This window comes from Nicotiana tomentosiformis, chromosome 2 (assembly GCF_000390325.3).
Source record: "Nicotiana tomentosiformis chromosome 2, ASM39032v3, whole genome shotgun sequence".
Taxonomy (NCBI): domain Eukaryota; kingdom Viridiplantae; phylum Streptophyta; class Magnoliopsida; order Solanales; family Solanaceae; genus Nicotiana; species Nicotiana tomentosiformis.
Genome location: NC_090813.1, coordinates 123,559,203 through 123,703,381, shown reverse-complemented (window position 1 = coordinate 123,703,381; position 144,179 = coordinate 123,559,203). Strand labels below are relative to the sequence as shown.

The 144,179-nt window shown below is 38.8% G+C and overlaps 4 protein-coding genes, 2 long non-coding RNA genes, 4 other non-coding genes and 1 pseudogene across 11 annotated transcripts; 5 read left to right on the top strand and 6 right to left on the bottom strand.

The window, feature by feature from the left end:
• The first annotated feature begins 49,311 nt into the window (after positions 1-49,311).
• Positions 49,312-52,191, top strand: LOC138905538 (uncharacterized). The gene is made up of 4 exons (XM_070194060.1): positions 49,312-50,110; positions 50,447-50,545; positions 50,638-50,711; positions 51,373-52,191. The coding sequence occupies exons 1-4, from the start codon at positions 49,312-49,314 to the stop codon at positions 52,189-52,191; spliced, it is 1,791 nt and encodes a 596-aa protein (XP_070050161.1).
• A 213-nt stretch (positions 52,192-52,404) lies between these two features.
• Positions 52,405-52,731, top strand: LOC104092180 (uncharacterized). The gene has a single exon (XM_009597712.1). It carries the CDS (start codon positions 52,405-52,407, stop codon positions 52,729-52,731), a length of 327 nt encoding a protein of 108 aa, XP_009596007.1.
• Positions 52,732-61,451: 8,720 nt separating this feature from the next.
• LOC104092179 (uncharacterized) lies at positions 61,452-62,911 on the top strand. Its single transcript, XR_685352.4, has 2 exons — positions 61,452-61,675; positions 62,251-62,911. It is a non-coding gene; the product is annotated as an uncharacterized lncRNA (long non-coding RNA).
• Positions 62,912-65,256: 2,345 nt separating this feature from the next.
• On the top strand, positions 65,257-74,117 carry LOC138906674 (uncharacterized). The gene is made up of 3 exons (XR_011414204.1): positions 65,257-72,581; positions 72,904-72,974; positions 73,849-74,117. It is a non-coding gene; the product is annotated as an uncharacterized lncRNA (long non-coding RNA).
• A 1,009-nt stretch (positions 74,118-75,126) lies between these two features.
• Positions 75,127-78,966, bottom strand: LOC104094326 (uncharacterized). Of its 2 annotated transcripts, XM_009600244.4 has the most exons (4): positions 78,815-78,966; positions 78,176-78,730; positions 77,262-77,529; positions 76,342-76,655 (listed from the first exon to the last, which is right to left on the bottom strand). In XM_009600244.4, exons 2-4 carry the CDS (start codon positions 78,719-78,721, stop codon positions 76,591-76,593), a joined length of 879 nt encoding a protein of 292 aa, XP_009598539.1. In that variant the 5' UTR covers positions 78,722-78,730; positions 78,815-78,966; the 3' UTR covers positions 76,342-76,590. The 2 variants fall into 2 exon arrangements, with proteins under 2 accessions (XP_009598540.1, XP_009598539.1); XM_009600245.4 differs by lacking the exon at positions 76,342-76,655 and adding an exon at positions 75,127-75,726 and having other exon boundaries at positions 78,176-78,945.
• A 1,901-nt stretch (positions 78,967-80,867) lies between these two features.
• On the top strand, positions 80,868-81,912 carry LOC104094325 (uncharacterized). The gene is made up of 2 exons (XM_009600243.4): positions 80,868-81,354; positions 81,469-81,912. The coding sequence occupies exons 1-2, from the start codon at positions 81,133-81,135 to the stop codon at positions 81,778-81,780; spliced, it is 534 nt and encodes a 177-aa protein (XP_009598538.1). The 5' UTR covers positions 80,868-81,132; the 3' UTR covers positions 81,781-81,912.
• Positions 81,913-95,428: 13,516 nt separating this feature from the next.
• Positions 95,429-95,516, bottom strand: LOC117276295 (small nucleolar RNA R64/Z200 family). Its single transcript, XR_004506546.1, has one exon. It is a non-coding gene; the product is annotated as a small nucleolar RNA R64/Z200 family (small nucleolar RNA).
• A 44-nt stretch (positions 95,517-95,560) lies between these two features.
• LOC117276294 (small nucleolar RNA U54) lies at positions 95,561-95,645 on the bottom strand. Its single transcript, XR_004506545.1, has one exon. It is a non-coding gene; the product is annotated as a small nucleolar RNA U54 (small nucleolar RNA).
• A 78-nt stretch (positions 95,646-95,723) lies between these two features.
• On the bottom strand, positions 95,724-95,802 carry LOC117276292 (small nucleolar RNA SNORD18). The gene has a single exon (XR_004506543.1). It is a non-coding gene; the product is annotated as a small nucleolar RNA SNORD18 (small nucleolar RNA).
• Positions 95,803-95,884: 82 nt separating this feature from the next.
• LOC117276293 (small nucleolar RNA Z199) lies at positions 95,885-95,962 on the bottom strand. The gene has a single exon (XR_004506544.1). It is a non-coding gene; the product is annotated as a small nucleolar RNA Z199 (small nucleolar RNA).
• A 21,743-nt stretch (positions 95,963-117,705) lies between these two features.
• On the bottom strand, positions 117,706-121,968 carry LOC138905537 (uncharacterized; annotated as a pseudogene).
• Positions 121,969-144,179: the final 22,211 nt, after the last annotated feature.

Below are 144,179 nucleotides of genomic sequence, written 5' to 3'. Positions count from 1 at the left end.
GACCATAGCTTTTCCTTTTAAATTTGTCCCCAAAAGCTTCAAATTTATTTACAAACAATTCGATATACTCAATACGAATCATAGGAATTATTTCCATATGAATTTACTAATATTTCGGATAAAAATTCTAAATTCATTTAAATATTCGACAGTGGGACCCCACATCTCAAATCCTGAAAAAACTCGCGAAATCCGAACACTCGTTCCGCTACTAGTTCAACCATACAAAAATTATCCAATTCCGATATCAAATGGACCTTCAAATCTTAAATTCTCGTTTTTGGAAGATTTTATAAAACTCTGATTTTTGTTCCCTAAATTCACGGATTCATGATGTAAATGAGTATGGAATCATGAAATATAATCAATATAGGATAAGGAACACTTACGCCAAGAATCATACAATTAATCACCCATCATTACCCAAACTCGAAATTGAAGATTAGGGATTAAAACCTTACCTCTTTGATGAAGAACTTGAGGAATTTCTTGTTGGTTTTTAAGGCTTGGACAAGAATTTGATGAACAAGACACTTAATCTACTTCCTCTCTCTAGAACACTCTCACTTCTCTCTAAAATCATCAGATAAATGCCCCAAAATAAACCCCAAAGCCTATTTATTAAAATGGGGCCGGGTTATGAAAATAGAAAAATTACCCCTCCGAAAATAGGTATGCGGTCGCATAATGGACCGCACAATTGGTGTGTGGGTCGCAAAATGATCGCATAAATCGATGCCCAGAACTGGGCTGTTCTGGACTATTTTGCGACCAGTTTGCGGTCGCATAACCATTTTGCAATCGCATAATGGTCGCAGAATCGCATTATGTCACCCTTTGGTAATTTGGTCATAACTTCTTATAGGAATGTCCAAATGACGAACGGTTTGAAGCGTTAGAAACTAAACTCAAAGTTATTTCATTTGATAGGTAATACATCAAAGACAACTTCGTATCATTTGAAGTTAGCTCTTTTGCGAACTCACTTGAAACTTTAATCTTATGAAATTTTCAACTTCTACATTCGATGCCGAAACCTATCGAATCAAGTCCGATTGACCTCAAATTTTGCACACAAGTCATAAATGACATAATGGAGCTATGAAAACTTTTGGAACTGGATTCTGACTCCAACATCAAAAAGCCAACCCGATGGTCAAACTTGGAAATCTTTAGCCTTTAAATTACTAGTTTTCGTTAAATGGTCATAACTTGAGCTAGGGACCTCCAAATTAAATTTCGGGCATATGCCCAAGTCTCAAATCATGATACGGACCTACCGGAACTATCAAAATACTGATCCGGATTCGTTTACTCAAAATATTGACCAAAGTCAACTCAATTGAGTTTTAAGGCTTTATTTCATATTTTAATCCATTTTTCACATAAAAACTTTCCGAAAAATTTTACGGACTGCTCACGCAAGTCGAGGAATGATAAATAGTACTTTTCGAGGTCTTAGAACACATAATTACTTATTAAATTTAAAGATGATATTTTGGATCATCACATTCTCTACCTCTAAAACAAATGTTCGTCCTCGAACGGAGTTAGAAAAAGTAACTGAGCTGGAGAAAAGGTATGGATATTTACTCAGCATGTCCGACTCGGACTCCCAGGTAGATGCCTATACCGGCTGACCTCTCCATTGCACTCGAACTGAAGGATAACTCTTAGACCTCAACTGTCGGACTTGCCGGGCTAGAATAGCCACCGGCTCCTCTTCGTAAGTCAAATCTTTGTCCAATTGGACTGAGCTGAAATCTAACACATGGGATGGATCACCATGATATTTTCGGAGTATAGACACATGAAACACTGGATGAACTGCTGATAAACTAGGTGGTAATGCAAGCATGTAGGCTACTTCACCCATCCTTGCAAGAATTTCAAAGGATCCGATATACCTGGGGCTCAACTTGCCCTTCTTTCCGAACCTCATTACACCTTTCATAGGTGAAACCCGGAGTAATATTCTTTCTCCAACCATGAATGTAATATCACGAACTTTATGGTCGGCATAACTCTTTTGCCTAGACTGAGCTGTGCGAAGTCGATCCTGAATAATCTTGACCTTATCCAAGGCATCCTGTACGAAATCGGTACCCAACAACCAAGCCTCTCCCGGTTCAAACCAACCAACTGGCGATCGGCATCGCCTTTCGTATAATGCCTCATATGGATCCATCTGAATGCTCGACTGGTAGCTATTATTATAAGCAAACTCCGCAAGTGGCAAGAAATGATCCCAAGAACCTCCAAAGTCTATAACACAAGCGCGGAGCATATCTTCCAATATCTGAATAGTGCGCTCTGACCGTCCGCCTGTCTGTGGATGAAATGATGTACTCAACTCCACCCTCGTGCCTAACTCACACTGTACAGCCCTCCATAAATGTGAGGTAAACTGCGTACCTCGATCTGAAATATTAGACACGGGCACACCGTGAAGGCGGACAATCTCACGAATGTAAATTTCAGCTAACCTCTCTAAAGAATAGGTAACTGCCACTGGAATGAAATGTGCTGATTTGGTCAACCTGTCCATAATGACCCAATCTGTGTCAAATTTTCTCTGAGTCCACAGGAGCCCAACAACAAAATTCATAGTGATACGCTCCCACTTCCACTCAGGAATTTCTAACTTCTGAAGCAAACCACCAGGTCTCTAATGCTCGTATTTAACTTGATGACAATTTAGACACCGAGCTACATATGCAACTATATCCCTTTTCATTCTCCTCCACCAATAATGTTGCCGAAAATCTTGATACATTTTGGCGGTACCTGGATGAATAGAATATCTGGAACTGTGTGCTTCTTCAAGAATTAATTCACGAAGCCCATCCACATTAGGCACACAAATACGACCCTGCATTTGCAGAACTCCATCTTCCCCCACAGCAACCTATTTGGTATCACCGTGCCGCATCATGTCCTTAAGGACAAGTAAATGAGGATCATCATACTGCCTCTCTCTGATGCGCTCATATAAAGAAGACTGAGTGACTGTGCAAGCTAGAACCCGACTGGGTTCTAAAACATCTAACCTCATGAACTGATTAGCCAAAGTCTGAACATCTGCAGCTAATGGCCTCTCACCAATCGAAATATACGCAAGACTTCCCATACTCATAGCCTTTCTACTCAAAGCATCGGCCACCACATTGGCCTTTCCGGGGTGATACAAAATGGTGATATCATAGTCTTTTAACAAGTCCAACCATCTTCTCTGCCTCAAATTAAGATCCTTTTGTTTGAAAAGATACTAAAGGCTACGATGATAAGTAAATACCTCACACGAAACACCGTAGAGGTAATGCCTCCAAATCTTCAGTGCATGAACAATGGCTGCCAATTCTAAGTCATGAACAGGATAATTTTTCTCGTGAACTTTCAACTGCCGCGACGCATATACAATTACCTTGCCATCTTGCATTAATACTGCACCAAGCCCAATGTGAGATGCATCACAATATACTGTATACGATCCTGAACCTGTGGGTAATACCAACACTGGCGCCGTAGTCAAAGCAGTCTTGAGCTTCTAAAAGCTCAACTCACACTCATCTAACCATCAGAATGAGACACTCTTCTGGGTTAGTCTGGTCAATGGGCTTGCTATAGATGAAAACCCTTCCACGACCCGATGATAGTAACCTGCTAAAATCAGGAAACTCCAGATCTCTGTAATTGAAGTAGGCCTAGGCCAATTCTGAACAGTCTCTATCTTCTTAGGATCCACCTTTATGCCTTCTGCCGATACAACCTGCCCCAAAAAGGCAACTGAACCTAACCAAAACTCACATTTCGAAAATTTGGCATATAACTAGTTATTCTTCAAAGTCTGAAGCACACTCCGAAGATGTTGTTCATGCTCCTCTCGACTGCTGGAGTAAATCAAGATATCATCAATGAATACAACCACAAAAGAATCCAAATAGGGCTTGAACACCCGATTCATCAAATCCATAAATGTTGTAGGGGAATTTGTCAACCCAAATGACATAACTAGGAATTCGTAATGCCCATATCAAGTCCGAAAAGCTGTCTTAGGGACATCAGATGCCCTAATCTTCAGCTGATTGTAACCAGACCTCAAATCGATCTTCGAAAATACCTTGGCACCCTGAAGCTGATCAAATAAGTCATCAATTCTTGGTAGTGGATATTTATTTTTGATAGTGGCCTTATTCAACTACTGATAATCTATACACATCCGTATAGAGCTATCTTTCTTCTTTACAAATAGTACTGGAGCACCCCAGGGAGAGACACTGGGTCTAATGAATCCCTGATCAAGCAAGTCTTGTAACTGCTCTTTTAATCCTTTCAACTCCGGCGGGTCCATACGGTATGGTGGGATAGAAATGGGCTTAGTGCCTGGAGCCAAATCAATACAGAAGTCAATATCTCTGTCGGGTGCCATTCCTGGCAAATCTGTAGGAAATACTTCTGGGAATTCACGAACAACTGGTACTGAGTCCATAGAAGGAACATCTGTACTGGGATCGCGAATATAAGCCAAATAGGCTAGACACCCTTTCTCGACCATACGCAGAGCTTTCATATAAGAAATAACCCTGCTATTAGAATGACCAGGAGTTCCTTTCCACTCTAACCGAGGTAACCTCACCATGGCTAGGGTCACTGTCTTGGCATGACAATCTAATATAGCATGATAAGGTGACAGTCAATCCATACCCAAGATGACATCAAAATCTACCATATCAAGAAGTATAATATCCACACTAGTCTTAAGATTACAAATAGTAACCACACACGAACGATAGACATGATCTACTATAACAGAGTCTCCCACCGGTGTAGATACACACACAGAAGCACTCAGAGAATCACAAGGCATAACCAAATATGAAGCAAAATAGGAGGACATATAGGAATAAGTAGATCCTGGATCAAATAGAACTGAAACATCTCTATGGAAAACTGGAATAATACATGTGATCATAGCATCAGATGACTCGGCCTCAGGCCTAGTTGGAAAAGCATAAAATCGGGGTTGGGCCGCACCACTCTGAACCGCATTCTTGGGACGGCCTCTAACTGGCTGGCCTCCACCTCTAACAGCCTGACCTCTACCTCTAATGGCCTGACCTCCACCTCTCATGACCTGGCCTCCACCTCTAGCTGCCTGACCCCTACCTTTATCTGGCTGAGCAGGTGATGAAGCAACCGATGCTGATATGATGGCACGTGAATCTTACCGAGATCTATTACTCGCCAACCTAGGGCAATACCTCCTGATGTGACCAATGTTCCCACACTCATAACACCCATCCGGATGTCGTGGCTGCTGAAGCTGAAGCTGACCCAAATGGGCTGGATAACCGTTGTAGTAACTCTGGAGTGGCAGTGCACTGATAGGAGCTGAATGTGCACTGAATGTTGGCTGCCCAAAGTAAGGCATAATAGGACCATGACTCCCAGAAGCACCGGGCGATGCATGAAGTGCTGAATGATCCGGTTTGGGAGGATGACCCCTACCAAAATTACCCTTGCCTCCAGAAGAGGCACCACCGAAACCACCGAACTGACGAGGCCTCTTATCAGACCTCTGCCCTCTCTCTTGTGCAAGAACCTTCTCGATCCTCCTCGCGACATTAGAACCGTCTGAAAAGAAATTTCACTTCCGGTCTCTTTGAAGCCTGATAGGGTGAGTGAGTCCCTCAATAAACCTCCTCACCCTCTCTCCCTCAGTAGGTAGTAAAAGGAGAGCATGATGGGCCGAATCCACAAAACGGGACTCATACTGAGTAACAGTCATACTTCCCTGTTGTAGATGCTCAAATTGCTTGCGAAATTCCTCTCTTAGTGTGATAGGGAGGAATTTTTCCAGAAATAGCTGAGAGAACTGCTCCCAGGTAAGTGCAGGGGATCAAACTAGTCGGGTCAATGTATAATCTCTCCACCACCTCTTGGCGGAACCCGTCATCTAAAATACAGCAAAATCAACCCTATTGGTCTCAACTATACCCATGTTCCGCAGCATCTCTTGGCAGCGTTCAAGATAATCCTGTGGGTCCTCAGAAGGTGTACCACTGAAGTGAACTGGAAAGAGCTTAGTAAACTTATCCAGTCTCAATAAGGCCTCAAAAGACATGGCGGGCCTATCACCGAACTGTGCCGCAACAACTGGCTGAATTACCCCTACTGGCGGGGCTGCTGGAGCTTGATTCAGGGGAGCCATCTGCTCCGGAGCGGGAGTAGTGGGAGTTTGTTCTCCTCCCCCAGCCCGTGAGAAGGCTGGTGCCACTGGATATGTACCATTCTGGGCCACGCCCTCCATAAGACTTACCAAACGGACTAGAGCATCCTGAAGTACCGGAGTAGCTATGAATCCTTCCGGGACCTGAACTGGTCCAATTGGTACATTCTGAACTGGAACCTCCTCCTGAAGGTCCACTTGAGGTTCTTCAACGGGTGCAGCTGCTCGAGCTCTGGACTGAGCTCTACCTCGGCTTCGGCCTCTAGCACGATCTCGGCCTCGACCTCTACCCCTGGCCATAGTTGCCACCGGGGGTTCTGGTCCCTGACCATCAATAGAGGTATTACGTGTTCTCACCATCTGCAAGAGAATAAGAGTAGAATGGTTCAATCATCGATGATAGAATAAAATCGCACGACAGAATAAGAAAGAAGTAATATTGTTCCTAAACTTCATAGCCTTTGAGAGATAAGTACAGACGTCTCCGTACAGATCCTTCAGACTCTACTAAGCTTGCTCGTGACTCGTGAGACCTATGTAACCTAGTGCTCTGATACCGACTGTCACGACTCGAAATTCCCACCTTCGGACCATGATGGTGCCTAACATTTCACTTGATCCCCCAATATTGACTTTTAATAATTCTGTTATGGCGTGAAACCCGATTCTCCAATATAGACTTTTTAATAAGTCTGTTGCGGCGTGCAATCCGATCCCCAAATATTGACTTTTAATAAGTCTGTTGCGGCGTACAACCTGATCCTCCAATATGAACTTTTTAATAAGTCTGTTGCGGCGTGCAACCCGATCCTCCAATATGGACTTTTTAATAAGTCTGTTGCGGCGTGCAACCCGATCCTACAATATATCCATTTCAATCAATTTTATTGCGGCGTGCAACCCGATCCTCCAATATATCCGTTTACCAATTCTTATAGAAGAAATTTTTCCAATAAATACAATAATTAATATAAAATAATAAGACAACAAGCATACAATAATTATGATTTAATTATAAAATAAACAATGACAAATAGCAAATTATTATGGAAATCAGGAAGAAAATAGGCAGTTTAATATTTAATACGCTAAATGTCAAATAATAATTAAAACACATAATTCAAATAGCATGTAATAATTAATGCAGGAATTCAATAATTAATATTTGACAAAGAATAGGAGAGAAATAATTATTATAATAATTAATTTATGATTTAAAATAATTTATGATTTTTCAAGTATGCAGGCAAACAATTAATTTGACGACGTATAGACACTCGTCACCTCGCCTATACGTCGTTCACATGCATTTCACATAATAAATAATTTAAGGGTTCTATTCCATCAAGTCAAGGTCAACCACGACACTTACCTCATTTTGCAAATTCCAATCAATTATTCGACCAAAACTTTTCCTTTTATTTTTTTCTCCAAAAGCTTCAAATCTATTCACAAACAATTCGATATACTCAATACGAATCATAGGAATTAATTCCATATGAATTTACTAATTTTCCGGATAAAAATCCTAAATTCATTTAAATATTTGACAGTGGGACCCATATCTTAAATCCCAAAAAAAACTCACGAAATCCGAACACCCGTTCCGCTACGAGTTCAACCATACAAAAATTATCCAATTCCGATATCAAATGGACCTTCAAATCTTAAATTCTCGTTTTTGGAAGATTTTATAAAAATCTGATTTTTGTTCCCTAAATTCACAGATTCATGATGTAAATGAGTATGGAATCATAAAATAATCAATATAGGATAAGGAACACTTACCCCAAGAATCATGCTCTTAATCACCCATCGTTACCCAAACTCGAAATTGAAGATTAGGGGTTAAAACCTTACCTCTTTGATGAAGAACTTGAGGAATTACTTGTTGGTTTTTAAGGCTTGGACAAGAATTTGATGAACAAGACACTTTATCTACTTCCTCTCTCTAGAACACTCTCACTTCTCTCTAAAATCATCAGATAAATGCCCCAAAATAAATCCCAAATCCTATTTATCAAAATGGGGTCGGGTTATGAAAATTGGAAAATTACCCCTCCGAAAATAGGTATGCGATCGCATAATGGACCGCACAATTGGTGTGCGGGTCACAAAATGATCGCATAAATAGGTGCCCAGAACTAGGCTGTGCTGGACCATTTTGCGACCAGTTTGCGGTCGCATAACCATTTTGCGATCACATAATGGTCGCAGAATCGCATTCTGTCAGCCTTTGGTAATTCGGTCATAACTTCTTGTAGTAATGTCCAAATGATGAACGGTTTGAAGCATTAGAAACTAGACTCAAAGATATTTCATTTGATAGGTAATACACCATACACAATGTCGTATCATGAGATTTATGCTTATTTGAATTTAGCTCTTATGCGAACTCACTTGAAACTTTAATCTTATGAAATTTTCAACTTCTACATTCGATGCCGAAACCTATCGAACCAAGTCCGATTGACCTCAAACTTTGTAAACAAGTCATAAATGACATAACGGAGCTATGAAAAGTTTTGAAACTGGATTCCGACTCCGACATCAAAAAGTCAACCCCGTGGTCAAACTTGGAAATCTTTAGCCTTTAAATTACTAGTTTTCGCTAAATGGTCATAACTTGAGCTCCTCCAAATTAAATTCCGGGCATACGCCCAAGTCCCAAATCACGATACGGACCTACCGAAACTATCAAAATACTGATCCGGGTTTGTTTGCTTAAAATATTGACCAAAAGTAACTCAGTTGAGTTTTAAGGCTCTATTTCACATTTTAATCCATTTTTCACATAAAAACTTTCCGGAAACTTTTACTGACTGCGCACGCAAGTCGAGGAATAATAAATAGTGCTTTTCAAGGTCTTAGAACATCTAATTACTTATTAAATTTAAAGATGATATTTTGGGTCATCACAATAATAAATCGTCAATTGCGTACCTTGTTCTTCCCGAGCTAGGACCCCACTTAATGTTAACTCTGATACTGCCAAATACAAGTATAGCGGTTCGTCCGCCTTCGGTGTGTGAAGAAGTGGCATGCTCGATAGGTATCGCTTGAGTTCTTCCAAGGCCCGTTGGCATTTCGGGGTCCATGTGAAGTTGTCTATTTTCTTCAACAACGAGAAACATCGATGACTCTTATCGGATGACCTCGAGATGAACCGTCCCAGGGCAGCTATGCGCCCGGTTAGCCTTTGTATGACCTTTACATTTTCCACTACCGTGATTTCCTCGATGGCTTTGATCTTGTCGGGATTGATCTCGATTCCCCGATTGGATACCATGAACCCAAGAAATTTACCCGATCCGACTCTGAACGCGCATTTTTCCGGATTCAGCTTCATGTTGTATTTCTTCAGTATACTGAAGGTTTCCTGCAAATGCTTTATATGGTCCTCTGCTCGCAGGGACTTAACTACCATATCATCAATGTAAACTTCCATAGATTTCCCTATTTATTCTTCGAACATTCGGTTTACTAGGCGTTGGTAAGTGGCACCAGCATTTTTTAACCCAAATGGCATTATATTATAACAGCATGTGTCGTACTTAGTGATAAAAGAGGTCTTTTCTTAATCATCCGGGTTCATTCATATTTGGTTATACACGGAATAGGCATCGAGAAAGTTGAGGATCTCGTGGCTGGCCGTGGCGTCGATCATGAGATCGATGTTAGGCAACGGGAAAGAGTCTTTGAGGCATGCCTTATTTAAATCCTTGTAATCCACACACATTCTCAGTTTATTCCCTTTTTTAGGGACTACCACTACGTTTTTTAGCCATTCCAGGTATTTGACCTCCCGGATGGACCCTATTTTAAGGAGTTTAGTTACCTCGTCTTTGATGAAAGCATGTTTGATCTCGAATTGCGGTCTCCTTTTCTGCTTGATCGGATGGAGTTTCGGGTCCAGGCTTAGTTTGTGAGTAGTGGTCTCCGGTGGAATCCCTGTCATATCGAGATGGGACCAAGCAAAACAATCCATATTAGCAATAAGAAATTGAATGAGTCTTTTCCTGAGCTCGGGAGTTAATCCCGTGCCTAGGTATACCTTTCGATCGGGCAGATGTTCGATCAGGATGACTTGCTCCATCTCTTTGACCGTCGATTTAGTAGTATCGGAATCATCGGGAGCTATAAAGGATCGAGAAACCCCGTAATCGTCGTCTTCGTCAATCCCTTGCTTGTCCGATTGGGTCGAGGCTGGCATCAATGATTGCTATTTGGCTTTCTATTTTGCTTTCGAACCTAAGTCCTTTGTCGATGAGAGTGTTGATATCGGAATTACTTCATCGATGGCAAACATCTCCTTTGCGGTGAGTTTCTCTTCGTAAACCGTCTTTATCCCTTCTTGTGTCAGAAATTTTAATACCTGGTGAAGGGTCGAGGGCACAACCCTCATGTTATGGATCCATGGCCTCCCGAACAGGGCATCATGTCCCCTTCGATCACATAAAACTTGGTCTCCTGGGCGGTACCGGCTACGTTTACCAGCAACATTATTTCTCCCTTAGTAGTTTCGCAAGCCATGTTGAATCCGTTTAGCACTCGGGCCGCAGGCACGATTTGGTTTGTAGGCCGAGTTGTTCTACGACCCTTAATCGAATGATGTTAACTACCTGGATCAATTAATACACATTTAACTCGAGTTTTATTCATGAGTACAGAAATTACCAGTGCATCATTATGGAGCTGCATGATTCCTTCGGCGTCCTCGTCGTTGAAAGATAAAGTTCCTTCGGGTATGTAATCTCGAGTCCATTTTTCCCTTGTGATTGATACTTTGGTGCATTTTATCACCAAACCTTGAGGAACATCGACCCCTCCGATGATCATATGAATGACGTGTTGGGGATCGTCTTGTTCATTCTTTTTATTGGAATCCCTGTTTATGAAATGATTCTTATCTTGGTCGCTGAGAAATTCTCAAAGATGCCCGTTGTTGAATAACCAGGCTACTTCTTCTCTCAATTATCGACAATCCTCTATTTTGTGGCTATGTGTGCTATGATATTTGCATATTTGATTGGGATCCCTTTGTGTTGGATCAATTTGTAGAGGTCGAGGCCATCTAGTATCTTTGATACGTCCGATAGGTGATACGATGACGACTGCGTCAACACTAAAGTTGTACTCTAATAACCGAGGTGCCTCTTTTGGTCTGATGGGCTTGTCGAAGCCGTTCTTACTCATGAGCCCTCGAGAGCTCTGACCTCGATCACTTCTCCTTTTATTTTGTATAGGATTCCGCCCAGGTCCGCCGCTCCTGTGATCTCCATTATATGGATGATATAGTTCTATGTTCGACCTTAGTTCTCATTCGATATCCCTCTTAATTATGTCGATGGGTATGATAGGATAAACGGATCCGGAAGGAGACCCGAGTTAATCATCTTCGACCCTGATCTTCGATTGATACCGATTATGTATATAGGCCCAAGTGACCACCGGGTATTCTATCAAATTCTACTTCAACTGTTGTGAAGCCACCGAGCTTCGAACATTGAGTCCTTGGGTGAAAGCTTGAACTGCCCAATCATCGGCGACTAATGGCAGGTCCATCCGTTCCATTTGGAATCGAGACACAAATTCTCTAAGCATTTCGTTGTCCTTCTGCCTTACCTTGAAAAGGTTCGATTTCCTAGTTTCGACCTTGATGGCTCCGGCATGTGCCTTTACGAATGAATCTGCAAGCATAGCAAACGATTCAATAGAATTAGGTGGCAAATTGTGGTACCATATCATATCCCCCTTTGACAGGGTCTCTTCGAATTTCTTTAGCAAGACTGATTCGATCTCGTCATCCTCTAGATCATTCCATTTGATAGCGCATGTGTAAGAGGTGACATCCTTGTTCGGATCGATCGTTCAGTTATATTTAGAAATTTTGGGCATTCGAAATTTCTTGGGAATCGGCTTGGGAGCCGCGCTCGGGGGAAAAGGCTTTTGCATGAACTTTTTGGATTCCAGGCCCTTCAATATCAGTGGTGCCCCCGAGATTTGATCGACCCTGGAATTGTAAGTTTCCACCTTCTTATCATTTGCCTCGATCTTTTTTTTCCCCGACTCGATTCGTTTTGTCAACTCTTCGAGCATCTTCACGATTGCAGGGTCGGTTCCCGATTCTTTCTCATTCAATTTCCTTGAAGCTGATTCGACCTTGTGGACAACTTCCTGGGATGGCTCAGTCTCGATCCTGTCCGATGGGCGATTCGGGTTTTTGAGTTGGGCTATCGCTGCCTGTTGAGCCTGCAATATTTCGAAGATTACTCGCAGGCTGATCCTACCCTCTTCGCCCTCATGGATGCTTTGAGCGGCCGATCGAACATCCCTACGGACACTGCCCTCGGGATCGACGGCCAAATTTGTGTTTATGGCTACATGCGAACTGATGTCAACCGGATCTACAGCCGGAACTCCATCGAGATCGACCGGAGGTACGTCGTTCCCTGGTGCTATGTTGTCATTCTCACCGTGGTGGCCGGAATCATTATCAACGTGAAGGGGTGCTGATTGTGAGTTTGACATGTTGGTCCTGGAATCAAAAACACTCCAAAGAACAAGTGTAAAATAGTGTGTGTTATGAAAGTTTGCACCAAATAATCACTATTATCCTTAGCCCCACAGTGGGCGCCAAACTGTTTACCCTAAAAAACGGATAACAATTAAATTTATACGTGGTTTAAGGATATGTGATATAACTTGGCACAAATTAAGAAGACGGATTAATATTGAAATTGACAATAGAAGAATAAATGCAAATCATGCATATCGAATTGCCTTGGCCCTCGAGTTTGACCACATTCGAACCAAAGATGTTTCAACTGAAGTATGAACAAGCTAATAGAGTAATAAGATAATAAAAGCTAGAAAGTAAAAGTGTCAGTATATTGCGTTATGTTGCGTTGATATGATGTCTATTACAAATGATCAGACCCCCTTCATATAGTAAGGGTGTCCTACTCTTGGTATAATTCTATACAGGGTAAAAAATCTTATGATTTGCTAATTACTCGGCCTCTCCTTGATATGTGCCGAGATTTTCGCCGTTATCCTCGACCGATCGCGGATATTTTGGTTGTCGGTTATTTGGCTTGGTAAGTTTTCCTCGATCTTGTTCGGTTTCGATCTTGCTCGGTCTCGATCTTGATCGGTCTTTGGGTCACGAGCTTGACGATCTAATTTTGCATCATAGTTCGATATAATACGAGGCCGAACCTTAACCTATCATATTCTAGTCTCGATTAATCACACAAGGAGCGAGCTCGATTTTGACCGTATACAATAGGTATATTTGGTGATTCTATAAGGGAAATCAGTATTTGTTTGTGATGATATGAAATTGGAAAATATTGCAATGTTACATGATCAGTGCTTGAGAAAATACAAGGTATGGAAAAGACAGTGGGTATATGTAAATTGGAATAGCATTGGCTTTATCACCAAAATGGACAAAAAGGTTGAATAATTTGCATCGTTATGCAACTTTTTGTTATTTTTATTAAAGATTTAGTTTATAAATAAATTGTAATATGTCTAATATTTTGGCTAATGGAGTCTATCTCACATAAGCATAAGCATATTTGCAAAGTGTAGACTTTGTTGGCAATATTTTTTGGGACCCAAAAATATTGTATTGTGTGGTGTATATCATTTGTACAAGTTGTATTTTTTTCTTTTACCACTAAGACGCCAAAACTTTTTTACCAATAAAAGGAAAGGACATTAGTTCATTTTAAACACACCAACAAGACTTGAGTCTTCATTTCTTGTTTCTTTCTTTCCTCCTTTATTAACAGTGTTTTGTATGAGAGTTAGTGTTGAGAAGCACTTGTGTGAACCCTTTCTTTCAAGTGATCTTGTGAGGTTATTCTCTTAGGGTATTTGGGATTAATTAGAGTGTTTACTCTAATTTTGTACTCTTGTTGGTATAGTAAAATTGCTCCTCTCCGCTTGTGGACGTAGGTTACTTTGACCGAACCACGTTAAATTTGTGCCTTCTTTATATGCTTTAATTGCCGTTGTTATCAACTTTCATTGTCTTTGTTATTGTCATTATACCGTTGTTTGGCTAAATTTTGCACCACCCAGTTTTCCGATCCTAACAAATTGGTATCAGAGCCAGATCTAACCGGGTTAGTTTAAATAACCAAAATGAGTCTAACAAAGTCTTATGTTGAGAAATTTGACCTAAGTGCAAACTTCGGGATATGGCAATTAAAAATGAAAGTTATCCTAATTCAAGATGGCTTAGATTTGGCACTCCAAGGAAAGGAGAAGAAGCCGGATAAAATGACGGATGAGGAGTTTGCCGTCATAGACAAAAAGGAAAAAGCAGGTATCATTTTAAATCTCTCAAATGAGGTTTTACGTGAAGTTTCTGTAGAAACCACAGCCAAAGGCACGTGAAAAAAATTAAAACCTTATATATGAAGAGGACGATGGAAAATAAACTTTACCTGAAGCAGAAATTTATACAATTCGTATGGGTGAAGGTACCTCTATTCTCTCTTATCTTGACACCTTTGATTCCATTTTTATGGATTTGGGTAGATGAGGGTCAAGGTGTGTTACTGCTTTGTTCTCTACCCCCATCTTTTAAGCATAAAAGAGATACTATGCTTTATGCAAAGGATAATATCTCTTATAAGGATATTAAATCTATCTTAAAAACAAAAGAACAGATAGATAGTGATATTACTAGGGAAGCTAGTGGATCAAGCGGAAGTTGGCTTGTTTGTTAGGGGCAAATCCGACTCCATATCCAGATACAATAATTTAGAGTGTCGCTATTGTCATAAGAAAGGTCACATTATCTCTGTATGCTATAAGCTGGAAAAAAAACATAAGAAAATAAAAAATGAGCACAAAAATACTGACACTGCCGAAGCAAGTGTAGCTGCTAATAAGACTGAGGGAACTATTTTTTAGCAACTAATAATAGTTTCAAATCTAACAATGAGTGGATTTTAGAATCGGGTTGTTCTTATCATATGTGTCCCAATCGGGATTTGTTTACCACATATGAATCTATTGGAGGTGGAGTTATCTTGATAGGCAACAATGTTGCCTGCAAAGTTTTTGGAAAAGGTACAGTCCGAATCAAAATGCACGATGGTGTGGTGAGAATTCTCACCGATGTTAGACATATTCCTGACTTAAAGAAAAATCTCATCTCTTTGGGTAATCTAGAATCTCTTGGGTGCAAGTACGCAGGTGAAGGTGGAGTTCTGAAAGTTTCTCATGTTGCTCTTGTGATCATGAAAACACACAGATCTGGTTCGTTGTATACTTTATTGGGATCCACTGTTATAGGCCCTACTACAGTTTCGGTATCAGACAACTTGTCTGATTTTGATGGCATTAAATTTTGACATATGTCCATTGGGGCTTTTGCAGAGAAGATGGAGCAAATTTACTATATCAGCTAAAATTAGGCCAAGGTGGAGATTTGTAATATGGCCAATATTTTGGTTAATGGAGTCCATCTCACATGAGCATAAGTATATTTGCAAAGTGTAGACTTTGTTGGTAATATTCTTTGGGACCCAAAAATATTGCATGTGTGGTGGATATCAATTGCACAAGTTGTATTTTTTCTTTTACAACTAAGAGGCTAAGATTTTTTTGCCTATAAACGGAAAGGACATTAGTTCATTTTAAACACACCAACAAGACTTGAGTCTTCATTTCTTGTTTCTTCCTTTCCTCCTTTATTAAGAGTGTTTTGTATGAGAGTTAGTGTTGGGAAGTATTTGTGTGAACCCTTTTTTTGAGTGATCTTGTGAGGTTATTTTCTTAGGGTATTTGGGATTAATTAGAGTGTTTACTCTAATTTTGTACTCTTTTTTGTACTCTTGTTGATATAGTGAAATTGCTCCTCTTCGCTTGTGGACGTAGGTCACTTTTACCGAACCACGTTAAATTTGTGTCTTATTTATATGCTTTAATTGCCGTTGTTATCAGCTTCCATTGTCTTTATTATTGTCATTATACCGTTGTTTGGCTAAATTTCGCACTACCCAATTTTTCGATCCTAACATAAACAAAAGTAGCTCAAAAATATACGAGAGTACTAATATAAAATGAACCAAAACCTCTAAATTTTCATTATACATGTGGCTTTGTTCTAGTAATAAATTGAAAATATTTAACATGAAATTATTGGAGGCGATTCCATCCTTTTATCAGCAACATAGCGTCACTATCACTAGTAGAGCTTCGTTTATTTCTCTAGTGTAGTGTGTTAACCACTCTGTTTAAAATAAGTGCAAATTAAGTTGAGGGTTTTATCCATCTTGAGACGGCTACGTTAGCTCTATTGCGCCCCGTAAAATTCCCTTAATTATTAATGCATCTTAATGTTTGAGTAGCTTCATTTGATTATTGTAAGTTGAAAGGAATAGTTCTTAATTTATTTCATAAGTGTATTTTCAGGCCATATATTTTTTGACTTCCTCTTTCCTTCTTCCTTGCTCTGCTGGCTATGCGTGTGTGGTTGTTGTTTGAGAATTTCTTGACATAGTAAGGTAACGTTACTAATGAAGCTATTCATTGAAATTTGAAAAGGCAGGCCCGGTTGGCCACCCTTATTTTGAAAATTAGTTCAAGACCTTATGTTTCCAATTCAAACTTGTACCAATTAGGACCAGTTTAAGTATTGAAAAGGCAGGCGAGTTGGCGAGAGTCGAGAGGGAGAGGTGAGACGGCGAGAGGAGAGGCGAGAGGGTTGGCTGCTGGGATTAGATGCTAGGATTTCTAAAATGTAAATGTTAATAGTTTAATACTGATTATTGGTCTCCAGTGGGGAAGAGACTGAATGGCCAATTAGATACTTCCAAGCAATCAGTACAATTCACTTTGCACTTCGTACAATTATCCAGAGCAGTAATATGGATAAAATATATATATATATATATATATATATATATATATATATATATATATATATTCTTAGCGGGTTAACAGATTATCCGTTAAAAAAATTGAATAACCCGCCCCCCAAACCGATAAGTCGTTAATAAAAAAAATTTAATCTGTTCTCCGTCCGTTAAACCGTTAACCCGATACCAATAAGTCATTAAGCTTCGATTTCGATTCGGTTTTCGGTTTCGGTTCGGTTTTGAACACCCTAAGTGATAGACATGTGTGTAAATGGGATAGAGATGAGACTAGGAGATAATTAATAAGAAACCCGACTTATATGAAGGATTAAAGCGAGTGAATAAAATAGTTGTCATGTAACCACCACCAATTACATGCACAACCAGCCTCCGTGGTAAAACTACCACATCTAATCACCTCCACCACTAGTCACCACCGCACACCCATCACTTCTGTCCACCATCATTAGCCTCCTCCAATAACCACGACCACTCACATCCATTGTTTCAAGTTTCTATTTATGGGCAAAAAGAAAAAAGAAAATTCAGCTAAACATCTAAACTTCAGATGAAAACGTCTTAAATACATGTAAAATACTAACTACACTTTAGACACATACGTCTTAAATGCAGTTTTTGTCAATTTTTTGCATGCATACTCTTAATTGCACTTAAGATGCACTTAAGACGTATGCGTATGAAGTGCAATCAATTTTTTGTATGCACTTAAGATACTTTTTCTATGAAGTCATCAACTTTAGCCAAAACTTGTAACTTCAGACGTAGATTGTGCTACTTCAGTCACGTACATATAAATTTCTTTCCGAAATGGGTAAAATTGTATATATATATATATATATATATATATATATATATATATATATATATATATATACACGTATATATATATATACGTATATATTTAACTTAAAGTACAATGCTAACGTGATCCGAAATAGGGTATTTACGCTCTTCCCCAGTCAAATGCCTCTCTCTACCTAGAGATAGAGAGTTTAACGCATGAGCAACTGCACAAATCGTCGATCTTTCTCGATTTTCACAAGCCAGTCAAGAAATTTTAGGTCATGGAGTTTTTCGAATAAATCCATTTTAGTAAAAATCAATTTGAGTTAGTTGATTTCCTTAATTTAAGATATGGGAATTTGTTTACCCTTAAAATTGGATAACAATTAAATTTATAATGCGGTTCTAAAGACAGGTGATTTCACTTAATACCAATTGATAAATATGAAGATTAATAATAAAAATAAACTATAAAGTAAAGCAAATCAGTGTTAGAAAGGAACTCAGCCCTCAAGTTTGGATGCCCTCGAACTGGTTGATATAAGAACAATCAAAATATAACAAACTGATGAACAATAGTATAAACGAGAAAGAGAATTATATAACTTTGATATATGTGAACAATGTGTCTTTACAAATGGTTAATACTCCCCTTTATATAGTAGAGGAATTCTACTTATGGTATAACTCTAATTACAGAAGGAAATCTCATGATTAGCTAATTAACCGTTCCTAATTGGATCCGTTCCGAGATTTTCGCCATGATCTTCGACCAGTCACGGATATTTTGCCTTTTCGTTATTATGTTATCTTCGATCTTGCTCGATGCCTGTCTTATTCAATCTCGATCGCTGTTGGCCTCGATCTCAACATGTACCTCGAATCCCGAACTTGGTACTTTGTCCTCGTACCTTGGTCTGATCCACTACAAGGCCGACCTTCGATGCAGCTCCCTGGTCCCGGACAGATAGAAAAATTGGGTGGGCTCGGTTTTAACCGTATACAGATAGTCCCCTCATTTTTTAGTGTGTAATGACTAGAAACGAATTGAGTCTTCAATGTTTACCTCGACCTGCCATGACGTCATCGTCGTGACGTAAGCGATATGAGTGACAAAAACGTCCCGTCGGTACAGTTTTTCAAGTCATTAATGAGTTTAGTTGGTGGTCGGCCACTAGTGCCTTTGAACTGTCGCCGTGAATCCAATAAATAGACCCCTTCCTCATTGATTCAAACTTTACTTTCCCTTCCTTCTAATCTCCAAAGCCTTTACATTCCTTAAGTTCTTCCCTTTTACAAATCTTCAGGTTTTTCTGTTAACCCTTTCTTAAACGCCAAGTCCTATTATATTCCTCTCCTTTAAACTTACACAAAAATGGCAAAAACATCGAAAACAGTACAACAAAAAGAAGCTGCTTCATCTTCTCAACCGGCCAGCGAAAAAACGCCGGTGGAACCCCGTCTTGAGGAATGCATTCCTGGGTGGTGCGCCCTAAACTCCGATTTCAAGATCGATAAAGCCTCGTCGATTCCTGGTCGATGCAAGCCAGTGTCGAGGTATATATGCTCGATAACTAAGGGATACCAAGGGCAAAGAGGTGGTGATCCCGACCCCCGAAGAAGACATCACCACCCATGTGGAAGGGTTTCTAAGTGTTTACACTTACTCTTTCACACTGGGCCCCCTCGACCCCGTCATCGTTAATTTTTGTCGTCAATATCGAATAACCCTATGCCAAATCCATCCTTCCTTTTTGGTGAATTGTTATTTTGTTCCGATTTTTCGTGAGCAAAATCGAGGGGCTCTCTTTCACCCTCGATCACCTTATCAGATTGTATAGCCCCCACCTCTATCGAGGCGTGTTAATAAAACTTCAACGTCGGGCTACCAAAGTTATGTTCTCGATCATAGACGAGGACAAGGATCGAGGCTGGATGGACCGGTTCGTTCGACTGAGGACTTCCAATCTAATCCCAGCCGAGAAGATGCCATTTCCTGAGAAATGGAACATGAATCGTAAGTACTGTCTCACTGTTAGCTTCCATGTATTATTTGTTCCTTTGTCTTTTCTCATTGATGTCTTTTTCCATGATGTAGCGGTCGTTTCGATGCCCCATGCAATTCCTGACCTCGAGAGCTGGGTTCGGAACCTAGCCTCGACCTCTACATACGTCGCGCACTCATGGCGTGATTTATCAAAGGGCCGATGGGAGGCCAAGACTCATGGTAAGCCCATTTTTTGTGTATTTGATGATTCGATTAAGATGCCCTTCTTCTACTTATTTGATTTTCTCGTGTACAAGCCTGGTCAAGGATGCGGTCATGAGGCCCCTATCTGGTGAGGAGGAGACTTCGATCCTGGCACCGAAACCCGCAAAGGACAAAAAGAAGAAAAAGACGTCAACCTCCAAGGATCCAGAACCTAATAAGAAGGCGGATCGTAAGCCGAAGAAGAAAATCATCCTTCTGACCGAAGACTCTATTCGGCGTCTAAGAGATGAAGACGAAGAAGAGGAAGAAGATGACTCTGGGCTGGTGGCCCGAGTGGGAATGAGCACCGAGGCCCCAAAGGCCACTGAATCGGTGAAGGCAGCAGAGACTCTATCTCGAGATGAGGGGGTCTGGGAAGAGACTTGGGCGAAGTCCCCAAGTCATCGAGGCTCCACACAACAGGCCTACTGAGGTCGCTGTAACACCTGCTACAGATTCAGCTCCAGTTGTTGATGATAGGACAATGACAGCTCTCCCTATGCGTGAGGATGATGTTGAAAGGCCGGAGGGGGTCATGATGAATGCTATGGATGCAGATGCTCTTCCACAGACTGCGGATGAGCCCTCCACCTTGACTTGAGGGAGTTCTTCTCACCCTACTTTACCTTGTTTGTGTGCATTGGGGAAAACGCACAGTCCTAAGTGTGGGGTGGGGGGCTATTCATATTTTGTTGTATGGATGAATGTACTAAAATATTCACTGGATTAATGGCATATAATAGCAGTAAATTCATCTATATGGAGTAACTCTCAGTTTATTCTTGAAGTTAAAAAAAAAATATATATATATATATAACTCTCAGTTTATTCTCGAAAAAAAAAATCATCTATATATATAGTATCTTTGTAGGTAGTAATAATCCCCTGTGGTTTTTCTTTGTGCATCGGTTCTTTTCCATGGGATGTATTTTGAACCGGGTAGAAACTTTTTCTTTTAGAATAGATTAGAGTTAGAAAATAAATGGAGGAAGAAATATGAGATTCCGAGGGGGCTACTGACTTATTTGATAGTAGCATAGTCAGGCTTTGGCATATGTAGGGCCTCTCCTATGTTTTGAAATTGATCATGAAGCCTTCATGTATTGGATAGCATGTTTGTGATACCTATGTCTCGTTTACATGACTTATGTTCACTTTGCGCTTAATGTTTAATATCTCGTGGCTTCGTGAATACTTGCATTGTTTGAGAGTCGGAATGTGACTGTCCTTAATGAGTCATGTGCCATGTGTGGTGAGATTTTTTGTGTAGTCCATGTATTGTACTTGTGTCTAGAACTTGCCCGGTATGTGAGTTGAAGCGAAATTTTAGGTGATGCTCGGTTTGAAAAATGATTTTAGGCTTTCTTTGATCTTTTTGAGCTTAGTACTTATCATAAATAAAATTTATCCCTAGTTAACCAATTTGAGCCTATTGACTTTTATTTGGTACTCACATTACAAACCTATACCCTTTTTATTTGGAATTGACATTGTTTTGATCCTTTTACCTCTTAAAGCACTTTAATTGTTAGATGAGCGCTAAAAGAAGTAAGAAGGAACTAAGTGTGGGGTGGCCTTTGAGTGAAACCAATGAAAGGAAGAAATGTGCACTTATTTTGTAAAATAATACACCACTAGCGGAAAAAAAAAAAAAAGAAGAAGAAAATAAATAATAATAATAATTTGGAATAAATATAGATGAATAAATTGTTGTTTTGTTCTTGCTAGTGGGTATGAATTAAAGTAATGCTTAAAGAAAGAGAAAATATTGTTGAGGGTGATATTATTTGTGAAATTGAAGTGGGGTTGAAGAATTTGCGCTTAAGTTATTTGGTGATGTGTTAAAGTGCTTAGGAGGTTGAGTCACTATTCCTAAAATATATCCTACCCGTCCCTTAGCCCACATTACAACCATGAAAAAGTCCTAATTGATTTTAGATCGAGCGAGCTTACATTAGTAGAGATTTACATTAAGGGCAAGCTTATAGTACCAATTACATGCATGTGATTTCTTTTGTGAGAGTGAGCGATTTTCGTTGATATATGAGCATGAGATTCGAATGTGTGGATTGATTTGACTTTCTTTGTTTTTGTGAGGGCACATGGTTTCAAGAGGGATAGGTAACATTATTAGACTTCTCTAGGATGTTGGGTGTTCAAGCCACGAGTACATTGTGACAATGAGTCGGTTTTTGAGGCTAGGATTGTTATGAGCATGCTGACTTGTTTGAATATTTTTGAAGAAGGGCATAAGTAAAGGGAAGGGTATGTGATGCATAGCCTAGAGCCTAATTGTTGCAAATAACCATGGTCATAGGTGCAGTGTGCTTTGAATGATAAGAGCTTAATTTTGTTTCGTCTACTATAGGATGGTTTGTTCGAGGACGAACAAAGGTTTAAGTGTGGGGTAGTGATGTTTGGCATATTTCGATATGTGTTGATGTTACTTTACCCATGTTTTAACCACTTCTTGATGTTATTTGATCTTTAAAATTCCCAACATGGTTTAATTATTGGTTTTATGACTAATTAAGTTATGTGTGACGATTTAAGGTGTTTGGAGTGCAAAATATGAAGAAAAGGTGGTCTAGCCAGAGGAAGAAGGGTTGGATGCATCGCATCCAACCTAGAAAAACATCATCTTTCGTGCACCCTTAGCAGTGAAGTCGGCCCATAGCGTCCGCCATAGCATCCGAGACTGGGAAGTAGAAGAGAAGGGTGGATGCGTCGCATCCACCCTCGCATGCAAAACTGGGAAGTAGAAGAGAAGGTGGATGCGTCGCGTCCACCCTCACATGCAAAGTTAAGAAATGGAGGACGAGGTGGATGCGTCGCATCCACCTTAGCATCAACCCCTGAAGCCGATTTGGACTAGGGTTAGGAGAACTCTAGCCCACGACTTTTGGACGCAATATATAAGCTTAAAAACGCTTTTTTAGGGGGGATAGATCGGAGAAGGGGGAGAAGCTATAACCAAGTTCTAAAACCACGGAATTCATCTTGAGTTCTTATTCTCTCTTTCTTTTATTGATTCTTATGCACTCTTATGAAATTTTGGATGATTGCCTGAATATGAGTGGCTAAGAACCCTATTGTTCTAGGGTCATGGGTATACATGAATGTTGATGTTTGAAGTTTAATTTGACGACGTTGGGTTTATCATATTGGGTTGTTTATTTAATTCTGTTTTTAATTATTTTGCTGAGTAGCTAACAGTGAAATACTATCTACGAATCTAGAGTTGAACTCGAAAGTGGGAACCCTAGATTGCATATAGAAGTAAATAGAGTAAGTTCTCAAACCCGGGCATCGGGGAACGGATTCGCGATTAGGATAGACAAATACCTAATTGCCTTACTCGATTGCAATACAGGAATTGTAAATGCGCTCTTGTTAAACTTAATTCCATAGACATATAGGTATTAAGTTAAGTTGAATAGGCGAGTAAGAACTCGACAGATTCTTACGAGTGAAATTAACCCTGTGAATCAACAATTCAGATAAATTATTTAGTTATTTTAAACTAAGAATGCAACATGAATGTTAGATGACCCGTGACCCTGGAATATTATATTCTATTGATTTTTATTCAAAACTATTTAAGTGTTGTGTTTAATTCTTAGCAATTCATTATTTGATAGTCTTTAGGTAGTAATTTAGAAAATTATATATTTTGTTAGAAATATCTTGAATCAATAAGCTATTCGAGTTTGAATTAGTCAAAAGTTAATCATAAGTCTTCGTGGGAATGATACTTTATTCACTACTTTATTACTTGACGACCATGTATACTTGCGTGAGTGTGTTTGGACCCGACAAGTGTTTGGCACCGTTGCCGGGGACTTAGAAATTAGCTACGTGACTAAGTTAAGCTTTTATTAGATATTTTTTCAAGTTTTAATTTTCAGTTTGCCTTGTTTGTGTCAACGCAGGATCTTCTCTCGAATGCAGAGGAGTAGAAGTGCAAACAACCTCATTCCTCTTGATCCAGAAATCGAACGAACACTACATAGAGTGAGAAGGGAACTCGAAGCTAGAACGACAATAGAAAGAGAGTTGGACATCGTAGTTCAACCACAACCAATAGAGATGGCAGGCAATGAAGAGCGTCCGGTGATTGAAGCCGCAAGGCCCAATCTTGCGAATATGACTCAGGCTATTGTGAAGCCTGATATCACCAGGCATTTTGAACTCAAACAGTACATGGTACAGCTGATTCAGTCCACAGGACAATATGTGGGTCTATCTCATAAGGACCCGCAGAGGCATATTCAGAACTTCTTGGAAATTACGGACACTTACAATTATCCGAACGTTTCCAAGGACTATGTCAGGCTGACACTATTTCCTTTTTCACTGTTGGGGGAAGCTAAGGACTGGTTGCAAAAGGAGCCCGCGAACTCCTGGTGATTTTTGTCTTAGGAGCGTGTCCGAATGTTGATTTAGAGGTCCGTAGGTCATTTCGGCGTCAATTGACAAAAGTTGGAAAGTTGGATGATTTTTGGAAAGTTTGATCGAAGTGGACTTTTAGATATAGGGGTCGGATTCCGATTCTGGAAGTAGGAGTAGGTCCGTAATGTCAATTATGACTTGTGTGCAAAATTTTAGGTCAATCGGACTTGATTTGATAGGTTTCGGCATCGGATGTAGAAGTTAGAAGTTCCAAAGTTTGTTAGGCTTGAATCGATGCGCAATTCATGGTTTTACCGTTGTTTGATGTGATTTGAAGGCTCGACAAAGTTTGTATGATCTTTTAGGACTTATTGGTATATTCGGACGGGGTCTCGAGGGCCCCTGGTGTGGTTCGGATCGAATTTGGACCAATTTTGCACTTAGCTTCATTGTTGAAGTCACAGGCTTGCTAGTGTCATCGCACCTGCGGAGGGTTTGACCGCAGTTGCAGAATTGCGGGTGCGGAGGTTTAAGCGCAGAAGTGAAAGGATACCCTAGGGGCTGGGCTCGCAGGTGTGGACACCTAGGCGCAGGTGCGCCTCCGCAGGCACGGCCTTTTCCTCCGCAGAAGCGGAAGTGGGGAGAGGCTTTTGGCATATTCGCAGGAGCGATCTCTTTCTGCACAGAAGCATGCTCGCAGGTGCGAGCCATGGTCTGCATAAGTGTAACACCTAGACCTAAGTGGAATCAACACCTGCGATGGTTTTTCCGCAGGTGCGGCATCGCAAAAGCGGCCCAAAGGCTGCAGAAACGGAAGTCACTGGCCAGAAAAGGGGAAGATCGAGGGTTTGATTTCATAATTCATTTTGGGACTTTGAGAGCTCGGTTTGAGGTGAAATTGCGAGGGATTTTTAGAGGAATTGTTTGGGGTAAGAGTTGTTGACTCAATTTTTGGTTAAATTACACTAATCTACCATTGTTTTTATTATGTAATTAAGGATTGGAGTTGGAAAAATTGGGAAAAAGTGGTAGAACTTCTTAGAGTAAGTTTTTGGGTTTTGAAAGGCGAAATGAGTTTGGATTTGAATAATTCTTATATGGTTGGACTCGATATCGAATGGGTGTTCAGTTTTTATAATTTTTATCGGGTTTCGAGACGTGGGCACGGGTCGACTTTTTGGAGCGATTTTTCAATTCTTTGCTAAAGTCGTAATTTCGTTATTTAAATTAGTTTCCTAGAGTTATATTTATAGTATGAAATTGTTTTGGCTAGATTCAAGCCGATCGGAGTTGGAAAATTGAGGGAAAGGCCTTCTTATTGATTGATTGAGTGAGGTCTGTGGTAAGTGACTTGTCTAACCTTGTGTGGGGGAAATTTCCCTTAGGATTTGGTACTGTTATGGTAAATTGCAATACGTGAGGGGCGTGTACGTGAGGTGACAAGTGTATACATGGGCTAAATGTTGAAATTTTAGTTTTTTAAAGTAGTTTCTTTTCTATACCTTAATTGAGATACTCTAGCATGTGTAGTCATTATATTTAGCCTAATTTCACATGTATATGTGTCTTACCTCTTATTTGCAATTTGCACAACATGTGTAGTTGAATTACCTGTTTCCTTGATTCAGTATTCATTCTTTAACTGTAGGATTCTTTGCTTGTATTATCATTGTTTCAATTGTTATGTGTTGGTTTTCATGATGATTGTTGGTTGTGGCACGAGGTTTCTGCCGTGCGGATTGTTATTGTGGAACGAGGTTTTTTTCGTGCGGGTTGTTATTGTAGTACGAGATTTCTACTGTGCGGTTGTTATTGTTTGCACGAGGTTTCTGCCGTGCCGTTGTGAGATATTTACTTTTGGGACTCCGAGGCGGTACCTTGGGAGTGCCCTTGTTGTTTTCCTCTGTTTGCTGTATTGTTGTTGTTGTTCCTTAACTTGTAAGATTTGTGTTTCCTTACGTGTTGTAATTGCCTTCTTTGATTCCGTGTTGTTATCTTTTATGAATTTCTATTGTTACACTTCTCTGTCATTTCATTACATCATTATATCTTCTGCCTTGTTTTTCCTATTATTCCTAGTAGGGCCCTGACCTGACCTCGTCACTACTCTACCGAGGTTAGGCTTGGCACTTACTAGGTACCGTTGTGGTGTACTCATACTATGTTTCTGCACATGTTTTTGTGCAGATCCAGGTGCATCTAATAAGCCTCGATATTTGTGCATTGTGTTGCTACTTTGGAGACTTTAAGGTACACCTTCCCGCATTCGCATGCCTTGGAGTCCCCCTCTATCCCGTTCTTTTCTTACTTCTTTACATTTTGATTGACAGTGATGTATAGGATTGTTCGGTACCGTATTTAGAGCTTGTGACTTATGTCTCACCAGGTTTTTGGATTTTACGTATTAAGTTTTGGTAGATTCTTTTTGTGAAATTGTTGGGATGTTCAAGTTTTAATATCTTATTTAATGTTTCCGGATATTTAGTAGGCTTATCTAGTCTTAGAGTGCCATCACGATATCCTACGGAGGGAATTTGGGGTCATGACAGTTCCCCATGCATTGACTCCTCCATAGGCTCGAATGGATCAATTCTCATGTCACCAACGAAGCACACTATTGAAAAGTGTTTAGAATGAGGTCCAATACGCTCAAATGCTAAAAACGCTTTACTTTTAACATCCTCACTTTTGCACACTTCCTTAACCTTGGCATCATTAATAATATTTTGGTTAAATAGTTGGAATTCCTCTTTCCGCTCCACAAGCTGGTCAGTATCCACAAAAATTGGTTGTAGGGCATCAGACGCCTCAACCTTTTTATTCAATTGAGCTTGTTCTTCTAGCTAAGATTTGCTCACGATATCTGCTTCTTTAAAGTTATCTTCTTGTGGGAACTCGCTCTCTTCGTCGAGTTGAGGTTCTTCTTGAAAATTGGCCATTAATTCTTCCATTCTAACCTACAGTCCTTTTATTGCTAAGGCTGTCTTTTTGTGAATTTCATCTTGTTGCTCGGCTACTTGCCTCACCATGTCCATAATACGGGCAGCACATTCCACATCCTCCACTTCATTGCTCTTATCAAACTCATAAACATTATTAGAAACATCGTATTAAGGGCTCAGGGAAAGGTAAAAAGAATTAGAACAACCATACCAATGGCCACCTTGACAACCACACCCATTACAAAAATTCAACCCATAAGATTAAAATTTACAATTTTGCCGCAAGTGTGGTACTCCACAATATGGACAGGGATCACCAAAATAAGAATAACCAATATTTGACCAATTCTCATTCCAAGATACCATGTCAACAAAGATAATAGAATATTAAACTAAGATTAAAAAAAAGTGAATAGACCAAAAGTAAAAATCTAATCTAGTAAAACAGTTAATTTCTAAGTCCCCGGCAACGGCGCCAAAAAGTCGTTGCTCCAAAACACAAACGCAAGTATACGTGATCGACAAGTAATATAGGATTATAAGTCCAAATATCGTACCCACACGGACTTGTGATTAACTATTTACTAAATTAAACTAAGACAATTAATCTATTCAAGCACTTTTCTAAAGATTGTTAACTACAACTAATCTAGAGTCGAAAACTAAGAAATTAAAGAAAACAAGTCTGCAATCTTAGAGATAAATTCAATGAGAGAAAATATTCCAGAGCTATGGCTTAGCTAACAATCCCGTTGAGTTTTTCACTTATTTCGTTTAATTAATCTATCTGGTTTATTAATTGACAGGGTTAATATTGCTCGTAGCCTTCTCCCGAAGTACTACTCGCCTATTTAAGCTAACCTAACGCCTATATTCCTATGGAATTAGGATTAACAAGAATGCATTAACAATTTCCGTATAATAACCAAGCAAGGTGATTAGGTATATTCCTATCCTAACCGCAAATCCGTTCCCGATGCTCGAGTTCAAGATATTGCTTTACTCAATCTCATATGAAATCTAGAATTCCTTCTCCCGAGTTCAATCCTAGATTCGTAGATAGTATTTAATTGGTGATCAAGCAATCAAATAATTAAGTGCAAAACTGAATAAATAAACCAATATAATAAAATAATTAGAATAATTCAAGCTTCAAACTATAACGTTCATGAAGCACCCAAAACTCTAGAACTAATAAATTATGAGATTAAAGGAAGGGAAGAGAAGAAAAAGTAGTTGGAAGCCTCCTCCAAGCGTGGTTTGTGTTTCCTCGCGTGAATTCCCCTTCTATGTCTGTTATATATCGTCCAAATTAGGTTTAGGACCCCTTTTATATGAGTTGGGGCCGTGTAGGACCCAAATAACCTTGTCTCGGGCGAAATAAGAAAAATGACGCACCACAGCGTCCAGACCAACGCAAGGCGCTGGCCTAGCACTGAATCCAATAGCGTTTCACATATGCTTGGGCGTTCTTTCAATTGCTGCCTAACTTTTGCTTTGTTTCTCATTCTTTTCCTTAACTTCTCAATTCTTTGCAATTGTTTCTTTTGTCTTCTTTTGTAATATTAAACTTTAATCATTATCCAATAATTAAATAATCATGAATTCATTCTTGTAGTGTATAAAATACACATAAAATCTCTACTTTGCTTCAATTTCATCTCTAAAGTACCTACACATAAAATAAACTCAATTAAGCACAAACATAGTACAATTTAACATTAAAATCTAAGGTAAGTAACATTAAGCACAAACATAGTACAATACCAAAATCTAAGGTAAGTAATATACTAAAAATATATAATTATAGCCAAACATCACTACCCCACACTTATACGTTGCTCGTCTTCGAGTCAACCAACAATTTACACATAATTATAGAAGCACTCTATACCAATGACTATGGTTGATAGCAACAATTAAATCTTTACATATGCAATCATATACACTTCCCTTTTTCTTATGGCATTCTTCAAAAGAAATATTCACAACGAAGAAAACATGCTCATAATAATGCTAGCATAAAAAACCGACTCAATGTCACACATTCAAATCACACGCTCAATATATTTTAAGGACTCATATACATCAAAGAAAGTCGCTCACTCTCACAAAAAAGTCACATGCATGAAATTAGTACCATAGGCTTTCCCACAATGTAAATCTCCACTAATGTAGGCTTGCTCGATCTAAAATCAATTAAGACTTTTCATGGTTGTAATGTTAGATACTTACTGGGTACGTGTTATTTTACGTACTCATGCTGCACTTCTGCACTAAATGTGCAGGAACCGACATGTTCATCTGGTGGTCATCTTGGCGCATAGGCGCGGCTGTTGAGGAGACTTTATGGTGAGCTGTATTCCAGGCTACACATCACATCCCACAGAGTCTTCATCGTACTATTTACTTTATCCTGTCTTATTTACATTCCAGACAAATGTTGTATTATTATTGTATTCCTTAGTAAATGCTCATGCACTTGTGACACCGGATTTTGGGATATATTAGTTGTTGCTTACGAATTTATATATCATTATCGCCTTTCATTTCTTTTATAAACTACTACTTATGTACGTTCCCATGTATTTAAAATTTTAAATTTCCTTCCTTAATAAAATTTATGATTTCGAAAGTAATAAAATGAACAATTAATGTGATAGTTCACTGTTGGCTTGCCCAACGGCGACGTTGGGCGCCATCACGACCTATAGTGGGTTTTGGGTTGTGACAACTTGGTATCAGAGCTCTAGGTTCACTTGGGTCTCATGAGTCATGACTAAGTCTAGTAGAGTCTTGCGGATCGATAACAATGCATGAACATCATAATAATTTGTGAATAGCCTCCAAACCAAAGGAAATACAGATACTAAGCTGAAACAACAGAAAATCTACCCAAATACGCAGGGAAAAACATCTTGCACCACGTCTGCAGTACCACTACAACTCCTCGATGCCCAATTGATAACAAGCGCCCCACGTCGCCTAAGATTGAGTAGGAAGGAAATAAAGACATAAGCCTCAAAGGAATCAAATCACACGATGAGGAATCAAGAAGGGAAATGCTCCTAACAGCCCTGTAGCCTCTCAAAGATAAGTACAGATAGATAAATTAATTAGACGATTTAAGTGGAAAACTAAAACGACCCGACCGGTCGTTTTGAGTATTATAATCCCGTTCCCCCATTTACTACTAAATTTATGCTTTATAGTTGTTTTATGACTTACCGGGTTAGTTGGTTCAGGTCAGGAAGGAATTCGGAATGAAATGAGATACTTTGTCTCATAATTGAAAATTTAAGTTAGAAAAGTTGACGGGATATGGACCTATGTGTAAACGACCTCGGATTTGAATTTTGATGATTCCATTAGCTCCGTATGGTAATTTTGGACTTAGGAGAGTGTCCGGAAAATTATTTGGAGGTCCGTAGTGGAATTAGGCTTGAAATGCCGAAAGTTGAATTTTTGGAAAGTATGACCGGGGGGTTGACTTTTTAATATCGGGGTCGGAATCTGATTCTAAAAATTTGAATAGCTACGTTATGTCATTTATGACTTGTGTACAAAATTTGAGGTCAATCGGAGGTGATTTGACAGGTTCCGGAGTCATTTGTAGAAATTAGAAATTGCAAAGTTCAATAGGCTTGAATTGGGGTGTAATTCATGGGTTTAGCATTGTTTGAGGTGATTTGAGGGTTCGACTAAGTTTGTATGATGTTTTAGGACTTGTTAATATATTTGATTGAGGTCTCAAGGGACTCGGGTGAGTTTCGGATGGTTAACGGATCAAAAAATGAACTACAACAACTGTTGCAACTTCCTTCTGCTGGAAATTTCTTCTGCCAGAATTGAGCCCAGAAATCGAGCCCAGATTCGAGCCCAGAATCGAGCCCAAAACAAATCGATCCTAGAATCAAGCCACGATCAAGCCCAGAGTCGAGGGCCACGATCAAAGGCAGGGTCGAGGATCAGGATCGAAGCCACGATCGACCCCAGGGTCGAGGGCCACGATCGAAGGCAGGGTTGAAGACAGGGTCGAAGACAGGGTCGAGGGCCATGATAGAAGTCCAGGATCGAGGCCTAGGATCGAGGCCCAGGATTGAGGACCTCGATCGAAGACCAAGATCGAGGCAGAACCGAGGTTGTCTGGGCAGAATTATAAAACAGGGACTTCGTCCCATTCGCCATTTTTGACAAATTGGAGCTTGAAGAGAGGAGATTTTTGATAGATTTTCAAGGAAAACTGGAGGTAAGTCCTTTGGGATCATTTCTACTCCATAATATTGAATTATCATCGAATAATCCGACTAGATTACATGATTTTGAGGTGTAAATCGGAGATTTGAACTTAAAAATTTAGAAATAAGATTTGTAGATTTGAGGGTCGAGTTGAGGTCGGATTTTGGTAAAATTGGTATGGGTAGACTCGTGGTTGAATGGGCTTTCGGATTTTGTAACTTTTGTCGGGTTCCGAGATATGGGCCCCACAGGCGATTTTTGAGCTAAAAATTCGGATTTTTATGGAAAATTGTATTTTTCGTATGGAATTAATTACAATAAATTTTATTGACTGAAATGAATTATTTGTGACTAGATTCGAGGCATTCGGATGCCATTTTGCGAGGCAAAGGCATAGCAGAGTAAAGAATTTCACACTTTGAGGTAAGTAACAGTTTTAAATCTGGTCCTGAGGGTATGAAACCCCAGAATTTTGTGTCATGTGATTATTTTGGAGGTGACGCACATACTAGGTGACGGGCGTGTGGACGTGCACCGAGGGGATTGTGACTTGGTCCGTCCCGTGGAAATTTGACTATAAGTCATGCTAGAAACCATGCTTAGGCTATGTGGTTGTATTGTTGGGACCTACAGAGGCCGTGTACATGTTGAATTATCTGTTTTAAATTGTTGTTTAATACTCAGTCACAACTTACTTGATTATTTTATCTCAGTCTTTATTGTTCATTATGGATATATCATATCATTGTCGTTTGGGCTGATTTTTATGATTTTTGAGAGCCCGAGAGACTGGAGAGCTTTATGACTGAGTGAGGCCGAGGGCCTGATTGTGAGATATTATACTATAGCACGTGAGTTGGCCGTGCGGATCCTTATATTATGCTATTGCACGTGAGTTGTCTGTGCAGCATGTGAGTTGTCTGTGCGGATCCTTATATTATATACTATAGCACGTGAGTTGGCCGTGCAGCATGTCAGTTGGCCGTGCGGATCCAGATATTTATATTATGGCACGTGATTTATCCGTGCAGCACGTGATTTATCCATACAGATTATAGCGCTTGGGTTGTAGGAGCCCTTCCGGAGTCTGTACACCCCCAGTGAGCGTGGGTGCCCATTGTGTGTGAGTGCTGAGGGCTGAGAGCCGAGTGATGAGTTGTTGTGACGAGTGGAGTTATTGTTAGCCTGAGAGGCTGGACTTGCTTTTCATTTGTTGTTGCACTTAGTTGTTATCTGTCACTGTTGTGAAATTCTCTGAAAGATTTTTATATTCGGATTACATGAACTTGAATTGTATAAAATTGATTTTGACTTAAACTGTCGGATTTGAAAGCATGTCTATTCTTTGCTGGAATTACTGAAAATGAATTATAAATGTATAACTCGTCACTATTTTCAGTTCCTTATTTATTATTGCTACTTGCTGAGTTGGTTGTACTCATACTACACCCTGCACTTCGTGTGCAGATCCAGATGTTCTCGGACATAGCGGGTGTTGATTCTTTCGCACAATTGATTTTTCGGAGATTGAGATGTAGTTGTCGTATTTCGCAGACCTTGTCTCTCCTTCCCTATCTTTTTGTTTATTTTATTTGAGTCTCGGACTATTATAGACCGCACTTTTCCAAACTTGTATTCATATTAGATGCTCATGTACTCAGTGACACCAGGTTCTGGGAGTGGTTGTATCGGTATTTGTATGATTTGTGGATTTTATTTAAATATTATATTTTCAAACTTAAAAGAAATTATAGTTTATGAAGTTTTCGGCTTGCCAAGTTTTGAGATAGGTGCCATCATGACAGGTTAGAATTTGGGTCGTGACAAGTTGGTATCAGAGCCTAGGTTACATGGGTCTCACGAGTCATGAGCAGGTTTAGTAAAGTCTTGCAGGTCGGTACAGAAATGTCTGTACTTATCTTCGAGAGGCTACAGCACCCTTAGGAAAATTTCACTTTCTTGTATTCTGTCATGCGAAATTGTTGATTCCGGAAACTAAAATTTTGTTAATATATTCTCTCACAGATGGTGAGAATGCGTACTACCGAATCGGACGGTCAGCCACCAGTTAAGGCCGCGAGAGGCCGGGGCCGAGGTAGAGGTCGAGCTGTAGCTCGTACCATAGTTGGACCAGCACCTGTAATACCACCAGTTGCTCCAGCTCAGGAGCAGATTCCAGATATAGCTGAGCCGACAGGACCAGCTTAGGCACCAGCTGTGCCTATTGAGATTCCAGGCCTTCTGGAAACTTTGGCCCAGATATTGACAGTTTGCACTAGTCTTGCTCAGGTGGTTTCGGCTTAGGCCGCACCTGCCACCTCTCAGGCCGGGGGAGGTACTCATACCCTGTTGTCCGTACTCCAGACCAAGTAGTACAGGGACTTCAGATACTGGGGGCACTACCAGCCTAGTCGGTTGCAGCTGCTCATGCCCCGGTAGTTCCTGTTATGGCAGATGATGAGCAGAGGAGACTTGAGAGATTTGAGAGGCTTCGACCTCCACCATTTAGCGATACTGAGTCATAGTATGCTTAGGGTTTTCTGGATAGATGTCAATGGATGCTTCGGACAGCGGGTATTCTAGAGACCAGTGGGGTCTCATTCACTAATTCTCAGTTTTCTGGGGCTGCATTCATATGGTGGGAGACTTACAAGAGATGTAGGTCTGTTGGCGCAGCACCCCTTACTTGGCAGCAGTTCTCTGTGGTCTTTTTGGAGAAGTTTGTGCCTCAGTCCTGCAGCGAAGAGCTACGCAGACAGTTTGAGTAGCTTCGCCAGGGTGATATATTCGTAACGCAGTACGAGATGAGATTTTCTGAGTTGGCTCATCACGCAGTCTGGTTGGTTCCCACTGATAGGGAGAGGATTAGGAGGTTTATTGATGGCCTCACATATCAGTTGCGGTTACTTATGACTAGGGAGAGAGTATCTGGTGCTACCTTTGATGAGGTAGTGGACATTGCTCGGCAAATAGAGATGGTTCGTAGCCAAGAACATGGAGAAAGAGAGGCTAAGAGGCCTCATGGTCCAAGTGATTACAGCGGTATTCCTTCAGGGGGTCAGTTTTACCGCGGTAGGAGTTGTTCTTACAGACACGCTCAGACGGGTCGTCCAGCTCATCGTGGTGCATCAGCTAGCCACAGTTCTTACAGTGATCACTCAGGCCAGTCTTGATTCAGTGCACTACCAGCGCAGAGTTGGCCGTGCGGATCCATATATTATACTATTGCACATGAGTTGTCCGTGCAACACGTGAGTTGGTCGTGCAACACGTGATTTGGCCGTGCAACATGTGAGTTGGTCGTGCGGGTCCTTATATTATATACTATAGCACATGAGTTGGCCGTGCAGCACGTCAGTTGGCTGTGCGGATCCAGATATTTATCGGTACTGAGTCATAGGTGGTGGAGGCTTCAACCTCCACCATTTAGCGGTACTGAGTCATAGGATGCTCAAGGTTTTCTGGATAGGTGTCAATGGATGCTTCGAACAACGGGTATTCTGGAGACCAGTAGGGTCTCATTCACTACTTCTCAGTTTTCTGGGGCCGCATTCATATGGTGGGAGACTTACGAGAGGCGTAGGCCTGTTGGCGCAGTACCCCTTACTTGGCAACAGTTCTCCGTGCTCTTTTTGGAGAAGTTTGTGCCTCAGTCCCGTAGAGAAGAGCTACGCAGACAGTTTGAGTAGCTTCTCCGGGGCGATATGTTCGTAACGCAGTACGAGATGAGCTTTTCTGAGTTAGCTCGTCATGCAGTCTGGTTGGTTCCCACTGATAGGGAGAGGATTAGGAGGTTCATTGATGGCCTCACATATCAGTTGTGGTTACTTATGACTAGGGAGAGAGTATCTGGTGCTACCTTTGATGAGGTAGTGGACATTGCTCGGCAAATAGAGATGGTTCCTAGCCAGGAACATGGAGAAAGAGAGGCTAAGAGGCCTCGTGGTCCAGGTGATTACAGCGGTGTTCCTTCAGGGATCAGTTTTACCGTGGTAGGGTTTTTTCTTACAGACACACTCAGACGGGTCGTCCAGCTCATCGTGGTGCATCAGCTAGCCACGGTTCTTACAATGCTCACTCAGGCCAGTCTTCATTCAGTGCACTACCAGCGAAGAGTTCTCATTATGCTTCGTCCACTCAGGATTCTGTAGGTAATTCCTCGGGTTAACAGGAGCAGCAGTTCCGTCAGAGGAAGGGTTGTTTTGAGTGCGGGGAATTTGGTCATTTCAAGAGAGAGTGTCCTAGGCTGTTGAGTGGGGCTCCACAGCAGAATCCTTGACTGACGGTACCAGCACCAGCAGTTCCACCACCCACCCACCCAGCACGGGGTAGGGGTCAGGCAGCTAGGGGTCGCCCAAAAGGGAGAGGCCGATCAGATGGCAGGCAGGCCCGATTCTATGCTTTTCCTGCCACGCCAGATGTTGTTGCTTCATATGCAGTGATTATAGGTATTATTTCAGTGTGCCACAGGGAGGCTTCTATATTATTTGACCCTGGTTCCACTTATTCATATACATCATCGTATTTTTCTCATTATCTGGATATGCCCTATGAGTCCTTAGTTTCACATGTTTGTGTATCTACACCGGTGGGCGATATTATTACTATGGACCGTGTGTATCGGTCGTGTGTGGTAACTATTGGGGAACTGGAGACTAGGGTTGATCTCTTATTACTCGGTATGGTTGATTTCGATGTAATCCTGGGTATGGATTGGTTGTCTCCATATCATGCTATTCTGGACTGTCACGCAAAAATCGTGATGTTGACGATGCCGGGGTTGCCAAAGGTTGAATGGAGAGGTTCTCTAGATCTTGTTCCTAGCAGGGTAATTTCTTATTTGAAGGTCCAACGTATGGTTGGAAAGCGATGTCTGTCATATTTGGCCTTTGTGAGGGATGTTGATGCTGATACTCCTATTATTGATTCAGTATCGGTCGTGCGAGACTTTCCGGATGTATTTCCTGCAGACCTGTCGGGTATGCCACACGATAGGGACATTGATTTCGGTATTGACTTGGTGCAGGGCACTCAGCCCATTTCTATTCCTCCGTATTGTATGGCACCAGTGAGTTAAAAGAATTGAAATAGCAACTTCAGGAACTCCTTAAAAAGGGGTTTATTAGGCCTAGTGTGTCACCTTGGGGTGCACTGGTTCTGTTTGTGAAGAAGAAATATGGTAGTATACGGATGTGCATTGATTATAGGCAGTTGAACAAGGTTACAATCAAGAATAAATATCATTTTCCGCGTATTGATGACTTATTTGACCAGCTTCAGGGAGCGAGGGTATTCTCCAAAATTGATTTGAGGTCGGGGTATCACCAGTTGAAAATTCGGGATTCGGATATTCTAAAGACGGCATTCAGAACTCGTTATGGGCACTACAAATTTCTTGTGATGTCATTTGGGCTAACTAATGCCCCAGCAGCATTTATGTATTTGATGAATAGTGTATTCCAGCCACATCTTGATTTATTTGTCATAGTATTTTATTGATGATATTCTGGTGTACTCACGTAGCCAGAAGGAGCATGCACAATACTTGAGTAATGTATTACAGAGGCTGAGAGAGGAGAGACTTTATGCCAAATTCTCTAAGTGTGAGTTCTGGCTTAATTTAATGGCATTCTTGGGACATATAGTGTCCAGTGAAGGAATTAAGGTGGATCTAAAGAAAATAGAGGCAGTTCAGAGTTCAGGCCATCTTCAGTTACTGAGATTTGGAGTTTTCTCGGCTTGGCCGATTATTATCGTCGTTTCGTGGAGGGCTTCTCGTCTATTGCATCGCCTATGACTAAATTGACCCAGAAAGGTGCCCCATTCAGGTGGTCAGATGAGTGTGAAGAGAGATTTCAGAAGCTCAAAATAGCTTTAACTACGGATCCAGTATTGGTGTTGCCTACAGGTTCAGAGTCTTATACTGTGTATTATGACGCGTCGTGTACTGGTCTTGGTGTAGTGCTGATGCAAGACGGTAGGGTGATCGCCTATGCGTCCAGAAAGTTAAAGGTACATGAGAAGAATTATCTAGTCCATGATCTTGAGTTAGCAGCTACTGTTCATGCCTTGAAAATTTGGTGGCATTACTTTTACGGTGTCCAGTGTGAGGTATATACCGATCATCGGAGTCTACAGCATCTGTTCAAACAGAAAGATCTTAATTTGCGGCAGCGGAGGTGGTTAGAGTTGCTTAAGGATTATGACATTACCATTCTCTATCATCCCGTAAAGGCCAATGTAGTGGCTGATTCCTTGAGTTGTAAGGCGGAGAGTCTGGGCAGCTTAGTATGCTTACCGGTAGCAGAGAGGCCTTTAGCATTGGATGTTCAGGCTTTTGGCCAACAAGTTTGTTAGATTGGATGTTTTCGAGTCGAATCGAGTTTTGGCTTGTGTGGTTTCTCGGTCTTCTTTATATGATCGCATCAGAGAGCGCCAGTATGATGATCCATATCTGCTTGTCCTTAAGGAAACTGTTCAGCACGGTGATGCCAAGGAAGTCACTATTGGAGATGACGGTACATTACGGATGCAGGGCAGGCTATGTGTGCCTAATGTAGATGGTTTGCATGAGTTAATTCTCCAGGAAGCTCACAGTTCGCGGTACTCCATTCATCCAGGTGCCGCAAAGATGTATCAGGATTTGAGTCAGCACTATTGGTGGAGGCAAATGAAGAAAGATATAGTTGAGTTTGTAGCTCAGTGTTTAAATTGTCAACAGGTAAAGTACGAGCATCAGAGACCGGGAGGATTACTTCAGAGACTTGAAATTTCGGAGTGGAAATGGGAGCGTATTACCATGGACTTCGTAGTTGGGCTTCCAAGGACTTTGAGGAAGTCTGATACGGCTTGGGTGATTGTAGATAGGTTGACTAAGTTCGCACATTTTATTCCAGTTGGTACCAATTATTCTTTGGAGCGGTTGGCTGAGATTTATATCCACGAGATTGTTCGCCTACACGGTGTGCCGGTGTCCATCATTTAAGATTGGGGCACGCAGTTTACATCACAGTTTTGGAGAGCAGTACAGCGAGAATTGGGCACACAGGTTCTGTTAAGTACAGCATTTCACCCTCAGACGGACGGACAGTCCGAGCGCACTATTCAGATATTGGAGGATATGCTACACGCTTGTGTCATTGATTTTGGGGGTTCTTGGGAACAATTTCTGCCACTCGTGGAGTTTGCTTACAATAACAGCTACCAGTCGAGTATTCAGATGGCTCCATATGAGGCTTTGTATGGGAGATGGTGCGGTCTCCAGTGGGTTGGTTTGAGCCCGGTGAGGCTAGTCTATTAGGTACTGACTTGGTTCAGTATGCTTTAGAGAAATTCAAAGTGATTCAGGAACGGCTTCGCACGACACATCCTAGACAGAAGAGTTATGCCGACAGGAAGGTTCATGATGTTGTTTACATGGTTGGGGGGAAGGTTCTGCTCACTATTTCACCCATGAAGGTGTGTTGAGGTTCGGGAAGAAGGGCAAGTTGAGTCCTCGGTATATTGGACCTTTTGAGATACTTAAGAAGATTGGAGATGTGACTTGTGAACTTGCTTTTCCACTTAGTCTATCTGGTGTTCATCCAGTGTTCCATGTATCCATGCTCCGAAAGTATGTCGGGGATCCGTCTCATATTTTAGATTTCAGTACAGTACAGCTGAACGGTAAATTGACTTATGATGTGGAGCTGGTGGCTATTTTAAATTGGCGGGTTAGAAAACTGAGGTCAAAGAGCATAGCATCAGTGAAGGTGCAGTGGAGAGGCCAGCCAGTCGGAGAAGCTACTTGGGAGATTGATCAGGAGATGTGGATTAAATACCCACACTTATTTAAGACTCCAGTTATTATTCTAAACCCGTTCGAGGATGAACGTTTATTTAAGAAGGGGAGAATGTAACGACCTGGCCGGTCGTTTTGAGTATTATAACCCCGTTCCCCCATTTACTGCTCAATTTATGCTTTATAGTTGTTTTATGACTTACCGGGTTAGTTGGTTCGGGGCAGGAAGGTATTCGGAATGAAATGAGACACTTAGTCTCATAATTGAAAATTTAAGTTAGAAAAGTTAACCGGATATGGACCTATGTGTAAACGACCTTGGATTTGAATTTTGATGATTCCAATAGCTCTGTATGGTGATTTTGGACTTAGGAGAGTGTCCGGAAAATTATTTGGAGGTCCGTAGTGGAATTAGGCTAGAAATGCCGAAAGTTGAATTTTTGGGAAGTTTGACCGGGGGGTTAACTTTTTGATATAGGGGTCGGAATCCGATTCTGAAAATTTGAATACCTCTGTTATATCATTTATGACTAGTGTGCAAAATTTAAGGTCAATCGGATGTGATTTGACAGGTTCCGGAGTCATTTGTAGAAATTAGAAATTTCAAAGTTCAATATGTTTGAATTGGGGTGTAATTCATGGTTTTAGCGTTGTTTGAGGTGATTTGAGGGTTCGACTAAGTTCTTATGATGTTTTAGGACTTGTTGATATATTTGGTTGAGGTCCCGAGGGCCTTGAGTGAGTTTCGGATGGTTAACGGATCAAAAATTGAACTACAACAGCTGCTGCAATTTCCTTCTACTAGAAATTTCTTCTGCCAGAATCGAGCCTAGAAATCGAGCCCAGATTCGAGCCTAGAATCAAGCCCAAAAAACAATCGAGCCTAGAATCAAGCCAAGATCGAGCCCAGAGTCGAGGGCCACGATCGAAGGCAGGGTCGAGGATCAGGATCGAAGCCACGATCGACCCCAAGGTCGAGGGCCACAATCGAAGGCAGGGTCGAAGACAGGGTCGAGGGCCATGATAGAAGTCCAGGATCGAGGCCTAGGATGGAGGCCCAAGATCGAGACCCAGGATCGAGGACCTCGATCGAAGGCCAAGATCGAGGCAGAACCGAGGTTGTCTGGGCAGAATTAAAAAATAGGGACTTCGTCCCATTCGCCATTTTTGACAAATTGGAGCTTGAGGAGAGGCGATTTTTGATAGATTTTCAAGGAAAACTAGAGGTAAGTCCTTTGGGATCATTTCTACTCCATAATATTGAATTATCATCGAATAATCCGACTTGATTACATGATTTTGAGGTGTAAATCGGAGATTTGAACTTAGAAATTTGGAAATAAGATTTGTAGATTTGAGGGTTTAGTTGAGGTCGGATTTTGGTAAAATTGGTATGGGTAGACTCGTGGTTGAATGGGATTTTGGATTTTGTAACTTTTGTCGGGTTCCGAGACGTGGGCCCCACAAGCGACGTTGAGCTAAAAATTCGGATTTTTATGGAAAATTGTATTTTTCATATGGAATTAATTCCAATAAATTTTATTGACTCAAATGAATTATTTGTGACTAGATTCGAGGTATTTGGAGGCCGATTTGCGAGGCAAAGGCATAGCAGAGTAAAGAATGTCACACTTTGAGGTAAGTAACACTTTTAAATCTGGTCCTGAGGGTATGAAACCCCGGAATTTTATGTCATGTGATTATTTTGGAGTTGACGCACATGCTAGGTGATGGGCGTGTGGGCATGCACCGAGGGGATTGTGACTTGGTCCGTCCCGTGAAAATTTGACTATAAGTCATGCTAGAAACCATGCTTAGGCTATGTGTTGGTATTGTTGGGACCAACAGAGGTCGAGTACATGTTGAATTATCTGTTTTAAATTGTTGCTTTGTACTCAGTCACAATTTACTTGATTATTGTATCTCAGTCTCTATTGTTCATTATTGATGTATCATATCATTGTTGTTTGGGCTGATATTTATGATTTTTGAGAGCCCGAGGGACTGGAGAGCTTTATGACTGAGTGAGGCCGAGGGCCTGATTGTGAGATATTATACTATAGCATGTGACTTGGTCGTGTGGATCCTTATATTATACTATTGCACGTGAGTTGGCCGTGCAGCACGTGAATTGGCCGTGCGGATCCTTATATTATACTATTGCACGTGAGTTGGCCGTGCAACACGTGAATTGGCCGTGCGGATCCTTATATTATACTATTGCACGTGAGTTGGCCGTGCAGCACGTGAATTGGCCGTGCGGATCCTTATATTATACTATAGCACGTGAGTTGGTCGTGCAGCACGTGAGTTGGCCGTGCGGATCCAGATATTTATATTATGGCACATGAGTTGTCCATGCAGATTATAGCACTTGGGCTATAGGAGCCCCTCCGGAGTCTGTACACCCTCAGTGAGCGCGGATACCCATTGAGTGTGGGTTTTGAGAGCTTAGAGCCTAGTGGATGAGTTGTTGTGATGAGTGGAGTGATTGTTGGCCTGAGAGGCTAGACTTGCTTTTCATATATTGTTGCACTTAGTTGCTATCTGTCATTGTTGTGAAATTCTCTGAAAGATCTTTATATATGGATTACATGAACTTGAATTGTATAAAATTGATTTTGACTTAAACTACCGGATTTGAAAGCATGTCTATTCTTTGCTGGAATTACTGAAAATGAATTACAAATGTATAGCTCGTCACTATTTTCAATTCCTTATTTATTATTGTAACTTGCTGAGTTGGTTGTACTCATACTACACCCTGTACTTCGTGTGCAAATCCAGGTGTTCCCGGATATAGCGGGTGTTGATTCTTTCGCACCGGTAGCTGCCGTGTTTCGCAAACCTTGTCTCTCCTTCCCTATCTTTTTGTTTATTGCATTTGCTATCGGACTATTATAGACCGCACTTTTCCAAACTTGTATTCATATTAGATGCTCATGTACTCAGTGACACCAGGTTTTGAGAGTGGTTGTATCAGTATTTGTAAGATTTGTGGATTTTATTTAAATATTATATTTTAAAACTTAAAAGAAATTGTTGTTTATGAAGCTTTCGGCTTAACTAGTTTCGAGATATGCATCATCACGACATGTTAGAATTTGGGTCATGACAAAAACTCAACGGGATTGTTAGTGTAACGACCCGACAGGTCGTTTTGAGAAATTGCACTTCACTCGGCAGTTTGAGGGCATGAGTAGCTCCGTATGATGTATTATGTCTTGTTTGAAACATCAGTTTTGGTTTTCAGGTTATTCGGAATTGATTTGGAAGAATGAATTTCATTGTTGAGGCTTTAAGTTGGAAGAGGTGATTGAATTTGACTTTTGTGAATTTGACCCCGAAACGGAGTTCTAATGGTTCCGTTAGGTTCGGGTGGTTATTTTGAACTCGGTCGTATGCCCGAATTTGCATTTGGATATTTCTAGAGGGATTCGGCACTAATTGGCGAAAGTGGAAAATTTGAAGGTTTGAAAAGTTCATAAATTTGACCGCGAGTTGCCTTTGTGGATATCATATTCGGATTGTGGTTCTAGGAATTGGAATAGCTTTGTTATATCATTTGGGACTTGTGTGCAAAATTTGAGTTCATTCCGAGTTGATTTGTTATGTTTCGGCGAGAGTTTTGGAAGTTGAAAGTTCAAAGTTCATTTGAGTTTGATTTGAGGTGCGATTTGTCGTTTTGGTGTTGTTATGTGTGATTTCAGGCCTCGAGTAGGTATGTGTTATGTTATGAAACTTGTTGGTATATTAGGACGGGGTCCCGAGGGGCTCGGGTGAGTTCGGACAAGGTTCGAAAATTTTTTGGAAATTTTGGCTAAATGCTGGTTTGGCAAAGGTTCTGGTGTGACCGCCCCTGCGGAGCTATGGGCACAGGTGCGAAGCTGCAAAAGTGGCAGTGTCATCGTAGAAGTGAAAGAAGACTAGACTTTGAGTCTTCGCAGATGTAGAGGAAGAGGCGCATTTGCGTGTGCGCAGGAGCAGAAGCAACGATAGCAAAAGCGGGAATTGACTTGGTTACTGTGGAGCGCGGATACGAAAGGAATTTCGCAAGTGCAGACTCGTACCTGTGCGCATGTGGTCACAGAAGTGGAGGTAGTGGAGCCTTGGGCAAACCACAGGAGCGGAGGATTTCTCGCAGCTGCGAGGCCGCAGGCGTGACTAAATGAGTCATAGGTACGAAAGTGCTGGGCAGAGTATTAAGTTCAAGTGTTTCATGATTTTCTTCATTTTGGATATTTCAAGCTCGGGCTTAGGCGATTGAGAGGGATTTCAAAGGGATTCTTGAGGTAAGTCACTTGTGGTTAATTTTGTTCACTAATTATGTTTCCCCATTGAATTTCCCACCTAGTTTGTGTGTTTTTAGGTGTAATTTTGGGAGTTTGAGGCTAGGGATTTGGAGAGTTTAATTTGGGGATTTGAGTGACGATTTGCTGTTGGATTTTGGTAAATTTTGGTATGGTTAGACTCGTGGTTGAATGGGCTTCCGGATTTTGTAACTTTTATTGGATTCCAAGACGTAGGCCCGTGGGGTTTTTGAGTTGACTTTCGACCTTTTGATTAAGAAATTAGTATTTTCTTATGGAATTGATTCCTTTAGCTCGTGTTGATTGTATTGAATTGCTCTTGGATTGTTTCGAGTCGTCCGGAGGTCAGTACGTGTGAGATGGCATTTTTGGAGCACCGTTTGGCTTGCTCGGCATTGGATTTGGCTTGTTCGAGGTAAGTAACACTTCTAAACTTGGAGCTGAGGGTATGAACCCTGATTATATGTGTTATGTGATTTGTTTGGAGGTGACGCACATGCTAGGTGACGGGCGTGTGGGCGTGCACCATAGAAATTAAGACTCGGTCGATTCTGTAGAGTTGTGTAGTCAATTAAATTGTATTTTTCATATGTTAGAGAAACTGAGTTGTGACTCATGTTAGAAATCATGCTTAGGCAAATGCTGGTATTATTAGGACCCACTGAGGTCATTTCTGTTCTCGAATTATGTGTTTAATTTGTAATTTCGTACTCAGTCATATTCATTCATTGCATATCATATCTCAATCTCTGTTGTTATTTATTGATACATCATATCATCATTTTGGGCTAGTTTCATGACATTGTGAGTCCGAGAGACTGGAGAGATTGATGACTGAGTGAGGCCGAGGGCTTGATTGTGAGTGATATAAATGGGATCGGGCTGCATGCCGCAGCATGTTTTAATTTATTTATGCCTGGACCTGGCTTATTATAGCGCTTGGGCTGAAAGAGCCCCTCCGGAGTCTGCACACCCACAGTGAGTGACAAGCACAAAACACACACTTAAATATGCTCGCTAGTCGAATATAGTATAATATAATATCGTATCCACAAGGATTGGAGTTAAACAGTATTATCGTAGTTCGTAGCTAGATTTTTATCCAAGATAATCAACCGTTTAGAATTATGTGATTTAAAACTAAAATTAACTAATAATCTAGAACTAATTGACGAATGACAATCTAACAAAAGTAAGCAAGGAAGATATCAATGGCAGAAAATAGGGGTTGATTGGATAGGTGCAAGATAAATGTTTGGGATTTAACTCTAGTTAATTCACTTCTAATGTCCAAGTGAGTCTCTCGAATTCACTCAATTATTAGTTCAACTCGTTAGTAGAAACTCCTCTCTCGATTAAGTCTCAACCTCACAATATGAACCAATATAAGCTCGGTGAAGGTATGCACGACTTCATAGTGGATTGGTCCTTAGGAGAACCTCTTTTGATTATTCTCCTAACTAGGTTTAATCAACAATTCAACTACCCTCTTTCGATTACTAAGAAGAATTAATGAATTCAACCAACAAGATAATGCAAAAATATCACAAGTTATGCCTCTCTTGATTATATGAACATGTGAATCTAGATGCAACAATTAAAACATCCAAAAATGATACAATACATACAAACTACAGTTAATATCCACAAACAAATATTAATACACCAAATCCATCAAACCCTAAAGAAAACTACTCTATAGACATGGAGCAATTCATCACAAATATGTTTAAGTTAAAGGAAAACATAAAATGATCCAAACTCATGCCTTGAGTAAGGATTGAATGATGAAATCCTTATGCTTTTTCTTCTCTACCTCCTCCTTAGCTTCTTTAGGTCTTAGATATGTCAAAAGTCCCAAAAATACCATTTTTCCATGTATATATACCAAATAGGGTCGGGCCTAAATGAATACACCTTTTCCTATGCGAAATAGGACAATTTTCGGTGTTGGACGTGCGCGGCGCACCTGGATATGTGCTCGCGCATATGGCCGCGCAATTTGGATGGTCTTCTGCCTCACATGCGCGCCCAGTGTGCGTTCGCGCACCTGGGTGACGTCCTGCTCGATTCTTCATTTCTCTCATTGAATGCACAATTGTCCGTTGATCCCCAAACACAATCCCAACTTACTCCTTGGGCTTTTACTCAGACTTCAAAGCTCCAAAATAGCATGAATTCATGCCACAACATCTACATAGTTCGGGATCAGTCCTACAAGGCATAAAACACATAATTAGTACAAAACACTAGCGATTGAGGCTCAAACTCAATTAAATTGCAGTAGATTAGAGTGTGATAAGCAACTAAAACATGCAATTATAGCATACCATCAGTGAGCGAAGTGGATATTATAGTTGGGATGGAGTTCCCTGGGCATGAAGTTGCCCTATATATTCATATTTGGGATTGAGTTCCTTGGGCATGGAGTTTCCCTGTACATTTATATTGAGGGATGGATCTTTCCTAGGCTAGACCTGCCCCCTACAGTATTGAGCGATTGAGTACTCTGAGAGTGTGAGTACATGAGTTCATCATTGATATGCATTGCATTCGACATGCGTACTTGAGATACAGGCATAGAGATGCATTTCCTTATGCTACCCGGTTTTGGTGACATTAATGATTTAACCTGTATATTGACATGTAGGCATAGAGATGTATTTTACTCATGCTATCTGAAATGAAACATCCTATTTATTGTTGAAAGGTTTTTGGGAAAATAACAGTTTTTCAAACTTATTCATATATTTTTGAGGTTTTCGGTGAAAGATCTGTGATCTGCTATTATAATTGAAAAGCATGCCTATTTTTCGTAACTGTGAACCAGCTAAGTTATTTCTTGTACTATCTTTATTATATTGTTATGAACTATTGCTGGTTATTGGATTTGGACTCTGACCCTTGTCCCAGCTCGTCACTACTTTCAACCTAAGGTTAGGTTTATTACTTATTGAGTACATCGGGTCGGTTGTACTCATACTACACTTCTACACCTTGCGTGCAGATGTTGGATGTTGATGTAGCTGTGTACGGCGGGAGCTGGATCTGAAGATGTACATGTGTTCCAGTCATAGCTACCTCTTGATCTTGGTAGCTTTAGTATTTTAGATATGTTCATGTATATTTCAAACATATGGTGTATTTTATTTCAAACCAGCTTTGTAAACTCTATATCTTAAAAGCTCATGATTTGTATTACCAGTCCTTGAGGAGTTGTATAAATTCATTTATCTCATCTTTGACTCACATCAGTATTATTATATTGTGTTTTATAATTAACTGGCTTACCTAGCGGGTCGGGTTAGGTGTCATCACGTCGGTTTGGGTTTTGGGTCGTGAAAGTTAGCTAACCCATAGCTCTGGAATATTTTCTCCCAATGAATTCATCTCTAAGATTGCAGACTTGTTTTCTTTAATTTCTTAGCTTTCGACTCTAGATTAGTTATAGTTAATAATCTTTAGAAAATTGCTTGAATAGATTAATTATCTTAGTTTAATTTAGTAAATAGTTAATCACAAGTCCCTGTGGGTACGATAACTAGGCTTACAATCCTATATTACTTGTCGACCATGTATACTTGCATGTGCGTTTTGGAGCAACGAGTAATGTCTTGTGGACATTTGGGGCAGGGTGAAAGGCTTTGACCCCGAACCTGAGTGAACATTTCATAGGAGATTGAGGGAAGCAAGGGACACAAATAATCTTCAAGCACTTGTTCAATTTCCTGTGGACATGGCAGAGGAGCAACATATGGTTGTTCAAGAGGTGGCGATGCCCAGCATTGCTAATGTCACCTCCAGCATTGTGAAGCCTAGAATCATTGGGCACTTTGAGCTTAAATAAAGCATGATCCAGCTACTATATGCGAATAGGCAGTTTATGGGTCTTCCACACGAGGATCCACAACAGCACATCCTGAACTTCTTGGGGATTAGTGATACTTATATCACTAACGGAGTCACTCCAGACTATGTGAGGCTCACACTATTCCCATTCTCTCTGTTGGATGAAGCAAAGCGATGGTTGAAGGTGGAACCAGCTAATTCTATTACATCAAGGAATGATCTGGCAAGAAAATTTTTGGCAAGGTTCTTTCCTTCAGGCAAAACTGCAAAGATCATAAGTGAGATAGTCGTCTTCAAACAGAACTCGGGGGAATCTTTATACTCAGCTTGGGAAAGGTTCAAGGGGCTGCCCAGAGACTGTCCTCATCACAATCAAACAAATGAAGTGTTAGCTCACACGTTCATAGAAGGGCTACATCATGTGACAAAATTTATGGTGGATGCTACAGCGGGAGGTCAAGTGTTGGAGAAAAGCTTCGATGAAATATATGCATTATTGAACAAATTCTCCAAAAGCAATCCAGATTGGCTAGGAGAGATGGGCAGACACACAGTGCACAAATCTCCAGGATTTCTCGAGTTAGATGTTGTCTCTGCATTATCCACGTAGATTGCCACACTAGCCAACCAAGTCAATCAGATGACCTTAGTTATTAACAAGCAACAAGCTCAGCCAGTGCAACAGGTTCAAATATTTTGTGAAGTATATGGAGAGGGTCACACGAGCGACTTATGCCCAGTTAATCCAGAGTCTGTATATTTTGTGGGTAATGCAAATAAAGGCCAGACAAATCAGTATGGGAACACTTACAATCCAAACTGGAGGAACCTTCCAAACTTCTCTTGGGGTGGAAATCAAGGTGCTCAGAATCAGTACATGCCACAAGTACCTCAACAGCAATATAGACTACCTCAGGTTGAACAACCGACAAACCCGACAAGTCACCTTAAGGAGATGTTGAAGAAATTAATGGTTGACCAGCAAGCTCAAGCAGCAGCCCACGCTATAGCGATTTGAAATTTGGAGCGACAAATGGGGTAACTTGCCAGTGCCCAAAATACTCGACCAGTTGGAGCTCTTCCAAGAGACACTGAGGCTATTCCTAAGGCATCTATTAATGATGTGTCATTGAGGAATGGGATACAGTTAGAAGAAGTCCAATCAAAAAAGAGGAAGCAAGTGACTTTTCATAAGAAACCGACCATCATAGAAGTAGAAGCAGAAAAATCAAAGGAGTCAGAGAAGCCAGCTGAAGAGGTGGTGGATAAGCAACCCCCACCATTAGTTGCAAGGCCACCACCTCCATTCCCTCAGAGATTGCAGAAAGTGAAGGATAATGTGGCCTGTAAAAAGTTTCTTGGAATTTTGAAGCATGTGCAAATCAACATTCCACTAGTAGAAATCTTGCAAGAAGTGCCCAAATATGCCAAATACATCAAGGACATAGTTGCAAATAAGAGGAGGTTGACACAGTTCGAGACTGGGCAATCACTGAAGAATGTAGCTCAGCAATTCAAAGCTATCTACCTCAAAAATTGAAGGATCCAGGTAGTTTCACTATCCAAATCTCGATTGGTAAGCACGCAATCGGGCGAGCTTTGTGTGATCTTAGAGCAAGCATCAATTTGATGCCGCTATCTATGTTCAGACAGTTAGGATTGGGTGAGCTGCACCAAACCACGGTAATCTTACAGTTGGCTGATATCTCCCTTGCTCATCCTGAAGGAGTGATTGAAAATGTGTTAGTTCAAGTAGGTTCTTTCATATTCCCTGTTGATTTCATTATCTTGGACTATGAGCCTGATCAGGAAGTTTTATTTATTTTTGGGCGTTCATTCTTAGCCACGTGCCGAGCTATTATTGATGTATGCAAAGGAAAGATGACAATGAGAGTAGGTGATCGAGTGGAGGTATTCAATATGTATAAAGCACTCAGATTGCTAGCCCACTATGAAGAGCTATCCATGATTTCTGTGGTGGAAAGTGATGTGACATTATTGGTTCCTTATATGAGCCCCATAGATCCTCTTGAACGATCCTTGATTGGGGATGAAGAAGACAGTGAAGATGAGATGATGGAAGAAATTGAGCAAGCACTTGACATGTCTTGCAATTATGTTCATGGGTTTGGGAGATTTGAGGAGTTGGACAGACCTGTTACTCTGACCCCTCCTAAGCCATCTATTAAAGAAGCTCCAAGGCTAGAGCTTAAGCCCCTTCCAGCGCATCTGCGCTATGCTTATTTGGGGAACTCTGAGACATTTTCAGTGATTATCTCATCCAGCTTGACCGATGTGCAAGAAGAAAAATTGCTCAGAGTACTTCGTGAGCATAAAAAAGCTATTGGGTGGACAATTGCTGACATCAAAGGAATCAGTCCATCATTTTGCTTGCATAAAATCTTTCTGGAAGATGGACACCGCCCTGGTGTTGAGCAACAAAGAAGATTAAATCCCATTATGAAATAGGTCGTGAAGAAGGAAGTAATTAAGTGGCTCGATGCAGGTATCATCTTTCTTATTTCTGACAGCAACTGGGTAAGCCCAGTGCAATGTGTGCCTAAAAAGGGGGGGATGATTATGGTAGAGTATAACAAAAATGAGCGAATTCCTACTCGCACCGTGACGTGGTGGAGAGTTTGCATTGATTACAAAAATCTTAACAAAGCAACCCGCAAGGACCACTTCCCACTTCCATTCATTGACCAAATGAAGGACAGATTGGTGGGGCATGAATAATATTTCTTCCTTGATGGTTATTCAGGGTACAACCAGATTGTCATATGCCTAGAGGATCAGGAGAGGACCATTTTTACTTGTCCTTATGGTACTTTCTCTTTCAAGCGAATGTCGTTTGGTCTCTGTAATGCACCGGCCACTTTCCAGAGGTGCATGATGGTTATTTTCACCGATATGGTGGAAACTTTGTTGAATTCTTCATGGATGATTTTTCAGTCTTTGGGTCTTATTATGATGATTGTTTGAAGAATTTGAGCAAGGTGCTGGCCCGTTGTGAAGAAACAAATTTGGTATTAAATTGGAAAAAGTGTCATTTTATGGTACAAGAAGACATCGTGTTGGGACACAAAGTGTCAAGGAGTGGCATTGAAGTTGATAAGGCGAAGGTGGAGGCGGTTGAAAAATTACCTCCACCCAATTTCTGTGAAGGGTGTCCGGAGTTTCCTGGGACACGCAGGATTCTATAGACGCTTTATTAAGGATTTTCAAAAATTACTACTCCTTTGTGCATGTTGCTTGAAAAAAGATGTAACTTTCAATTTTGATGAAGCCTGCTTGAAGGCATTTGAGGAGCTCAAAAGGAAGTTGGTGATTGCCTCCATTATTGCGGCACCGGATTGGTCCTTACCATTTTAACTTATGTGCGATGCAAGCGACCACGTTATTGGGGTAGTGCTAGGCCAGAGGAAGGACAAGATGTTTTACTCCATCTACTATGCGAGTAAGACTCTTGATGAAGTACATCTGAATTACACCACTACTGAAAAGGAGTTCTTGGCTATTGTGTGGGCCTTTGAGAAATTTCGGGCATACTTGGTGGGAACAAAAGTCATAGTCTATACCGATCATGCAGCAATCAGGTATCTATTTACAAAAAATGAATCCAAGGCTAGATTGATGCGTTGGGTTTTACTATTGCAGGAATTTGATGTAGAAATATGAGATCGGAAGGGCACAGAAAACCAAGTAGCCGACCATCTATCAAGGCTGGAAAATCATGAGCATGTGGAGGAGGGTGGACAAATTAAGGAGGCATTCCCTGATGAGCAACTTTTTGCTATTACCCAAGACCCTCCCCCATGGTACGCGGACTATGTGAATTATCTTGTGAGTGGGGTACTTCCTCCTAAGATTGAATTTGAATCTAGAAAGAGGTTTCTGCATGATGTAAAATTCTACTACTGGGATGAGGCATTCTTGTACAAACAGTGTGCTAATCAGTTTATGAGGATGTGCATTCCAGAAAAGGAGGTGGAATTAGTGTTGTATGATTGTCATGCCTCACCTTATGGGGGCCATCATGGGGGTGATATGACAGCTGCAAAGGTGCTACAGTCTGGGTTCTTTTGGCCTACATTGTTCAAGGATGCTCATGTATTTGTTAAGAAGTATGACCAATGTCAAAGAACAGGGACAATCAAAAATAGGCATGAGATGCCTTTGAATAACATCCTGGAGGTCGAGATTTTTGATGTGTGGGGGATAGACTTTATGGGACCGTTCCCATTGTCCAGAGGAAATAAATATATCTTGCTAGTAGTTGACTACGTGTCGAAATGGGTAGAGGAGATCGCATTTCCAACCAATGATGCCAAGGTGGTAGCTGCTTTTGTGAAGAAGAACATATTCTCGAGGTTTGGGACTCCACGTGCTTTGATTAGTGATGAAGGAACACATTTTTGCAATCGGTTGTTGAATAACCTTCTAGCTAAATATGGGGTCCGCCACAGTTTCCACTACATATCATCCGCAAATAAGTGGACAAGCTGAGGTGTCCAACAGAGAAATAAAGCAAATATTAGAGAAGACAGTGAGTGTGAATAGGAAGGATTGGGCAGCAAAGTTCGATGATGCCTTATGGGCATATAGAACTACATGCAAAACACCAATTGGGGCATCACCGTATAAGCTTGTTTATGGGAAGGCATGTCACTTGCTTGTTGAACTTGAACACAAGGCGTACTGGCCATTAAAAAGTTGAATATGAACTTTGAAGCTGCGGACGAGAAGAGACTCTTGCAGTTGAATGAGTTAGATGAGTTATGGCTGCACTCTTATGAAAATGCTAAGCTTCACAAAGAGAAAACTAAAAAATGGCATGACAAGCGTATCAAGCCACGTCGCTTTGAACCGGGCCAACAGGTACTACTATTCAATTCTAGGCTCAAGTTGTTTCCTGTGAAGTTAAAATTGAGGTGGTCAGGTCCATTTGAGGTGGTGAGAGTCACTCCTTATGGTGCAATTGAGCTACGTGCTTTACATGCTGAAAGAAAATTTTTAGTGAATGGGCATAGAGTCAAGCACTATTAGGGAGGAATAATTGATCGTAAGAAGACCAAAGTAGTACTCATTGATGAGTAAGCGAGGTCCTGCGTCGTGCCGCGACGTTAAATCAGGCGCTTTTTGGGAGGCAACCCAATTTATATTGCTTTCATAGCTTAGCTTTTTAATTTATTTATTTATAATTAGAGTAGACTAGAGTTTGCATTTTCTTTGTAGACATAGAAATTATAGGTAGAATGGCATGAGGTATGTAAATTGAATATATAAAGTGCTCGGGGATCGGGGAATTTATTCATAAAAACAATTGCCGAACCAGTGCCCAGGCCATTGCCCCATGCTGCCTGAGGCGCACTTTACAGTGTGCTCAACGCCCCCAACACTAGGCCTAGCGTGGAGCGCTGGGCTAGGGGTCACGTAAGTGTAAAAAAAATGTTTTTGTTTTTGTTTTATTAGGTAAAGACCCAAACCCATAAAACCCGACCCATATACCAATCTACATTAACATTCTAAACCATACCCAATCACCCAACCCATCTCCACTAAAACAAAAAATAAATTTCATATAACTCTAACCCCTCCCCCTTTCACCCGCTCTCTCTCTCTCTCTCTCTCTCTCTCTCTCTCTCAAGTTTTTCAAGTTTTTCTTGCTTGCTTTCATCCTCAATCATCAAGGTATGTTCCTTTTTATCCATTAATTTTATTTTGTGAGTAAGTTCCCTATTCCCTTTCAAAACACCCCAGCCCCAAAATTTCCCCCATAATTAGTTTTTTGGAGTTCTTTTCTATGGTGGGTGGCCCTATTGTGCAAAGAAATTGGTTGTGACAACTTTGTTGTGATGTTGTATACGAAGTAGTAAACTAGAATCTACACGATCTCGACCTTCCTTCCGCGATCCCGATTCACAAGGCTTGGAATGCAATTTGCTCTTCGCAATCACAGCCCAGACCTCTGTGATCGTGATTCACACCCTGGCATCTGATATCAACAGTTCAAAAGGGCCTAAAAGTGGTCCGAAACCATCCCAAAACTCACCCGAGGTCCGAGGAACCCCGTCCAACCATTCTAAAAAGTTTATATACCCTATGTAAACTTATTCAAAGGCTCGGAACATGAATTACAACATCAAAACCAAGAATTAAAGATCAAACTCAATTTCTTAAACTTTCTTTACTTTCAAGCCTTCATGCTTTACCGAACGCGTCCGAATCCCACTTAGACATTCTGAAATGACGCTAAATTTTACGTACAAGTCACAAATTACAATACGAACCTATTCCATGGCTCAGAATCCCAAATGGACATCGATAACACCAAATCCCACTTCAAATCAAACTTAGAAAATTCTAAAACCTTCGAAATGCCAACTTTCCACATTAGGTGCCGATACTCAACCCGAACATACGTCCAAGTCCAAAATCATCATACTAACATATTGGAACCTTCAAATCGTGATTTCGAGGTCGTTTACTAAAAAGTCGAGCCTTGGTCAACTCTTCCAACTTAAAACTTCTGAATTGAGAATTTTTCATCCGAATCAACTCCGAACTTTGCGAAATTCAATTCCGACTATGCGTACAAGTCGTAAAACATGAAGTGACACTACTCAAGGCCTCAAACCACTGAATGATGTGCTAGAGTTCAAAACAACTGTTCGGGTCGTTACATTCTCCCTCACTTAAACATGCGTTCGTCCTCGAACGTGCCAAGAACCATTCCAGAGTTTCCCCAAAATCACTATTTGACACAACGCATACCTATCCGTGCCACCACAACCCATATGAGCACATCGGCTCAAGCAAGACTGAAGATCCTTCCTGTTACCTTAGCCCCCAAGCCTTAGAACCAAATTCTAACATCCAGAATTCTTTACCAGGTTTGATTCTAACATACGAACACTGTATTAACCTCAACTCGCTATACCAAAACATGATCATGCACCTATGCTGAAATCATACAACGCACCGCATAATTCGTATGCCCATAATAACATCCTCCAGCCATAGAAGCTGGAAATTCATTAACCCTATGCCTGTAGTATACCTCATAATACGTATAAGCCCTGTCCCAACCCTCGCAATATTGCAACGATGAAAGAGATGTATAGAATCTCAGAAGCACCCGCCAAATCAATAATTCATGGAATTCCTCCACTCAACAAGAACCCTTGCCTCATTTTGAACTAAATAGTGATATTTTCTCTCTAATATACATTATATAAATCTGAGTGCACTGATTTCAGGTCCAACGACCTCATCTAACCCAATACAAGCCGCTCGGGCAATAAGCCACCTCAAACACCATCTAAAATCTCATAGGATGCCATCAATGCTCCAACAAGCTACAACTCAAATATGACCAATAAGGAAAATGAACTCGGGTAAAGAACTACCCAGTCTGTATAATTGTATCACCTCGAAATTTTTTTGAAGTATTAAGCGCTATTAAGAAAGTTGATGTATGCTAATTGTATTATTTTGTGTGCAGACGATGACTATTAATATGATGGATATCATATGGTTATGATAATAAATGTACAAGGTATATTATAAGTGATGTGGGGTCTAAGGAGATCCCTAAGTCTAAGTCAAGTTGGAAATTACATGATAGACTAAAGTTCCAAATGAGTACGCACAAGACCGAACTTTGGACGATCATATATACATATGTATAAGGGTTTATGTGATGTTTAACCTATCAAATGAAATATCTTCAAGTCTAGTTTCTAACGCTTCAAACCGTTTGTCATTTGGACACTCCTACAAGAAGTTATGACCAAGTTCCTAAAGGTTGGAAGAATGTGATTTTGCGGTCAATTCTGCTACCGCATAATCATTCTGTGAACCGCAAAAGTGGTATGCGGACCAGAATGGTCGCAAACCTGACCAGTGTAGCCCAGTTCCGGGCATAAATTTCACGGTCCGTTGTGCGTTCCATTCTGCGACCGAAAATTTGAGTTCGAAGGGTCCATTTTCCTATTTTTATAACCCGACCCCATTTTCATAAATAGCCTTTGGGGCTTATTTTAGGGCGATTATCTGATGGTTTTAGAGAGAGGTAAGAGCATTTTAGAGAGATAAGGAGGAAACCTAACATTCTAATCATCCAATCTTACTCAAGCCATGAAATCCAACAAGAAACCTCGTAAGTTCTTCTTCTAAGAGGTAAGGTTCCATACCCTAGTTTTCAATTTCGAATTTGGGTAGAAGATGGTTGATTGGGAGTATGATTCTTGGGTGTAAGAGTATTATGTATACATGCATATACCAATAAGGTTTGTGGAAGATTGTTGAACTCAAAAAAGTAAAGATTTAGTTGTGGAATGAAGGAAATCTTGTAGACGGGCCTTGTAATCAAATTTGCACACCTAGTGTTTGATAAAATGCTCAAATGAGCTGAAATCATGAATATCTTCCTAATTTGTGTTCAATTTTGTTATGTCTCAAAATATATTGGGATTGCTAGGATTTTCGGAACGTTGTAGTAATTTAAGGAAAGCTCAAAGCGAGGTATGTTGGCTAAACTACTCACTTATGATCGAATTCTATAATGTTCCCGTAAGTTTCAAGTATTGTTGGCTCAAGTTTCTAATTCCCATGTTACGGGTTATCCCTTATAAACTTGACTATTTCGAATGAGCCTTATGTCGAAATATATATGTTCAAAGTGTTGATTGCGTATTAAAATGTTATGGCTTTGAGTCGTGTTTCAAATGAAAGCTAGTATGCCAAATTGTGTGAGAAAAACTCGATATGCCTAAGATTCTTAATTGCTCATATGTGTACCAAGAGTATTGATTGGAAATATCTTATTGTTGATAATCTATAAAGATGCTTGAAAATGAAATAAGTGAATTGGGGATATAGAGTGTGGCTAACGTGCCAAGAATGAAAGTTATACTTGTGGATAATGGTGCCAATAAAATAAGATGATGTGAGAAAGATTATGAAATGAGTTTTGATTCAACTGTTCCAAAATTATTTCAAAAATAGAATTGCCTAAAAGCTTATGCACTCAAGTCATGCCCATATGTGGATGTTTTAACTAATGCCATGCTTTGTGAGTATTTTTAGTGTGTTTTGCATTATTACATATTCGTGAGTGGAAATTGTGTATTGCCTTTTTTGGGGAAAAGTATTTCAAGAATAAATGGTGTATTACTTGTTTATGGTTTTAACTTGCGCATCGATTGCCAATCATTTAACTCCATTCTTGGAAAGAAATCTATTGTGCTTAAATTCTTCATTTCTAATGAACTTAAAGTTGTGATTTCCGAAATATTATATATATTGATATTTATGATGATGATACATGAGAGGGAGGAACTGAAAGTGTGAAATATCAAATACGGCCACCGTGCCTTGAATAAAGAATCTTGTGAATGGCCAAAAGAGCCAAGGGAATATTGTTGTTGTTATTGGTTCAAAATACTAGCGGAGATTCATACAATGTGAAAGATGATGAGGTAAATACATTTGTACCTTTGTTACCTTTGTGTGCAAAAATAAAAATAATATTTTTGGGAAGTATCATTAGCAAACCGAGGAAGGGTGGGTTGCAACAACCCACACCTAAAACTACACGTGCCGGTGCATGAGTGGATTGTGATTATTCCCCTTATTTTGGATGAGATTGATGGGTTGATATTATTCCCCTTAATTGGGATAAAACTGGTAATAATTGTGGATTGGAAAAGTCAACCCACGACATATGTGAGAAGGCGGCCTAGCTGATTGGGTGGAGATCGGATGCCATGTTGCGCACATGGTGGTACTACTCTTGGTAACACTTTTCTTTCGCATCACATATCAAACCACTTTGTTCGTGGGGAGATGGCCTAGCCAATCGGGCGTGATCAGACTTCGTGCTACAAACACGGTGGTATATCGGTGCTAATGATCTCCCAACCAATAATATATATTAATTTCATGTTTTGAAAATTGTTATGTTTTAACGGGACATTTGGATATTGTTGATTGTGACTTGTTGTTTCTATGGTTTTCCCTTTCTTATATGGGCATTCTATTTTGAAAGAGGACAGTTAGCTTTACATACTAGAACTATTCTATATGTACTAACGTACCTTTTGCCGGGAGCGCTGCATCTTCAATGGATGCAGGTGGTTCATCAGCGGGCAACTTTGGTCCTTGTTAGCAGTTACTCCCTATTCAGCAGGTTTTGGTGAGCCCTACTCTATTCCGGACCTGATATCATTTGATGTTGCACTTTGTGTTTTGAGGTATAGCCGGGGCCTTATTGCCGGCATTTCTATATTACTCTTCTGTTGTACTTAGAGGCTCCGTAGACAGGTTGTGGGTGGTGTTTGATGTGGGGAATTGAACTAGAAATGTTGGTATTTGGCAAATATGTTTTTCATTATATCTAGAAACCTGTAATATTATGGAAATTATGAATGAAGCTATTAATGGAAATAAAATGGGAGTTGTTAATGAAATCTTTTCAGTGTTTGATTAATGGAGTGCATCTCCTCTTTATTCATAAATGAGTTTGGGTTTGCTCGATCGGGTTTACTCGGTTGAGCGCTGGTCGCGCTCCCCGAGTTTGAGGCGTGACAATAACACTCAAATCAACCAGACAAACGCTATGAACCTATCCTAAGGGTAAGAAAGAACACATGCGAAATAAGTACAAGGAACCGTACTCAACATCTTACTGTTGCGACGTGCAACCCAATCTATACCTCATACTCGTGGTGGCGTGCCACCCGATCCACACATAGCAATCAATAAGGAAATACCCATCAAGCCAAAATGCTCATACCCACGAAATGCCCAAATACAGACCATAATCAAAGCCAAGTGCATAAACACAAACCTTGGGGAGACATATAGCGCCATCGCTACAAAATACCAAGCACGACTAAGGTGGAATAAACAACCTGCATCTCGAGAACTATCTCCCTCATATAATAGCACAAGATACACAGGACCACAACACACGTGTGAATAATCAAGTTGTCTCATAACCCACGTGGCATAAAAGAGTAGCACCTAAAATAGACTAAGGCAGGAATATCATCCACCACGCTCGAAGATTCATCCATAAGCAATGCTATGCGGAATAAGCATATCTGATCTGGTATAAAATATACATTCACATAAGGCCTTCCCATGTACCTCAAAGCTGATTCCGGTCATCGCAAAATAGGTCAATAACCTTCCAAAGATCCATAATGAACCTATCCATGACACATACAATCAACCGTCAAATCAAGAACAAACTTCCACATTCCACAACCAAAAGAATTGAGCGCCTCTCATACATAAACTCTCCAATCAGCGACAACACCAGAATCTTCATACCTGATTTCAATCTCTAACACTTAAATGACTAACACATCACACTTATACGATCATCCTATGGGATATACTCCCACAACCTTCCACACCAGCTAGTAAAATCTGCACATCCATGGCTACCAACCATACTATTTCTGTAATGCAAATCATGAACCCACAACTCAATACACAATGCCTCTTCCACAGAACACCATTCTCATACGACACTAAAATAACGCCAGTATACTCTAAATGTCCGAAATCTCTGCCGCTTCTTTGAACTCGTGACATCCTCGACAAAAATAAACTGCAACCTTAACTTTTCAATTCCAATTCCATACCTCTCACTGCACCTATCATGCTGTTACACAAGAGTACAAGAATTCCATCATAACTACCAAACCACCAGTAGAATAAACACTTCATCGGCTAGAACCCCTTTCACTCAACACATTTAAGAAGAACAATTACAACACGCAACCTGTCACGACCCAAAATCCCACCACATATGTCGTGATGACACTTAGTCTCTAAGACTAGGTAAACCGACTATAACAACAATTCAAGCCATTTTTTAAAAATATATAAATTAATACAAGTGTCAATATCAACAACGAAAATATTCAAACAAACTCCCAAGACTGGTTATACTGAGTCACGAACTCTAACTGAATACATGAAATGATCTCAAGGGTCTAATACTCAATACTGTTTGAATAATAATTAACAGTACAATAAAATGGAAAGACTCCAAGGGACTGCGACGAACGAGCAACTCTACCTTGAATCCTTGCGATCACACTCTAACTCTATTCGGTCTGATATCTCCAATATCTGGCTCTGCAAAAAAATGTGCAGAAGTGTAGTATGAATACACCACAGGCGGTACCCAGTAAGTATCAAGACTAACCTCGGTGGAATAGTGACGAGGTACAGTCACGACACTCACTACTCTAATAACTTATGTAATATAATATACAAAAATAATAAAAAATAAATAGCAATGATAGCAACAATAATCAACTAGTGATGTAAACAGCCAGGCAACAAGAACTTCATAAATATTGCTCAAACAGATAATGAATACAAGTACAACCAATAATCAAGTCCTTCAAAATATACACCTTTCATCTATAAGTTTTTCAATAGAAATCTCTAGAACATAATCATTTCCGATAAATCTATTTCGAATATACTTCTTTCAAATAAATATCCTTCAAATATAATTGTTTCAAATAAATATCTTTCGAATATAATTCTTTCAAATAATATTTTTAATAAAATCCTTCTGAATAAATATTTTGAATATAAATCTTTCAAATAAAAGTTACCCTGTGATACCTAATTTCATAATTATAAAATACGGGTCTCAGCACACTTTCATATTTTTCGTAACACGGGTCTCAGCCCACTTTCATATTTCCACGGCACTTCGTGCCCATAATTCAATCATCATATTTTTTCCAGCACCTCGTATCCACATTTCATATTATATCTGCACAGACAGTTCACGTGCCAATAATAAAAACCATCATATTTTTCCCGGTACCTCATGCCCACATTTCATCTCTGTTGCGGCGTGCAACCCGATCCCATATAATATTATCTGTCGGGAAATAGCCACAGACTCACAATTTCAACATAGATCAGGCTATTATCAAGTTTACCGAAACAACAAGACAAGTTGCACAAGATATAAGGATAAACACAAGGAAAATCATAACATCACATAAAAATCACCAACACAATAATCCCGCATCATCACATATCATCCCTGACACTAGCCACCCTTATCTCTCCTATAGCTGCCCGTATCACTCTATAATAATAGCCACCCTTATCCCTCCGCTCTGACAATATCAATAGCCACCCTTATCACTCATATAGCCACCTTTATCTCTCCTATTGCCACCCTTATCACTTTGCCCAGACAGTATCCCAACACACATAAGCACAGTGAAATGCCACCCTTATACCCACATAATGTCAATAGTGGAGTGCCACCCTTATGTCCTCAGAATAATAACTCCAATCACACAATAATTTACACAGAATATTATCACAACAACACAATACAATAATTCATATCACGATTTGCCCATATGCCACAACCAATTCCAAAGATATAACAAAATTAATAAATTTCTCAACAAATAGCCCAAGGCTCCACATAACGAATATAAACTTCAACACAACAACAGAGATGGAAAAGTAACTCAGCATATGACAACGCCTTATTTAATCTAAATTTTAGATAATTATGTTAACGCCTCCTTTTAGACTTATTTAATGATTACTTACAGATAAGAAATCCATAATGAATTTAATTCCAAGAAAATATCAAATCAACAAACCCACATAATTTACATAAAAATCCAAGTGACAATTACACCAAATCTATATAATAATATAAAGCAGGGCCAAGAGACGGTGAGGTGGCATTCTCCAAAACCAGCATTTGCATTTATCTTTTTTTCCACATTTTCCCTTTGGGAAGTTAGTGGAGAAGAATAGGGTGACAGCGATATACATCCTTTTTCATTAGCGAGATTCCACCTTACAGTATAATTATTTCCATATTTACAGACTCTGCTGTGCAATTTTTGATCTTTTGGTTTTATTAGTATTTCATTCTGAGATAAATCTGAGATACTGAATATTTTTTTTCACAAAGGTCAGTGCTTTTCCTTTTCTCTATCCCTGCTTTTGTTAGAATATATTGCTTCAATATTGAAGACAAATTGCGTTAAGCTTAAAGCCATTGTTATAATATGTTGTTTATTTTACTTTTTTTGTTCCATATATTTCCAAGTTTGATTGGTACACTTTGAAAAATTCTATTCTGTTATGTGATGTGCTGATTTCAAATCCGGTATTAGTTCTGCATCGATTTTGTGGATACATCTGTTGTTGATCATAATTTTTGCTTCAAATGGTGCTGGAGGATGGTATTGAAATTGGTTCAATGAGATAGAAGAGGGAAGCTTCGTGTAACTTTCTGGAAGTATTAGCTAAACAAAAATGGGTGATTTAGCCTTTTTCCCGTAAACCGTGGGTCTGTTTGCTATTTTTCTTTTAAATTAGATTTATTCGTGAAGAATAAAGATGTCACACATATTTTTCTTAAGAATTTGGTCATTACCTTGTATGTTAAACTTGGATGGAGCTTTATGTCTTAATTTTGATACTCTATTTGCAATCTGAAACAAGAAGTCCAACCTTGCTTCTATTGTTTGCCGTTTGTATTAGGTACCAACGAAGGCTCGCTTTCTGACCAAGATGATCACCGGTGGCCAAGATGATCACCGAAGTGAGCATCAAAGGGACTGATTATTGGCATCAACATCGTCGTTGGGCTGTTTTAAAATTTAACTTTGGGTATAAATTTAAGACAATGACGTGGTACTTCACTATTAAACATTGAATACGTCTTGCCCTTCCTTTTGATCCAGTTTGATGATATGATAAAATTCTAATGATTTTCTTATGTTGTAAGCATCAGTAGTGTTGCCCTTGTATGTTCTATTTAGATCAAAATTATGTTCTATTATTTGGTTTGTACTTTTTTTCTGCCTAATGTAATATGCATAATGATATCTGCAATATGAAGTTTTTGTGGATCTACTCTTTCCATCGGGCTCCAAGTTGTCTTTTTCTGCTGAACTACAACAGGAAGGCAAAGCAACGCAATGGAAAAGGTGATTCATATAGCGCATTCATGTCGGAAAGGCCGGCTCTCTCGAGGTACTTTTTCTCTTTTTCTCTTTTTGGGTTGGGTCACCGCTCATGTAAAGCTGGTTGGGATTTTGCTGTTGATTTTCTTGCAACTTATTAAAAAGAAGAAGAAGGAACTTTATTTTCTAGATTTGACATTTAGTACCGAGATTAATGAGTTTTTTTTATAAGCAAATCTCTATACTGGGTTATTTGCAAGCTTGAACTATGTTAGATGCTATTAATTCATCCAAATTTAATTTGAGTATAAGGAAAACAATTTCCCTTATGAGATAACAACAAATGAATTTTATTGGTTTGACGTTTAGTACATAGATTGATACTGTGATATACTCATTTTACCATGATTTTTGAGAAATTAGAGCTTTATGGCCATATATTCTCTCAACTCATTGGCTGGTAGGACAATTGGCTGGGGCATTCACCTCTCAGGGAATAATTTTCCAGTACTCTTTATTACCTTGTAAAGGATATTTATCTCACAGTCGCATACAACAGGAAAGGTAATTCTTGGAGTATCACATTCAAAAGGAATTTAAATGACTGGGAATTGGATAGAATTTTAGAATTTTATATCATCCTCTCATTCCAAGGTTACAGTAACAGAGAATATTAAATGATATAGAAAAGGAAGGGAAATGTCATCTACACAGTAAGATGATACTACTCTATATCCTAGAGATGCTAACTACCTACTCATGGACATGGAAACAAATCTGGAACTCTAAGGCACCTGTTAAATTGAGGTGTTTTATGTGGTTAGTAATTAAAAAAGCTTATATGCAACTAAACAACATGAAATTTTCAGAGAAGTGACGTATACAAAAACCTCACAAATATGGATTGAGTATTTGAAAAATTAGCAAGTATATTGGAGAACCCAACTATATAGAAGAGGTTTACCATATCATTCATGTAAAGAATGACTACGGATATATTTGTATGTGTACAAATAATGTGTTACTGCATTTACGGATTTTAAATTATAATGTTTCAAATAAATAGTCTACATGCCATAAATTTTTATATGTCATTGTTAACACTGAATGAAAAAGGTGCAAATTTATTTGTAATGTATTTTTTTTTTATTTTTTTATTTCACATATCTTCTTTGTTTTAGAACTTAAATAAGCATATAAAATTATACAATAATTATTGCAGTTGGGGAATAGAAAGAAGATAAAACCTTCGAAGAGTAACGTCTAATTTTTTAGTTATAAAATTATGAAATTATTTAATTATATTTTAATTTTTATTAACGATCGCGTGTAACGCGGACAAATTCACTAGTTATCATATAAAATACAAACTCGACAAACAAGGAATGAGGTATGACAAATTCAAGGATTTACTAAGTTCCAATAATTTTCCAATTTAATACTTAAGGGCGTCTACGGATTTCAACCGATATAATTTGCACATATAAACTAAGTATGTACTCATCACCTCGCGTACATAGTTTTCAATTACACAATTTCCACATAAGACTCAATGCCTAAGGGGTAATTCTCCCACTCAAGGTTAGACAAGATACTTACCTTTTTGAAGTTAGGTCGATATTCCAAAATAGCTTTCTCACGTGAATTGACCTCCGGATGGCTCCAATCTTTCTTGAGTTTTTCTTACATTACTACGAGGTTCCAGAAATCCTAGCAACTTTAATCTATTTAGAAACATAACAAAAATGAACCATAATTAGGAAGATATTCATAGCTTCAGCTCATTTGAGCATTTTATCAAATACTAGGTGTGCAAATTTGGTTACAAGGTTCTTCTACAAGATTTCCTTCACTCCACAACCCAATCCTTACTTATTTGAGCTCAACAATCTTCCCACAAACCTTATTGGTACAATCATATATTCATAATACTCTTACACCCAAGAATCATACTCCCAATTACCCATCTTTTACCCCAAAATCAAAATTGAAGACTAGAGATTTGAATCTTACCTCTTGAGTGAAGATCTTGTGAGATTTCCTTGTTGGATTTCAAGGCTTAAACAAGATCTTGGTGAACAAAACACTTTATCTACTTCCTCTCTCTAGAACACTCTCACTTCTCTCTAAAATCATCAGATATTTGCCCCAAAATAAGCCCCAAAGCCTATTTATCAAAATAGAGTCGGGTTATAAAAATAGAAAAATTAACCCTCCGAACTCAGGTATGTGGTCGCACAATGGACCGCACAATGGGTATGCAGGTCGCACAATGGACCGCAAAACTGATGCCCAAAACTGGGCTACACTGGTCAGGTCTGCAACCATTTTGCGGTCCGCAAACCACTCTTGCGGTCCGCATAATGATTCTTGGTAATTTGGTCATAACTTCTTGTAGGAGTGTCCAAATGACGAACGGTTTGAAGAGTTAGAAACTAGACTCGAAGATCTTTCATTTTAGGCCATACATCACATAACTCCTTTTATATATATATATATATATATATATATATATATATATATATATATATATATATATATATGCTCGTCCAAAGTTTGGTCTTGTGCGTACTCATTTGGAACTTTTAATCTATCATACAATTTTCAACTTGACTTAGACTTAGGGCTCTCCTTAGACCCCACACCACTTATAATATGCCTCGTACACTTATTATCATATCCAATTGATATCCATCATATTAATAGTCCTCGTCTGCACACAAAATAATATAATTAGTGCACATTAACTTTCTTAATAGCGCTTAAATACTTCGAAATTTTCCGGGGTATTACACAACCGAATTCCCATACCGCAGAAAATGTAAACCTCAATTCATAGTCTAAACTGCCATAACTCTTTCGAGATCCATTTACACATAACAAAACCATCAAAATCAAGTACCTCCAAATCAATCAAATTATGGTGGTTGTCAAGCCCGTACGTACAACCATGAATCATCTGCATAGCTTAACACACCGAAGGAACCGATCATTTCCACAATGATGCTGATTCAAACCATTACTAACTGACTCTACTTCTTTCCATTTACTCTTGACTTGCCTTTGGAATAATAGTCCTATTCAAACACATAACGGACCTCACACAACACTCATCCCGAGTTACCTAAATCACGAGACCATATTGTCTCAATACCCATAAGCCACCCCATATCCTCCTCGTGCACTCAATAGTATTACAACTGATACACCTGTTCTGGAAGACCTGCTGTGAATCTGAAGCTGTTTCTCTAACACTGCACCGTAGACCCGATGATAACATAGAAATTCCCCAAGTATTCTTCACGCTCTGTTGTAAAATCCAGTCCTCAGCCTCTTAACGAACCCAAAATCCTTAGACACCGCACTTTAATTCTTGAATCCACTAGAACCATTGTTGGGAATCACCCACTCTGACTTGGTCCCGATTATATAACCAACCACTGGTGCTCTGCTAGCAAATGAACACTTGCAAAGAAACAATCGGATGAATTCTTTTCCTTGTACATCACATCCACAAAAAGCATAAACTCTAAGTCATCCCAATATCTGCACACGAATCAATAAGGTGAAATGTAGCACACATACATCAAATTCCTTGCCCGAAATACCCTTGATGTTTTCTCCCCTTGGTTCGCATCGTCACTCCGCAAAATTCCTCGCAATCCCTTGTTAAACTTTACATAACATAATTCGAAGTATCATCTCCAAACACACACACTCGACCTCCTGACCGCTACACCATCTTCTTCAAGTGATCCCAGCTCACATCGTTGTATATACTTCATGTTGGATAGGAAATAAAGTTCATTAGAGGACCTTTATTAGAAATTACGCAACTCCTAACACCTCACATGAGATAGCCCACCCGTGTAGCCCCATATCGACATCTTCCAACGACATTGCCTTGATTACAGCCATCACGAAATCAGTTATTCCTTCTAAGACCACACTTCCCCACCAGTCGAAGGCGCCCACTCATTACCGTCAACATCAAATGAAGGTCCAGCGATGCATCCAAAACTAGAAATCATATTACATCCCAAGAGAACTCTTTCCGTCATATTCAAACTTCCGAAGAACAAAGCCATCATCTCAAACAAAATACATAGACTTAGTCCCTTGTTCACTATGGCCATAATCGCGCCAAGCTTTCTGGAAGCATGTGGCAATCCTACCACGAAATCCATACGATACGCTAATATTCCCACTCTGAGTTAACCATCTTTCAAAGCAAACTACTCAACCTCTAACAATTCAACCTCCGCAAGACACCTCCCACCATGTTCTTCCTCATCCTTTGCTTCCCAAATACTGCCTCAAATCATAATCCATGTCTATAGCACCCGAACTAATAAATTACTACCAATCTCAAGCCTCCTCGAAGATCATCTTTCTTGAGCCATCAACATTAGAAACACCAATTCGACTTTGAAACCGCTACACGCCGTCATCTAACAACCACTTCTTAGGAAACATTTCACAACACCTGCCCCAAATACAAATCAAAGAAGACCATAACACCAACGAGCCTTAATGCATTCCAAAAAGGACGTTAACTCCCACTAGTTTCACTAAGATTATTACTCAGAGAGTGTTAACTACCCACTAGTTTCACTAAGATTATTATTTAGTCAAATATTTCCGAGTTCAAAAGTGTGATTACACTACACAATAATTCTAATAAGTAACTAATTTATCAAGCAACAAAATGGTTGTTGTGTATTTAGTAGAGACAAATATTCCAGGGTTGTGATAGATTCACCAATCCTATTGTGCTCTAGTTAACTCTCTCTTTCATACAATTCACTCATGGTTGCTAATTAATCGAACAATTGCTCTCGTATCCTTCTACCAAAGTACTACTTGCCTATTCAAAATAGATTAACGCCTATATTCCTATGGAATCAATCTATTAAGAACGCATTAAGATTACGATATGTAATTAAGCACGGTGACTAGGTATATTCCTATCCTAACCACAAATACGCCCCCCTCAGAGTTAAGATCATTCTCTCTTCAATTCTTCTCTAATATAAACATGGCTTTCCCAAGCATAGCATAGTTAGTAAATAGAACCTAACTGTTGGCTAGACAATTAAGCAATTAATCACATAATTGAAGAAATAACCATATATTGGTGAATTGTAATCAAGGTTAAGTCAACTTTAAATGACAATATTTATGGCTAATTCACAACCCTAGAACTATGGGTTTTAGCCACTCATGATAGTATCAAAACAAATTCACAAGTGTTGAATAATTGATAATACTAAGAAAAGATGAAAAAAACTGAGATATCCTCGCTCCCAGATGTTCCTCGTGTGTATATTTTCTTCAAAGTGGCGTCTCCCCTCTAAAAATAGGCTTAGTCTTGCTTTTATACGCGTTGGGTAGGTCTTGGGCTGAAATAACCTTGTCCCGGACAAAGTTGGAGAAATTCCCGTAACCAGCGCCCAAGGCAGCGTGGGGCGCTAGCCCTGGCGTTGGCAAATTAAACATTCTAGAAATGGCGCCATAGGTAGCGCCCCACGCTGTCGGTGCCGCTCAATGGCCAATTTTTCATGTGTTTGCTTCTTTTTGACTCTAATCTCGCACCTTTCCCCCCTATCGCCCCCGAATGATTCATACATATAAAAATACTACAAATAAGCATAAATCAATACATTTCACATCCAAAATTCACAAAACACGAGTAAAATATGAGGCGATATACATATAAATATATATATACTTTAAGCTAAATATCAACACCCCACACTTAAACTCTTGCTCGTCCTCGAGCAATGGGACTATCAACTACAACCCAACAACGTACACATCTCAACTAGAGAGGAGCACTTCACGTTTTAACCATACATTCTACCCTTGACTATGATCGATACCGGCAATCAAGCATGAACATACCAAATTCACATTCTTCCAGTTATAAACATGCCCAAGTATAAATATTTCAATTCAATCAATTGAAACAACCTATCCGTAACCACCCTACCTCAAGAGTCGACTCATTGCCACTAAGCACCCTCAACTCGTGCACTCACCCAACATGAGAAGTTTATAACATTACCAATTCTTCATGAGATCATGTGCCCTCACCAACAAACAAAAGAGTGAATATAACGTAGTCCACACATTCAAGTGTACAATTGAATATAATTTAAGGACATCACACAATTGAACAAAATTTGCTCACTCTCACAAAGAATTCATGTGCATCCCGTGGTCGTACTATAAGCTTGCCCGTAGTATACATCTCTACTAATCTAAGCTAGTCAAATCTAGGATCAATTAGGATTTTAAGGTTGTAATGTAGGCTGAGGGACGGGTAAGATACATTTAGGAATAATGACTAACTCTCCTAAGCACTTTAATACACTACATTCACAAATCGAGTACATATTCTTCTCAACCACTTCACTTGCCACAATCCATATACAATATAGCCTCTCTTTTCTTTTCCAATTAAGCTTCTCTATACTCCCACTAGCACGAATTAGTAAAGATTAGGAGGTGTGTGTTTTTCTACATTATTTGAACTATCATTTTCTTTTTCTTGCAATTTTTTTTCTCTTTTTTTTTCTACACATACTCCATACATTAAGGTTCATCGGCTAGTGACCTTTTTTCACAACTTTAGTGCACCTTAAGGGCACTTCCATGGTTCCACTCGAAAGCTACTCCCCAATCTCTCACCTTACTTCTTTTAGCGACTAAGTGCCTTAGGAGGTAAATGTTTAACCATCTCAAATTAAGAACAAAAAGGGTACTGCTTGTAATGTGGGTGCCAAGGAAAAGGTCTATAGGCTCAAAGGGGCTAGCAATGGAAAATTTTATTTTTAAGTGACAAGCACATCTATGATCAAGCAAGAACTGCCCACGTCATCTCCTAGACTAGCACAACTTAATGATTTCACTTCGATTAACACACGAGGCAAGTTCTAGACTACACAGGATAGCACAGAAGATCACAATTCCTCTCACACACATTGCACATGACTCAATCAAGACGGTTATGTTCAACTCTCAAGTCAAGCAAGCACATATAATTGAGAAAATTTAAGCAATATTGCACTATGTGGCATACAAGTCAAATAACTGAGAGAAATGGGTCACAGAGCAGGCTATTTATTTTACTCAGGCTTCACAATTCAAATCAAATATACGGGAAGACAGAGCGCATGCCATAGCCTAATGTGGCGGCACCAAACACGTCAATAGGTACCTCAGAGCAACTCAGTTTCTTCCTAACCTAATCCTAAAAAAAATAAAGTACCCGGTTCGAGCTACACCCTTTGAAAAGAACCGGCGCCCAAAGAAAAACCAAGGGATCCTACGTAACTATCCTAAAAAAAAAAAAAAAAAAAATCTTTTTGGTGTTTTTTTAATCGGACTTTAATACCTCAAGAAAATTATCCAAAAGATCCATCGACGGGAAAAGTTTGAGCTTTTTCTAATTTTTTTTTTCTTTTCTCTCTAAAACTAGACTAAGTAAAAACTACTAAAAAGAAACAAATTTATGCAATTTATACAATGTACATCACAAGAAGTAGTTCTCCCACCCCACACTTAGCATATGCATAGTCCCCGATGCATGTAAAAATGTAAAGCAAAGTAGGGTGAAAAGAAAACTCTCTGCTAGTCAGAGTCCTCCTCCTCAGCATGCTCGCCAACCGCATCTCCGGTCTCATCAACATCATCAGGTCCCAGGGGCACCAAAGCCATGGGCCCCGTGAGTTCATCACCAATCTCATCCTCAGTGTCGGATCCTTTGTAAGTGTTCTCATCCTCTGACGGGTGAACGGGACTGGCAGGTGCAATCCCCAACATCTCTTTGAAAGAACTAGACAAATCATTGCGTAAATGCATACACTCCTCGGCTGATACACCCATCCTGCTCATGATCACATTTAAGGAGTTATAGAGATATCATTTGAAGTTCTCGTCTCTTTCATTCTGTGATGCTTGGGTAAGCTTAGACATAGTCTCCAACAAAGATGTGATGTCCATCAACCCCTTAGGAGCCTCCATAACCTCGTCATACCCGAGGTATTCAGGCACCTACCGGGAAAGCATATACTGCGTGAGCAAGTTGCCAAAGAAGAATCGCTTGATCTGCCGCCCAAATCATGTGTGGGCCATCTCTCCCAGCATGATCTCACCCATATTAATGGGTCGCCTAGTCATCAAAAAGAATATCACACACACTCAAGCTTGAGTGCATTCACTGTTGTGTTCAACTGGCATGAGGCGGGCCTGTACAAAAATTTTCCACACTTTGGTGGTCTTTTTGAAATCAAAGCGGATCATCTCAAGATGGGTATCTCCATTAGTTCTAGTCCACTTGGCATTCGAATCGAAGCTACAAAGAGTGTGACGTATCGCTGTGTAACTTGGGCTTTTGACAAATATTTGTAGCCTCCGCGGGTTAGAGTTCTCAACCCCCAAAAAATTCATATAAGGACCGCCTATCTAGTGGCACATCCTTTCCACGGACATATGACCTGAACATGTCCGCATTCCAATTAGCATACAGTTCTCGCACCATGCTCAAATTTGCATGACGGGGGCATTCTAGGAATTTTTCCATGTTCAGTTCTCGCAACCGGCCAAGCACGTTCGGGAAGTTCTTTTCTAAAGCTTTCACATTAATGCCCATCACGGAGATGTAACTCCCATATGGCACGAAGTCCCTATGCCATGCAATGGCAGCATCGCTAACTAGTTTCAAATGACGCCTTAGTTGCAATGAGGTCTGTTGTGATCCGTTGGCAACTTGTTTCCCTTTTGCTTGCCTAGAGGATCCTTCCCCTTGCTTGTGCTTTTTAGGCGCGGGAGCAGTGGTTGAGGACTTCCCCACTCCCTTGCCATTATTTGCACCATCACGAGCCATAGCAACCTACACACAAATAAGCGTGAATGTGAGAATGAATCAAGAAATTTGCCTAAGGTTATCGTGAGAGTCAAAAATGACTCCACACTTAAAACCAAAGGCTCAATGTACTATACTCACAATCGTGGTTTTTAAAATGCATAAGTGTTGCACCACAAGGCAATGGGTACTCAAGACTTCCCCATGCTACACAATTATAGCTCACGAACTATGCCACACAAATCACATGGTCGATAATGACCAAGTGATTTAGCCTTGATTCAAGCAAGTGATACATGATCATTAACCTCTACAACTACTACACTACATTAGCTAATTCCTCAAAGTATTACGACATACATAATACAAGCTACATGGTGTGGGCGGCATGTGCACAATAAAACCAAGCTCCGAATTATGTAAAATCATCCCCAAACACCCCACACGTAGCTCGATATCACATACAACTACACTCGGTTACTCAGACTTCACCGGTGCACAAAGTACTCATTCAAACATTTTAGCAAACACATTGTGGGCATGAAGTGTGTGCAACTTAGTCCAACAATGGTATAACATGGTGTCCCTCCCAAATTTCAACAAAGAATTTCTGTTGTCAGTGGTTTGACTTCGAAAGCTTATAGCTGGTAATTTATAAGGAATTTGGCAATAATTCCAAAAAAAAAAGTTGTAGCACTTTAAATCTAGTTTTTCAAAAATTAAACCGTTTGTTATTTGGAATTTTCTACAAAATTTTATGACCTTTATACCGAAGTGTCTCTATAAAGAAGAAAATAAAATTTGTACATCGCGATCGCGAGATTTTTTCCACGATCGTTATGAAGAAAACGATGCTGGAAAATTTGTTAACCGCGATCGCATGTCTAATGACCGCGATCGCAAAGAAGGAGGCTTGGAAGGTGTATTTAACATCTAATTTTGCATTTTTGAGTTCATTCTTCACTTTTAAGTTCTTGGAGCACATGTCGGGCGATTTGGGGTGATTCATGAAGACCAATCTCTCCATATATCATAAGGTAAGTAATTCCTACTTGTTTCGAGTTAAATACATAGATTATATATAGATTTTAGCATAAAATTTGATAGAAATTGAAGAATTTTTGGAAGAAAACCTAGAAATGGTATTTTTGGATTTTGACCATGAAATTAGGAATAAATTATATATTTGAGTTCGTGGTGCTATGGGTAACATTTATCTTTAAAATATTTCAGAATCCAGACACGTGGGCCCAGGGTTGACTTTGTTGACTTTTTGAGTGGAGTTTAAAATTATTATAAATTGATTAATTATGAGTATTGGAGTATATTTTTATTGGTTTGCACGTTGTTTTTGACTAGTTTCGGATTGATGGGCATCGGCTTGAGGTTTTAAAGAGGCGTTGGAGCTGGTTATGGGACTTCGAAGTGAGGTAAGTCTCCTGTCTAACCTTGTGAGGGGGAAACTACCACGTAGGTATTAAATTATTATGTGCTACTAGCTATGAGTGTTACGTACGCACGAGGTGACGAGAGTCCGTACGTAGCTAAAAGCATGTTTATGTCTGAGTAGACTTAGGACTTTATCATGCAATATTTGTATTGTTTAAACTCAATTTGTTAGTTTAATTGCTTGAATTTATAATAAAAATTGATTTGGGATTATGTTAGACCGAGCTTCACCACCTTAAGTTGTTTTGCGAGATATTTGATAGTTGGTAAAATTCATGTTTACTTTATGCTCATGTTCATGTATTGCAAACAAGTAGCCCGTAATTCGATAAGTTTCTTCTCTTCCTGGGGATCGGGCCGAACGCCTCGGCAGTATATGTATATATATGAGATGCATCCATGGATCGGGCCGTACGACCTCGACAGTGTATGTACACGACTATATGGATCGGACCGAATGACCTCGGCATAATTCGTGCGTAAAATCGCTAGGAGTCCGAATACCCACGAGATTTTCCCTCTTGATTGAACTTGGAAATTATATGATATCCCCTTGTGACAGGAGATTAGATAAATTATTTGACGATTCTTATTTGTTGAGATTGCATGTACTATATGAAAATTTTAAATTGATATTTCGTTAAAGGCTCATGTTAATTACTGTTTCTTATTCTATTGATATTGTTGTATTTCATGTCTACATATAATTCTTGTATTTTATTTATTGGATCACAGTAAGTGTCGATGTCAACCCCTCGTCACTACTTCTCCAGGGTTAGGCTAGATACTTACTGGGTACGTGTTGATTTATGTACTCACGCGACACTTCTGAACTGAACGTGAAGGATCTGACAGGTTCATTTGGTGGCCATCCTGGCGCGTAGGCGCAACTGTTGAGGGGACTTTATGGTGAGTTGCTTCCTAGGCTACGTACCGCAGCCCTCAGAGTCTCCATCTTATTTATTTATTTTATCATGTCTATTTCATTTTCCAGACAGTTGATGTATTATTATTACACTCCATAGTAGACACTCATGCACTGTGATACCGGGTTTTGGGATGTTCTAGAATTTGTTTATGGTTTGCTTTACATTGACACATTTTTACTTTATATTTTATCCAAATGTATGTATTTACGATTTTTAATGCATTTATTTTTATATCTAATAAGATTCATGATTTTAAAAATAATAAAATAAATAATTAAGTTGGTAGTTCACTGTTAGCTTGCCTAACGGCGACGTTGGACGCCATCACGACCTATAGTGGATTTTGGGTCGTGACAAAATTGGTATGGGTTAAAGATTAGAGCCTCGTGAGTTAAAGGTCAGCACGAGTTAAAATATTGGAGCCCTGCGTTGAAAGTGAGCAGAGTTAAATACAAGTAAGTATGAGTTAAAAGTGAAGAGGGTTAAAAGTTGAGTCCGTGCATTAAAAGTGAGCATGAGTTAAAAGTATTGGAGCTCTGCGTTAAAAATCATGAACAAACTTAAAAGTGGAGCCCATAAGCATGGCTTAAAAATAATTTTTATTTTTGTATATGCAACAACAAGATTCATGTTTTATGGCTGGACATTTATCTCCACATATAGAATTCTGAGTTTTTTTTGGGATAAAAAATCTTTAGTATCATCAAAATTAGGTTGCTTGATCTGAATCCGCCTTGAACCTGTCTTCAACCTTGCTTTGAACTATTAGCTATGATACCACTTATTGGGGTAAAAAATAACAAGGCGTCATGTGCAAGCTAACAAAGTAAACCTTTGTGACAAGAATTATACTAAAAAAGACATAACTTACTTTAATATGATTTGGGCAATCGATGACCTACATCAATCACTAATATAAAAGAAAGAAAAAAAATTATCGAGAAAATACATTTTTTCCTAAACAAAAATCTCTTAAGGACTACATTGTAGAAGCTATTGTGTTTTTGTGTATAAAGGAGAGATCTTTAATTTATAGAGGTCACAACTTTTTCTTCCAAGAAAGCGATCTGTCAAATATAAAAAAGATCTATATTTTTCTGTAAAACAATTATGGTTAATATTCTACTTTTCCTTCAAGTAAAAGAATAAATCCAAATGAGTTGAGAAAATCACGACAAATTCCAAACATAATGCAGTCACACACTTGTAACTTGCGCTGTGATACACAAGCAAAACCTCATTCTTTACTATTTTAGGTTGACGAACTCAGTGTCAAGAGACAACAAATTGAGCAGAATGTGTATGTCAGCTAGCTCTAAGATAAATCCCACGGATATTTGTGGAGAATCTAACACGAGTGAGGCAACGTTTTTGAAACATTCGAGCAACATAGTTGTCAAAAGGACATCACAAAAAACTCCTAAAATCTGTCCTGAAAACTATCTTAAGTATATCTTCTTCCCTAATTAAAGATCAATCTCCGAAAGGTGGATAGCTCCATACGGGTCATCTATATATGCAATCACCTCATCAATCACAAATTGAGCTGCAACAAGGGTGTCTTCTTTCCCTCTCTCATCAATCATCCTTCTGAATCTACGTGCATCTTCGCCTTGTCATGCGGCCAAATATATACATAGGAAAACTTAAGAGAAGCAAAATCTTCTACAGCTACATTGCCATCTTCTACCAACAAGCTCTCTTTAACAGCAAGCTCTGCAAGAGCAACACTACGTAGCCACTCAACAACCCGCCCCATACTGAGGTGGGATCTTTCTAATAGCCGAGTGAAAACACCAACACTCTGCATAAACATCACATATCAGCAAGTACAATGCCAATAATCACATCTGAGTCCAATCAATTAGTCGCCATAATATAATCACAAATCAACTTCCCTTGATCAAGAGCCCCAAAATGAACACAGGCTGCAAGTGCAATGGTCAAATAGTACTCATCAGGACTAACTCCACACCCTTGCAGATTTTGAAAAATAACTAGTGCCTGCCTCCACGGTCAAAGACTAGACCATGTTGAAGTTACTCATCTATAGCAACATTACAGTGATGAAGTTGAATCCATGATTTTAGTCGCTCTGACACACCACTTATTCGGTTATAGCTGTTTTCTATTTACTTACTTATCCATCAATATAATTTACATGTCAACAATAGAATTTGATTTGACATTTAAAATATGTGCAATTCCGTAAACTTCACCTAGTTCAGCGGCTTTTCAACTTCAAATTTATTTCCAGTCATATGTTCAGTTGAACCATATAGAATCAATTACAGTTATTGGAGTTCAAGGATATCTTGTTGTAAAATGTTATATGACTCTGCATTGGCTTTTTATATCTCAGTTCTCTTAGAAGTTACAGGTTCAAAAAGAAGGAACAGAAAGTAATAAAGACAATTACTGCAAGTGAAAAGACTGGATATTTTAACTCGACTCCAAAAGATGAGTAACCAAAATATACAAGCAAGGAGAGTTGCATTTGTCAACTCTCAACAAATAAATAACGCTCTCAATTGGAAGCGGCAAACATACTATCTCTTGGTTGCATCACCATTGCTAAAACCTAAATACAGCCAAAAGAAGAAAGAAATGCTAGGCACAATCCTGGAAATGATTTTGAATTTACTTTCTAGTTGGCAAGCATAACGTTTCACGATAGAGTCTTAACCACCGACCATTTGGAAGTGGGAACATCTGCCATCAGTTCTTTTGCCACTGTCCACCAGCAAAATGCCATTGTCGTCAACAAGTCATGAAACAAGATGCAGGATCAAAATACAACTTTAGAAAACACCAACAAACAGAGGTCAAAGCAATGCTGAATTAGAATATTGCACAGTTGAACAGGATTAATTTGAGGACTAATGTTCTTGATCAAACAAAAGCCAAACCTTTAGACAAAAAAGCAACCAACTCTAAAGATCTTTGTTTTAATCTTTCATTCCTCAATTTATAGCATTCTGTACTCTCCATCCTAACTATTGCACACTTTTTATTCAAATAGATTAAAGGCCTAATGACTGTCCCTTATCACAGAGTGTTAGTGCCTTAGGCATGAAAACATATAATCTGGCAATACTCAAAGATACATGAACGATATGAACTTAGTAATTTCACTTTTAGATGAAAAGACTAGTGTTTTCATAGACTTGTTATCATACACGAAAAGACCAAGTAACAAATTTACAACACAACTATCATTGTAGAATCACATTGCTGTTAAAAACAATGTGTCTCATGCAACTTGCAGAAGTTTATCCAGCTGGTTAATGAAAAGAAAAGGAAGAGTACATTATTCAAAAGAGGATCAAGTATGCTGACCTTTAGACGATGCAGGTATTACAACAACATGCATAGTTGCATTGTTTGGAGGTAATGCTAAACGAAGAGGATATAAATTTCCATTAAATTTGTTCCGCGAACAAACAATAATATTCTCCAGACCTGTTTCTTCCTCCAACTTTTGAGTCAGTTCCTCCAATCCATGACCTTTGAACTGAAAAGAAGGCCCTTCCACTGAATCATTCGCATTTCCATTTTCATCCGCCACATGATAATAGATTAACCGACCTTCAGACTTCACTGTGGACTGCATGTTTAATAGAAATCCATGAGTTTAGGTTTATACATCCCAGTGTGAATAATCTTTTCATTATGAAACACTTAAAAGTCAATCACAGATAACTTTCTAAAATCAAGCGTAGATCGATAACCTACAAAAGATGGTAAGTAACCTGTTGCAGTGTCTATAAGTTAAATCCAACGGCTCGTTTGGTTACTGAGATTATGGAAATAATGAAATTCGGAATTATTTTATATACTTTTTTGGTATATGTAATACTACTAACTATGTTGGAATGCTGATATAATTTTATGGCACAACCAATGTGGGATAACAAACCAAGGATTAGTCACACCTGGATAAAACAAGTAAATCGTTGCCCTTCCACCAAAACCCTTTTCTTAAGAAGGTCAAGGTAAAAATTGAAAACAAAAGTTTATCAACATTCATCCAGTTTAAAACCAAATACCAGTTTCAGATTATACACGGAATACCTCATATTTAATATAATGAACCAAATAAATCACAAGACACAAGTACTATATAATTCAGGGATTATTAATCCGAGCATAATTTTGTCCACGAACCAAACGAATCCTAAATCTATTACCCAAGGAAGATTTCATTTGGCATAAAAATGTACAATAAACAGAGCCAATATAAAAAGACAAACCTTAGTCCTGGAAAATTTAGCAGTGGTAAGATGAAAAGATGAGCTCAAATCATCACCCACTGATTCTGATCTCGAAATGCTTTCAGGCGATTCAGCTGGCAATAACTCAACAGTATCAACTTCCCATAAGATCCAATCTTGATGCCTATGAGGTATATCATGTGTAACTGAATTTCTCCAAGGTGGTAATCCACTATTTGCCCTTAAATAATTCCCATATCTAGTTTTCAGCTTTACAAGGGAACCTTCTTCTTTCATTGGTTCCCACTCAACTGATGAATCCAATTTATTAGGCAAACTTTGTACAACTTTTTGACCCGTTACACCAAAGAGAAATTGTTCATCTGAGGCTGTTAAGTATTTGCCATAACAACTCTTCAATCGGACAACATTGTCGAATCCTTCAGGAAATTCAACAGTCCATTTTGCACTCCTTGAAGATCCAGTGCGATCTTGGTATACGGTTTCTTGATCAGGATCAGCTAATAAGAATTTCTCGTGGTGGCTCCTTAACCTGACGGATTTGGCTTTCTGGAAATATTCCATCTCAGAATTCTGCAATGGATAAACAAAAATGGGGAAAGTTTTTAAGAATCAGATATCCAAAAAAGAAATTATCTTTTTGATCTAGATTTCCACCTGTTGAGTATTTAGTGAAGAGGAGGATCCAGGTGGATAAATCAGTTTCCTGAGATGTGACAAGATCAGCAAATTGAGGAAGAAAGTATAGATGTTAAGGAAGGGTAAGGTGTGAAACAAATGTTATTAATGCACGGAAGATGTTAATTGCGTAACGGGCAGATACGAGGGTAGGTAATTAATATGTTGACTCTGTGAAATGAAATCTATGACTTTAGCATTAACTTTTTCCTTTTTGTAATAGTACTTACTTCCTATGTTTTATATTATGTGTGTTATTTTTTTTTTTTACACGTCCCTTAAGAAATATTAATTAAGAAAGAAATTAAACCATTCTATCATTATTTATGTCTTAAGATATAATCTCTTTTTATTGAATATTTATTCTATTTATGTGTTATTTTATCTTCAAGAACAATTATTACTAAGGGTAAAAAAGGAAAAAAAACAACCAATTTTGTCTTGAACTTCTAAAATGACAAATAATTTGAGACAATTATTTTTAGTAATCACGACTGTTAATATGAGACGGACGGAGTATATCTTTTCATCTTACATCAAAGTCGCATCCCGTAATTTGGGCTCCATTTGATTTATGATACATCAAAATTTTCAAATTGATTAGAATCATATTCACTAAACTAAAAAGCACAATTACATTATCACTATAATTTTTAAGTGGGGTAATATATGGAGTACTTTCTTTTTCGAATTATGGATCGTTATTATATACAAATGCATGTAGTTGCTTCTAAGTAACTTGAGCATAGTGTAAAAGAATTAAACCATAGTGTTTTAAGTCTAAATCCATTTATTAAAAATATATTGAAGTATATAATATAGCAATCCCCAAGATATCTTTTGACATGAAAGCAAAGGTTGTTGTCTTACAAATGGTTATGCCTTCTGTCCTTCGTTGGTCCCAGATTGACCACAAAATCAAATATTTCGTGCACGCTCTTATGTGATAGATGAATTAAAAATCAACACTTTTAAAAAATTATAAAGCTCAATCCTGGAACTAAGTTGATCTACTTCCGTGGAAATCCAGTGTCCAGAAAAGGCTCTAACTCACCCACAAACCTAGGGCCAATGTATTGTTCTTTTAAGCACTTTTTTCCTTTGTTAATCCCTAATAGATTTTTGCGTTTCAAAAAAAAAAAAAAAGGGGGGGGGGGGGGGGGGGGATCACGTTGGTGTCGGCATATAATTAAGTCAGACCAGATGATATATTCTTCAGACAAGTGCCAAATTTCACAGCACAAATGCTTTGGAATCTAAGTTTACGTGAGTAGCTGCAATGGTTGATTTAGGGCATTATTAAACTGTCAAATGATTAATCAAAGAATAAACTACAACATGAAAAAACAATTTGAATATTTTATACTGTGTCTGCATCTTAATTAATTTTTAATACTGGAAGAATTAGAGCATTTCGACATTTACTTGTTATCTAGTTAGATTCTCGACTGGTAGCATTGCGTAGCTTAACTTTTTTGTTTTCTTACCTTATTTACAGTCAACCAGCTGCATTCAAACTGAGAATTAACAATAACGTTATGCCCATGTTAATACTACTAGTATCATAGAGAGATCCCTGACCTCGGCTATTTGTTAAACATAACGTCGATTGAGGAAAACTTACGAATAGGCGGTATTTACATCAATTTAATGAATACATAATATTTGTATTCACATACATTCGTATCACTAAAGTATTTATAGTTAATAGTAAATTAATATAATTTAGTATAAATATCAAGTGCGACTAAATTTTTACCGATGGGTTACCGTCCAGTGTTGATCGAATACTACACCAATGAACTTTGTTGGTGTATGAGATGTATATAATTTAAATCCTAAATTAAAATATACGGCTTAGAATATTGAAATTCTCCCCCCACACGTATTGAACCAACCTTAAAAGTTATACATAGCCCACTTCCGAAATCTTCTCCTCCAATGTATCTGGGCCATACAATAAAGACGGGCATGAAACAAAAGAGTAAGCATATCACAACAACCAAAAGGTATTTTGCAATTTCATTTGAAGTGGTACTTAAAGATTTTTGATTCTTTCATTTCCTTTACTTCAAAAGACCCTCATTTCCTTTACTTCAAAAGACCCTTCTTAATTTATATGCACATCCATTCTTAGATCAATTCTTACATGCATGCCTATACAAGGGCTTTTTGAACATCACCATTTGCCATCATCATAGATCGTAAAAAAGAGTTTTTTTTTTGGCCTAAACTCTTTTCAAGAATTGTCCTTTTGGCTTGAGAGAATTGAACCTTCTTTTCAACCTTGTAATTAGATGGAGCACTTGTTGGAGAAGGCAAAAATCATTCGTCTCAAAACTCACAATGGCAAATACCTAATAGCAAGCAAAGATGAGAAATCTGTACGCCAAAGTCGTGATGGCTCATCAGTAAATGCACTTTGGTCTGTGGAATTTGTTGATAACCAACATTACCTACGCCTTAAAAGTTGTTATGGCAAGTACTTGACTGCTTCAAATGTTCCATTTCTTCCTAAGGTATTCAAGATTCAAAATTTTAAGTTGGCTACTATATCATTTCATCTGAAAGCCTAAAGTGTGATAAAGACCATATATAATTTTTAATTACTTAATTATATTATGTTTCAACAGGTCACTAGATCAAGAAAGGTCATTCAGACTCTGCCCAAAAAGTTGAGTTCCGCAACAGAATGGGAGGTTGAACAAGATGGATCGTTATATCAAATTCGCCTAAAGACGCGATATGGCCATTTCCTGAGACCCTTTGGAGGAATACCCCCATGGAGAAATCTTGTGACCCATGATGTTCCCCATAGGAAGAAATCTACTTTGTGGGAAATTGATATTATGGAGACTCATTTGGTTCATAGGAGGGTTCAATCTGCTCCAAATTTCCCCCAACTTCCTAAAGCATTCTCTTGTGCTTTTACTGAGCACGTATAAACAAATGAGTTGATATATCATCCTAATTTATGGGAGCTTTTCATTTCATTAACCCGAGAATCAATGATTTTCTGATACCAAAATGTCCGCCTATAGTTCTTTTGTGTATATCCTACGTTTTGATTCTTGTCTTGTCCATGTTATGATTTATAAAAAGGAAACAAAATAAAAAGAAGATGCATGCATATGTCTCCTCCTTTTATGAAAGCGGATGTATATTGAAATATACAAACTGTTCCTATATGATATGTTGTGTCATCATTGTAATAGCATTTGCATGCAAGACATTGTGCAAAAATCTAGCTCAAATATTATCAAGCATATATTTTGAGGTTATAAAAGAAAAAACATGACTTGATGAAAACCATTTTGCTGGGAACTTCTATGTATTGATAAATGGAAGTCATTCTGGCCTGCAAACTACATATTTACTACTCCATAAATTTGGGGAAAAGTACACAAATAGTCGTTTCTAGGGCTGCTATTTAGAGATTAGTCAGTACTTATTTTGTCCTGAAAATTTGAACTAAAAATTTTAACTTCCGGACACAATATCCTGAAAATTGAACTGAAAAACTGAAATTCAAGATATATTGGCTAAATTTTAAATAGCAGCCCTCTATAATAACTACCTGGTGTTTGTTAAGAAATAACCTGGTTGCAAATTGAAATGTTAGGCTCAAAATCTTTGAAGTTGGGCCAAAAGATTTCTGTCCAATTCGGACACCTTGAAGATTGCTAATGCTTATCCCTGTTCACGAAGTAGGACTAGTGGTATTCATTATAATAGATGGATTTAACTGTTCAACAGAACGCATTGCTTTCTGCTTGAACTATGTTTGATAAGATCACACAGCTAGCTCATTCTTTAATTCACTAGTATTTTAAATTCGAAAATCGCCTTAGCATTACTCAAATGCATGTACAGAGTAAACGAAGATTGTAAGCAACAAGAGTATGTGTCATGATCAATAAATGTAAATCATAAGAAAATCCATAAGAAAATTTACTATTTGTAGTGTATGGAAATGACCAGAAATCCTGACCTTTGTGAAGCGAATAATGAAGTATATTTATGCAAACAGAAACGACGGGCATCATGTCACTGAAAAGTGCCATCTCTCCTGCAACAAGAATGCAAAGTTGAATGAATTAATGTCATTTTGAGATAGTGGCCAACCCATGCATGCCACGTCAAGCTTATTTTCTGAGGTGAAAGACGTTGACCTCGTGGTCATCTTTTAATCTCTCGTCTTCTTTTCTTCTTCCTTTTGACTTAAGAATCATGAATTTCGTCGTTCATTCAACCCTCAAGAAAATTGTGGCTAACAGTTGCTAATTGATTCTTTGAGATAATTCACCTAACTTCAGGGGCGACCTGAGAGTAACGCAAATGAAGTCATTGCCTAAGGCCCCAAAATATTAAGGGCCCAATTATAAGTACAACTTATCATATATATTTTATGTAATTATTATTAATAAAATATGTTAAAAGTGTTAAGTAAAGTTATATAGTTGAGTGATAAATAACGATAAATTTCTCTCTTATTTAATTATATGATCATGAATGTTATCAAATTTAATTTTTTTCTCCTCTATGTACACTCATGTTTTTTTATGTTTCTAATGATTTCACTTTTAAATTTTAACTCAGTTTCACTGAATTGGCTATTTCTTTTCACCATAGTTTATTGATACATCCATTAAAAAGCAATTATTTTTTGTTCATCTTTATAAGAAAAATCCTCAAATGCAATGGGGCGCAAGGTTCGAAAGTCGATAGATTATCGTCGTGCCCTCTCTATCTTTTTCCACTTAATTAATGCCATATTTTTATTTTCAAACTGTGAAGTGCACCTAATACACACATCATGCATTGTACAGTTACCACTAGGCCAAAGTCCTAGGAGTTTGCTTTGTATCTCATTATTATATGGATTTTATAAAAGAAATTTAAGGGTCTTTTAATATGTTGGCCATAAAATCTGTTGAGTTGTCCCTGCGTAACTTATGGAATTAATCTATTAAAATCACTTTTATTTCTTTTGGAGAAATAAAATTACTCAATTGTTGCTTATTAAATAGAGTATTAGCTTTAATAAAATCTGCTTGGTTGTTTGTTACAACAGCAACATTCAGGGATGTCTCAGTCTCCACAAAAAGATCGAATTACTACATTATAAATATTACAGCCCCTTGTTTTTCTTTCCAAAATAATTCCTAGGATGTCTTCCCATATTGCTTCATTGGCAAACACCGGAGGAACTACCAAAAAATTTGTTCTTGCTTCTTTGGCCAGCTTATCCGCCACCCTGTTGGTTTCCCTGTAGCTATGGTTTACTCGTGGATGCCTCAGTGTTGTTAGGAGTGACCTGCATTCACATACAATAGCCTCATAAATCAGATTGCCTTTATTGATATTGTGTATTAGCTCTGTTGAATTTCTGTTGACCTCCAAGGGCGTGAAGTTGTTCGATACTGCCATTTTTAGTCCCTGCATTAGAGCTGTTAGTTCAGAGTGAAGAGTATTGGTATAATTTATTTTTCCCATGAATCCCAACACCCAATCCCCATTTATTGTTTCAGATTACTCCTCTTACTCCCCCTTATAAGGCTATTTTGAAGGGTTGTCCCGTCTGTGTTGAGTTTATAGTGGCCTCTCCTTGGAGGATGCCACTTGACATACTGGATATTTGTAGTGATGTCATTGCTTTCCCCGGCCACATGGATGAACTCAACAGGTTTAGTTATGGCATTTTTACAGAAAACAGGCTCTCTCTTTCCATTGAAGCAATTATTGTTTCTGGTTAGCCAAATCTCCCATAGGCCGAAAGGGATCAACTCTCCCCATTTGAGGAGTGATTTGAATTTTTTGTTGTGGATAGTATTATTGGTCCATTCTTAGTTGTTCTGCTTATTCAGAATGGTGTTGATTCTAAAGTTATTTAAGCTCATGTAGGATAGGTTATCCCAAAATAGTTTGTCATTCTCATAGCTGACTGTGGCATGCTCAATTGATTCATCCTATTGGTCATAAAAGAAACACCTGGATTCAAATTGATCCCCCTGTTTTGCAGGTGCTTTGTAGTGGGGAGTCTGTCAGGAGTCAGCGGCCACAAGAAGTATTTTATCTTTTTAGGCACCTTGTTTGACCAAATCCAAGTAAAATTCAAACCTAAACTTTGGTGCAGATTCTCAGATTGGTCAAGGATCATGGCATAGGCCGTTTTGGTAGAGAATAGACCATTATGGGTCTTATTCCACACCATTTTGTCTATACTAAGTGGGTTAGCATTACACTGTCAGGGAGGTTAAAGGGAAGCTTGTTGGGGATGAACAGCCATTAAGAAGACAAGTGGCCAGAGTTCTGTTCTCCTCTCCCCTGTTAAGGGGGGCACTAATTAAAGCTCTGAGGGGTTTTAAGTTTTGGATCCATCTATCATTATAGATGTTGATTCTATCACCTTTATGCACTATCCACCTATTTGCATATATGCACACTTTTCACTCATTTTTTATGCTAGTCCAGGTTCTGGAGCCAATGTGTCTGCCATGGTGATTGCTATTACAGTGTTTGTGGAACAACACTCTGGCCCACAGGTCCTGAGGGTTGTTATATATCCTCCAAGCCAAATTAGCATGGCTAGCAGTATTTCTGAGGTCAGCTTTATGCACACTAAAAATCCTTGTTTCTCTAGGCTTAGTAATGATACCCCACTTAATCAGATGCATTTTCTTCTTCTCAGCAGTTATTCCCCATATGAAATTCCTATGAATCCTATCTATGGGGTTGCACACCTGGGCAGGTAACCTAATGTACTGCATGACATGGCTAGAAATGCACCCCAGTGATGACTTAGCTAATGTAGTTTTTCCAGCCATGTCCATGTTATCTTAGTTTGCATGCTATCTATGATGAACTAGAAATCTCTATTGGTTGGCCTCTGGTAGAAAATTGGAAAGCCTAAGTATTTCCCAATGGAAGAGTTAGGATTGATATTCAGAGTCCTTGCTAAGATATCTATGGTATACTGGTGGCAGTTATTGGAGAAGACAGCTTTGGACTTTATGGTATTGACCTTTTGACCAGATAGGCTACTAAAATAGTATAGAGTATCCATGATTGTTTCACAATTCTTGGTGTTTGCCCTAGCAAACAAAGTTAGGTCATCAGCAAAGAATAGGTGTGAGAGTTTTGGCCTATTGTGGCTGATTTTGGTGGGAAATCAACCCCCTTGATGCACCTGAATCTCAATACTCCTTGATAACCTTTCCATACACATTATAAAAATGTAAGGTGACATAGGGTCTCTCAATCTGATACCCCTACTGGGCTGGAAGAAATCAGTCCTACTCCTATTTACCAGTACAGAAATAGAGCTTGAAAAAATGCATGACATGATTAATTTGGTCATATTGTGGAAAAAGCCAAAGGACACCAGGTGTCTCTGATGAAGGACCATTCTAGTCTGTCAAATGCCTTTTCTAGGTCAATTTTGAGGACCATGTTAGCATTTTTTCCTTATATCTTAGTAAAGTGTCTAATGTATTCCTGGACTATGATGGCATTATAACTGGCCCATCTGTTGGACACGAAACTAGCCTGACTTGGGCCAATGATGGAAGGAAGAACTGGCTTAATTCTATTGACAATTATTTTGTTAATCATAGTGTTGCATAGCCCTATAGGTCTAAAATTCCTAAGGATTGTGCCTTTGGCATACTTAGGAATCATGCATAGGTAGGTTGTATTAACTTCAGACTTCATTTCTAGGGTGTTAAAGGTCTGGTTACACAACTAAGTCACTTTGCTCTACAGGATATTCCAGTATCTTTAGTAAAAGAGAGGGTGCAGACCATCAGGTCCAGGGGCCTTAGTAGGTTTGAAAGAGAACATGGCCACCTTTATTTCACTAATCCTTAAGGGAGCACTCAGAGTAATTTGCTCCATATTGCACAGAGTGTGGGCATCATAGAATATGCTTTTCCAGAGAGTGGGGGAGTCTAGGTGTTCTGTGGTGAACCTCTTGGAGTAGTAGTGGTAAATGGTGTTCTGGATTTCCTATTGCCCCTCAATCCAGTTTCCTACTTCAGCCTATACAACCATAATTTTGTTCTTTTTCCTCCTATTGAGGGTTGAAGTATGGAAGAATCTAGTATTAGCATATGGAAGAATCTAGTATTAGCATTACCCTTCATCAGCTAGTTGATCCTAGACTTAGTTTTCCACAAGACATCTTCACATTTGAGAATAGAGGAGTATTTCTCTAGAAGTTGACCCTCTAGGTTCTGGAGAAAGGTGTTGAAGGGGTAGGCATTAGACTTCTGGATACCCCCAAGTCTGACCATAATGTGCTTCTTCTTATGGAATATATTACCAAACACGATCATGTTCCATGTCATCACATGGGCCTGGAACTGGGCATTATCTTTTTTAAGGCTACCACACCCTTCATAAGCCTGCTGAACAATGTTGGTGAAGGTTGGGTGACTACACCACATGGGTTCAAACCTAAAAGGTTTGGAGGTTTTATTGAGAGCATTGGGCCACAAGTTGATCAGCATAGGGCAGTGATCAGAAGGTGTTATAAGGAGGTGGCTCACATTACTGGAAGGGTAATCTTGGATCCATTCATCATTGTCAAAGCACCTATCTAGTCTTTCAAGGATTAACTGACTCGTATTCTTATATCTCATGTTAGTCCATGTGTATTTACTCCCCTTAAAACCTAAGTCATTGAGCTTACAGTGGTTCAGGCAGTGCTAGAACAAGTAAGCTCTTGGGGTAGAGATGTAGTTTTCCCCTGTTTATCTCTGGCCCTTAAGACTTCATTGAAGTCCCCCTACTAGCCAGCTCCCCTTGTAACCATCAGAGATAGTTTTAAGTTGATCCCAGAGGACCCTTCTATTAGCATAAGTATTGCTGGCATAAATAGCAATGAAAAACCAAGGAGTGGAATAGGGAGTTACCTTGACCATGACATTGATGTCCTGGGGAGTGGTGGAGACTTCATCAATCTTCAGCATGTCATCTTTCCACGTAATGACAATGCCTCCTAACATGCCTACAACAGGGTTTTGAATTTGCCTTGTGAATCCCAGCTCTTGAATGAGGTGTTTGTGCTCAGTCATCCTTGTTTCCAAGAGGATCATCATGGCAAGCTTGTGCAACTTAACCATCTCTGCACAGTGTCTCCTAAATTTCCCACTGTTTAGCCCCCTAGCATTTCAGATTATGAAATTCATCAGTAACCCTGGGTTGGTTTGTGTCTTCCTTTTCAGGCATTTGGATTTCCCCTTCACTGATGGGTTCTTTGGGTTCTCCATCCCCTGATAATTCTGAGGAGTTAACTGGGTCATTACTAGTTTTAGGTTCACAGCTGAGTCTCATGAGTTTGGATTTAAGGTTTATCTTAGGCTTACTCCACACATTACTATGCTTCTTGGGCATAGTACGATAAGCATTTCTCCCCAAGCCCTCTGAACTCTATTGTTTCGTCCTACTGTAGAAGCATCGCTTTGGTCTTTGGCACTCCCAGCCTTGCTATTATTTCCTCTAATTCTATATAGGTGGCTTTTAGGTGCTCGTGGATACTTTCTAACCCTATCTTTGGAGATAGGGTCCTTGTCCTCACTAGTGTCCATCGCGAGAAGGGTGGGCTGGGGATCCCCTCTCCTGGAGAGACTAGTGGCCAGAAGGGGAGGGTGTGGCTTATCTGTTGCATTAGAAGACTCAACTGATCTGTTGTCATTGTTTACTAGCTCAATGCAAACTGATCTTGCATGAGAGTTGCCAACCACAATTGGTGCCCATAATTCAGTAGGGCATGGTTTAGATTGGTTATGACCAGTCTGGCCAAGTAGTGGAGATTTTGAATTACCACTGAGATGGGTAATGTCCCTATCGAGACGTTCAAGGAAAAAGCAATATCCTGCAGTGTCATCTCCAACCATGAGGTTGGAATATGATACGTGGGGAGTGGGGTGGATGAAACCCTTATCATATTTGGACCCCCCCTGTTACACCCAAGGTGACGTAATGAATATGAGACTTGTTAATCATGATTTAAATGATTTTAAAGTCAAAATATGGCTATATATAATGTTTGGATAGAAAATATGAAGTTTGAGAAAAATCGGATTAAAGTTGCGGAAAGACCGACTAAGGATTTGCCATGTAATAGAGCTTTTTGAGAAATATATTTCGTGTGCTATATGAGGTGTTTTTGGAACATATTATATATCAAATTTAAGGTCTTGGAATGTAGTTTCCAACTCACTTAATCGTTCATTCATAAGACACCCGGATAATAAGTTATAAGCGTTGGAAGAAGGGCCAATCAAAGGGTGCCAAGTATCACCTTTATGACTTTTAAAACAATTAGGATATTTGCATCCCATCTCGTCTCTTTCTCCAATTTTTCAGAGAGCTCTCCCAAATAACACCCCTAAATTTACTCTTAAGCTTTCTATAAGAGCTTTAAATAATATTATCATCCCGGGCACGGAATCAAGAAGCGATAACATTAAAACGATCCCTACGATGTAAGTATCGCTATATCGCCTCTCTTTTTCTTTGTGGTTTGAGTTTTGGAAGGTACTTCATAGTTAAGAAAATATGTACTTTCTGTATTTAAGTGTTTAAATATCAAGGAAGGTTGATAAATTTATTTCCTAATAGTTAGAACTCACGGGGCCGGTGATCGAAAGCCGTGAGTTCGAGTTATTTGACTTGTACTGGACTGTTTTGTGGGTTGTTTCGTGTTGCCTTTGGGCTGTATATTTTTCTACTATTTAATGGAGTTTTTGAGAATAAATTGTATGGAGAAACACCACATAATGATGGAATGGTGGGCTGGTCGTTCATCGTTACATTATTTTAAGTTGTTTGATACTACTTTGGTTGTCGTTTTATGTATGAAGTGATTAAGGTATGTGGGCTGTTTTGTGGTATATTATGATGGAGATAAGGTTGGAAAATGATGCTTACATGTTGTTATTGTTGTGTTCTTGTTGTTGTTGGTATATGGTATTGGAGAAGAGCCTAGTTACAGGGAAGATACTGCCTAAATTTACGTAAACAAACTACTAGTTTAAGTTGCGGACTTAGCCTTTACTCAGCACTGATTTTTAATCTCCTTATGATGTGGTTGATTGAATTGAGTTGTTTGAAGAATTTCTTGGAAGGTATTAAGGACTCAACGGAGTTAAGGTATGTTAAAGTTATCACTTCTTTCGTTTTGGCATGATCCAAGTGATACAAACGAAACGAGCAAAATACGTAACTTTCATAAATGACTCTATTCATAGAAATACTAGGGATGTCTATATTCTTGATTCCCCATATGAATTATTATTATATCCTCTGTTCATGGGTCTCAGAAAAAATCGCATTTGATAAAGTTTGTCCCAAAGGCATATTGATTTTATGATATTCGGGAAATCTTATTAACGTATTTCTTATGCATTTCATGCATTTATACATGTACATTGACCTATGACCATAAGGCGTTATATACGCATATATTATATGTATATGGGATATGGGAAAAGGTTAAGGCGTTATATACGCACCACCACCTGATAAGCTGGTATACGTTGATGATTTTTCTCACAGTGGCTGAGATGATATGATGGGATGCCCTCAGAGGCTTGATGATGTTTTGTACACATATACCTATGCATGGTATGGAATTTATACGCACATGCATAACATTATAAATTTTCATGATTCACAGAGCTATTTAGAATTTCAGGTTGAGTTCTTTACTCCATGTTTCATTCATATCTTTTAAATACTACTGTCATGCCTTACATACTCGATACTTTATTTGTACCGACGTCCCTTTTGTCTGGTCATGCCCGCAGGTCCTGATAGACAGGTTGAGAGTTCTCCTAGTAAGCTATCAGCCCAACAGAAGGTGTTTGTGCACTCCACTTGCTCCGGAGTTGCCTATTTGGTCAGTATGATTTGAATATGTATTGTTTTGTATGGCGGGGCTCTGTCCCGACCTTTATGATATTTATGTACTCTTAGAGGCTTGTAGACAGATGTCATATATACGGATACTGGTATGGCCGTATAGGCCAGTACGTAATACGTATAAGTCGGTATATCAAGTTGGGTCACCCTATATTGAGTATTTCCTCATGTTTTATTCTACTTATCTCACGACAGGCTCTCCGGCTCAATTACCTATGATAGTATGATACGAAAGATATATTACGTTGGTACTCGGTTTAGTAAAGTGCCGGGTTCCCGTCGTGGCCCATCGGTTTGGGTTGTGACACCCCCCCTCCCCCAGTTCTACATGTTAATGTTGTTTGTTGGGTTGTTTTGATCCCCCACCATTGTTAGTGTCTAGAAAGATAGTGGAGTTTACCTTTTCAGTTGTGCCCGTATTTCCCTTTAAGTAAAGGTCTTCTCCGTTGGGTTTCCTGGCATGAAGATTTCTCATCATTAAAAATCTTTGAGAGGCGACAGCGTCAGTCAAATCAGCAGAGACGGAGTGATGATGAGACATAGGGTTGGTTATAGTGTGAGAGGGAGAGGGAGAGGGATTAATTAAACTATTCTCCCTTTGCACTGTATTAGTGGTGTTGTTAGAGAGATCAGGTGTAGCCCCATTGGTGGATCCCAGAATATGAGGGGTGTCAGAACAGGGGGTATCATATTTGGGATTTTATTTGGGGTATTTTTCATACCCGAAATAAGTATGTGTTTTTTCCCTTGGGCCGCGTGCGATGCGTTAGGTGTGTAAGTGAGGGGGCACGTGCCCAGTGTGTGCTCTATACTCGGCACTAGCTGTGAATTATGCAGTTGGTTTGGGTTGTGCGTTGTAGGCTCAGATAGTTGTATCGTAGGCCCATATGGCCTAAGGTGCCTGTCTTGTTGGGGCCTATCTATACGAGGCCCATGTGGCTTGATTTGGGCCTGTTTTATTTGGCCATAGTTCCCACAGCCCTAGCGCCACCATGTTCCACAGTCCTGCTGCCGCCCTCAAAATCATCTAAGTTACTAAGGACGAAGAATTTACCTGAGTCTGATTTCCGTTTTTCGCTCACCGCTTTGTTCTCTGTTGTCTCTGGTCATGCCTGAGCTTTGAAAACTTCTGTTCTCCCTTACTGTTTTTGCTTTTCGTGGGAATTCCACCACTTTTCAATCATCATCTTCGTTGGTTTTGTGACCCGACGACGATGTTTCTGTTGTGTCCTTTGCCCCTATTTATCGTTGATTTTGGCATTTCTTGAGTAGATGACCCAACCACCCACAACCCTTGCACAAGATGCCCTCTCCTTCATACTCAATTGGTTGTTTATGTTCCCCAATGAGTACCATCATTTGTAGCGGTACCTCAATGGGTACCTGGATGTAGATCCGTACATACTTACCTCTTAATGTAGCAGAGATGCACGTATCGATTTTTAACAGCCTTCCAACCCTTTTTCCCCACCTTTTTCAGGATCTCTTTATCGTAGAACTCCATGGGTAATTGGGAGAGTCGGATCCAGATGGCGATGGCGTGTATTTTTTATTTTGCCAGAACAAAGTTCGATTCCCAATTTCTGATTGCGAGGAAGTGTCCTATTACGAACCATGAGCCTCCGTGCAATGCAATCGTCATGATCTCTTCCTTTTCAAATTTCACCACAACGAAATCCCAGCCTAGATCTATTAGTGTTAGTTGTTCATTAGGATTCCATAGGTGCTGTAATTTGTGTTTCAATAGGTGGTGGGGAATTTTCTTCCCAAAAATCTTGATGATTAACGAGAAACGCCATGAGTGGTAGAATCTGTTCGTTTGTTCTTGGCTTAGAATGATGAGCCCAGTTGTATCGTCTGGGATTGAATTTAGAGTTGCCTCCAGTTGGTGGTAATGATAATTGTATGTGCTTGACTTTGTCAAGTTCTTATCCACTAGTATTTCCTTAAAGGTGTTAGCCTTTTCTTTTGGAATTGATTCAACTTCCATCGGAGTTGAAATGGTATCCGGTGGGTCGGAGGGTTTTAGTGCCAGTGGTGATAGTTGGTCCTGTGGGGATGGTAGGGGTGAGGTCATCTAGGGGGAAGGGAATAATTTTAGAGAGAAAGTCTCGCTAGCTAAAGGCCTTGGTTATCTTTAGTGCTCTACAATTGATGAATATGAGAGTACGTTAGGAGAATAATTTCTTTTCTTTTTTCGTGATTAGAGAAGTAATTTCTTGATGTGCTCGATCCTCTCTTGATACTTAGAAAAAATCGTTTGCAAGCCAGAGTAATTAATAACATTATAGATGTAACAAAAGAAAGAAATTTACAGGTTGTTCTTTTAAGGAGCAGTTCGATAACTTTTTTCTTTTCTTTTTTAACCTTTTTTCCCAGTTTTGGTAACTTATTTAACAAAGGAAATCTAAAACTATTCCAAAATTAAGAAATAAGAAATTATTTTAGGACGTAATGGAAGTCTGAACAACAACCATGTAGAATCTTATTAGTGGGGCATGGAAAGAATAGAGTGTACGCAAACCTTACCCCTACCTCGAAAGCATAGGGAGAATGTTTCTGAGAGACGTTCTCTCAGAGACAATAGATCCGTAACAACAACAAAAACTAGAAAAATAGTATCAACATCATAAAATACAGCAAATAAATGCAAAGGCCAAAATGTGAACGTCAGAAGAAAAGTTAAAATAATTTATGCAAAGTGATTATAAATGATAAATTCTTTCGATTTTTAATCTGTATGTTTGCACAAACTACATACACAAATATTTATATTTGGCTCAATATCACTGCTAATCCACGATAAAAAATTTATTAGTTCAAACTTTAAGATTCTAAGTATTCTCATTTTACTTTTAAAATTATGCATTCAAAATGTAATATTTATTTAAACTTAGAAGACAAATACTATTTATTCAAGCTTTGTGCCAAAATATTAAATTCAGATGAACCCATCATCTATAAACTCTATCTGCCACTACTTAATTTAAACTCACTGGCAAGGGAGGAAATGTTGGTTCTTTAATTTCTAATATATACATAGATGGATGAATAACTCCCCAATATAGTATATATGTATATTTTGAGAAAAATTAATATTACTAGGTCTTATGAAACTAGCTTTGTGAATAAGTCCTAGAATTATTCAACGCAATTTTACAATGTTCAGTTGGTTTTGAGTTCGTAATTTGAGTTTTTGAAAGAGGAAAAAATTAAAAAACTGCAAGTTTTCAAACGACAAAACTTGGAACTAATATCACGGACCAGTTTAATTTATAAGGACTATAGGTTTTTAATATGATATGATATGCCATATGGGTGGTTTTTATTTTCTTAGGAAATAAAATAATGATTGAGTGAGCTTATAAGGTGACAACCATTAAAGAAACGGAAAAGGGCCAAAAAGTGACTTATTGAAAATTGCTCATAAACACTCACTGTTAACCTTTTGATCCACAAATATCTTCAACGTTTTAATTTGGCTCAAACATATCCTTTTATTTAAGCAAAATTCGAGAGTTAACCTTTTGATCCACAAATATCTTCAACGTTTTAATTTGGCTCAAACATATCCTTTTATTTAAGCAAAATTCGAGACTTTACAACAAACACGTGACATATAAACACGACATATGTATATTTCAATAATAAAATTAAACCCACCCGTTTGTTTAAAAGTACCCAACCCGCCGCGCCTGATGCCTGACCCGTTTCTTTTGATCTAAAACTTGTACCCTATTCTTTTATCCCCGTTCAAACAAATAGGGTTCTACAAGTCGATTTTCTCTTTTGCAATCTTTTTCCTTTCTTTCTTTCAACTTCATTATAGAAAGTTCTCATGATCTATTTTTGTTAGATCATGAGTAAAACTGCATATTTAAAGTTTTATTTTGTTGAATTTGTAGTTGTTAAAGTGATGTAATGGAGATTAGTATATATGTAAAACTGCATATTTAAAGTTGTGCATTTGATAAAGATGGCTAAACCAGTTGATTTTGAACCAATTGGTTGTACCCGCCTTTGATTTGAAGCATGATAGTTTGACCCAAAATCGTCTATTTCGTCACTTCAACGGAAATAGCATATGTTTTGGTAAAATGTTACAGAAGTAGGGAGTTAAATTTTGTCCATCAATTGAGGAGCGGGCTATGTACTACTAAACAAATGGAGTTTAATTTAAGAAATACGCATGACATTTACGAAGCGTCAGGTGACTGTTATAAAATCTAAAATTTTGCAATAGATGATCTATTGATCTATTAAATATAATGGCAGATTTGAGCCAAAATAAAATATTAAAGATATTTATAAACCAAAAGGTTAACTAAGGGTATTTAAGAGTCATTTTTAATATATTAAAAGGCATTTTTAGCCCTTATCCATTAAATGAATCAATCGGGCCTATTCCAAAAGGAAATTTTTCCAGGGCCTGAAGTTTCTGGCGGATATTTGTTGCTACAACCATTTTCATTTTAACACCAAACATTCAATCTGAAACTTCACAACACTTAATCATAATCATTAGCACAAATTGACAATCAATCACAGCATTCAAGTTGCACACGACCAAAGATTAGAGATAAGCATTGAACTGAAACTGTTAACCTAAGTTGGACAGTACTAATTAATTTAAAAACAAGGTAGCAAAGGTTGAATATAAAGTGCCGTCTGCTCAGGATACATGAATATCTTCTCATAGATTTCTCTCTGAAGTCTGACATGTGAAATTTTCATGAATTCATCACAGCAGAAGACGAAAAATAACACTTCCAAAAAAACTATATAGAAAATACAAATAGCTCTCATAATTGAAAAAAAATGATTCTTCATACTTTAAATCGGAATAGCGTATATTGCCAATAAGGCATGTAATCATTGAGCTACTGCTTTTCACAAATCTGCATAAACCTCTTCGCCCAACGAAAACGCAATCGTAAAATGAAAAAGTAGGAATTAGTGGGAGATCAGGAGAGTAAAATAATGGATTTATCCGTCACTGTTCAATCAGAAACACGGACCAAATGTGTTCATCATATCTCCCAAATATTATAAGGAAAAACCGAAAATTCAGAAATTAATAAAACGCAAAAATGGAAACTCTTTTGTCAAAAAAAATTGAGAAATCATCAGAGACTTAAATACTAAGAATCATGGAATTTACCATCATATTGTTGCAGTTATTTTCTCGTCATTTGATTTCGATTCTATCAAAACTGAAAAAAACAAAAAGAAAAAACAAACACAAAATCGAAGGTAGTAGCAATCAAATAAAAGTGAAGCCTATGCAAACCAGCGAATACAATACTCTCTGTACTACCGCAGGTGTTTATATATAAGCTAATGCAACCAGGTTTTGTGATTCTGAAACCCTAATTTGTATCCTTTCAAAGTGGGCTGGGCTAGGGGCATCGAATCTTCTCGAATTGAGGCTGAAGACCACAACATTGGGCTAGTTCTAATGAGGCCTACTTTGATGAATTGGAACAGCCCATAACTCAGAGTAATTCCCTAACGCTTCTCTTTACAATTTGTCTTACATTAGTAGTTCTTTCTTTTTTTTTGTCAAACTAGTTTTTCGTTGTACGGTGTATACTAAGTCAAATTTTGTAAAATTATATTTTTAAAATGAAGGTTTGATTAAAAAATTATACATGAAAAGAGTGTATTGCTCTAGTGGTAAGCACCCTCTACTTCCAGCCAAGAGATTGTGAGTTCGAGTCACCCAAGAGCAAGGTGGAGAGTTCTTGGAGGGAGGGAGCCGAGGGTCTATCGGAAACGGCCTCTCTACCCCAGGGTAGGGGTAAGGTCTGCGTACACGCTACCCTCCCCAGACCCCACTAGTGGGATTATATTGGGTTGTTGTTTTTGTTGTTGTTGTTGTTGCATGAAAGTATAAAGTAGCATAAGTTTATGTGAATGATAAATATGAATCATTATTTGTTTGTCGAAATCAAAATGATCGTATATCGTCTGAATCTATGAAGATGAACCATCAATATTTAATTGAATACATATAATATTTTACTTGTTTTAATTTAATGATAATTATGTAATTAAGTGGATATATCTTTTCTAATACTTCCTTACAATCAAAATATGGTCGTCATTGTCAACTTTAAATCTTTTGCTCATCTAGACTACTATTTCGTGTTATTCTCTTTATCTTCAATTTTGATTGCACCAACTTTTCCAATTTTGTGTAATTACTCTCCTATTAAACGTCGTGCAACTCGACCTCCTCAACTTTTTGTATCAATTTTGACAAGAAGTGTGATTCATCCTTAGTCAACACCAATTTGCAATAAAATTCGGGTTCTTCTTTCGGTATCAAATTTGAGATATTTTTTTACTTGTTCTAATTTATGACAATTATATAATAAAATGTATCTCACCTAGTATATGTTATTCTTGTTCCTCTCCACGAATTCCAATGATAATTATATTGGGTCATCATCTTCTTCAGAAAAATTTTGTCTTCTAGATTGTTATCTCTGTGTTTATCTCTTCATCTTCAATTTCGAATGCACCAAACCTTTCAAATTTGTATATTTTCTCTATAATTAAACGTCTTGCAATTCGGTCTCCTTAAATTTTCGTATCAATTTAGACAAAAGATGTAAAATCTTTATCATTTGGAGATGATAAATTATACTTTCAGAAGGAGATGATATATTGAGAAATGTGAAATCTTCCTATTTCATGATTTGGGTGCATGATTAATGGCTTTTATAATGTATTTCACCTTAATGACTTTGATTTTGAGTTAGTATAGCCACTTAACCTGTTAGTTTGAAATAAATTTTCCAGGTTCTGCTCTTAGAAGAATAGTCTGTTGGACAATGCTCTCCTATCCTCCAAGACATTTGTAGATTAATGAATTGTGATATTTCTAAAGCACTCTAAAGTGTGAAAATTCAGTGATAAAATAAAGGGAAATAATTGTTTATATCAAGTGCCAAAAGGCAATTTTATTTGCATATCCCGAAAACTCACGTCCAACATTTATATAGTTTGAAATCATGGCCTCAATCACATGTTTCCATTTCTTAAACTGAAGCATATAATTTCTTTTACAAAACAGTCGGTCAAGGTTAGCAACTACATATTGGATCTAAGTCCCCTTAATTAATAATGTTCTTATATATATATATATATATATATATATATATATATATATATATATATATATATATATATATATATATATATATATTGGTTAGATTCAACATACTCTAAAAAGAAAGCGTAGTTGAAAATGTAACCTCTGTATGGTCAAACGAAGTATGATGTCCCAATCTTCACGTCTTTGGCCCCGTTCCTTCATATCAGAACTATTTTAATTCACAATGGAAAAAAGTGAAAACACACCTTATTATATCTAAAGCAAATGATGACCGTTGGTGATAGGGGGTGTTCAAGCATCCTTTTAATTTGAAACATTGTAACCTATTTAAAACATTGTAACCTTTGGCAGATAATCTAAATAATTATTTAGTTTATGTAATAGATTTATTTTATTTTATTAATTAGGGTATATAAGAAAGGCAAATAAGTAATTTAACTTTTAAGTTTTGAGTTCCCCACTTTTAATATAATATAGATATAGATAATATGTCTTATATTGTTCAAATTTTTAAATATGTTACTTCAATGAAACATAAGTCTTATAAGATGATCAAATACTTTTTTATGATGATGTAATTCAAATCAATTTATACGAATCTTGACTAATTAATTAGGTGTATATCTTCCACCGGTATAAATTTTAGATAACTTTATTCCTTATAAATTTGACAAATGTTTTTTTTTTTTTTTGTACATGGATTTATATGCAAATTCTCTGTGGTCCATTACAGCTTCATTCACTGCTTAGACGCATGCTTTTAAGTGCATGATGATTACTTATATGTACATTCCTATTTAACCAAAATAAATTAAAAAGTTATATGAGGCAAGTGCATAGATAGTGATTCTCATGGATACTATTTAGAGATTAGTCATGTCACGATTCAAACTTAGTCTGTTGTGATGGCGCCTAACGTGGTACTAGGCAAGCCGACACCTCAAAACATTTCCAACACCTTTAAATGAAAAATGAAATAACACAGGTTTAAATAAATTAAACTTTTATAAACTGGATAAAAAGTCAAAACTCAATACAGAAAATTCCAAAAATCAGGGTGTCACGAGTACATGAGCGTCTATACTAGGGGTGGGCATAAAATCCAAAAAACTGAATTCCGAACCGAATTAATTTGGTATTTCGGTTTCGATTTTTTCGGTATTTCAGTTTATTTCGATACAGAAATTGCGGTATTTCAGTAGTTCGGTACGGTATACGGTATTGAATTTTTGATATTTCGATATTTCGGTATACCGAAATACTGAAATATTTAGTCCAAGCCCAACTTTATTTTTATTTTTTAGCCCAATAAGCCTAAGCCCACCCCAAAATCCCTAATTTCCTAATCTCTTAGAGGCGTAGGCCTTAGAGGCAGACAAGAAAAGCTACGGGCAGTATTTGGCTATCTGCTAAAAAAAAACCCTTTCTCTTTCTATTTTCTAACCTAGACTTATCTCAAAAATTTAAACTTTGCTTGGTTGCTACGGATTCATGTCAGGGCTTCTCTTGAGCGTCTTCCAAAAATGTGTTTAATTAAGTTGAATTCAGTGAATTGAGACAATCTATGTTATTTTGCTTTTATTAGACTGCCTTGTTGTTGTTACCTTGTAGTATTTTGCACTGTTGTTGCACTGTAATAGTCTAACAGAGGAGTCGACTTGGAGTCTTGGACTGTATTTAGACTTAAGTTTTCTATTTTTTTGTACAGCAAAACTAATTGGGTTAACTGGTTAAGTGTTCTGTTTTCTGTTCTTAATTGGTTTTGTTTTAGTACCAAGTGTTCTATTTGTTTTTAATTGGTCTTGTTCATTAAATTGTTTATTTAAATGGGAGTTATATGGTTTCTGCATATAGTAGTTCTATGTTTTCTATGGTTTCTGCATAAGTGCATATAGTAGTTCTATGTTTTATACGTTTTAGGATTTACCTCTTCATATTTCTACATATGGTTTCTGCATATAGCAGTAGTTCTATAGTTTCTGCATTGCTTCAAAAATTGAGAAGTGAGAAACGTCCATATTGTTTATTTCAGTGGCCATGACTTCAGTAGTAATTCAAGTGAGAAACATCCATATTAGTCTCTTCATGGATGTTTGAACTAAGCAAATTAACATTGAGCATATTAGTCTCTGCATGGATGTTTGAACTAAGCAAATTAACATTGAGTAGTAGTTTTGTTTCCATGACTAATAGTGGGAGTTCTTCATTGTTATATACAAATTAAGTGTTCTGTCAGAGAGTGGAACTGTGGGAGTGTTATAACTTATAAGTTATAACTGCACTATTAATAAGGACGGACGTACGGATGGACGGTGCAATACCAAAACTGTACCGAATCGTACCGAACCAAACAAGAAAATACTGAACCGTATCAAAATACTTTGGTACGGTATTTAGTATGCACAATTGATATACCGAATATCGAAGTACCTAACCGTAATTCATAAATACCGTACCGAAATACCGAACGCCCACCCCTAGTCTATACAACACAAACCTGAAAATATTATCTATGAAAAGCTGAAACTAAATACATAAAGCTAAAAGATAGGGAGAGAGAGTCAAGGTCTGCGAATGCGGGGCAGCTACCTCGAAATCTCTGAATGATCAAGTTGCTCAGATAATCAACACCCTCTATGTCCGGTAACTCCTAGATCTGCACACGAAGTGTAGGGTGTAGCGTGAGTACAACCAACTCAGTAAGTAACAAGATTAACTATTGGACAGAAAGTAGTGACGAGCTTCACGGAGACAATTCAATTACAGAAAATATAATATAGGAAAAATAGGAATGCTTTCAAGTTCGACATTTAAGAAAAAATTAGTTAATTCATGTCAAGTTCAATTGAAACATGACATAATATCTCTCAGAAACTACATGACAGTGATACATGCCAGATAAAGTACACAGTAATGAAATCAAGTGCATATTCTCAGAATAACAGTCACTCAGTCATCCCATTCACTCCAACCTCTTAGTCACTCATTCCTCACAGTCTCTCATTTCTCCTAGTCGCTCGACACTCGCACTCGCACTCAGTAGGTACATGCGCTCACTGTGGGTGTGCAGACTCTGGAGAGGCTCCTTCATCCCAAGCGCTATGATAAGCCAATCATGGAATTAATCAATAAAGCATGTCGCGGCGTGTAGTCCGATCCCATAAATATTCTCACAATCAGGCTTTCGACCTCACTCAGTCATTAATCTCTCCAGTCTCTGGGGCTCTCAAAAATCATGATAATCAGCCCAAACAACAATGATATAATGTATCAATAAGGAACAACAAAGCCTCAGATATAATATGCAAGTAAAGACTGTGACTGAGTAAAAATGGCAATTTAGCAGATAATTCAACATATAACACGACCTTTGTGGGCCCCTACAGTACCAACACATAGCCTCTGCATGATTTCTAACATGATTTGCACTTTAATTTCTATAACACATGGAGAATATATGGATAATAACAGATTATTCAACTATATAGTTCTATGGAATTGACCAAGTCACAATTAATATGGTGCACGCCCACACGCCCGTCACCTAGCATGTGCGTCACCTCAACACCAATCACATGACATGTAATTCGGGGTTTCATACCCTCAGAACCAAGTTTCTCAAACCGTGCAAATCTCTACTCCAACACGCCCTTGCCTCGCGAATCGGCTTCCAAATGCCTTGAATCTAGCCACCAACAGATCGATACATTCAACACGAGCTAAATGAATCAATTCCATAAGAAAATACTAAGTTATTAATCAAAAGTTAAAAAGTCAACTCAAAAGTAGGCCCCGGGCCCACGTCTCGGAATCCGATTAAAGGCACAAAATCCGAACTCCCATTCAATCACGAGTCTACCCATACCAAAATTACTCAAATCTGATACCAAAATCCCAATCAAATCCCTAAATTTCGGCCTAAGAACTTTCCTCTATTTTGCCATAATTTTTCACCCCAAATCACTAATTAAATGATGAAATCTATGACATAAATATGGAATTTAACCAAAACTAAGTAAGAATCACTTACCCCAATCACCCACTAGAAAATCTCTCCAAGAATCGCCTCCCACCAAGCTCCCAAAATCAAATTGTGAAAATGAACTCAAACCCTCGTTTTGAAATATTTAAGTTTCTGCCAAAGTGACCCTTCTTCACGAACGCGACCCTCTTCTCGCGTTCACGTAGCACAAACCATTATGCCGCCCAAAACCTTTTACGCAAACGTGAGGTCCCTCTCGCAAACACGACGATGAACTGACCCCCAACCTTCGCGAACGCGATGAAAAAATCTTCACCTGTCTCCAAATACTATTCGCGAACGTGGGACTCCCATCGCGAGCATGAAGAAGGAAATCAGACACCAGAAATCTGCAGCCTCAACCATCTTTCAAGTCCAAATTCTCATCCGTTAACCATCTGAAATCCACCTGAGGCCCCCGGGACCTCAACCAAACCTACTAATAAGTCCTAAAACATCATACGAACTTAAGCGAGCCTTCAAATTACATCAAACAATGCTAAAACCGCGAATCGCGCATCGATTAAAGCCTAATAAACTTTTGAACTTCCAACTTCAACAAAAATCAAGTCTGATTGACCTCAAATTTTGCACACACGTCACAAATAACACAACATACCTACTCCAAATCTCGAAACCCCATTCCGAGCTCAGTAACCATAAAGTCCACTCTCGGTCAAACTTTCAAATTTCTAACTTTTGCCATTTCAAGTCTAATTCAAGTACGGACCTCCAAATCACAATCCGGACACACTTCTATGTCCAAAATTACTAAAGGGAGCTAACGGAACCATCAAAACTCTATTTCGGAGTCGTTTACTCATAAGTCAACATCCAATCAATCTTTTCAACTTAAGCTTCCAACCTTGAGACTAAGTGTCTCAATTCATTCCAAAACCTTCACGGACTCGAACCAACTACCCCGACAAGTCACATAATAACAATTAAGCAAGGAATGAATAGTAAAATAGGAAAACATGGCTACAATTCTCAAAATGACCAGCCGGGTCGTTACAAGCCAATACTTGTTTTGTCCTAAAATTTTAAACTGAAAATCTTAACTTCGGGACAATTTAGGATATTTTTGTCCTGACGTGTTGGCTAATTCATAAATAGAAACCCTGCAAAGTGGCGACCTAGTGTCATTTCTACAAGTTATATTGGATGGTTCTTTTTTAAACCACCTTTTATAATTTGACCATGTTAAAAAATGTCGCCATAATTTTATGCATGCTCCTAACGAACACCAAATTTTGAAGCATTAAAAATTTTGTCCATCACCATATTTTCAGCTATAATACTAAAAAAGATCTGGTGATATTCATGTTTCGTGACAAAAATTTGTCCAACGTGCTTTAAAATTGTACCAAATGCGCTTTAAAATTCTATCCAATTCAAATTCAAGCATTGCGTTTTTTCCCCCAACACTTCTGTTACCTAGGTTAAAGAAATCAATAATGGCACAAATGTATAATGTTTGTGCAATTCGCCCTAAATAAACGTTGTTCTTGTGGAAACAACATAAAAGAGGTATAATAACCATGCTTCCACTGGCATGACATTGGTTTCAATTGGAGTGGAAAAAATTATAGTATTAGTTTGCAACATTTATCTAATGCAATAGTGAAGTTGGATTTAAAGCTCTGAAAAATCGTCTCGATTTTTGCTTGGTGTCACTAAGTAAAATTTGTTTCAAGAATAGGCTATTTTATTTCGAAAAATATGTTAGGCCACACAAATAATAGCCCAAATGTCCGGAATGGGGGCATTATGGTAACTTTGCACGGCTTTTGAGGGCATAATGGATAATTGTGCATTTTCGTTTTTCATCTCTACCCTTTAGCATATTTTTATTTTAATTCAATTTTTTTCAAACAACTCTCTCTAATTATTTTAATTGTACTACCTTCCCAAGGCTTCTTCCACATATACGCATGCATGACTACATCATTTTTCATAAAACACTCAATGCACATATACAAATACTATACCAAACAAAATACATTGAAATATACACATAATATACTAGAGGAAATACGTATAAAATTAAACTACTATACTCATATTGCATTGGTCACTTTCTAACCTTAAACACTTGACTATATAGTGTTTCACCTAAGTAGCTTTTCCAGCCCCCATTTTTCTATCTTTGTTTTCTCCTTCTTCATCTCTTATGCTTCTTTTAGAGTTAAGGGTCAGATTAAGAAATAGAGGAGGGAAGAGGAATAATGCTTCAAAAGTTTATGTTGTATTTCGTGGTAAGAGGTCTGGATTATACAACTCTTGGCATCGGTGTACTCCTATGGTTACTGGTGCCAAGGGAATCATCTTCAAGACTTTCAGATCGTATGCTGAAGCCATAGCAACGTTCAATGAGTTTAGAAAAAGTTGTCAAACTGATAATATATCGGCATTGAAGGTGTATGTGGTATTTCGTGGTAAAAGGCCCGGATTATACAACTCTTGGTGTGAGTGTGCTCATATGATTATAGGTTTCAAAGGAAGCATCTTAAAGTCTTACAAATCTTATGATGAAGCCATAGCAGTATTCAATTAATTCCAAAAAGAAAATACTGACAGTGACGAACCATCTTCAAGTTTGTTTGTAGATGAAAGTGATGCAGGGGTTGAAGGTGACAATGGAGCAAGTATTATTTCATTTGTGTTGTTAGCTAGAATGTTCGTAGGGATGAGGATATCAGAAAATTGTTCAGTTTGATTATTAATAAAACTATTTTTTCTCTTATGAACTGAATGTTTTGTCTATATTGTTGGATCTTAATTGAAAAGTTTAGTTCTAAGTGTCAAAGTGTTATTATCTACTGACTAGATGTTACATAGTTATAAGCGTTAGATTCATTTTGCACCTGTTTTAAACCTTACTACATTGATTCATGATATTCATCAGATTTTGGACACTGTCTGGAATGTTAGATGAACTTTTCACATTTATCTGATTCTCGAAAATTTTAGTAATGTCAGATTTTGGACACTATTTGATTCATCTCTAAAAAATTTCCTCTTTTGACAAGAATTTGTGAAGTTTGCTTCATAATTACTTCTTATATGCTCAACTATCTTCAAGTTTTTTTTACATATTTCTTGACAATATATTTTTCTACTGTCCAAGGTTGGTGTCATAAGTTTAATGTGCTATCTTAATTTGGGAAAAAACTGACCACTGTTAAAGGACTCAATTAATCTTTACAAATGCTACTCTTAGTTCTTTCATTACATTAGGCATCAAACGAACAGTTGCGCTTTTGAAGACAATAGGACTGTTTTGTTAACTGGAATCAAACGATCATTTAAGTTAAAAAAAAATGATTCAAAGACATAATAATATAGTTTCATTAATATAAAATTTCATAACATCACCAAAACATAATAAAAGCAATAAAAATATCACCATAAGGGGTAGATAACTTCATAGACTATTAGAAAAATATCACCATAAGCAAAAAAGACAACTTGAGAGAAAACTTCATAATGCATGGACTACTCAATATTCTAGGTCACAGAGAGAGACTTGGTGGTCTTGGAGGCAGTTTCAGTGTCACTAGTGATAACAATAATAGAACTGCTCTTAGCTACATTCTGGACGGATGGTGTGGGAATATCATCAAGCATGGTATAAATTGAAGTTAGCGGATGCTCCTCTAACATGACATTTTTTAGGTAATCAATGCTCGAGTCACGAACCACCCCCTCAAACAATTCATTAACCTCAAGCTTCAGCTTAGTAAAGTCACGCTTAAGATCTTTATACAAAATATTACGACTAACGGGTGAACCATGAAGTGGTTGTTCAACAACTTTCTTGATCGGAGTCCTATCCATCATTATGCTTAGGTGTAATAGTAGTTTCAGTTTGTTTGTTTTATGTAGGGTTAGCATACGAGAAAAATATATAGGGAGAGTTATAATAGCTAATCCACTTCCCAATAGGACTTAAAGTCTCTTTGTAGAGACCCTATGCATCCATTACACTTCCCAGTAGCCACCTCCATTCCTCCATGTAGATATTACACTTCCCAGCAACTATTTTCACTCCTCCATGCATCCATTACACTTTCCAGTAGTCCCTTCCACTCCTCCATGCAATCATTACACTTTCTAGTGATCAATTTCACTCCATGCACTATTACACTCCTCCACACAACCATTACTCCCCTCTATGACTATAATTAATTACCGAAGCTTGTCTTTATCCATCGGCCTATACAGATTTTGGATTATTTTTTATTTTTATTTTTAACTTCTGCCATATAGTGGCAGTGCCCTTCATAGATTTTATCTCATAGTCTTAACCTTAGATTTATCAGACTTGAGTAATCCATGTAAAGGTTATTTGACCCTTATTTAGTTTTAGATTTAGGTTTAGGTTTAGTTTTTGATTTTCTTTTGGTTTAGATTTAGGTTTAGGTTTTTGTGATTGAATTATAATTAATAACGGATCGGTCTCAAAAATTTTATATTGGTAAATACAATTTTTGATTTTCCGTGTTGATTTTTTCACTTCTCTATGAGCAAATTAATGTCGGTTTTCAGGCTTCTTTTTTTAAAGATAAGCTTCCCAGCCTTGTTCATGGTTGTAAAAGGATAGAAAAGAAGAGGGGGACTTGGCCTAAACAATAAATGCTAAATAATATCTTGGTTGTAGTTCCAGTTTAGTCATTTTTTACACTAAATATATTAAATGATTTCCAGTTTAAATAGGTTTTTTAATCCAGTAGTCTTCTTAAAATAAATAAATATAACAATAATCATCCATCATCCTTTCGTCAGCCCATAATCCATCTTCAGTCATTTCAAAGAACAACTTAACTCCTTCCTTCAATTAAACATTGTCCATATACCCCTGAATCAAAGTAGTCCAAGATACCAAATCTCTCTCAGGAATTCTATCGAACACCTTTCTCACACTCCCAACGCACCCACAAACACCATACAAATGCATCAAATTGTTCATCACATATAAATCCAATGCAAACCTAGTTTTTATCAAATGGGAATGAACCATTGGAAAAACACAAACAATATTATAAGGAACAATCATATTAATCCCGAAATATATTCTTATAATACTACTTTGATCCATTTAAGGTCACTACATATAACTAAAAGTTCATATGACGAGCTAAGCATTAGGCGTTGCTTGTACTTCAACAAAGAAGATCACAACTCCTGATGTAGCCTCAACTAGTTCAAAGAGAAGAACACTCCCTTTCTTTAGATTATTGTCGACAACAAATAGTTTTCACCCCCTTAATGAGTCTTCTCCGAACACCACCTGTGAGAGTCACAACACACTTCTTCCCATTATATGGAAGCATTGTTTTAACCGAAACGGGAGGAAGATAGTCACAGATACTCTTTAGAAGAAACTGCAAGAACATAAAGTAAAGATAGGGTTCAGGGTTCATCGCTAGTTGGGATAATCAACAATTATCAAATTATGAAAATATTTTTAAAAAATTACTAGATCATCATGCTTAATGTACGATCTGGGCACGTTTATCCTAAATCATGAATAAAAATCATCTCCAATCTATTCGTTAGCATTCATGTTTAGGGTATCTATTTAGTTTGGAGAGTTGGAAATGTTGTTTAACACTTTAACATGTGTTTAAGATATATATAAAGAGTCAAAACTTTTAATTTCCCTCCAATCGTATTTTACTTTTCCCTTTATTTCCCTCTGAAAATTTTATTTGACATTTTAGTCCAAAAATGTCATCTTGTTTTCCCTCATAATAAAATAGCTAGAATACATTTTAGTCCTAAAATTTAATCATGTTTTCCCTTTTATTATAATTAAGATTAACCAATAAAAATATAAATAATTATATATTGACTATTATTTAAACGGTCAATATGACCTTAATTAATGGAATTATATATTGGCTATGTAGAACATAGGCCATATGACTATAACCTTAGTCAATGGACTTATGAATAACTATAGGTTGATACATATGACCTTAATGAATGAAATTATATAAACTGTCAATATAACTATGAACCACAACGATGTAATTAGCATAGGCCATATGACTATAACCTTAGTCAATAGACTTATATGGTTGCTATGTGTAACGACCCAATCGGTCGTTTTACTTTTTAGAACCTCGCTCTCATAAATAAGACTCCTCATATGTGCTTTTACCGTTTTATGACTTGCGGGGATGGTCAGTTCGGAATTTGGAAGGGTTCGGGTTAAAATCGGAACACTTGGTTCCTTAGTTTGGCTTTAAAATGCTAAGTTTGACTTCGGTCAAAATTTTGAGTAAACGACCTCGGAATCGGGATTTGACGGTTCTAATAGGCTCGTATGATGATTTTGGACTTGAGAGTATGTTCGAATAGAGTTTTGAACGACCACGGGAGTGTTTTAGTGCTTAATAGTGAAAGTAACTATTTGAAGGTTTTAAAGTTCTTTAAATTTGGTTTGGAGAAGATTTTTGTGTTATCGAGGTCCGTTTGGAATTCCGAGCCCAGGAATAGTTCCGTATGGTGATTTAAGACTTGCGCGCAAAATTTGGTTCCTTAGTGTTCTTGTTGCCCTGCTGTGTATATCACTGGTTGATTAGTGTTGTCATCATTATTATTTGTTTCCTATTATTTTTGTATACTATATTGCGCAGATTATTAGACTAGTGAGTGTCTTGACTGTACCTCGTCACTACTCCATTGAGGTTAGTCTTGATACTTACTGGGTACCAACTGTGGTGTACTCATACTACACTTCTGCACATTTTTGTGCAAAGCCAGGTATTGGAGCTATCGGACTCGGACATAGTAAAGTGTGATCGCAAGGATTCAAGGTAGAGCTGCTTGGTCGTCGCAGTCCCTTGAAGTTTTTCTATTTTATTGTATTGTTAATTGTTAATCAAACAGTATTGAGTATTCGATCCTTGAGATCATTTCATGTATTTAGTTATAGTTTGTGACTCAATATTACTAGTCTTGGGAGGTTTTTCATATTTGTTTCCGCTGTTGATTTTGGCACTTGTATTGAATTCAAAAAAAAATGGCTTGAAATGTAATTGTAATCGATTTACCTAGTCTTAGAGACTAAGTGACATCACGATGCTTGTGATGGGATTTTTGGGTCGTGACGTATCAGAGCTCTAGGTCCATAGGTTCTACGAGTCACGAACAAGTCTAGTAGAGTCTTGCGGATCGGTACAGAGACGTCTGTACTTATCTTCGAGAGGCTACAGAACTGTTAGGAAATTTCACTTCTTTCATTCCTGTCATGCGAATTTGTTGATTTTGGAATTTGAGCCTTTGTATCTCTATTCTCTCACAAATGGTGAGGACACGTGCTACCGGGTCAGCTGAGCAAACACCCGCACATACTGCTAGGGCCGTAAGAGGTCGGGGACGAGGGAGAAGTCGAGGTAGAGGCCGAGGAAGGGCACATGTTGCAGCTAGAGCACCTGTCAGAGTAACAATTGAGGAGTCGCCAGTAGCTCCGGTTGGGGGTCTGGTACCGGAAGCACATGTTGTTACCCCCCGGACTTTAGGAGACTTTAGCAAAGTTCCTAAACATGTTTGGTACATTAACTTACTCAGGATTGATCTCTGTTTCATCAAATATTTCACAGATCGGGGGAGGAGTTCATACTCCTACCGCTCATACTCCAGAGCAACAGGTTCATATTGGTCAGGCTCCGGGTATAGTACCGGTATAACCTATTATTCCGGTTCAGCCTAAGGTCAGGTCAGGGGCATCAGAAGAAGAACAAAAGAGACTTGAGAGGTTCAAGAGGTATAGTCCACCTACTTTTAGTGGCACAACTTCAGAGGATGCCCTATGATTTCTAGAAAAGTGTCACCGTATTCTCCGCACCATGGGTATTGTGGAAGTGAGCGGAGGTGCCTTTACTACATTTCAGTTGTCAGGCGCAGCGTATCAGTGGTGGCAAGTTTATGAAGAAGGTAGACCAGCCGATGAAACACCACTAACTTGGGCTCAATTTTCGGAAATATTGTTTAAAGAATTTGTTCCCCAGACTCTCCGGCATGCGTGGCGTATAGAGTTTGAACGGTTGCGTTAGGGCACTATGACAGTGTAAGAATATGCTATCATGTTCAGTGAATTAGCCCGTCATGCACCTACCTTGGTTCCTACAGTTAGAGAGCGAGTCTGCAGATTCATCGAGGGGCTCGATTATGATCTTAAAATATGCATGGCTCGAGAGTTGCAAACTAATACTCTATTTCAGCAAGTACTGGAGATTGCGAGTAGGATTGAGGGTGTTCTAAGTGAGGAAATAGAGTCTAAGGAGATCAAAAGGTCTTGAAACTCTGGAGGATTCAGTGGATTTTACTCTTTAGCTATGAACCATTATGGCAAAGGCTCGAGCAGTTGGCCAGCTCAGTCTGCACATCAGATTACTCGGGGTGCTCCAGTAAGTTCTTATAGTGCACCATCGACACAAAATTTTTACGGTGGTTATTCCAGTTATCTGGCACAGCCTCAGTATGAGCAGTCGCGACCTCAGAGGGGTTGTTATGAGTGTGGTGATACTAGGCATATCATGAGAGATTGTCCCAGACTTAGGAGAGGTGGATTTTATCAGAACACTCAGGCTATGGGCCCCAATGCAGTTACTACCCCACGTACACAGCCAGTTAGAGGTGGAGGACAAGCGGGTAGAGGGAGCCCTAGAGGGGGAGGCCCAGCCCGTTGATATAATTGATATGACTTGGCTGAGGCCAATACACCAGATGGTGTCGTTACAGACATAATTTAATTTATAATAAAAGGAGCACTATTCTTATTTTTATTCAATTCTGATTATCGATGTGAGACCTCCTATCGTGCTCCATATAGGGCAAGTTTGCGATTTGTACACCACTCACGTGTTTATCCCTGCTGAGAGATCTGATGGTGTTAGCCCGTGTCTATCATTTTTATTTTTGTACACCATTGAGGGCTATAAGTCCAAAAGTGATTTTTATTACTCACTACAGTGGGTTTTGATGTGATTTCAGAATTATTGATTTCAATTTTATGAATTTTATGCCCTATTGGAATAAGGGGTTCATTATGTGTTGTGAAAATTATTTACGGAATTTATTGAAAAGAAGAAAGAAAGGAAATTAAAAATTTCAGTTGGCACAATGTGCAAAATACTTGTGATTCGGAGTTGAGGACGAGATCCTCGCATTTTTTTATATGATGTGAAATACTTAATATGGGATACAAGCCGCGGTGGAAGTTATATAAGGATGAGGTCCTTGTGGTGAAATATTTATGAATTTAAATTCTCCCTTTTGTGAAATTTAATTTGTACTATGGTACTAATAGGGAGTCATGCCTGATAGGCTTATGTGATATTTCTTTTATGTGTTTCTGTGCTATAATTGTACTATAATTATTGAGTTTTAGCCTATGAGGTAAGTGCCCAGGTGGGGTTAAATGTAACTCATTAATCCGAGTAAATAATTATGAGGTCTTCATTGCCGTCAGTGTTGTGAAAATTAGATATGAGATTTTGGTTAAGATGAGATTAACTAAAGATGCTGAAATTAATTATAAACAGATATTATGACCAGAGATGTGGTTATGGGCAAGTATGATGTGTGCGTAGGCACGAATTGCTACAGCCGGTTGAGACTAATACCGTGTGTTGATGTAAGGAATTTAAAATTTATTTGGAGTGTAAGGAATTGGCTTAAAGGCTTATAAGTGTGAATAAAGAAATAATCTCCACTAAGATGATGTTGTGAGACCCCTGTTAAAATTATGATAACGTAGAATCACCCGTGAGTATGCGTGAAATAATGCACTCAGTATTTTAATGTTATCAGAATAATTCTTGGCACGTTCGAGGACGAACGTATGTTTAAGAGGGGGAGAATGTAACGACCCGACTTGTCGTTTTAAGAATTTACACCCCGTTCAGCGACTAAAGGTCACGAGCAGCTTCGTAATATGCATTATAACCCGCGGGTGTGGTAGAGTTCGGTTTTCGGAAGATGTGGCATTAAATTGAAAGTACAATTCTTATTTATAAGCTTAAATGGAAAGAATTGACCGGAGAGTTGACTTTTGAGCAAACGACCCCGGAATGGAATTTCGATGATGTCAATAGCTTAGGCGTATGTTCGGATTTGGATCTAGAAGTCCGTAGGACAATTCGATGCATTTTGGCGAAAGTTGAAAAATAGAAGATTTTTGGAGAGTTCGACCAAAGGTTGAACTTTTGATATCGGGGTCGAAGTTCGATTTTGAAAATTGAAATAGCTTCGTTATTTAATTTATAACTTGTGTGAAAAATTTGAAGTCAATTCGGGTCTATATCATAGCAAGGTATCAAATGATGGTGAGTGGAGAAGCAAGAAATGGAAAAGAAAAGAACTGGGAGCATGCTAGGGTTCGTGCAACGCACAGATTGTGGCACGCCATCCCTCTCAGCAAGTTTGAAAAACTAGTGAAGTGTAGAAGTTGGCGCTGGCACTGGTACGCTACCCCCACCCGAAGCCTTTTTAAGTACTCACCTTGGGGGTTCATTTCTCCCATTTTACTTGGACGGATTTTGGAGCTCTTCTCTACTCCCTCAAGACCACCAACTCCTCTCTTCTTTAAGGTAAGAAATCCCCATTATCTTGGTATGAAATTCCATCATTTCTACACTAGTATTGATGAAATCTATACATAAAATACTTAGATCTTCAAGAAATTTCTTCAAGAACTCAAAGGAAGGTTTTGCAAGATTTCTTCCAAAAAGGTAATCTTACACCCTTATACTTACATGTACGGATTTATTATGGGAATATGAGTATGAATTAAGTATTGGAACTCATGGTATGGTGATTGGAAGCAATAAATTCCCAATTTAAATACATAAACATGGTAGAGATTGAAAGGTGATTAATTGATGTAATTTTGTTGGTTGGGTGTAGATGAATGATCACACATGGGATGATTGGAAGTTATAAATTGTTGGTAAATGGTGGTAGTTGGATGAACTAATTTTATGGTTAAGAGATGTAGAGATTTATGCACTCTAGGTGTTTGATAAAACGCCTAAATGACTTAAAACCTGGAAATTTTACTAATATTGGTCCAATCGAATTATGTTGATGTAGATCGATGTTGTAAGAGTAGTTGGAGGTTTTAATATCACTAAAGAGCTGAATCAAGAAAGCTCGGTTTGTAGTAATTTTGCCGAAGGATTTGCAAGGAAATATTCATCTGGATTCGAGCCACTCGGAGTGTGATAATCGTGGAAAAAGGCTTACCAGTGGATTGAGTTGCTTGAGGTAAATATCTTGCTTAACCTTGAGTGGGAGAATTACCCCTTAGGCATTGAGTCTTATGTGAAAATTGTGTAATTGAAAACCATGTACGCGAGGTGACGAGTACATACTTGGTTTATATGTGCAAATTATATTGGTTGAAATTCGTAGAAGCCCTTATGTACTAAATTGGAAAATTGTTGGAACTTTGTAAATCCGTGATTTGTCATGCCTCAATCCTTATTTGTCGAGTTTATATTTTATATTATAATTTGGTGTGATTGCCACTTGGATTTTTATGTGAATTCCGTGTGTTTGTTGATTTGAATATTTCTTAGAAATAATCACATTATAGATTTTTCATCAGAAAATAATTAATTAAATAAGTTTAAATTGAGGCCTTTATATATTTATCTAAAATTTGGATTAAAGAAGTTGTTGTCCTATGCTGAGTCCTATACTGAGTTATTTTCCCATCATTGTGGTTATTTTTGAGATTTTATATACTTTGTGTTGAGCCGTGGACTATCTGTTGTGAAATTAATTGACTTTATTGTACCTTTGGAATGGTTGTGGCCTATGGGCAATTTGTAAATACAAGTTGATGATGATGTGCTGTTGTGATAATATTCTGTGTGAATTGTTGTGTGATTTAGGTTACTGTTATGCGACGTATAAGGGTGGCATCCCATTGTTGACATATGCAGGCATAAGGGTGGTATTTCACTATTGTTATGTATGTTGGTATATTGTTTGGGTGGGGTGATAAAGGAGGCTATTAAACGGAGCGATAAGGGAGGCTATTATAGGAGCGATAAGAGTGGCTATAGGAGCGATAAGGGTGGCTATTGTCAGGGATGATATGTGATGATTTGAGGTCACTGTGTTGGTAATGTTTATGTGATGATGTGGGGTTATTGCGTTGGTTATTTTCATGTGATGTTGTAATTTTTCTTGTGTTTATTTTTATATCTTGTGCAACTTGTCTTGTTGTTTCGGTAAACTTGATAATAGTCTTATCTATGTTGAAATTGTGAGCCTGTGGCTATTGCCGGGGAAAATATGATAATTTTATTATTGGCACGTGAACAGTCCGTGTAGATGTGATATGCAATGTGGGCACGAGGTACCGAGAAAAAATATGCTAATTTTATTATGGCACGTGAAGTGTCTGTGCGGTTATAATATGAAATATGGGCACGAGGTGTCGTGAGTAAATAATGATGATATTGGCACGTGAACTATCCATGCGGTTGTGATATGAAATGTGGGCACGAGGTGCCGAGAGTAAATGATGATGATATTGGCACGTGAGTTATCCGTGCAGTTGTGATAGAGAGATTGACACGAGGTGCCGTGAAAATATGAAAGTGGGATGAGACCCGTATTTTATGATTTTGAAATGCTGTGTGACAGGGTGACTTTTATTCGAAAGATATTTATTTGAAAGAATTATATTTGAAGATATTTATTTGAAAGAATTATATTTGAAGATATTTATTTGAAGAAATTATATTTGAAAGAGATTTATTTAAAAGAATTACATTTGAAAGATATTTACTGAAGGGAGTATATTCGAAATATATTTATTGGAAAATATTATATCCTGAAGATTATTATTTGAAAAAGCATATAGGCAAAAGATTTATATTTGAAGGACTTGATTAATTGGTTGTTCTTGTATTCATTATTTGTTGAGCAGTATTAATGGTGTTTTTGTTGCCCTGCTGTGTATATCACTGGTTGATTAGTGTTGTCATCGTTGTTATTTGTTTCCTATTGTATTGTATACTATATTGCACAGGATATTAGACTAGTGAATGTCTTGACTGTACCTCGTCACTACTCCATTGAGGTTAGTCTTGATACTTACTGGGTACTGACTGTGGTGTACTCATACTACACTTTTGCATATTTTTGTGCAGAGCCATGTATTGGAGATATCGGACTCAGACAAAGTAAAGTGTGATCGCAAGGATTCAAGGTAGAATTGCTTGGTCGTCACAGTCCCTTAAAGTCTTTTTAATTATTAATCAAACAGTATTGAGTATTCGATCCTTGAGATCATTTCATATATACAGTTAGAGTTCGTGACTCAGTATTACTAGTTTTGGGAGGTTTTTCATATTTGTTTCCGCTGTTGATTTTGGCACCTATATTTAATTAAACAAAAAATAGCTTGAAATGTAATTGTAATCGGCTTACCTAGTCTTAGAGACTAAGTGCCATCACGACGCCTGTGGTGGGATTTTTGGGTCGTGACAACTACTTCATAAGACCGTCTTCAAATTTCATCCCGTACATTACCTACGATAGAAAATAACTATCGCTAAGCATAAAGCTTAATGGCGTATAAACTTTAGGCTTGGAGCCATTAACTTTCTCCAATTCCCATTTTTAGTCATAGGTAGCTCAAATGAAACATAATTTAAAACAAATGAACAAATATATCAAAACTATCAAGTATCAACTGTTGAAGTATTTCCAAATATCAATAACAATGTTCAAGATTTAAGAGTTGAGAAAGCATATACTATCAATCCAAGAGAGTTTGTCAAATATCCATTTTTCGCCCAATATGTACGTCATGCCATCACACTAAGCAAAATCGGATATCAAGATGGAACAAAGCCTCAAATCAAGTAGGGTCAAAACCCAATAGCCAAGAGAATCAAGAACCATAATAAAAATGGCTTCCTAGTTCGTACTTAACACTGACAAGTTCCATAATTTAAGACGAACTACAAATTCAAAGTCAAGATGGAAAAAGATCCAAATCAAGAGGCATGCCAAGATGAGTGACAAAGTCACTGCCACAAGAAGGACAAAGTCCCAACAAGAATGCAAAATGATCAAACAATCCGTACGAGTGGGCGATTTAGCAAATATCTTACAATACTTGATATAACACGAATACAATGCTATTAATTGAAGACAAAAAAAATAAAATATTAGGTTATTTCAAAATATTCCAGCACGTAAAAAGAGTACAAAGTTTATACACAAACCTTGATGTTTTACCACAAAACAATTCAGCCACAACTTGAGGACGTTCGAATCGTCTACGCCATAGACAAACCAAATCCATCTACTTCCTCAAATACTTCCCCTTAGATTTTACAAGGGTATATATATATCTTAAATACATAATCAAATATCTATATAAGTTTAGTGATTTAACATATCAAACTAAACATGATATTGGTGAAACTTACCCAAAATGTTTGAAATAGAAATTCTGGACAGTATCACTATCTCGTGTTGTGACTCAGATTTAAAGATGCAAAAGGATAAACTAGACTGTGTGGTCTTCTTTATAGTTGTAGATATGTGTCTTAGAATTTCAGAATATCTTGAGTCACCCCATATCAATTTTGTACAAATATTTATGCCAAAATTACTAACAACAGTACATGGAAGGTTTGTAAATCAGACAATCTGGGCAACACCTGCCCTGTACTTCATCACCTATTTTCGGGTAAATAAAAGACAAACCAGGTTTTGGTTCCTGAGTTATAGATCTATGAAATAGCTTTCCATAAAGCCTTGGATCACTTAAACCGGAGCTCTATATAAAAAGATATGAAGAAAACACTAATAGTTGTCTAGCGTAAAAACGAGTTTAGTAACTTACCACAAAAGAGATGAGCAACTTGAGCTTCACCAAGAGCGAATTTTGCTGGTTGGTTTAGTGAAAATTTATGATGGTTTTCATGGAGTTTTTCAGGTGATAAGAAGGAGAGAGAGAGAGATGGGGTTTTCTTTGACATTAAGGACTGAAAATGAGATGAGGTTATGAAAAAGCATGTCACAAAAGTAATATAAAAACTTTGGATAAATATGAAAAATGTGGTTGCCCAACCTACTAAATATCTTTAGATAAATACGAAAGGGTGGCAGCCCAAAACCTTAATTATATAATGTATTTAATAATAATTCATCAAAATAATATTAAGTGTTACACATAGCAACACCATGGAACTTCTTTGTCAATATTAACACAACGTAAAGTAAGAAATTTTCATGTATTGTCAATTTCACGTTTAGCAAAATGCGAAGTAAAAAATATTTCCTCATTATAAAGATACTCAATCGAAAATGCAAATATTAATAAAAAAATTTGGGGGTGTTACAACTCTCTCCCTCTTAAATAAATTTCATCACGAAATTTACCTTGTACTAGTCCCGAAACAAATGTGGATATTGAACTCGCATATCATCTTCTCACTCCCAAGTAGCTTCTTCGCCAAAATGATTTTTCCAAAGAACTTTCACTCAGGGGATGCTCTTGTTTCTAAGCTCTTTTAACTCACGCGCTATGATTTGGATTGGTTCTTCTCCATATGTCAAATCAGAATTGACTTCAATAGATTCAATAAGAAGAACCTGAGATGGATCTGAGTGGTATCTTCTAAGCATATAAACATGGAAGACGTTGTGGATCTTGTCTAACTCTGATGGAAGAGCTAGTTTATAAGCAACTGAGCCAACTCTCTCATGCACTTCATAAGGTCCAATAAATCGAGGACTAAGTTTACCTTTTTAGCCAAATCTCATAATCTTCTTCCATGGAGAAACTTTTAAAAATACCTTATCACCCGCTTTATACTCAATTTCACGCCTCTTAAGATTATCATAAGACTTTTGTCTGTCTGAGGCAATTTTTAAGCGATCCTTGATGATTTTTACCTTATCTTCAGTTTGTTGCACAATCTCAAGACCCACCAATTTTCTTTCACCAACCTCGTTCCAACAAAGAGGCGTTCTACATTTTCTCCCATATAAAGCTTCATAAGGAGGCATGCCTATACTTGATTAGTAGCTATTATTGTAAGCAAATTCTATCAGGGCTAAGTGTTTGTCCCAACTACCCTCAAACTCAATAATGCAGAGGCTCGAAGCATATCCTCCAAGATTTGTATTACCTTCTCAGACTGGCCGTCTATTTGTGGATGGAAAGAGATACTAAAATTCAACCTGGAACCCAAAGCTTCTTGCAAGCTAGACCAAAATCTGGATGCAAACCTTGGATCTCTATCAGACACAATATAAATAGGGATTCCATGCAGCCTCACAATCTCATTAATGTATAATTCTACCAAACGCTCCAGTGAGTAGTCCATTATGATTGCCAAGAAATGAGCACTCTTAGTTAGTCTATCTACAATGACCCAAATTGCATCATGATGCCTTTGAGTGCGTGGAAGTCCAGAAACAAAGTCCATCGTTATCCTTTCCCATTTCCAATCAGGTACTGACAAGGATTGTAGTAGACCAGCTGGGACTTGATATTCAGCTTTTATTTGTTGACATACCAAGCATTTAGAAATAAACTCTGCAGTGTCTTTCTTCATACCACTCTACCAATAGTGCTCCTTGATGGTCTGATACATTTAGTACCTCTAGGATGCATTGCATAAGGTGAACTATGTGCTTAAATCAAGATCTGCTTCCTCAATTCATCATCATTAGGAACACACTACCTATTTTATAAAATAAGGTATCATCTTTATTCAATGTAAAATCTGATTCTCTTCCATTTTGGACTTCTTCAACCCGTTTCACAAGCTTCTCATCTAACTTCTATGATTCTTGGACCTGCTCAAGTAAGACTGGCTTGACTTGAAAATTTGCAATGATAGAACTATTAGAATTAAATGAAATACAAACATTCATGGCTCTTAATTCAAGAAGCAAAGGCAAAGGACTTAGAGTTAAACTTGCAAGGGAATTGAGACTCAACACATTTTCAACCACATTGGCTTTATCAGGATGATAATCAATCGTGAAATCATAATCTTTGATGAGTTCAAGCCATCTATGTTGTCTCAAGGTTAACTCTTTTTGTGTACCCAAGTACTTCAAACTCTTGTGATCAGTAAATATGTAACACTTATCCCCATACAAGTAATGCCTCTAAATTTTTAAGGCAAAAACAATGGCATCAAGTTCAAGATCGTGAGTGGGATAATTCAACTCATGCGATTTCAACTTTCGAGAGGCATACGCAATTACTTTCCCTTCTTGCATCAAAACACAACCCAAGCGATGGTGAGATGCATCACTGTATACCACATAATCTTTCCCTTCAGTTGGAAAAGAAAGTATTGGAGCTTGTGTCAACAAGGATTTGAGATTTTCAAAGCTCTCTTGACACTTGTCATCCCACACAAATTTGGCATCTTTTCCCAAAAGTTTGGTCAAAGGAGAAGTTATAATAGAGAAGCCCTTCACGAACATCATATAGTATCCTGCTAAACCCAAGAAACTTCTGATCTCAGTTCGAGTTTTAGGAGGTTTCCAATCAACAATAGCTTGAATCTTTCTAGGATCAACCTTCACACTTTCAGCTGATACAATATGCCCAAAAAATGCCACTTCACTCAGCCAAAATTCACTTTTGGAAAGCTTCGCGTAGAGTTGCCTCTCTTTCAGAATTTGCATGATAATCTGGAGATGCTTATCATGATCTTCTCTATTCTTGGAATAGACTAAAATTTCATCAATAAAGACCACCACAAATTGATCAAGGTAAGGCTTGAATACACGGTTCATTAGATCCATAATGCAGCAGGAGCATTTGTCAACCCAAATGGCATTACCAAAAATTCATAATGTCCATACCTAGTCCTAAAAGCAGTTTTAGGAATATCTTGCTCCCTCACACATAACTGATAATATCCAGACCTCAAGTCAATTTTTGAGAACAAGCCGGCACCCTTCAGCTAGTCAAACAAGTCATCGATTCTAGGCAATGGGTATTTGTTCTTGATTATTGCCTTGTTTAGCTGTCGGTAATCAATGCAAAGCCTAAGAGTGCCATCTTTCTTTTTCATAAATAAAATAGGAGCTCCCCAAGGCGAAATACTGGGACGAATAAAACCTTTCTCAAGAAGTTCTTGCAATTGAACCTTCAACTCTTTCAATTCAGCTGGAGCCATTCTATAAGGAGTGATAAAAATAGGAGTAGTTCCAGGGACAAGCTCTATAGGAAATTCAATCTCCCTTTTTGGAGGCAAACCAGGAAGATCATCAGCAAATATATCAGTAAAGTCGCACACGGTTGGTATATCCTTAAGACTTGGACTCCCCAATCGTGTATCGACTATATGAGCAATATAGGCATCACAACCTTGAAAAATCATCTTCCTTGCCAAGACTGCAGAAATAATATTAGATTTCAATGATCTTTCTCCTTGAACTATTATGTGTGAGTATGCAGGAGTTCTAAAAGTCACTTGCTTCAACCTAAAATCAACCAATGCATGGTGCCTATAGAGCCAATCCATACCAACAATAACATCATAATCTTTAAAAGCATTTCAAGCAAGTCTACAGGTAAGACCAGATTTTGAATCATGAATGGTCAATCTCGGTAAATCATGTTAACAACAGCCTGATGACCTAATGGACTCATGACTAGCACATCAAAGTCAAGTCTCACAGATTTAACAGTATCAGGAAATGTAAGTGATGGGCAAACAAAAGAGTGCGAAGATCCAGGATCAAATAATATAACAATAGATATGCCAAATAAGTGAAATTTACCAACAACCATGTCCGGGCCATCTTGGTCATCCCTTTGTCTCATAGCATAGACTCGTGCAATAGATCTTGACCCACTAGCCTGATTAGCTGCACCCGAACCCGCTGCTTGCACATTTCTAGGTCTTGCACCGCTATTAGCTTGAGAATGCTTTTGAACTGAGCCCTCTGTATGTGTATAAGAAAGAAAATTAGGATTAGGAAAATCCTTCACTTTATGATCCAGACTTCCTCAATTAAAACAAGCAACATAAGCTCTTCTACAGGCACCATAGAGATTCTTCTTGCGCTGTGCACAAGTAGGTGTATAAGTTTTGCCTTGAACATACCTTGGAGTACTAGCAGTAGAGAAATTTGGTTTATTCTGCTTGTGATATGATGACTTCTGTGCACTTTCAGTCTTGGAATAGTCAAACTTTCCTTTCTTGGATGGACCGCCAAAATCTGAATTACCCCTCCTAAACCTGTTTTCTCTTTTACTAGCTTCTCCCTTGTCAATTCTTTCCCAAGTAAGAGCAGTTGGAATTAGCTTGGAAAAATCCTCAAGTTGCAAGATTGCCACAGACTTTCGAATGTAACCATTCAAACTTTCTTCAAATCTTCTACACTTGTCTCTTTCACCATCAATAATACCACCAGCATAGCGAGAAAGCTTGACAAATTTTTGTTGATACTCTGCAATAGACATACTCCCTTATCTTAAATTCAAAAACTCTTTTTTCTTAGCATCACAATAATAGATAGGGGGGGACATATTTCGCACGAAATGCTTTCACAAAGTCGTCCCAAGTCACCACCGGAGGTTTTGCTTTTGCATTTGGCACACTTACCTACCAATCATAGGCATCTTTTTTGTAAAAGAGAGATAACATACTTAAATTTTGCAACATTAGTACACTCTAATTGTTCAAAAACCATCTACATGCGCTCGATCCATTGTTCAGCTACCGTGGTATCAGTAGTAACTTCAAATTCAAATCCAACCATTTTCCTCATCTTCTCAAAATTCATTTCACTAGTTTCTGACATTGTCCCAACCAAGTGACGAAATAACTCAGCCATCTGCTGAAATGGAGGAGTCATAATAGGAGTACTATGACTCATTGCTCTTGGATTATTGCGCACTTCATTTTCACTAACACGATGATGATTTAATTTAGGCAAGGGTACCTCATCTCCTTCCTGGAGGTGAGGTGGAGCATTATAATGGGCATGACTTTCATCAACGGATTCAATAACTCTATTCGAAGAAGAGGCCATACTAAAATTCCTATAAAAGATAAGATCACACTGCATTAGGGACATGTACATGATGCATATGCACAAGGAATACATCAAATTACATTAAACAAGTATGCAAAAATTTATAATCTCCAAGTCATTTTCAATAAAGAAAATAACAAAACATATTAGGTACGATCACAACAAAAATACAAGAATCACAAACCTAGGCTCTGATACCAAAACTTGTAGCAACCCCGTTGGGAGGGTGCTACTTACAAAACAAATCTAATTTACTACTTACAACATTAAGAAGATATTAATTAAAAAAATATTCAGAATAATTTAGTAGCGGAAATAGGCCCATGCGATGAGGTCCAAAGTGCAATATTTTTATTTTTGAAAATACTCTTCATATTTTTTTTAAAAAATGAAATACAATGTCAAAATATCAACATAAGGTGATATAACCCTTCTTGAATAATAAACACATTAAAACAACTTCCTAACAAAATTATACTTTTATTCAACATCACTGCAAGTTTGTATTGTGCATAAATTTCAAACTATCGGGTATAAAAAAGAAAGCTAGTTTTCTCCTTTGTACATATTTACAAGACAAAGTATAAATTCAGCATATTATAAGACTTGAGTTATTAACACACCCTAAAACAACAAAATAAGTTACCAAATTCAAGTTACAAGATTTTGGTCTTAAGATCCAACAAGCCTCCAAATAACATACATAAGTGTGACATATATATCATGTACATGTCCTAAAACTATACAAAACCATAGTGCATATGCAAATGTGATCTCCATAAGTGCTCCCAAAAAGACTTCATAAGGCTGTCTTCAAATGTTATCCCGTACATTACCTACGATAGAAAACAACTATCTCTAAGCATAAAGCTTAGTTGCGTATAAACTTTAGGCTTAGAGCCATTAACTTTCTCCAATTTCCATTTTTAGTCATAGGTAGCTCAAATGAAACATAATTTAAAACAAGTGAACAAATATATCAAAAGTATCAAGTATCAACCCTTGAAGTGTTTCCAAATATCAATAACAATGTTCAAGATTCAAGAGTTGAGAAAGCATATACTATCAATCCAAAACAAGTTTGTCAAATATCCATTTTTTGCCCAATATGTACGTCATTCCATCACACTAAACAAAATCGGATATCAAGATGGACCGAAGCCCCAAATCAAGTAGGGTCAAAACTAAATAGTCAAGAGAATCAAGAACCATATTAAAAATGGCTTCCTAGTTCGTGCTTAACACTGACAAGTTTCATAATTTAAGACGAACTACAATTCCAAAGTCAAGATGGCAAAAGATCCAAATCAAGAGGCATGCCAAGATGAGTGACAAAGTCACTGCCACAAGAAGGACACAGTCCCAATAAGAATGCAAAATGATCAAACAATCCGTAAGAGTGGGCGATTTAGCAAATATCTTGCAATACTTGATATAACACGAATACAATGCTATTAATTGAAGACAAGAAAAACAAAATATCAGGTTATTTCAAAATATTCCAGCAACTAAAAAGAGTACAAAGTTTATACTGAAAACTTGGTGTTTTACCACAAATCAGTTCAACCACAACTTGAGGACGTTCGAATCGTCTACGCCATAGACAAACCAAATCCGTCTACTTCCTCAAATACTTCCCCTTAGATTTTACAAGGGTATATATACCTTAAATACATAATCAAATATCTATACAAGTTCAGTGATTTAACATATTAAACTAAACATGATATAGGTGAAAATTACCCAAAATGTTTGAAACAGAAATTCTGAACAGTATCATTGTCTCGTGTCGTGACTCTGATTTAAGATGAAAAAGGACAAACTAGACGGTGTGGTCTTATTTACAGTTGTATATATTTGTCTTAGCGTTTCAGAACGTCTTGAATCACCCCCATATCAATTTTGTACAAAGATTTATGCTAAAATTACTAACAGTAGTACATGGAGGGTTTGTAAAACAGAAAATCTGGGCAGAACCCACCCTGTACTTCATCACCTATTTTCGAGTAAATAAAAGACAAATTAGGTTTTGGTTAATGAGTTATAGATCTATGAAATATCTTTCCAGAAAGTCTTGGATCACTTAAACCGGAGCTCTATATAAAAAGATATGAAAAAAACATTAATAGTTGTCTAGTGTAAAAACGGGTTTAGTAACTTACCACAAAAAAGAGGAGCAACTTGAGCTTCACCAAGAACGAAATTTGCTGGTTGGTTTACTGAAAATTTATGATGGTTTTAATGGAGTTTTTCAGGTGATAAGAAGGAGAGAGAGATGGGGTTTTCTTTGGCATTAAGGACTGAAAATGAGATAAGGTTATGAAAAAGCATGTCACAAAAGTAATATAAAAACTTTGGATAAATATGAAAATTATGGTTGCCCAACCTACTAAATATTTTTAGATAAATACAAAAGGGTGGCAGCCCAAAACCTTAATTAGATAATGTATTTAATAACAATTCATCAAAATAATATTAAGTGTTACACATAGCAACACCATGGAACTTCTTTGTCAATATTAACACAACCTAAAGTAAGAAATTTTCATGTATTGTCAATTTAACGTTTAGGAAATGCAAAGTAAAAAATATCTCCTCATTATAAATATTCTCAATAGAAAATGCAAATATTAGTGAAAAACTTTTGGGGTGTTACAGTTCATGGATTCTTTGACTCAGATTGGTTTATTTCCAGCAGACCCTACCACATCTCAGGCGGGAGGGGGAGCACATACCCCTACCGCTCAGACTCCAAGGCACGCAACTGCCGTATATCGGACCCCGGGCGCACTGCTTGTGAGCGGAGCTCAGCCAGTTACAACAACCATACCTGAGCCCATACCAGTTGCGGCCGGCGATCGGTATAGGCTATTGGACAGATGGACCCGACTACAACCTCCTATCTTTGGAGGTGAGCGACATGAGGACCCCCAGGACTTTATTGAGCGGTGCAGGGACAGACTGCACAACATGAGGATATTAGAGTCTCATAGGGTGGATTTTACTACTTTCTAGCTGGAGGCGGGGCCCGTAGATGGTGGCAGTCTTATCTTCTTGGCAGACTAGAAAGTTCTCCTCCCATGACTTTGGACCAGTTCACACGCCTCTTCTTGGATAGATATATTCCACCCTCTCAGAGGGAAGAGTTGCGATTTCAATTCGAGCAGCTCCAGCAGGCCCATATGTGAGTGACCGACTATGAGGCAAGATTCTCTAAGTTGTCTCGTCATGCACTTATGATACTTCTGACCGATACAGAGAGAGTTCAGAGGTTTGTTGCAGGATTGCACTCTACCAACCATGTTATTATGGACTGAGAGGTTGATATGGGGACTTCTTACGAGCTAGATGTAGAGATAGTTTGGAGGATCGAGGGCGCACATCATCATGCTCAGGAGCAGGCTACGAGGGATATGCGGTTACGATTTTCGGAGAGTTCAGTGGAGCCCCGACTGGGGGGCAGGGGTCAGTTTGTGAGAGCTCAGTCTAGCAGGCCTATATATCCAGTACCGCCGCCTCCTCGGAGTGCTCCAGTGCGACCTTATTTCAGTGCCATGCCAGAGAGTTCTTACCGTCCGCCCTCTATTCAGGGATCCTCCAATGGGTATTCAGGCCATCAGGGTCAGGCTTCCGGTCAGTAGTCCGCCTTCTGAGAGGTTGTTATGAATGTGGGGATCCTGACCACATGAAGAAGTTTTGTCCTAGACTTTGGGGCAAGGCAGTGCAGCAGGGACACCAACCTATGATTACAGCACCAGCTGCTATACCGACCGTCCGGCCCCCCAGCCGCCTAGAGGCGGAGGGCAGGTGGGTAGGGGTTGTCTTAGAGGTGAAGGTTAGACAGGAGGATGCCAGTCAGGTGGCGTTCCAGCTAGATTCTATGCTTTTCCAGCTATACCAGATGCAGTGGCCTCAGATGCCGTGATCACATGTATTATTTTTGTCTACGGTAAGGATGCTACGGTACTATTTGATCCAGAGTCTACCTATTCGTATGTTTCATCTTTATTTGCTCATTTCCTGGGTGTTGCTCGAGAGTCCTTTGGTACTCCCGTTTATGTGTCCACTCAAGTGGGCGATTCTGTTGTTGTGAAACGAATCTACCAGTCCTGCATTGTTACTTTCTGTGGTTATGAGACCCGAGCAAATCTTTTGTCGCTTGATATGACCGACTTAAGGTCATCCTGTACATGGATTGGTTATCTCCATATCACGCCATCCTTAATTGCCATGACAAGACTGTTACCTTGGCAACGCCAGAGTTGCCTAGATTGGAGTGGAAGGGTTCATCTGCCAGTACTCCTAGTCGGGTTATCTCTTTTCTGAAGGCTCGACACATGGTCGAGAAGGGGTGCTTGGCTTATCTAGCCTATGTTCGGGATACTACCACAGAGACTCCGGCGATTGATTCAGTGCCCGTAGTCCGGGAGCTCTCTGATGTGTTTCTTTCTGATCTTCCAGGCATGCCACCATATCGTGATATTGATTTTTGAATTGATTTGGCACCAGGTACCCAGCCTATATCTTTTCCACCGTACCGCATGGCTCCGACAGAGCTGAAGGAGCAGCCTGAGGAGTTTCTAGCAAAAGGGTTCGTCATACCGAGTGTATCGCCTTAGGTGCACCAGTGTTATTTGTGAAGAAGAGGGATGGAACCATACGGATGTGCATTGATTACCGCCAGTTGAACAAAGTTACCATTAAGAACAAGTACCCATTATCACGTATTGATGACTTATTTGACCAGTTGCAGGGTGCTAGGGTGTTCTATAAAATCAACTTGAGATTGAGGTACCATCAATTGAAGATTCGGGATCCCGATGTCCCGAAGATGGCTTTCCAGACCAGATATGGCCATTATGAGTTTTTAGTGATGTCCTTCGGCTTGACTAATGCCCCGACGAAATTTATGGATTTTATGAACATGGTGTTCAGGCCGTATATTGATTCATTTGTCATTGTCTTCATTGATGATATTTTGATCTATTCGCGTAACATGGAGGAGCACGAGCAGCATCTGAGAGTGGTACTTCAGACATTGTGGGAGAATAAGCTATATGCTAAGTTCTCCAAGTGTGAGTTCTGGCTAGATTATGTGGAATTCTTGGGATATGTTGTATCGGGCGAGGGTATTAAGATTGATCCCAAGAAGATCGAGGCAGTTCAGAGTTGGCCTCGTCCTACCACAACGACTGAGATCAGGAGCTTCCTGGGGTTAGCAGGTTATTATCGTCGGATTGTGGATGGCTTCTCATCTATTGCAGCTGCTTTGATGAGATTGACCCAGAAGGGTGCTCTGTCCCGATGGTCCGACGATTGTGAGGCAAGCTTTCAGAAGCTCAAGACCGCCTTGACTTCATCACCGGTGTTAGTGTTGCCTTCCGGTTCAGGGATATATACTATGTATTGCAATGCTTCACGAGTTGGATGGGGTTGTGTATTGATGCAGGAGGGGCGAGTTATTGCGTATGCTTCACATCTGCTGAAGACCCACGAGAAGAATTACCACATACACGATTTGGAGTTGGCCACAATTGTTCATGCTCTTAAGATCTTGAGGCATTATCTATATAGGGTGTCCTGTGAGGTTTACACCGATCATCGCAGCCTACAACATTTGTTCAAGCATAGGGATCTCAATTTGAGGCAGCGCAGGTGGCTTAAGTTACTGAAGGATTATGATATTACCATCCTTTATCATCCGGGCAAGGCGAATGTAGTTACAGATGCCTTGAGCAGAAAGGTGTAGAGTATGGGTAGTTTCATATTCATTTCAGCGGATGAGAGGCCACTAGCTTTGGACATTCAGTCCTTGGCTAACAGACTTGTGAGGTTGAATATTTCAGAGCACAGTCGAGTTCTTGCATGCGTCATTGCCCAGTCTTCATTATTCGAGCAGATCAAGGCTCGCCAGTTTGATGATCCGTACTTGTTGGTTCTCAGAGAGACGGTACTACAGGTCCAGGGAGGTTACTATCGGTGAGGATGGTGTTTTGTGACTTCAGGGTCGCCTATGTGTTCCTAATGTTGATGGCTTGATGGAGAATATCTAGAGGAAGCACAAAGTTCTCGATACTCTATTCATCCAGGTGCTACGAAGATGTATCGCGACCTGAGGCAACATTATCGGTGGCGTCAGATGAAGAAGGACATAGTTAAGTATGTTGCGAGGTGTCTAAATTGCCAGCAGGTCAAGTATGAGCATCATAGGCCAGGTGGCCTACTTCAGCGGATGACTATACCAGAGTGGAAATGGGAGTGCATTACTATGGACTTCGTAGTTGGGTTGTTGCGGACCTTGCGAAAGTTTGATGCAGTTTGGGTCATTGTCGACAGGTTGACCAAGTCGGCACACTTCATTCTGGTTGTGACCACGTATATTTCAGAGAGGTTGGCCCGGATTTATATCCAGGAGATAGTTCGGTTACATGGTGTGCATGTTTCCATCATATCAGATAGAGGCCCTCAGTTTACTTCACATTTCTAGAGGGCAATATAGAGTGAGTTGGGGACCCGGGTAGAGCTCAGCATAGCTTTTCAACCGTAGACCGACGGGCAGTCGAAGCGGACAGTTCAGATCTTGGAGGACATGCTCAGAGCATGTGTGATTGACTTTGGAGGGCAATGGGATCAGTTCTTGCCTTTGGCGGATTTTGCTTACAACAACAGTTATCAGTCCAGTATCGAGATGGCTCCATTTGAGGCTTTATATGGTCGGCGATGTAGTTCACCCATCGAATGGTTTGAGCCCGGCGAGGCTAAGTTATATGGTACTAATTTGGTGAAGGATGCCTTGGAAAAGGTAAAGTTGATTCAGGAGCGACTTCGCACAGCACAGTCCAGACAGAAGAGTTACGCGGATCAGAAGGCGCGTGATTTATCATTTATGGTGGGCGAGAAGGTTCTCTTGAAAGTCTCGCCGATGAAGGAAATCATGAGTTTCGGGAAGAAGGGCAAGTTGAGCCCAAGGTTTATAGGCCCATTTGAAGTGTTGAGACGAGTTGGGGAGGTTGCTTATGAACTTGCTTTCCCTCCTAGTCTATCTAGATTTCATCCAGTTTTCCACGTATCTATGCTCCAGAGGTATCATGCCGACATGTCACATATGTTAGACTTCAGCACGGTTCAGTTAGATGAGAGCCTAGGTTATGAGGAGGAGCCAGTTGCCATTGTTGACAGGCAGGTCTGCCAGTTGAGGTCCAAGACAATTTCTGCAATAAAAGTTCAGTGGAGAGGCCAGCCAGTTAAGGAGGCAACTTGGGAGGCCGAGGAGGACATGCAGAGCAGATATCCACACTTATTCGACACTTCGGGTATGATTCTAGACTCGTTCGAGGACGAATATTTGCTTAAAAGGTGAAGAATGTAACGACCCAACCGGTTGTTTTGCATTCTAGAACCCTGCTCCCCTAAATAAGACTCCCCGTATGTGGTCTTACTATTTTATGACTTACAGGGATGGCCAGTTCGAGATTTGGAAGGGTTCTGATTGAAATCGGAACACTTGGTCCTTAGTTTGGCTTTAAAAGGCTAAGTTTGACTTCAGTCAAAGTTTTGAGTAAACGACATCAGAATCAAGATTTGAAGGTTCCAATAGGTTTGTATGATGATTTTGGACTTGGGCATATGTTCGAATCGGGTTTTGGACGACTCGGGAGGGTTTTGGTGCTTAATAGTGAAACTCACTATTTGAAGGTTTTAAAGTTCTTTAAATTTGTTTTGGAGTAGGTTTTTGTGTTACCGAGGTCCTTTTGGAATTCCGAACCTGGGAATAGTTCTGTATGGTGATTTAAGACTTGCACGTAAAATTTTGTGTCATTCCGAGTAGTTTAAATATGTTTTGGCGTGCTCGGAGTAAGTTGAAGAACTTGAAGGTCCTAAGTCGATTCAATTTGGTTTGAGGTTCGATTCTTAGTTTTGATATTTTTTTATGCATTCCAAGGGTTCGAGCAAGTTCGTTTTATTATTTCAAACTTGTTGGTACATTCGAACGGGACCTCGGTGGCCCAGAATGCCATTCGGACGATGCGCGGATTGAGTTAAGACTCAATAGGGCTGCTGGTGCACCAGTTCTGGTGTGCCCGCACCTGCGAGCTTTGGGCCGCAGGTCCGAGCTAGCAGGTTCATGGGTTGGGTCGCAAAAGAGGCTTTGGAACGTCTAGCCATGGATCACAAATGCGGGTTTTCGTGTGCACTTGCGCGATTGGGGAGGACGCAGAAGGGGCTCAAGCCGCAGGAGCGGCACGCTTGCCGCAGAAGTGGGACCGCAAAAGCAAAAATCCCGTCTGCAGAAGCGGCCCTCGCTAGGCTTAAGCAACTCCGCAGAAGCGGACCTAGAACCACAGGTGCGGTACCGCAAATGCGGCGGAGGCACCGCAGGTGCGAAAAACGCTGAAGGCAGAACTTCATTTAAGTCGGGGTTGAGCATTTGGGGTTCATTTATTGCACTTCTTGGGGCGATTTTGGAGCTAGTTAGAGAAGGATTTTCACTAGCTATTTGAGGTAAGCAATTTCATCTAATGTGAGTTAAATACATAGTTTATAGATAGATTTTAACATGTAAATTAGTGAAAATTATGGGTTTAGATGAAAAACCTAGGTTTTTGATAAAAATAAGATTTAACCACGAAAATGGTTATGGAATTTAGTAAAAATTATATATATGAGTTCGTGAGATTATAGGTAACAACTTTCTTTGAAATTTTTCGGAATCCGGGAATGTGGGCCCGGGGATGAATTTTAGGAATTCTTCAATTGGGATTTGGTAATCACTTTAATAGCTAGTATATGAACTTTTGAGCACGTATTGATTATTTTATGTAACATTTGACTAGTTTCGAGTCGTTTGGCACCGAGTTGAGGGTTTAAATCACAGCTGTGGACCAGAAAGTAAGCTTTGAGATGAGGTAAGTCTCTTGCTTAACCTTGTAAGAGGGAACTCTTCCTCTTAGGTGTATCTTTGTTGTGAATGATATGCGTGGGGAGCTAAGTACGCACTAGGTGATGAGAGTCCATGTGTAGCTATATTTTATGTGATGTTCAGGTAGTCTTAGGCTTACAACATGCCTTGTCTGCATTGTTATGTTGTTTATGCACATTAACTGCTTTGAAATGAGTTGAGATTAAGGATTTAAATATTTAAAGTCTCTCGTTTGGATTTCTTGTGTTTGGAAAGAATTGAAGGATTTTATAAGAACTCTAATAATTTTATGTTCATTCGCGTCGCAAGAATTTCCGCGAGCGAGGTAAACTTTCCTCTACTCTCATGGGAGTGGGTCGTTCACCTCGGCAGGTTAATAGATACATCTACGGTTTGTATCGTTCGACCCTCGGTAGTGCATAGTATATTTCTGGATAGGGCCGTACGACCTCGGCATAAATCGTGCGTGATAATACTCGGAGCCTAACTTTTACTTGATATTAATTTATGGCTTGAGCGGTTATTATTATTTAAAGGACAAGAATTGATTCAAAATTATTATTAGTAAAGGGAGTTATTATTCACTGCTAGTTACTGTTGGTATTAATTACTTACATAATCTATGCTTATTTATGATTTTCGTATTTTATTTATATCACATAGTAAGTGTCGATGTCGACCCCTTGTCACTACTTCTTCGAGGTTAGACTTGATACTTACTGGGTACATGTTGTTTATGTACTCATGCTATACTTCTACACTAATCGTGCAGGATATGAGGCAAGTGCATCTGGTGGACATATTGGCGCACAACCCCGTTACCCGGAGGCCTAGTGATGAGCTGCATCCTGAGTCGTTCTGCAACACCTACGGCCTTTAGTTTTTACTTATTCTCTGTCTATGTTATTTCAGACAGTAGTTAGAGTTTTGTAAATTCTACTAGTGCTCAGACACTTGTGACACCATTTCTTGGCACACACTCTAGTAGACTTTGCGGTTTTGGGGTACTTATATATTTATGTTGTATTCAGTGTTTTCATTTTTACCATCGACACTCTATTTCTCAAATTTCTAAACAAATGGGATTTAATTACTTAGAAATTGGTTAAAACAAGAAATCACGTAGTAACTTCATCATAGGCTTGCCTAGTGGCGACGTTAGGCGCCATCATGACCTATAGGAGAAATTGGGTCGTGACACTATGAATAACTATAGGCCGATACATATGATTTTAATGAATGAAATTATATATTGGCTATTATATAAACGGTCACTATAACTATGAATCACAACGATGTAATTAGCATAGGCCATATGACTATAACCTTAGTCAATGGACCTATATGCTTGCTACAAATAACTATAGGCCGATACGTATGACCTTAATGAATGAAATTATATATTGACTATTACATAACCGGTCAATATAACTATGAATCACAACGATATAATTAACATAGGCCATATGAATAAATCCTAAGTCAATGGACTTATATGATTTCCATAGGCCGATACGTATGACTGATCACGCCCAACTATGCCTTGTAAAAAGGACTTAGCGGTCATTGCAAATATATTTCGGTTAATAAGTCCCATGTCGAGTCCCACAGGGAATTAACCTATTAAACACAGCTACTAGACTCGCACCAATTAAAGCAATCAATCTTCAAAAATATTTAAGTAACAAATTTGATGTTTACTAACTAAATATCACGTAATGAAAATGCAATAATTAATAACTAACTACGAACGGGTTGTAGAAAAGAATTGAAATGATCTAAGGTTATGATTTCCCCTATTGTCGGAATCCTTTCCCCTACGTTTTCTATAAATTTGCCTAAGTCTTCTCTACTGATCATGAATGTTCTGAGTGTTGTAATTCTCTCCCGAGTAACTACTATAATTTACTAGACATATTCTCCCGAATTATGCTAGCTGGCATTAAGTACGGCTCACTCGGATTGCACCAAGGTTTTGTTATCCCTAATCCCACCTTTAAACCCCCCGTATTGATCCCTCATATACGTTAGGAGTGATGTTGTTCAACAATTACCTAAATATGCACTCTCTCCCGAGTAATACACGTTAAATAGGCACAGTCGATTGAGGGCCCTTCAATCAACAACAATAATAATATAGTTGAACAAATAGAGAAAATACTACGACAAATCTATATTAACGTAACAGGAAAATCATCCTCCAATAGGTTCCATCAAAACTCTAGATTAAGAGTTTAGCTATTCATACTCATAGTCACAATATCTCAGATGTTTTGTATAATTAAATTACAAAGTAAAGATGAAAGGATGTAGAAATCAATATTTCTAAGTCCCAACGGTTGTTTCACGAGCTATCCTTGCCTCCAGTTGCAAAAACTCCTCCAAAAGTGGCGTTTTATGTCTATTTATATGTGTAGGAAAAGACCTAAATGACATAGGCCAAGCCCTAGTCAAACCAGGAGACGAAATAAGCCTTCAAAGTTCGGAGTGTGCACGCCTCGGACCTCGCCTCGCGAGCATGACCTCGCGCCAGACCTGGCGTCGCCAGCCTTAACGCAAGGTGGACCTCGCCTCCTGCCTCGCCTAGCCTGCTCCCTCGCGAGCTAAAAGCCTTGCCCAGCTACGTGATCTATTAAGCTTGCTTCGCCAGCCTTCTCATTTATCCGCTGCTCACTTATTTCTTTCTTCTTTTCAACTGTTTTCGAGCACGCTTTAGACTTTAATTATTCCTTTTTCTCTACTTTCATCTGCAATTCACCTACATATAAAATAGACTCCATGACGTGCAAATAAAGTGTAGTTTATCATTAAAGCATACAAAATGCAAGGCAAATAATGTACTAAAATATAGAATTATAGCCACACATCAATACCCCACACTTAAACATTGCTCGTCCTCGAGCAATCAAACTACACCTATAGACACAACCTTTTTAAGCAATTCCCTTAACTTATCACACCAAGAATCTTTAAAATAGTCTAAGCGCAAAGGTGTAACATCCTCACCTCAAGATTTGACTCATAAATACCATGCCTTATTCACAATTCACTTACTTACTCTAACATGGAGGTCAATGACATTTCTTTTCCTTTATGAATCACGTGCCCTCACCCAACAAAGAGCTTAGTTCCACACACAATGAATTTTAAGAACGTAGGAACTCAATATAGGAAAAATTCACTCGCTCTTAGAAATAACATTCATATGCCACAAATGATGCACCTTAGGCTTGCCCGTAGTGTAAGACTCTACTAATCGAGCTCATTCAGTCTAGGATCAAGTAGGACTTTAATTGGTTGTACTATAGGCTGCGGGTCGGATATGATACATTTGGATATGAGTGACTACACCTCCCTTAAGCACTTTAATACATATACTTTAATACTACAGCCCATACTTATGTTAAACCAGAATTCCACCTTCACTTCAATTTATATTACCCCATACTTCTTTAAGCACAAATATATCACTAGCCACCACCATCAAGAATTATTTTTTTCATACAATACATCTATTTTTTTTTAATTTTTCTTTCAATCCAAGTGGCTTTTATTGACATTTTTTTTTTTCAAACGATGCACCTTTCTCCTTATTTCATTTGTTCCACTCAAAAGCCAAATCACCACCCCATACTTTAACTTTTACTTAATTCATCACAATTCAAGTGCTCATGAGAGGTGACAAGGTTCAAATATATGGTCGATTCACACAAAGGGGTACGACTTGTAATGTGGTTGCCAAAGAAACAAGATTATAGGCTCAAAGGGGTTAACAACGTTACATGACATTCATGCGGGTAGACTCTATATATCTAGCTCAACAAAGAAACGCCTATATCACTTCCTAGACTAAACAAGACTACCATTTCGCTATGCACACACGCGGGGCAAGTGGCAATGCACTGAATATATACAAAACTCACGCAGACATGGCACATAACTCACTTAGGATTGGTTTTATCACAACACTCCAGTCAGCGCAGTCAAGCAAATTTAAGAATCTACGATTTAAGGTACTTATATCAGAGTCAAAAATTGAGCCTAAGCGTCACAACCAAAGTACCAACTATTCTCAAGGCGTAACAAAGTTAAGAGATATCGCTGCAATTTAATTCATAGCCTAGTGATTTCTAATTCAATTTAATTCATAGCCTAGTGATTTCTACTCCTAAAAATTAAAACTAACTACACCCAATTCAATTAAAACCCTTGGAAAAGAACCATGGCCCAAAGAAAAACCAAGGGGAAATTACTACACTACCTACAAGAAAATCTTTTTGGTTTTTTTTTCTTTAGACTTAATTACCTCAAGAAAATTGTCTAGGAGATCCATCGTCGGGAAGAGTCCAATTTTTTAATTTTTCAGACGGCACTAACTAAAAACAAATAAAACTATCATCCCATATAGACAGGCCATAAAACTCCAATATGTCCCTCTCCGCTACAGTGGCCGCCCCTCCCCCCTAACCGCAGCTGTAAATCCATTATCCCATATAGATTGGCCATAAAACTATCATCACGAGCATTGCGCTCAGCACCTGTCAATGATGGCATGGCAGTCTCTTCCTTCACGCGGACGCTAGTAATGTCAGTTTGTCGTAGGGTCTGATCAATGATGTGGTCGAACGTTGGCTCCTCCTCAACCTCTTCATGTCTTAAGAACTGAGTCAACATATTTGCAAAATGCATTCGTTCAATCCTCTTACTCGTTCTTACTAGAGACATTCGATAGCGAATCAAATGACCTACATTCACCCTCTGACCCGTCATGAGGAAATATAGCACACACATCCTCTCATGGCTAATGAGCATGTCATGATTGCAAGGTAGGAGCCGTGCATTAATCAGTTTCAACCATACTTGAGCCTCTGCCCTCATCTTCTTCTTAGGGAATTTCCTGTGCCGATTTGTTTTCTTATCCCAAACCCAAGCTGCCATCGAATTGACACCACAAAGAATGTGTCTCAGCTCTCTATATGTAGGGCGAGCGATGAAGTATTCCAATGGCTCATGAGGCACTTCCAGAGCACCTAAGAAATTACATACTGTCGTGGCTGAAAAATCTATCAACCTTCCACGAATCGGCACCAGCTGTTCAGTATCCTTTGGATCAAACCCGGCATAGAATTCCCGAATGAGATTGAGATTTATATTCCTTGTGTTTTTGAAGACATAACTCAACCCCAACTCATTGATGCCTCTCCAAATTGCTTGGTACTTGGCTTGCAGGCGACGCTCGTGAATAGCAGCTTCTGGATGTACATGTTTTGGCCTATAGCGCCGGTACCAATCCTTAGTGTGTGAGGGTATGCTTTTGAGTCCAAACCCATGCTATCCATGAGGTTGTGGACGAGTGGATGCTATAGCTGCCACGACTTGTAGTCCTTCACCTTGACTGGAAGTAGCTTCCCCCTCCCTTTTTCTCTTCTTCGGAGGAGGCACAGAGATAGCCTTAGCTTTAGACGAAGCAGTGGATGTGGCTTTGCCTTTACCAGTGTCTTTTCTTGGAGGCATATTCGTTCATACACAAGTAAGCATTAATCAGTTTAAGCTGTATTGCAACATTTCAACACATGGTCTTGCCACCCCACACTTAAGAGTTTAACACATGATTTTTAATAATTTCCGAGGTTACTCAGACTTTACCTCATATTTACTTAGCATGAGAATCAAGAAAAGACACATGGGTACTTCCTCCAATTTCAAAGCATTAGGCTACCAGTGAGCCACCCCATACTTAAGATTTTAAAGTGGTGCACGACTACATAGCACTAGTCTTATAATCCCGGAGACTCGGGCTCCAATGGGGACAGAGAATGCCTTTGAGGCATACTGACAAACACTTAGCATGCACTAGTGCCATGTGAGTGCTTGTAGGGATAGGGGATTGCCTCACCCTCCCAAATCGGCTTGGGAGTTCCGTACTACCACTTGTTCACACAATAGCAACACCATTCCTATGGGGTTCATGGGGTTGGGGACATATAAATACATTGTTACAATGAAGAACAACCCCAAAATTTGTGCCCAATGTCATGCATTCACCCACTCGAAATTGCCAAAGAATATAGATAGAAATAATACCTTAGATGTTTAAGAGGAGGGATTGCCCTTGAATTGATGTTGCAGGTGAAGGAAAGAGCAGAAGATGCTTGTCTTCAATGGGTTTGTGAGGGAGGGGGCTTTGCAGTGTTCTTCTTGCGTGAGTGTGCGAGCAGTGAATCTTTGGGCAGTGAAATTTTGAGTGTGTGTGTGTAGTGAGGTTTTGGGCTTTAGGTTAGGTTTTAAGGGAGGGGATTAAAAGAAATAAAGGAACTGGGATTAAAATAAACCAAGATTTTCACTTACCTGGCGACGCGAGGTCACTGCTTCGCCTTAATCCTCGCGAGGCGAGCTCCAATGCCAGATACACCTCTACTTACCCCTCATGAGGTGAGCTCCAACGCGAGCTTTACATCAGGCGATGCGAGAGCTAACGCCTGGACCAGCTCATTGTGGACCAGGCGACGCGCAATGCACTGTACGACTTGCTAAAATTACCTCCAAACATGTTAGTACCTAAAAACGAAAAGAAAATTCTAACTACACTAAAACTCAACTATGAATTAGGTTGCCTCCCAACGAGCGCCTTAGTTAATGTCATGGCATGACGAATACAACATTACAATGGGTTGCCTCTCATGAAGCGCCTGCTTTAACGTCGTGGCACGACGCAGGCAATCGACTTAAGGCTCGCTCAACATTGGTGGCTCGAGCAAACGAGTCACCGACACTACTTTCGTGTCATCCATGCCCAAATAATGTTTTAACTTGTGCCTATTGACTCTCAACGTGCGAGAGACATTTTCTGCAGCAATCTCTACAGCTTCGGTGGGGGTGAATCTCTACCACACGAAATGGTCCTGACCATCTTGACTTCAATTTGCCCGAAAACAACCTCAATCTCGAATTGAATAATAATACCCTATCTCCCGGCTTAAAATTTCGCTCAAGAATATTTTTGTCGTGCACCAATTTCATTCTTTCCTTGTACAACCTTGTACTCTCAAAAGCATGGTACCGAAACTCGTCAAGTTTATGCAACTCTGTGACTCTACTAGTTCCAGTGACCTCCACGTCCAGATTTAATTGTCGCAATGCCCAGAAGGCTTTATGCTCTAACTCCACCGGCAAGTGACATGCCTTTCCAAACACCAATTTATACGGCAACATTCCAATCGGAGTTTTGAATGCAGTGCGGCAGGACCATAATACATCATCCAATTTTCTTGCCCAATCAGTCCGAGTAGCATTTACAGTTTTGATCAAAACACTCTTGATTTCTCTGTCTGACACTTCGACTTGCACACTCATTTATGGGTGATACGGAGTGGCAACTTTATGGCGAACGCCATATTTCTCCAACAACTTTTCAAAGGCTCAATTGCAGAAATAGGTACCCCCATCACTGATGATAGCTCTTGGAGTGCCAAATCAGGTGAAGATGTTCTTTCTCATGAAACCAATAACTGCCTTCGCATCATTTGTAGGAAGTGCGACGGCTTCTACCCATTTCGAGACATAGTCCACCGCGAAAAGTATGTACTTGTTATTGTATGAGCTAACAAATGGTCCTATAAAGTCGATTCCCCACACATCAAACACTTCTACCTCTTGGATCGGGTTCATGGGCATCTCATGTCGACGGTAAATATTCCCCGTTCATTGGCACTCATCACAAATTTTCACCCAGAAGTGTGCATCTTTAAACAGCGTCGACCAATAAAAACCTGACTCTAACACTTTGGCCGTTGTACTTATGCCCCCAAAATGTCCTCCATATGGTGAAGCATGACATGCCTGCAAAATAGAAGATTGATCTATCTTAGAAATGCATCTCCGGATCATGTTATCAAGACAAATCCTAAATAGATATGGTTCATCCCACAAATACATATGACAATCACGAAAAAACTTTTTCTTTTGCACAGAAGACAAGTCATAAGGAACAATACAGCTTGTCAGGTAATTTGCAATATCTGCATACCATGGTGTAGCATTGAGGCTCGTCGCTAAGAGTTGTTCATCCGGAAAAGTCTCCACAATCTCTTCCACCTCAACCTTCTTCTCGAATCCTTCCAGCCTAGACAAGTGATCAGCCACTTGGTTCTCCATTCTCTTTCGGTCACGGATTTCCAAGATAAATTCTTGCAGTAGTAGCACCCATCGAATCAAGCGTGGCTTTGACTCTTTCTTCTCAATTAGGTACCTAAGAGCAGCATGTTCAGTATAAACAATTACCTTCGAGCCTATCAGGTATGACCTGAATTTGTCAAATACGAACACTACTGCTAGCATCTCCTTCTCGGTCACTGTGTAATTTAGTCGGGCACCACTCAAACTTCTACTTGCATAATATATTGGATGCATGACTTTATCTTTTCGCTGCCTAAGAACTGCTCCCACAGCATAGTCGCTCGTATCACACATCAGCTCAAATGGTTTCCCCAGTCGGGTGCAATTATGATAGGTGTTGTTACCAGCCTCTTCTTCAATTCCTCAAAAGCTACCCTACAGTCAACAAAAAAAGTGTGATCTTTTTCAAGCAATTTACACAAGGGGTTAGCAATTTTGGAGAAGTCTTTTATAAACCGTCTATAGAAATCGGCGTGGCTAAGGAATTTTCTTATTGCTTTGACGGAAGCGGGTGGTGGAAGCTTTTCTATCACATCAACCTTTGCATGATCTACCTCAATGCCCTTACTCGACACTAGGTGCCCCAAGACTATACCTTCCTGTACCATTAAATGGAACTTTACCCAATTGAGCACCAGATTAGTCTCCGGACATCTTTTCAGTACTCTTTTCAAATTCTTTAGGCAATCATCGAATGAGTCTCCCACTACTGAGAAATCATCCATAAAGACCTCCATTATGTCCTCTACCATATCTGTGAATATGGCCATCATGAACCTTTGAAATGTGGTGGGTGCATTGCATAGGCCAAACGACATTCTCCGAAAAGCGTAGACACCATATGGACAGGTGAATGATGTTTTCTCTCTATCTTCTGGAGCAATGGAGATCTGACTATACCCCGAGCATCCATCCAGAAAGCAAAAGTGGGACCTCCCGGCCAGTCTATCTAGCATTTGATCAATGAACGGCAAGGGAAAGTGGTCTTTTTAGGTGGCCTTGTTCAATCTTCTGTAGTCCATACAAATTCATCATCACGTGACTGTTCTTGTTGATTTTAACTCGTTGTTATTGTTTTGCACTACTATCATCCCACATTTCTTTGGCACACATTGGACTGGGCTGATCCAGTTGCTATCGGAGATGGGGAAAATGATCCCCGCATCTAACCACTTTATCACCTCCTTTTTCACAACTTCCTTCATGTTGGGGTTCAACCTTCTTTGATGTTCTCTGGAGGGTTTGTGGCCATCTTCCAGTAGAATCTTATGCATACAGAAGGCCGGGCTGATACCCTTAATGTCTGCAATGGTCCAACCAATTGCAGTTTTGCACTCAATCAATACTTGCAAAAGCTTTTCTTTATGCACATCTAATAAACCCGATGAGACAATAACAAGTAAAGTTGAGTTAGGTCCCAAGAAAGAATACCTGAGATGAGGTGGTAGTGGCTTCAGTTCCAACTTTGGTGGCTCTTCTATCGATGGCTTAGCTGGAGGAGTTTTCCTTTCTTCTAAGTGCAAAGGCTCAAATTCGAGCTCTCTTTTCCAAAACCTTGGCTTTCAAGAGCCAGTATCCACTCCGCCAAGTCCTCTCCATTTACTTCATCTAAGTTCATGAGACAGGCTGTTAGAAGGTCTTTAGCATTCAAGGTCTCATCTTCCTCCTCCAAAATTACATCCACAACTTCTATTAGAGAGCAGGTAACAAATTCACTTGGTCGCCGCATAGATTTTTGCACATTGAATGTTATCTCTTCATCATTTAGTTTCATTTTTAGCTCTCCAGTTTCACAATCAATTAAATCTCTCCCAGTGGCCAAGAATGGTCTTCCCAAAATTATGAGAATCTCCCCGTCAACCCGGCAATCCAGAATGACAAAATCTGCTGGGAACACAAACTTCCCAACCTGTACTAATAATACAACATCTAGGATACATGATGGCCTCTTCACTGTCCGGTCGGCTAGCTGTAGTATCATGGATGTGGGTCTTGCTCTTCCAATGCCTAACCTTTTGTAGATAGCCAAGGGCATCAAGTTTATGCTTGCCCCCAAATCACACAATGCTTTAGCAAAAGCATAGATGTTTATCGTGCATGGGATTGTGAAACTCCCTAGGTCTGATAACTTCTCAGTTATGGGTCTCGTCATGACTGCACTACAAGTCTGGGTCAATGTAACAGTGGACATGTCTTGGAAGTCAAATTTTCGAGACATTAAATTTTCCATCATTTTGGCATACCCCAGGCATCTCCCGCAAAGCGTCAATCAGTGGAATGTTCACCTAGATTTGTTTCAACATCTCCATGAATTTCTTATAGTGCTCATCCTTCTGATATTTGGTCAATCTCTGTGGGAATGGTGCTGGAGGTCGCTTCCGTCCTGTGATTTGAGTTTTATCTTGCTCAGGCACTGCTTCTACTGTGGATTCTTGTGCTACCTCAGTCTCCTTCGCAATATCTTTTTCTTTTCTTGTGCTCTCTTGTGCATGTTGTACCGTCACCTCAGTTAACCCTGTTGAATCATCTATCTCAATGGGTACTGGCACAAGTGTTTCCGTAGGTCAACTTTCGCAAGCAATTTCTTGCTCCAGATCTAGGTCTCTACCATTTCTTAGACTCACTACCATAAGCTGTTTTGGGCCCTGCTCTTTTGGATTGACTTATATGTTTGCAGGTAACGTCCCTTGGGGACGATTATTTAGAGCCATCAAAATATGTCCTAATTGAATCTCAATGCCCTTTATCATTGATTCATGTAAGTCCACTCTCTCTTGTATTTTTCCATTGGACCCAATCAGTTATTGCAGCATTCCTTTAAGTTCAGCAAACCCATCATCTTGTCTCACTATCCGTTGTTGAGGTTGTTGATAAGCTAGCTACTGATTTTGCTGGTTGTAACCCTGTTGCCTTTGGTAAGGCACAACTTGACCTTGTGGTCGCATAGCTCCAGGATTGTTGTTGTTATTGTATTGCTGTTGTGCTGGCCTATATTGTTGATTCTGCTGCCCCCAATTCTGACCACCTTGCCTCTGTCCCCCATAGTTGGCCACATAGTTCATATCTTCCTGATAGTGATGGTTGTCACCTTCCGCACTCCACGAGCATACATATGGTTGGTTAATGCATGGTGTACATAAGCCCTCATTAGTTGTGTCAACTATGTCTACCTGTTGCTTCTGGCCTGATTCATCGATCTTTTTGGTGAGGATACCCATTTGTGTCATTAGAGTGGCCATATTTTCCGCTATGGAGTTGTTTGTGTCCAAAGCCACTGAGTGAACAACAGGAGTGATCGTAGATTCTCTTGTCATCCATCCTGAGTTTTGGGCCATTTTGTCAAGTAGGGTCTTGCATTCTCTGAATGTTTTACTCAAAAATGCTCCACCTGCTGAAGCATCAACATTAGCCTTTAAGTCGTCTGCCAGTCCCATGTAAAACCTCTGCCCCAACATCTGATCTGGAATGCCATGATGTGGACATTTAACCAGTATCCCCTTGAACCTCTCCCACGTTTCTTATAGTATTTCTGTTGGTCTCTGCCTGAAGCTCAATATATCATCAATTTTTTGGTAGTCTTATTGGGTGGGTAGAACTTGTTCAAAAATTACTTGACTAATTCCTCCCAAGTAGTGATGGAGTTTATGGGGAGTGAATTAAGCCAAGATTGAGCTTCTCTTGTCACAAAGAATGGAAACAATAATAGCTTTATTGCCCCCGGTGTCACATTAGGTTGCCTTTGCGAGACACATATCAACAGAAATTCTTCAGATGCTGCTGAGGATCTTCAATGTATGACCCTGAGAACAATCCCTTGTTCTGCAACAAATGTAGCATGTTGTTTGTGATTTGAAATGATTCCGCTTGTTTCTGAGGGACTGCAATTGCGGTTGCCAGATTTTCGGCGGTGGGTTATGCCCAGTCATATAATGATGCTTCTGGCACAAGAGGCACCACACCCTAATTGTTCGGGTCATTCTCATTGTTTCTATTGTTTGGATTTTCTACTCCGTCATCCATGTCTTGTTCGATTTGTTCTGTTGAATTTTGTTGATGTTTTCCCTTCTTGTTTGTATGATTCAGTGCCTTGAAAACTTTTTCAGGATCTGATAATGCATCGAATAATTCACCAGTTCTTGAGGAGTTTCTAGGCATCCACCTTTAGCACCCTAGACTACAAACGTTAGAATTTCAATATATTTGGTTTACAATGAAGAAAATTGACTACACTAAGAATTCTAGCAAATCTTTTAGCTGCAATTAATAACACCATTAATGTCCCCGGCAACGGCGCTAAAATTTGATCACGCCCAACTATGCCTTATAAAAAAGACTTAGCGGTTGTTGCAAATATATTCCGGTTAATAAGTCCGGAGTCGAGTCCCACAGGGAAATAACCTATTAAACACAGCTACTAGACTCGCACCAATTCACGCAATCAATCTTCAAAAATATTTAAGTAACAAATTTGATGTTTACTAACTAAATATCATGTAATGAAAATGCAATAATTAATAACTAACTACGAACGGGTTGTAGACAAGAATTGGAATGATCTAAGGTTATGATTTTCCCTATTGTCGGAATCCTTTCCGCTACGTTTTCTATAAATTTGCCTAAGTCTTCTCTACCAATCATGAATGCTCTGAGTATTGTAATTCTCTCCTGAGTAACTACCATAATTTACTAGACATATTCTCCCGAATTATGCTAGTTGGCATTAAGTACGGCTCACTCGGATCGCACCAAGGTTTCGTTATCCCTAATCCCACTTTTAAACCCTCTGTATTGATCCCTCATATACGTTAGGAGTGATGTTGTTCAATAATCACCTAAATATGAACTCTCTCCCGAGTAATACATACTAAATAGGCACATTCAATTGATTGCCCTTCAATCAACAACAATAATAATATAGTTGAACAAATAGAGAAAATACTACAGCAAATCTATATTAACGTAACAGGAAAATCATCCTTCAATAGGTTCCATCAAAATCCTAGATTAGGAGTTTAGCTACTCATACTCATAGTCATAATATACCAGATGTTTTACATAATTAAATTACAAAGTAAAGATGAAAGGATGTAGAAATCAATGATTCTAACTCCCA

Excerpts from the sequence above, each read along its gene's own strand:
- LOC104094325 (XM_009600243.4), top strand. The coding sequence starts at position 81,133 with ATGGAGCACTTGTTGGAGAAGGCAAAAATCATTCGTCTCAAAACTCAC. Across the intron at positions 81,355-81,468 it reads ATGTTCCATTTCTTCCTAAG|GTCACTAGATCAAGAAAGGT; the intron begins GTATTCAAGATT and ends ATGTTTCAACAG.
- LOC104092180 (XM_009597712.1), top strand. The coding sequence starts at position 52,405 with ATGAACTTTGAAGCTGCGGACGAGAAGAGACTCTTGCAGTTGAATGAG.
- LOC104094326 (XM_009600244.4), bottom strand. The coding sequence starts at position 78,721 with ATGGAATATTTCCAGAAAGCCAAATCCGTCAGGTTAAGGAGCCACCAC. Across the intron at positions 77,530-78,175 it reads CTAAATTTTCCAGGACTAAG|TCCACAGTGAAGTCTGAAGG; the intron begins GTTTGTCTTTTT and ends TTAAACATGCAG. Across the intron at positions 76,656-77,261 it reads AATACCTGCATCGTCTAAAG|TGGCAAAAGAACTGATGGCA; the intron begins GTCAGCATACTT and ends GCTGGTGGACAG.
- LOC138905538 (XM_070194060.1), top strand. The coding sequence starts at position 49,312 with ATGCCGCTATCTATGTTCAGACAGTTAGGATTGGGTGAGCTGCACCAA. Across the intron at positions 50,111-50,446 it reads GGAAGATGGACACCGCCCTG|GGTACAACCAGATTGTCATA; the intron begins GTGTTGAGCAAC and ends ATGGTTATTCAG. Across the intron at positions 50,546-50,637 it reads GCGAATGTCGTTTGGTCTCT|TCTTTGGGTCTTATTATGAT; the intron begins GTAATGCACCGG and ends ATGATTTTTCAG.